The 126,341-nt window shown below is 33.8% G+C and overlaps 2 protein-coding genes and 1 long non-coding RNA gene across 8 annotated transcripts; all 3 read right to left on the bottom strand.

The window, feature by feature from the left end:
* Positions 1 to 5,176: 5,176 nt before the first annotated feature.
* Positions 5,177 to 9,577, bottom strand: LOC128233853 (uncharacterized). Its single transcript, XR_008260796.1, has 4 exons — positions 9,362 to 9,577; positions 7,449 to 7,651; positions 6,081 to 6,220; positions 5,177 to 5,602 (listed from the first exon to the last, which is right to left on the bottom strand). It is a non-coding gene; the product is annotated as an uncharacterized LOC128233853 (long non-coding RNA).
* A 10,243-nt stretch (positions 9,578 to 19,820) lies between these two features.
* On the bottom strand, positions 19,821 to 23,094 carry LOC128233946 (uncharacterized). Of its 3 annotated transcripts, none has more exons than XM_052947848.1 (2): positions 22,980 to 23,094; positions 19,821 to 21,751 (listed from the first exon to the last, which is right to left on the bottom strand). In XM_052947848.1, exon 2 carries the CDS (start codon positions 21,743 to 21,745, stop codon positions 20,690 to 20,692), a length of 1,056 nt encoding a protein of 351 aa, XP_052803808.1. In that variant the 5' UTR covers positions 21,746 to 21,751; positions 22,980 to 23,094; the 3' UTR covers positions 19,821 to 20,689. The 3 variants fall into 3 exon arrangements, with proteins under 3 accessions (XP_052803808.1, XP_052803806.1, XP_052803807.1); XM_052947846.1 differs by having other exon boundaries at positions 19,821 to 21,747; positions 22,928 to 23,080; XM_052947847.1 differs by having other exon boundaries at positions 22,928 to 23,063.
* A 5,399-nt stretch (positions 23,095 to 28,493) lies between these two features.
* On the bottom strand, positions 28,494 to 117,632 carry LOC128234548 (cell adhesion molecule-related/down-regulated by oncogenes-like). 4 transcript variants are annotated; one of them, XM_052948815.1, is made up of 17 exons: positions 117,395 to 117,632; positions 87,053 to 87,108; positions 64,096 to 64,285; positions 52,634 to 52,912; positions 51,413 to 51,562; positions 45,831 to 45,983; positions 39,737 to 39,901; positions 39,057 to 39,176; positions 38,340 to 38,483; positions 37,831 to 37,959; positions 36,068 to 36,247; positions 35,244 to 35,674; positions 34,584 to 34,815; positions 34,048 to 34,299; positions 33,388 to 33,617; positions 32,543 to 32,993; positions 28,494 to 32,370 (listed from the first exon to the last, which is right to left on the bottom strand). In XM_052948815.1, the coding sequence occupies exons 3-17, from the start codon at positions 64,190 to 64,192 to the stop codon at positions 32,237 to 32,239; spliced, it is 3,147 nt and encodes a 1,048-aa protein (XP_052804775.1). In that variant the 5' UTR covers positions 64,193 to 64,285; positions 87,053 to 87,108; positions 117,395 to 117,632; the 3' UTR covers positions 28,494 to 32,236. The 4 variants fall into 4 exon arrangements, with proteins under 4 accessions (XP_052804775.1, XP_052804777.1, XP_052804776.1 ...); XM_052948817.1 differs by lacking the exon at positions 117,395 to 117,632 and adding an exon at positions 102,390 to 102,765; XM_052948816.1 differs by lacking the exons at positions 87,053 to 87,108; positions 117,395 to 117,632 and adding an exon at positions 77,318 to 77,648.
* Positions 117,633 to 126,341: the final 8,709 nt, after the last annotated feature.

Genomic DNA, 126,341 nt, shown 5'->3' with positions numbered 1-126,341 from the left:
TCATTGTCACTAATGTTCTGACTTTCAGAATGAATGAATCATTGAGTGAGTCTTGTGCATTGGTGGGTCGGGCTGTCGGTCTGTTGGTCTTTATTTCGGTCGGTCGGTCGGTCAGTCTGTCCATAATTGAATGAATGAATGAATGAATGAATGAATGAATGAATGAATGAATGAATGAATGAATGAATGAATGAATGAATGAATGAATGGATGGATGGATGGATGGATGGATGGATGGATGGATGTGGATGGATGTATTTTGGTGGGTGGGTGAGTGGGTGAGTGAGTGAGTGAGTGAGTGAGTGAGTGAGTGCGTGAGTGAGTGAGTGAGTGAGTGAGTGAGTGAGTGAGTGAGTGAGTGAGTGAGTGAGTGAGTGAGTGAGTGAGTGAGTGAGTGAGTGAGTGAGTGAGTGAGTGAGTGAGTGAGTGAGTGAGTGAGTGAATGAATGAATGAATGAATGAATGAATGAATGAATGAATGAATAAATGAATGACTGAATGACTGAATAAATAAATGAATGAATGAATGAATGAACGAACGAACGAACGAACGAATGAATAAATGAATGAATGAATAAATGAATGAATGAACAAATGAATGACTGTATAAATGAATGAATGAATGAATGAATGAATGAATGAATGAATGAATGAATGAATGAATGAATGAATGAATGAATGAATGAATGAATGAATGAATGAATGAATGAATGAATGAATGAATGAATGAATGAATTAATAAACGAACGAACGAACGGACGGGCAACAGAACACATGCATGCACACATGAACGATTGTATAGGAGTAAAAGATAAACATGAACATAAACATTCTAACAACGTCTGTCGTTTGATATTATTTAAACATGTGGCGCTCATGTTAATGGTTCGAGTCATGCTATTACCGGGTTTTTATCCTTTGTTTGATATATTGTCTGTATATTACTAAAGTACGAATACGTTACGGAGTTTTCACATTACAGTTAGCATATTCTAGCGCGTTAAAACACATTTCAGAAAAAGATAGAATTATATGACCTAGGAAACGTTCCTAATGAGTCTATAAACGTAACAAAGCACTTTAACAAGATGATATGCTTTACCTACGATTATTTCATTTTCCTAGATCGCAGTGGGTGATAAACAATAATAATACAAAAGTATATACGTCAATACAAACATCAATTTTTGATGATCAGATGGTGTAACGGTAGCTCTCTGTCGATCACCATTTTAGGGTGCATTCACATTTTAATTTAAAATTAAAAATATATTACAAATGTTAATGACTTTTAAATGGATATGCCAAAATGCGTTGCCGATTTTGTCGGTGAAAGTGAAATTACTGAACGCACTGTCTTGAATGGTGATAATGTGATATTAAAGTAATGTTTATTTGCGAAGCGGAAAGTATAAACTAATAAATTATACCATTTACAAGGACTGATTTTTCGCTCAATTTTACTTGCGTAATAAATGGTTCGTCGGAAGGCAATATTTTGCTTCGAATGAAAACTTCAAACAAAAAAAACTTTACTATTTCTTCATAATTTAAAATTAAACATGTGGGAAGTTAACGCCGCTTACAAAAGCCCCGCAAACCTGAGTTTGATTGAGAGTCTAGTGTCTTAAAACTCTTCTGCAAATCTTTTCACAAGACCGCTGCCCAAATGGAGCACTTTCAAAACATTATTTTGGAAACTGGTTTGTCAATGTGTTTGAGGAAACTTACCACCGTATCGAACTCCGGTAATAACACGAACACTGGGCTCTTTAAGCGTATGGACCGCTTATTGTTTCATATAAAAAGGTGAAGAAAAGTAATAGTTATAAGGTTTTCTTTTAAGATAAATATTGCCTTCCGACCTAGCACTAATGACGTATTTTATCACGTGGTATACACACAGTGATATTGTTTAAGTTGAATATCCTAAAAGTACTAAAGTAGGCCGTCAAAAATTAAGTTTGTGCACATATTTTTAATAATTTAAAAAAATATATATGGCAGGGACTATTGTTTACTGAACATGTGCGAAATAACTGAGGTAGGGTATATAGTTTTGAACATGTTTCCAATATCCACTTAGGCCAACAGCCAACAGCAGCCAGTTTTACACAATAAACCCCCAATGACCTTTTTAGTTTGCGTTACCTTAACATTTTGCTTCTTTCATTCTCTTTTAATTTTCTCATTTCGAAGCAAATACCAGGATAGCAATTTCATAACCGCAAATGCATAAACAGACCAATAAAAGATATTATAATAATGAATATTCGTCGACGATATTAACTGGCAATTAGTTTGTTTTTACTGGGTACATATGTTTCCACTATAGTATAGTTCTTTGTATATCACCCTTGCCTTTTCAATGAATTATAAAATGATTCATGCACAATAACAAACGCGCCAAGTGGCGGGGTGCAAAATTGATGCAAATCAGCTACCATAGCAAGAACAAGTTTTGCTCGTAAATCGCATTTTATTGACACATCTAAAAGGTGTATAACCAGTATGATCGAACCGGTTACAGCTTGTTTTTTATACATTCACCTTACTTTAGTGTATTAATTATTTAGATTACGCTGAACAGAACATTGCTGTATTCCAGTTAAGACGAGGTAAGAAGTAACCAACAACTTCTAAACATGAGCGTACATGGTGCATCCTTGTTTGCTTGGATTGAATATATAAATGTATCACGCTAGCAAAATACAGAGAAAATGCACTTTAATCCAGTCCAGCCAATCTCATGTATGGCATTGGTCATTTAACCGGTAAACACTTATTGCGGTATAAGATGCCCTGTAAATAACTTCATTGTATTAGGAACTATTGGGTTTTTTTCTCTACTTTCATCAACATAACTTTGTTTTGTGTGTGTTCAATTGAATACGATTTAATTTAAATAAATGCAAAACATCGTTTAACATTAAACATTTAAGGGATAAGATTTTAGGTTCGTACATACATGTTCGTACAAAGTTCGTATAAAGCTTCTAATCTAAAAGATGTTCTCCAACAGTAAAACATTTTTGACACGTTTATGTTCCAGCTCAAAATTGACAAACTTTCATTATATTCCTGAAAATTGAATTGAAAGACGTTCATTTGCATTTTATAAGAACGTGCCAAACTGTTAACACATGTAACTACATTTCGGAACATGTACAAAAATCAGATTGTCAACAATATAAATTATACTTTTATTCCACTGATAAATTTCTATAAACCGACATGATTTTAAGATTATTCAGCATTTATAATCTTTAATGTTTTATTATTGTCTGGAAATGTTAGGCTTGCAAAACAGCCAATAATAACGCTAAGATGAAGGTTACTGGTACGTTAAATACACTGTTTGCACTGATATTAATCTAGTTGCACTTGTATTTCACCGCTTCAGAGATAAGTCGTTTTATATGCCATATTTAATTATTTATACGGTAAAAGAATATTACTCGTGCAGAATAAATTTTATTCTTGCCCTGTTTAAAACTTTTAGTTATAAATGCTAGTTAACAACTGATTACACCATTATCTAGGATGTATGCACTTATATTCACATTTTGCACGTCGTATAAACAACGTAAATAACACGTTGTATATGACAGATAACATATGTAAAATCAAAGCGCTGAAAGCGCTGCAAGACTGTCGGTGACGTAACTGAAGCAACCAAACACTACCGCAAAGTTCTTTCAAATGAAACATGATCAAATGATTTCATACAAATGATGAACACTCTTTAAGGTAGATGAAGAAGGATAAATGTGATTATAATAAGCACAAATATATTGGCCCTACTTAATCATGTATCCAATGGTCTACAAGATTCTTAATTCAAATTTCCTAATTTTGAACCGCTTTAAATTAGTTAAATGCATATTCATTATGTTAAAATTGCTTCAATTTATGACGTCGTTATAACAGTTTCAGTAAGCAATTACATTCCTTCATTTCATTAGGGTCTGTTGAAGCCAATGTCTTTAAAATGCAAATACAATACAAACTATACCCAAGATTCAAGGGACATAATAAAAATAGAACTTTAAAATGATGCTCTTTCAAGCCTAAAAATGCCTCCCAGAACTTCTATCAACAGAGTCCACATATCTACAAAATTTGTGCTCGGGTTACTTTCTTTGATATAAAAGTGAAAACAAATCTGCATGGTGCTGTGGCATCATACCATGAAAAAAACTAATATCTTTAAAATGTGTTTTCTAGTTTGTTTTTATTATAAAAGTGTTAATAAATCTGCATGGTGCTGAAGAAAAAAAATTAATGTCTTAAATTTCAAACCTCCAGCATTAATTAGCGCCATGTTGTCAAGAATATCTGGACAATTGAATGAAATATGCATGGACCGAAATGACAGCTGGTTTTTCATTGACAAAAGATGCCTTTCAGGCAGTTTTAAGATTATGCTATTCAAAGCATGAGGGTAGTTGGTACAGTTTTCACTCATATTCAGATGATGGCTGATATTTGCTGATAAACATGTATCCTCTTAGCAGCAGGGAATAAGTAAATGACATAGTTTTAATGATCAATATTGGAGATGTGACCTTGACCTCCAAAGCCAAAGGGGTCATCTGCAGGTCACCCCAAACCTAAATTTCAAGTTTGAAGGCCATGGGTGCAGACTTTGTCGAGTTGTCACACAGGCAAGCTTTTTGCGTTCAATGGTCTGTGACAAATCAATAGGGCTCACCTACTCGTCAGGCTCAACCCCAAAGTCAAGTTGTTCAAGGGCCATGGGTGTAGGCTTTGTCCAGTCATTATTAGTACAACCTTTTAGCATTCAAGGTCACTGTGACCTTGACTTTTGACCCAATGACCCCTTAAATCAATAGGATCTTCTAATAGTCAGACTTAGCCTCCATGTTGAGTTTGAGGGCCATAGGTGCAGGCATTGTCAACTTATCAGTCAGATGTATGGTTTGACACCTTCCTGTTCAAGGTCACTGTGACCTTTGACCATATTACCCCTAAAATCAAAAGGGGTAATCTACTGGTTAAACCAAACTTTCATGTCAAGTTTGACAATAGGTCTAGGAATTGTAGAGTTATCACCCGGAAAAGCTTTGGTCTACTGTCAGACAGACGGACGTAGCGGCCAACATGTGCAAAGCAATATACTCCTCTTCTTTGAAAGGGGCATAATAAATTGAAATTGATTAAATATTTTTGTTTATTATGTTAATTAACTTACACTACATACAACAAGTACCATTTTGATATTTTCGAATGCTCATTTGGGCATGTACATGGGTTTTGATCTGACTATGAACATGAAACTACATAGTGATGTTCCCTCCTATCAATTCTAAATTTAAATAACCATGAGAAAAAAAGAATGTTTTCACTGCACCATGAATAAATATGTCAAACAAAATAAATGTCAAGTTATTCAAGATTAATTTAACACTGTTCTTTTGATGATTTCCGTGCATTCCTGACTGCAGGTTTTTCCCATTTTCTCACACAGTTATTTCATATTGGCCTTACAAGGTCAGATCTTGAGTTGGGTCTTCATTGCTGGACACTATCTCTTTATCTCCACACAGAAAACACACTGGTGCAAGTTTCACTGCAACAACTGCAAAAAAAGTTATATTATATTCTAACTGAACTCTGCATCAATATTCAATTATTTTTTATTGGATTTAGGAAATGTCTTTGTTTTAAAGGGTTCATATAAATTAATGCATTTTTTTCAATTTAATGCATTATCATGCTGGACTCTTTGACATTGATGGTTAAAACAAAGAAGGCATATGATTTGTGTACAGATTAAACATTATTAATTATAAATGTGTTCTTTAATTAATAGACAAGTGGCAACAATTTCCCCAGTTAAAAAAGCTTACATTTGTATATCTGCAGATTAATCATTTGCATTTCTTTTGCTTTGATCATTTAAGTCAAATGAGTTAGACATGATAATGCATTAAAATAAGAAATATATTTTTGGGCATCAATCTATAGTGTGTGCCTTCAATCTAGAAATAAATTTCTTCTCAACAGATGCTAAATTATAAAAAAATATATAAACCAAGATTTTGATTATGACATACCTGCATAGTTAGTGGTCTCCATAACTGCTCAGAAATGCTCCCTATGACAAACTAAGTGCTGGTGTATGGCTGGGTAATAGTGCTGCTCCAACCAATAGCGCAATTCTTCCTACAGGTGGACCAGCTCCTCAATATGGTTTCTGTCATGGCAGTGATAACAGTATGTAACATGCCCTTTTCTACTTTCCAGAGAATGAATCTTCCAATCAAAATTACAAATTTAAGAACAAATATATACATATGCACATGTAATGTTGTTAAAAACAAACCATTTAGATGCCACAAAACTATAAGATTTTAGGTGAAAATTGAGCCAAATCAAAACATTTAGTCATTTAAAGCTGCACTCTCACAGATTTACTGTTTTTACAACTTTTGTCTTGGAAAGACCTATTTTTTGGCTAAAATATCTGCAAACCAGTGATATAAGACTACTGATAAAATACTAGATTGCAGACTTCCATATTTCACGTTGAAAAGAAAGGTTTTATGGCTTAAAGCGTTACTAACGGTTTAAGAAAAATGCATAAAACATTTTGAACTTAAATATAAACATTTTCTGACAAATTTATTGTCAGCAATCTTATATGAATGGTTAACATGCATTTTCACATAAATTGGCCCGTTCCAAGACAAAAAATAAATAAAGTAGTCAAAACATTCAATCTGTAAGAGTGCTGCACTCTCAGTCACAGATTGAAGGTTTTGACAACTTCTTTTACCTTTTGGCTTGGAATAAGCTAATGAAAAGCAGTATGAAAACTGATGAAATAAGACTGCTGACAAAAGATAAGATCATGTTTTTTATATTTACATTTGTAACTATTGGTTTTATGGTTAAAAGCATTACTAACGCTTTACTAATAATGAGATTTTTGGCACAGAACATCATCTTTTGACCGTATTAAAATAAGAAAACAGCGTTCCAATATTTTCAGTTGTCTTTTTTGACTGAATTAATATAAGAAAGCAGCGATCCCCTTTTTCCAGTTGTCTGTTATGTCCAGTGTTCAGAAATTCGCATAAAATAATTCATTACAAGACCAAGAAATAAAAAAAGAGTTGGTAAAACAGACAATCTGTGAGAGTGCAGCTTTAACATATGCTATGCATTATCAGCCAAGTGCAGACCTACTCACATCCTGGCTACACAACCAGTACATTCATCAGCTTTACTGATTCGAACCAGGCACATTTATATTGGTAGACTAGCATTTTACCATTCTGTGCTGGCCAGTAAAGTTCTCATTTGAATTAGAATTCAAAATTTGTATACCTTTATTCATTTTTTTTGCCAACTCTGTTTCAACTGAACTTCCTAAATGAATGAGAAGTTTCAAAAAATAATTACAATATCTCAGTAAATACCTGCAATTATGTGTTTCTTGTGCAATCTGTCAGCTTTGGTAGGCTCAGGTTTCATTTTGTCCACCTCAATACTTGTAATCTTCTAGTCTGATGTACTGCCATCCAATTTTTAAGTCAGGTCAGGCAGCCATTTCAGCTTTGTTCCAGTTGATTGTATCAGATGATGTTAACAATACTAGCCTTGTATCCAGGCACTTCTCAATCTGAAAGTTTACAAAAGAACACGGTCTGTAATATTTAATAAAAAAATCATAATTGTTTACTCCTGGATGATGGGTTCTAAACACCTTTGAGAAAAAGATGCTACTGGTATGGTGCTTGAACCCACGACCATGTGAACACTTGCATGGAGATCTGTCAAACTGAACTAACTGGGTAACTGATTTTTAGGCAGCTCCCAGCTTGGCTCTACAATTGACAGGTGCATTATACATTATAGAGACAATAAATCAAACACTTGAAGCACTAGTCCAAATAATAGTAACTTAACTGATCTTTTTACAAATTTTGAAATGCCATATCCTTCACATACAATTTTTTTGTACCAAAAGTGGGTAGCTATTCCGATTGGGATGTCAAAACATAATGATATAAACTGTTATACATGAAGATCACCTGCAAGGCTGCGGTGCATAGATTTACATAGATGTAAAATGGTTGTGTTTAAATGCATTAAATGCTTGTTTTGTGAAAAAAATCTTTGCACTTACATGGTAATGACTAAAATACGAATATAAACCTTTAATATCTATTTCAAACATATAATACTTATCTAACTACGATTTCAATATCTTTCAACCCCCACCCTGTTTTGCACAAACCCGATTAGACGTAAGGGATTGGAAGAATCCCATATAACACGTCTATTTTTTAGACTATTGAAGCACATATGTTCTTTTTTTATGGTTGAGACGTTTCAGGTTAAACAACAATTAAAAATGCGAAATAATTTTAGATAATAATCTACTCTGAATTGAAAGTAACATGAAGATGTTGTAGTGAAGGATTTGCCATATATATATATATATATATATATACACATTTTTTTTAATCGTAAAAAGAGTCCATCAACGTACAAATATTTAGACTAAGAGATGTAGATCAGCAAGATGTACCTTCTAGTACAAATAATTGTACGTTGACAGATTTTTTTACGATTTTTGAAACAGCAAATCCTTCACGTACAAATTGTTTTGTACGAAAAGTGGGTAGTTATTCCGATCGGGATTCCGGGTTAAAGCATATTGCATATATAACATATCATAAAAACAAGAAATATTACCAGATAATGTTATTTTATATAAATTCCGTAACCAAAAAGTAATATCAAGCAAATAATTATGAGTTTGATGGTTTTTTCTTCATTTCATTCTGTCAAAACATAACAATATATACATGAAGGGCACCTGCAAGGCTGCAGTTCACAGTTTTACAACAATCGGAACATTTCGGCCATCAATTGTAACAACTCGCCATCTTCAGTAAGCTTCGAGATAGTCAATCCCTGTTGGATACTCGCTGAGGTGTTCAGATTGTTCGGCCAAGGCCGAGTTGTTACGATTGTATTATCTCGAAGCTTGTCGGAGGTGGCCGAATTATTACGATTGGGTCAAGTTGTTCCACTTGGCATAATTGTTGTCTGTGTCAGTCAACTTTCCTTTTAATGAAAAGGTGAATAATGTGTTTTAATGCATTAAATGCTTGTTTTTTTTTTCAAAATAGCTTTGCACTTCCATGGTAAAATATGAATATAAATCTTTACTTTATTATCCATTTCAACCATAAAATACTTCACTTAATACAATTTCAATATTTTTCAAACACCCCCGCTTTTTGCACAAAACCGTTTAGACGTTAGGGATTGGAAGAATCCCGTATAACACGTCTATTATTTCAGACTAATGTACATGTACCTTCGTGTCCGAAATCGATCACTTCCTGGCAGCTCATTTCTGGATTGTCTCCATCTAAATTTAACATTTTTAGACGCATACATTGATGCCATTTTTGCTCCGATTGATGTTAAAGCAATAGCACTAACTACAGGTCCGTTATTTTGTAGAAGAACGTGTTCGAAGTAACATTCTATTTCATTTCCGCATAATCGCCGCCATATTGTGTATGACTTTAAAAACTACACCCTATAGTCCAAAATAACAATAGGCATAACGTTGACACACTGTGATAGGTAAAATCCAAATAATTTACTCAAACAAATACAATAGTTCGATTGCTGCTGAAAAGATCATTTGAAACATAAAAGCTATTTCACAAAATATGACATGACATGAACTCTTTAACCGCGTATGATTTATTTCTTAATAACTTTCATTCATAAAATAAGTTCTTTGCCGGGGTTTGCCGGGTCAGTCTTGAATGCCGGGATATGTGTGACGTCACACGGGGTGCAAACATGTGGTGTAGCTTACTATTGGTTGTAGGGTAAAATGACTTCGTATGTAAATGCTATACTTTCATTATTTTTCATTATTTTGTTCAATAAAACTCACCAAATTGCAACGGTACAACTATACTAAGAGTAACACGCAATGTTTGTCATAAAAAAGGCAATAACGCGTTAAATACACATAAGCAGGTACTTGACGCCCCACATTCACGTAAGTAGTTCTGTTGCTACGCATGTGGTGTGTATTAATATATTCATGTTCAATATGTCGTGTCAGGCGACTAGTCGCGTTTCTGAAATACCGCTCTCTAAAGACTGTCGGCTTGCAGCCGACAGTATAATGAGACAAGAAGAATGCTGATGCAAGACATCAAAGACGCGACTGAAAAGGTTCAAGTGTGAATATGCATATATATTGTTTCATAATTCGAAGAACGTAAACATTTTAAAAAGTGAAAAAACTAAGCAGGGGTTAAATGCAATTGAAATTCCCCGGTAAAACCAATTAAATCAAGAGAGCGCTTGGCTTCAATATTCAAGATTAAGTTAAACCTGTATCTCACCAGTCATTTCGCATTAAAAAGTTTGCGAGACGAGGAGGAATGTGGAACATTCATACACAAAAGGTCGATATGAGATGCGAAGTCTGTTAGTATTCTGAGCAATGCGATAAACGCTACACTTGAACCCTGTGTTTCTTAAACCAACGAAAGGTAGGCGCGCAAATATGAAATAACATTCAGAATAACCACGGACATAGCCGAACTATGACGGTTTAATCAACTTTCTAGATCTTAGTTCCTCGGTCGTCACCGGCATGCGTAAATTATTTAGACTGGTACCTTGCATTATCACCGATAAAATTATTGGTGTCGGGTCGATTCGGCCGAGATATCATTTCGGCCTGATTCTTTTCGGCCTACTTATATTCATTAATGTTTGTTTTAAATCGTGTGAATTACGCTTTGAACTTCATTTTATATCAGTTAAATTTAAACTGTGTTAATTTCGTTATTGCGACTTATATTTGTAAGTAAAATCGTGTAAATTAAGCTTTGTACTTCCATTTTATATCACTGAAATTTAAAATAGTCAATTAATGTCGTGTTAAGGCACTTATATTTGTTATCAAATGCATTATTTAAACTACTATTCACAATATGCCCGTAAATTCTCACATGCTTATTTATTAAAAGCGTGTATATAAATCGTTTTCACTGAAAGTAAATTTCTAAAATAACGAACTCGTTAGACCGGCGACCAGTCAATACAAAAACACAGAGAATAACTTTTTTTTTATTTCCTGTTTTAAACATTAGGCTTATTCGTTTTATATGACGTTTTGGAAGTTTTACACGCATCAAAACGGTTATTGGCGACAAATTTTAAGTAAAGTTGAATAAGAGTTGATATAATTAACAAATCTTTTTTTCATAACTAAAATTTATCCGTATACACTTCCCCATTGACAATTGCAAACATGTATCCCTATGAAATAATCATGCACAATTTAGGCCTGTGCAATCGACACTATATTATAACTAGAATAATCGTGTAGAAACTGAATGATTAAGAAGAACAGAATGTCCGCAAAGCAAAGCGTGGCAACACTCAGTAAGATGCTAAGCTTGCGAAATTGGACAGAAGTAATCGTAATATAGGCGCTCTTTCGAATGGAATTTTGAATTATTTTAATTAAAACAAGTCGGCAAACTTTAAATGTATCTTTTCCCTAACAAGCGTCTGTCCGTCGTCTATTCTTAACCTTTGCCGTTATGCTCTCATCCAATACGCATTGACTGTATTATCATCCCAGTCCAACACTTGCTCATGCATTCCTCTCGACAGACTCGGTTAAAAGTTTTGAAAGCGCGGCTTTAAATATCAGTACTATATCAAGCGTAATACTACATGAACTTATTGATATCACCTTTCAATAAATACATGACTTTGGAATCTAAACACTTCGTCAATTCCAATCTTTGTTTCATCTTTTATACAAGTTCAGCCAAATCTTTAAAAAAGTTACGTTACGTTTATTTCGATTGTATAATAAAACTTAAAATGCCAACGCGACGAATGAGTTTTAAAGAGCATAAGTTTTAGACCCGAAGCAAGGAACCCGGAGTCTTGCAAGCAGAGAAACGTCTAAAAAGCTACTTTAATCATCCTACTCTAGATACTGCACGTGGAAGTCCTTTTTAATGGTCACCACATTGTAATTACCTCCCTTGTTGAAGATCGTCGTCTGAAGCATCATGGAAACCTTGTCTCGTGGCAATATTTAGAACGCCAATCATTTTTTTTCTCGCTTCAAATGTCACCATAAAATGGTTTTCACACACCTTTCAAGAAAAAATTGAAAGTAGTTATTATGGATTATTTTCTTTTAATATGTTTAAAAAGTTTAAAGTTATGGGACCGTGGGCTGTATTGTTATGTGTTTGAAGTAACAGGTAACTAATGCAAATGTAATGGAATAAGATTACTTGTTCAGTCTTGTAAACCCTTAATTCAAAGTTGTATAAATTATGCAACTGCTATTGCACTGATCAGAAATATAATTCAATTTATCGCAGATAAATAGATGAAGGATTCAGAATTGATCAAGTACAACAGAAGTATAGAGCAATTAGGATAATGCAGGTACATGTATACCAATGCATGCCATTACACCATTACATGCATACCATAAGAAATTTTTTGATGAGCAAATGATTTAACTCGTGTTTCCACCATAACACAAGGAAGAAGTAAGTCCCTTTTTATTTCAAAATTAATTATGTTTTTTTTAACCCTCAACTGACTAAAATGTTTTTTGGAAAACAATGAATGCTAAAAAAGATGACAAGTGATAATGAATATAAGTAAATGAATACCACACACAATTGTCATAGTAGAAAGTAATGCTCGACAAAAACACGCCATTGCTACTGGTATCGCTAGGAGCTGATTGGAGACTATTAGTTATGCTCGTATTATGGATATATTTATAATTAAACTATAATAACTCATAATTGATAAATGTACTACTCTGTTTTTCATACCAGAATTAAAACATGATGACATGTGTTTCTCTTCTTTTTTTCAAGCGTTGGTTTTAGCATGTCTTTTATTGCCGTTATCGTTCAACAGAAGGCGTGCAATTGCTACTGGGATCGCCATGAGCGGTAGTGGGCTCGGGACATTTGCTCATGCATATATCACGGACATGCTTATTATCCAGTACGAATGGCGAGGAACAATTCTGATCCTAGCTGGTGTGCTATTAAAGTGCGTTGTTTGTGGAATTCTCTTCCGTCCATTGTCAGACTCTTACACGGTGAGCCGTGAGAGCAGCTCAGATTATATTATCGACTCAAAAGACTCTACAAAAGACAAAAAAGTGCTACGGAAATTGCTGCTGGAAAATAAATACAAAGATGTATGTGATGAGCATAATTATGACATGCTGAAGGTAACAAACCTGCCAGAGAGGCTAACTGTGAGCACTGCAAATATGATACACCTGCATGGGGACACTACGATGTATTTACAGGCTAAAGAATTTCCAAGTGAAACAAACTGTGCAAGTACTAGAATGCAACCCGTAGACACAATGATGGTGATAGATTTCAAGAGATGGATAAACCCATTGTTGCCATGGACAATGAAAGAGACGCAGGAAAATGCCGAGACGTTTCAAAGTTTGCTGACATTTTGAAAACAAATCTGAAACTGTATAGAAACAAAATGCGTGTTTAACTTCTGCTTGCTAACGTTTGCTGGACAGGTATGGCCATTTATTCATACACATATTCCTTTTACTAGCTAAAGTGTCTATGTTGTAAATGCCACGTGATTTTACGTCATATGTAAACACAGTGTTTATATGCATTTCGGTCATTTATCAGCCGAGCAGAAGTGTTTTTCACTGATCATTATTACCAATATAAATGCCAGTGACTTTATAACATGCTCCATTTGACAGAAGGTCAAGTCAAACTATTTTAAAAAAGGGTAATTTTATATTATGCAGTAATCAAAGAAACCGCTGACTAGTGATGAAAGATTTTTACATTTATACATCGTTGGCAGGATTGATTATGTCGGGCCTCATCACAGACTGTCTCAACGTCAACTGCACTCACACGTGACGTTATTCATGGCTTTTGCTATGAGCTTTCTCATGCCATGGTGCAATGGGTTTGCAACTTTGGCCATGTGCAGCGGTGTCTTTGGACTCTGCATGGGTAAGAATTTCTTAAAATTAATACAAAAATAGTTTCAGTCAGAAATGTTGTGAAAGCATAGTTACACAATTCACAAATCAACATAAGTTTATTTTGAGAGGGCTTATTTTATTGAAAGTCCGACTTCAAATAGTTTTTATGAAAAGATGAATTTGTTTAGTGAATTCATTATTTTGGTTTTGATGGGCCGATAGTCATAAAACATATCAAGTCAATTCCTTGTCATTTGTATGGATATATACTTTCTTTTATACATAAAAGTAAGATTTAACAAAGTCAATGGAAATAAAGCTTTTCAGGAATTATCAAGTAGTAATATCATATTACCAGTGAGGTACTTAATTCAGTAAATGGACTAAGTTAGTAATTGAACTTAGAAGTGTAATGAATACAAGCCCAGCTTGCAATTTTTTTAAATTTAGCGTGATTTTTAAGCTTTTATGTAAATACATGACGTTGAATTAAAATGATTTATTTTGTTAATCAGCGACCTGATGTATTGAATAATTTAATATTTGAATTAAGTTTTGTTTTTTTTATTATTCAGTAAATGGTATTATTAAGGTTAAAGAGAATGTTTTTATTTATATAGATGTGTTTCAATGAACAAGCGTAAAATGTCTTCATTACGATTTACCCACAAGGCATGCCTTCAAGGTCACGTCACAGAAAAGAACAGAAAAGAAATTATTACACGTAAATTATACAGTTTTTTGTGTTTCATATACATATTAAATATAGAATTGTTGAGAAACGTGTCGGTATGTGTTAAAGCTTTGTGTGTCTCTTGATAGGTTTATGTTTGGCGTAGATCCTTATGCCTTTTAACTCAATTGTGGTTAAATGATAGACTGTTGGACTTGTCCCTGTAGTTTTCGTTGACTAAATAGAATTTGAATATTTCATACATTTTCAATTTGATATCTTAATTTTTTTTCAGGGACGCAAGGTTTCATGCGAACAATCGTATTTGTTGTTTGAGTACTGAACGTTTGGCCAGGTCGGTTGGTCTGGTAGCGCTTTTCCAGGACGTAGCCTTTCTCACCAACCCCCTCTTGCAGGTAACATAGAACAGGACAAAAACAGAAAATAACAAAATAACTTATTACATTACGTATACATCAATGGAATAACCCATGATCGTATTTAACATTTGCTTGGCGGTTGTCATTATTTGCATGAGCATTTGAAATTAATTTTACCGGAGATATTAAGAGATAAATAAGCAATACAATTCAGTAATGCGTTGAAATATAATTTTAACGCCGTAGCAATGAGATTCGGTAACGACAATACAAATAAGGCCTATTTTTAAGAAATGTAGAAACTGTTATGCATGTTTTATTATTATCACTGACTTACCATTATTTAAAATTCGCATGAAGAATTCAGTTCAGAAAGTAAAACTGAACAACATTACAAATATATGCATTGTTTAACACTAAAGTTGTGAACCAATTCAAGGTTTCAATCAACAGGATTATGTTTAATAATTTCTTTTTCAGGTCTCTTGTATGAAACATTCTATTCCTACGTCATGCCGTTTCGCTTGGACTATGTATTTCCAATCAGGACTGTTCGACTGTGCTCTGTCTTGATAAAAATACGAAAAGAGAGGTTGAAATCATTATAGAGAGTAATGGTATATCACTCTGCTTAAGTTTGTCCACTGATGTTCATACGAAGTAACCAAGTGTATATAAACAACGTCTGATTAAGGTGATTCACCAGGACTATCGATGATAGCTTGCCCACTTCTGTTTAAGAAGAAAACAAGGTAAAAAATATGTTTAGACAGCCCAAAGTAGAGGAATTCTTGCACCGTTAAAGGACCATTTCTGATCGTGTCTTTTCGGTCGATGATTTAGAAAAAAAAACGAAAAGAAAAACAGCAACAAATAGACACCATTACTGTTCGAGAACATCGCTGGCAGTTTGCGCATGTTGTTCAAGAAGAAAATATGTGTTTTTGGCGGCCCAAAATAAAGGATTGCTTGCATCGTTTACGGACTATTGCTGACCGCGTGCTTTTGGTCAAGGATTCTAAAAGAAATCAGGAAATAAGCAGGGATTTTTTAAAAATATCTCTGTATATTTTAAATGACACCCTCATCTATTTATGGTCATATGTATAGAGTTAGTTAATGTCAGCTGTGTATTAAAAGTTAAACCATAACTTATTGCATGCTTTGTTTTTGAAAATCAAAGATGTTTATACACATATGGTTATGAAGTTAGATAATATGTTTGTCATGAGATGGAAGCTGAATCGAATGCTTTAAAGACATGTTTACACAATCTATGTATGACTGTCTTACACTACTCTGCACAAGCGTATTCAGGGGGAGGGAGATCCCTAAAATTGATCAAATTAACCGTTCATATCAATATGGTAGAGGAGTTATGCATAAATTACACCGAAATGCATCACTTTACAGATGAACTCTAGCCAGAATGTTCATTAGGGATTACAAAGGGTGAAGGCGCAAGCATACGATTCTCCTCTGCTTGTGGCAAACCTGGAAGTAAGATCACTAAATTGTGCTATTACTTTCAACTATTACACCTTATTAATTTAAACAACTAAACAGACGTGGCCTAATTCAAGCCCAAAGTGTAGTCCAAATTTGTACTATGGGACAGCAGCTTGGTAATAGCGGGATAGTGCATTTTGATCTGGAAAATTTGGTGAAATTAGCGGGTAGTTGGTTCGTCGAGTAACATGTTTTAGGAAATTCGGGTTTAAAATTGCATTTGTTCTCGTTAAAACTGTACATTTTCTTAAAGATTGATACTAACTCTACAAGCAAACTCCAAAAATGTAAAGTTTGGTTAAGATATTACAAAGTTATGGCCTCTTGAACAGGGTAATGTCGGCAAATATATAGAAATTCAGGGTCAAGTCGTCACCCTTTACAAAGGTAATAGAATAAAAAGTTACAGTTACCACATCATATTATTACTAAATTGATTTAAAAAAAACGGGCTGGGCGTGGTGTGTCAAAACAACGCAACCTGCTCTTGTGAGCTCAGTGGTATTATGTTCGTCTTTCTATGTTTCTTGCTTGTTCATGAGTACTATCTTTAAAACTTATACGACAGCTCTAATTTTATTGTAACATTTATTTTTGGTTATCCTTTTATTTTGCATGTCTCAGTGCGTTTTAAGGCTTTTGAACACTAAAACGGATGCAGTAAAATCAAAGGTATTATTATAAAAGCATATTTTCCTGAGCACCTTCTATTACTTGTATTTCAATTTCGGCAAGTTTTTGAACTAGGTGCCACGAAATGTTTTTGGATATTGATTCTTTTTTTCTATTTCATTTTTTTTATTCTTTTCTTGGAATAAAATAAAATAATAGAAATAAGTATTCAGTGTCATGTTTATCGCATTAATGATAATAGCCACAAACTCAGAAAATATCAGCTCAGTTCTAAAGTATATGCTTTATCTTACACTATTACATGTATAACATTAACATCGTCATCCTTGTGTAACAACTTTGTGCCTTATAACATGTAATATATTGCTGTACATACTGTATATATGACCGTTTGTTTGTTAAATATGTTTAAATCACTTTCGGGTGGAAATAAAGAGAATAATAATAACACGAACGTTCGAGGGCGCGTTTCACTACGCTGACTCCGCCCATTCTTAATCATTAAGAATTTACTTCATGCCATTTAACTTTTGAATACAACTTTTTTCAACCAATTACGTCATATATAAAAAATTAAAATCTAATTTCTTTTTATCAAAGGGAAGAAACTCCAACATAAGACATGAGTTAAATGCAGAATTGCTCCCCTCCTCGCTTGGCACCAGCTACTTGCTTTTTGATGCAAATTGCTCTGTAGGTCTCTTATTTAAATTCCGTATATGCTCATTTATCTATATATTCACCTAAAACACAATTATGTTGATAAACATTATCTAAAAAAACTGAAAGACGAATAGACAGATGATTGCTGAATAGACCTAGATAACAGACGGACCACGGAAACAACGGACAAGTTCACGGATATCAAATTCAACGTCACATGACGGACACAAATAGGGACCAAAGCAGCTTTTCCATATCTAGACCACTCGAATCCAACCAAATCAGCATTCGCTTTTTCATTGCTCCATACATCATATTATTTTCCGTTCCCGTTTTAAGTTGCTAAAAATGACTTCTTGACTGTTATGAGCTTCATATACGTATAAAAAAGTTGCAATGCATTATTAGGTGTTAAAGGTTCTTAGGTGCCAAGAACAGTTACTGGAAAGGAATTGACACACCCAGATGTCCGGGCGAATTAGTTTTTAAAAATTAACCTTTGTCCCTTTGGGCTTTCCGTTATGCCAAATAAGCGAGAATTGTTTTTACATGTTTGAAACTTTAAACTTCATGTACTGGTTGAGTTTGTAAATCCGAACAGTTTATAAATACCGAACACCTGTTATATCACGCGTTTGTTTACCTCGATCGATAATTCGATGATCTAGATCGATACAGACGCTTGCCTTAGAAACGAAAGCGAATGTTCGTCAAATTTAGGTGAGTACGCGGGGGGAATGACGTCACAGACCTAAGTCGCACTGTAATCAAAATTATGGGTAAGGAATGTTCTTAGATTTTCGAAGCAAGGGACACAACTCAAATTTTCTAAGATTATATTCTGTTCGAGTTGATTTCCATTCCCATAGTGTGTGTTTGATAAGAAATGAAAACAAACTATGACGGAATAGCAATCTATTTTTAGATAAAATATAATTTTAAAAGCGATCGGGATTTACATACTCCATTTCACCGGTTGATTGGTGATTTACTGTGCTTGAAATGAACGTTTTGCGTTTATGAATCAAACTATTTTGTGAATGTGTACTTCAGCAAAGGCTGAGGTTTGAACCAAACATTATTAATGCCAAGTTTGAAGTTACTAGAACAAAAAATCGCAAAGATATTGTTTAAAAACTGTCAAAACTGTTCGGATTTACAAACTCAGCCAGTATGGGTTTCCTTAGTTAGTTTAGGGGTCATAAGTTTGACCAAGGGTTTACATACTCAAAAAGCGGTACGTTTAAGTCCGCTGCAAGCATTTTCATTCATCAGAGGTTTGATTATGATTGATCTAATCTGTGCTACGCATATCATCATCACTCTGGTGAACGAAAATGAAGTAGATCGCGTAGTAATTTTATTTAGCAGTTAAACTTTATGACTTAACTCTTGGGAATCTTAATTATGTTTGCAATAGTACACTTCACTGGCAATCAATTTAAACTGAGATCAATAAATACAACTCTAAAATACTACATTTAATTAATGATATAATTTAAAAAAAAATACGAACTACTTCAACTGATGAACCGGCATACATCATAGGTTGTTTTCAATAAAAATGGCCGAGGAGTTCCGAATGACTAGCTACATTACTATGTTTGTCAAAACGTCCAACTTTTGGTTCGCATGTAATGAGAATTGGGGCACTAGACAGGGTCGTACGTGTTGTAATTTCTTGAGGCTGACCAGAAGTTTGCATTTATTGTGTAAGATTGGTTTGCCATTATTTGTTTGCTGTACTAGTTTTTATTCCACACCATAGGCGTCCAAGCAGCCCTGATCGATTGTTCTCCTTTCACAGCTTGGTGTTTTAACGCATTTCTTCGACCACAAACCCTGCTTGCCATTGGTTGCTATGACGGGGATACAGATTATAACATTAACTATGTAATAAATTACGAATAAATAATATTTTTTTAATACTTGTTAATTGCAAAAAAGGATGAGGTTCTTTTTTAACATTTGCGGATTTACAAATGACATGCAGGCACTAAGTTCAATAGGCAGTGCAATTCCATCAAATGATACAACTCAGTGAGTTCACAAAGCAACACTAAATTATTAGTCAGCAATTAGAAACAACACGAAAATGTTCAACAGTTAACAGGTACATTTGTTTTGACATTGATCATGGTTAGATATCTAAGCAAATCCCTTGCATGTCATAGACATATCAGCCTCATTCATTAACCAGCAGTTTTTTTGTTTCTAATAACAACTCTTAGGATTATCAATAAAGAAGTCCGTAACTATATAACGTCGTAGTGGGCAACAAGTCACCAGGCTTCGATTTCTCATCTGTGTTCTCATTTTTGGTTCCGGTTATCGTCATTTCTTATACAAATATGTATTCAAATAACAAAAATATGACCTGAAGATAATTTCACGTAATTGAAACTGGGCGGGGTTTCTATCTAAATAGTAGTATCTATACACGCTTTAGGCGGCTTCCAAAATGCCAAGACCTTTCGCACAGTCGTTCAAACCAAATCATTATGTAACGGCGAAGGCTTTATGTCAAGTCGAATATAAATCATTAAAGGCATTTATACAAGCAACATTAGTGTCTTCATGATATCTATGATAGAATAAATCCACGTTATCCTGATTACTAGCAACACAAATAAATATAGATATCAAACTATATTAATATTGGTTAATCGTATTGTTTGTACATGTCAGTTAATAATCCACAATCATAAAAAATATTCTTGACAAATCCACATGGATCGATTGTAATGATCCCTATCTGAACACGTGGTGATTTCATTCCGGTACAATTAGCATGGTTAGGACAGCTACGAAAATACCAATTCCTTTCGCGCCATAACCCGGGACTGGAGCGCTGTTAAACGGGCAATCATCGAAGGAACCGTCGCTTGGGTTCTCGCAAAACGCATAACACGTCTGACTCTGCCAGTTCTGGTATTCGACATTCAGGCATTCGTTTGTCTGCGTCATTGTTTGACGCTTGAAGACTCTCCTATTTTTTGTTTCGTCATATCCCACAAACTCGTACCTCATGTTTGACATGCTGCGGCGTTTACGTCCAGCAGGCGGAGGTCCCTGGCCATTCGACGACGGAGGTCTCTGGCCGTTCGGCGGCGGAGGTAAGTTGCCACCGTTACCATTCGCATTCCCTAGCTCCATGACTGGCTCTCCGTGGTAGCAACCAAGCAAGTAAGGGAAGTCAGCGGTGGCGCGGTATTTGTACCGTCCGTCTGAGTCCGTGTGCCCGTGGCAGTCGTCTAGATCTGATGAGGTTAAATTGTTTGCATTGCCATCCATAGGTCCGTATATCGGGTAGCCGTCAAAGGCAACGCCGAGGAATTTATTACGCAAGTCATTGCCCGTGTAAATACAGGACGGAAGTTGGTGGTAATGGTACGCGCCGCCTGGTGAGGGATGACCGGAACAATCGTCAAACGTTTCCGCACAGTCACCCTCAACGGCGTTGTTGCCGCCTCCAGTGTATGGATTATAGAACGACGCACCACTTAGTGACAGTCCTATTGGTCCCAGTTGACCAACGCAAGCAGGCGTTGCCGATACGGTAGCATGTTTCGGAATGTTGAAGCTATAGTTCTGGTGGCTGACAGTATTGGGGTTATTACCCCAGCCACCCTCGAACGTGTGGTTTGGGTAACCATGGTGCTTTATGGTGATGGTGTTGTTTTCTGCGTGAACTTCGACCTCGATCCCCCAAGCTTGCATGGTGGCAATTTCATCTGGCGTTAGAGCGTCCGTCTGTGCGTAGACCTCCCGAATCCGATAAAGACAACTGACCAAGATGCCCGAAATGACTACAGTCGGTAGCTTCATATCTACCTGCGGGGGAAGAAACAGATATACCAGAATAACGTATTCATGAAACAAAATATTATCTTAATCTCAGGTTGTAATAACACAGTAATTTGATATTAGTAGTATAAAAGAACTTATCAATTATTCAAATATGGACCATCAATACAGAATAGGACAACATAGACTGCCAGAATCGCTCTCACAAAGACCGATTTAACTTCGTACGACAGAGATGATCTAGATTTTATACAAAAGAGTTTCGTAGTCAGGATACATTTGAACTTATTATTGTAAATATTGTCCAAACTGAGAATGTCAATGATCATGTGACTCGGTTATTCCACTTTCAGAAATCCAACCGTCGGAAATTACGACTAGCGCTGTTTTTCAGCTAAAACATTATCCCTTTTGTTTAATATTGAACTATCTACGGAATACACTAACAAATGAGTACACGTTAAGGGCTTTCCGCAGTGCAAACGTGGGTGGGGAAGGCCAAAAATTAAAACGTTTCAAAAGTTCATGTAAAGGGAGTAAAACAAACACCCTTTGTGACATGTTTTGGGATGATATGGAGTTGACCAAATTTTACGAGCCTCGGAAAATTTTATCAGATTTTGGACCAAACAACATTTGCATTTTTTTTTCGGAAAAGTCGGTCAACAGTTTAACTGTGTTTGTGTCGAGATGACCATTACTACCTAATTAACAATGTCTTGAGAGTTCTCGGTGATATATTTTCAAATAAGACCAGTATTCAGTAAAATAATAAAAAAAATAGTGGATTTAATTCATTTCCTGGTTACAAAAATGCAAGTATCTTTTGCAGATAGCTACAATCAATAATAAGGCCGTTGTTGATTGGGACGTACTGACTATTTTGACACAAAAACATCCATTTAGTATAAAGACATTTTCGGAAAAATGCAAATGCTTTTTTATTAGAAATCCGATAAAATCTTCCTTAGTAAAATTTGCTCAACTCCTTATTCCAGCTACATAACTCACAACGGATATATGTGTATTATGCTTGCGAAATATTGAACTTCAAAACTAAATAAAATTATTATTATTTTTTAAATATTTTATGTTTTGGTTCTTCAAACGACTTTTGCACTGTGGAAGGCCCTTAATATTATACAAGATATGGCAGTGAAAAAATACGCCAAAATCATAAACAAGAGTACCCGTATAACCCACCTTTTATTACGTTATTATGTAAGTCCTTATTCTCTTCACAACACATAAATACCTTATTCCAGGTCTTTGCGATCAGAAAATTGCAGGGAAATAAATTGTGCCAGAATGCAAGAGTTCATAATACGCGTCGAAATGGTGACCAGAGAACATTGACTTATATAACCTCGTTTCCGTGATCGATTTCATACTGATCAAAATATAAAAGCGGCTACATAAAGTATGTGAAAACATATAAAGAGCAGAACAAAAATTTATTTCAGAACATAGCATTACATCTACATCAATGAAATCAGTTATGACCCATGAGCATTTAAATGATTTAACATAAGAATTGCGGTTAACATTGAAATTCCTTTGACAGAATACAGTCAAAACTCGTTGGCTCGAACTCGTTTGGCTCGAATTCCTCGTTGGCTCGAACTCGTTTGGCTCGAATTCCTCGTTGGCTCGAACTCGTTTGGCTCGAATTCCTCGTTGGCTCGAACTCGTTTGGCTCGAATTCCTCGTTGGTTAAAACAAAGATGTATAGGGCCGATTTCTTTATACTGAAGATAAACATTCCCGCTTTGCTCGAATTTTCCAAAGCTCGAGTTATTTTCGCGTGTCCAAGGGAGTTCGAGCGAACGGGGTTCGACTGTAAAACAATGAATAAACATTTGTAGGCAGAACAATTCAGTAATGATATTGCGAGTTACTAGTGCTGTCTGGTGATTCAGGGACGGCCATGTACCGTATTCATCTTAACAAAGCATATTATCTTTATTAGTACTAACAAATAAACATTTCATAAACTACAGAGTGATAAAAATCCTTTCTCTTAGGAAATGTTTGTACGAATATAGGAATGATTCTTTAACAGCAAAATATTTTCACTATTCAACAATTCTATCGTTTTATTCATGGCGTGAACAATAAAGTCGTATGTGGAATTTATTCAGTTCTTATATCTTTATATAGGTTACATTCCATCAAGAAATGGAATTCATCTTTTAATACATTAAATTGTGTGCAAATTCTTTGTTCAAAAACTATAATATTCCACCTATACGAACTTCTATATGAATCATATCATGACAAGCGGTGTCATAGAGCCAACGGTTTCTTGATTTTGTTGTTGATATACGACTATTACACTAGATGTTGTCTTCGATAAGGCCTGAAGAAAAACTGCATTTAAGGTTTAAAGTAGAACTGAAGTGATATTTGACATTTAATCATTACATAACGATATAAACTAGAACAACTTTTTTATATGTATTAATGTGTAATATAAACACATAACCATGAACATATATATGCCTTTCAGAAACAGACGGAGGTTTAAAATGTGCCGCCCCCCCCCCCCCCCCCCCCCCCCCCCCTCCCCACGACGAAACCGAAATTAACTTGACACGAGTCACTTTGACCTGTTAACCAATAATATGCAATGTAATTGTGAATGGCATCAAAATGTAGAACGGTAGGCGAATCAGCTTTTTTGAGCAGTATATTTAGGAACTCGAATTTTTTTTAAAATTACGATCGGTTTCATATCCTTTGTGATACCAACAAAGCCGTGACTGTATGTGGATAAATATAAACTACCCACGGTCATCACAAAGGGAATCGTGACTGTGTTGGTGTAATATAATATCAGTCATATGACGAGTGTTTTATCCCGGGTAGTAAATAAACACCACTAGAGGAGTCATTCAGAGGGGAGCGCACCGGGTTTTATGATGGGTAGTAAATAAATACCACTAGGGGGGGGGGGGGGGGGGGGGGCAAGGTGCACTCGCTCCCCCCTTAAAAATCGCCCAAGTTTGATCTATATGTCAATATCGGAGATATATTTTTAAAAAAAATACGCTTAAAATGCACCATTACGGACAATATTTGTACCTCCCACCCACCCAGAAAACAGCAACAGCAACATTTAAACCATAAAAATGTCAAAAGGTTGCGCCCTTAAGTAACGCCCTCCCTAATGTCAATTCCTGGATCCGCCCCTGAATACAATGGGGTATGGTATGCTTAACAGCTTATCATCAAGCACGATTTGGGACATATTTAAATACCCGATCTCGTCAAGTGTTAGTCAGACCCGTGAGCCTCTAACGTGCTGTTTTATGGACACGCCATACAGAAGGTAGACCCAGTCATCATATGATAAATATATTCTTTGCCAAATATAATTATGCATGTTGATATAAGGAAAGAAGCGGACAAGACGAAATAATGTAATCGGTGCAAAACATGGTCCGATTAGTCTGGTCCGTGATGTCCCGAAATATGGTCCGTTATGTCCATGGTCCGTAATTCGGAGGGTTAATGATTCCATATTTACGTGCATGTAGACTTTTAGAAGAAATTTGATATCTATAGCTTTTGGATAAATAATCCATCAGAGTTTTATGACAAAAACAATCAATATATTTTTGATAAATTTTTCACCCGAATTTAAGATTAAAAATAAAATTTCGAAATGAAAAGCATTTGATTTTTTAGACAATCTAGGGGCATCACTGGGCAATTATTTTAGTCAGAGTAACAGGTGGCACCGCTGGGCAATTATTTGAGTCAGAATAACAGGGGACACCACTGGGCAATTATTTGAGTCAGAGTAACACGGGCACCAATGGGCAATTATTTGAGTCAGAGTAACAGGGGGCATCAATGGGCAATTATTTGAGTCAGAGTAACAGGGGACACCAATGGGCAATTATTTGAGTCAGAGTAACAGGGGCACCACTGGGCAATTATTTGAGTCAGAATAACAGGGGGCACCAATGAGCAATTATTTGAGTCAGAGTAACAGGGGCACCAATGGGCAATTATTTGAGTCAGAATAACAGGGGCACCAATGGGCAATTATTTGAGTCAGAGTAACAGGGGCACCAATGGGCAATTATTTGAGTCAGAATAACAGGGGCACCAATGGGCAATTATTTGAGTCAGAGTAACAGGGGCACCAATGGGCAATTATTTGAGTCAGAATAACAGGGGCACCAATGGGTAATTATTTGAGTCAGAGTAACAGGGGCACCAATGGGCAATTATTTGAGTCAGAGTAACAGGGGCACCAATGGGCAATTATTTGAGTCAGAGTAACAGGGGCACCAATGGGCAATTATTTGAGTCAGAATAACAGGGGGCACCAATGGGCAATTATTTGAGTCAGAGTAACAGGGGGCACCAATGGGCAATTATTTGAGTCAGTATAACAGGGGGCACCAATGGGCAATTATTTGAGTCAGAGTAACAGGGGGCACCAATGGGCAATTATTTGAGTCAGAGTAACAGGGGACACCACTGGGCAATTATTTGAGTCAGAGTAACAGGGGGCACCAATGGGCAATTATTTGAGTCAGTATAACAGGGGGCACCAATGGGCAATTATTTGAGTCAGAGTAACAGGGGCACCAATGGGCAATTATTTGAGTCAGAGTAACAGGGGCACCAATGGGCAATTATTTGAGTCAGAGTAACAGGGGGCACCAATGGGCAATTATTTGAGTCAGAATAACAGGGGGCACCAATGGGCAATTATTTGAGTCAGAGTAACAGGGGGCACCAATGGGCAATTATTTGAGTCAGAGTAACAGGGGACACCACTGGGCAATTATTTGAGTCAGAGTAACAGGGGGCACCAATGGGCAATTATTTGAGTCAGTATAACAGGGGACACCAATGGGCAATTATTTGAGTCAGAGTAACAGGGGGCATCAATGGGCAATTATTCGAGTCAGAGTAACAGGGGCACCAATTGGCAATTATTTGAGTCAGAGTAACAGGGGCACCAATTGGCAATTATTTGAGTCAGAGTAACAGGGGCACCAATGGGCAATTATTTGAGTCAGAGTAACAGGGGACACCACTGGGCAATTAATTGAGTCAGAGTAACAGGGGGCACCAATGGGCAATTATTTGAGTCAGAGTAACAGGGGGCACCAATGGGCAATTATTTGAGTCAGAGTAACAGGGACACCAATGGGCAATTATTTTAGTCAGAGTAACAGGGGGCACCGCTGGGCAATTATTTGAGTCAGAATAACAGGGGACACCACTGGGCAATTATTTGAGTCAGAATAACAGGGGGCACCACTGGGCAATTATTTGAGTCAGAATAACAGGGGGCACCACTGGTCAATTATTTGAGTCAGAGTAACAGGGGGCACCAATGGGCAATTATTTGAGTCAGAGTAACAGGGGGCACCAATGGGCAATTATTTGAGTCAGAGTAACAGGGGCACCAATGGGCAATTATTTGAGTCAGAGTAACAGGGGGCACCAATGGGCAATTATTTGAGTCAGAGTAACAGGGACACCAATGGGCAATTATTTTAGTCAGAGTAACAGGGGGCACCGCTGGGCAATTATTTGAGTCAGAATAACAGGGGACACCACTGGGCAATTATTTGAGTCAGAGTAACACGGGCACCAATGGGCAATTATTTGAGTCAGAGTAACAGGGGGCATCAATGGGCAATTATTTGAGTCAGAGTAACAGGGGACACCAATGGGCAATTATTTGAGTCAGAGTAACAGGGGACACCAATGGGCAATTATTTGAGTCATAGTAACAGAGGCACCACTGGGCAATTATTTGAGTCAGAATAACAGGGGGCACCACTGGTCAATTATTTGAGTCAGAGTAACAGGGGGCACCAATGGGCAATTATTTGAGTCAGAGTAACAGGGGGCACCAATGGGCAATTATTTGAGTCAGAGTAACAGGGGCACCAATGGGCAATTATTTGAGTCAGAGTAACAGGGGGCACCAATGGGCAATTATTTGAGTCAGAGTAACAGGGGGCACCAATGGGCAATTATTTGAGTCAGAGTAACAGGGGACACCTCTGGGCAATTATTTGAGTCAGAGTAACACGGGCACCGCTGGGCAATTATTTGAGTCAGAGTAACAGGGGGCACCACTTGTCAATTATTTGAGTCAGAGTGACATGGGGCACCACTGGTCAATTATTTGAGCCAGAGTAACACGGGCACCACTGGGCAATTATTTGAGTCAGAGTAACACGGGCACCACTGGTCAATTATTTGAGCCAGAGTAACATGGGGGCATCACTGGTCAATTATTTGAGCCAGAGTAACTGGGGGCACATCTGGTCAATTATTTGAACCAGAGTAACACGGGCACCACTGGTCAATTATTTGAGCCAGAGTAACTGGGGGCATCACTGGTCAATTATTTGAGCCAGAGTAACACGGGCACCACTGGTCAATTATTTCAGCCAGAGTAACTGGGGGCATCACTGGTCAATTATTTGAGCCAGAGTAACTGGGGGCACCACTGGTCAATTATTTGAGCCAGAGTAACATGGGCACCAATGGTCAATTATTTGAGCCAGAGTAACATGGGCACCACTGGGCAATAATTTGAGCCAGAGTAACGGGACTAGCTACACACGTGGGTATTGCTAGAGTGAACAACTGAATATTGGTACCTCCTTACATGTCAGATGACCAAATCTCATTGACCGACGACGATACTGGTCAAGGCCACATCAAAACCTTGTGTTGCTGCTAAAACACAAGAGGAGATCGAAAAAAATACACAACACATGTATAAATGTTTTGGTCATGTTTTATTTCATCATTTATTATAAATTACTTTATATACATTAAGATCTTCAATGACTGACAACAATTTTACTACACATATAGTCCATCAAGTATACAATCTGTCAAACACACAATGAAATATCACATTTAGTTTTCAAAATTCACCTTCATATTATTTCTTTTTTTTCATAAGAATTTGCTAAAATGAACATAAACATCATTTCATATTTTTAATTATACTTAAGGTCAATATAACATCAAGAGGTACATGTGTGATACTATGCACTTTATCTATTATGCAGCAGAAAATGTTTCTTTAACTGAAAATAACAACAACAAATACACAGATACATGTACACACAGTCATGTACTTTTTATACTGTATACTGGCCAGCAATAGACTTGATGTTTTAGAACAAGTAAAAATTAACCTCATTTACATGAAACAATTAATCACTTAAAGAAATATCAGTCAAATTTATTCTGAATGCCTAAGAATCAACCAAATTTGAAGCAAAACAATTCTCAGGATATCAGAAGGAAAAAAAACTCCAAAAAGGTCAAGGCCAGGTTGAAAGATCAAGGTCAGTTTTTTGTAAAAGTTATGGACTTGAAAGAAATATTTATTTTTCAGTGATGATTAATAATGTGTAATAAAAACAAATCAAAGTTTTGTTTAAACAAAGATTGAAAGCATGTCATGCTGAAATGACTTATGATAGTAATTATCATGGCAGGTCAAGAAGATATTTTCACACAATTTCACACAATCAGCTAATCTAAAAAATATCACATTTTCAGTATTTTAAACATGAAAGTCAATGTCACACAAAAGTTTATAACTACACATACATTTACATGGAACCTTATTACAAATGAGTTTTTAACAGGAGTTACCATAGAAACCATTTGGATTAAAGTTAAAACTCCTATATTTATGTTGTTTTCATGCTATTTAAGCGAAATGGTTACCATGGTAACAAAGATAATAAACTCGGACATATAATACTGTATATCAGGTTTATACAATGTACAAAATGAACACTACGAAATATCAGGCTTAGGCTTATCAGACCTACTATATAGTAAAGGTTACATACAACCATTAGCTGCCATAAAAGTATCTATTTTGTGCACATTTTGAAACTTGTCAAGTTTTACGACATTATTGAATTACAATTCAAATGCACATACAGGATATTTAGGTGTTCAATTAAATTTTCTGAAATAATCAAAGAATGTATGAAAATGTATATACAAGAACAAGTAGATTATTTTTTATCTTTTTGTTTTGTTTTACTTAATCAAAAGAAAAGAAATTTAGAATACAAGTTCATAAAAAATGTTCTTTAAATAAAAGATTGCTACTAGTTTATAAAACTTTAACCAAGCCTGCCTGATTTTGTAGTTATAAATCTGTTTTGTAAATCTTAACTTTAACCATTTCTTTTAAGGCTGACGAAATTTGCCTTTTTTCTGATAATAATATCATATATTAAGTGAAAGATTCACAACACAGATTAATACAAAACTATCAACAATGTAAAACAATATCTATCAAATTTCCACAGCATATTATAGAATAGTTTGGTAGATATTGTTTTTCATGATCAATCTCATGAACGAATACAACAATATATAATTTAATAACAAATAACTGAAAATTATTCTCGTTATCGAAACAAATGAATATTACAATGAGTTATACCCATGCTGTTCAATACAGCTTTACCCTTTATCATTAATCATGAGATTATAACACCCATTCATTGCCAGATGGGCTTATCAGTGCTTTTACTTCACATGCTGATAAGCCCAATTGACAATCAATAGATGTTAACACATGGTAGAAAAAGGCTGTGGATTAAAATACATGACATTTTTTTTAATTAATACATAATCATGCTGAGTAATTTCATCAGATTTAATAATAATTTTTATTGCAGACACAATAGTACCAAATTCAGAAATATACATAAAATTTCAACAAAATCCACTTAAAAAAGTTGTCATTATTTGCCATTGACAAAAACTACTATTTGATGTTACATATTTTTGTCATGTAGTGAAATCCAAAACCAGTCTTTTACCATGCAAAACAGTGGCTTACTAAAAAGACTTCATTACTGTGTAAGAGTCAAAATAATACAGAACGATGCTTGAAGTCTTTTTAGTAAACCCATAAAAAGTATGAATACCTATGACTTATATCAGAAACATACTGTGCTCATTAAGAAGGCTTATCCAACATGATAATCATACTCATAGTATTTAGACAGGTTTCAAAAATGCTTTAAAAGGTAATACTTTTGAAAAACAGAAACAGTCATTAAAATGAGACTTTTGAATAAATAAGTCGGAATTTGTTCACAAGTGCTCTGTACCAACATTTTACAACAAACCCTGCGATGTAAAATCTTGAATTTAAAAAGGTCCGAAAATTATTTCACCATTGTGGGCCTTGCGGACTCGAGCTAATTTTGACCACAAAGTATGAATATGTAATTATAGTAATCGAAATAAGACTTTTCGATGAACAAGCGCGAATTCTTATACTATTGCTTGGCATCAAACTTTTGAATAAGCCCTGCTATATAAAATTCAGAATTTTAGCAAGCCCAGAAGGTATTTAACCAGTGCAGGGCTTGCGGGCTTGTGTTAATTTCGTCCACTTTAATTATGAAGTTTTAGAAAGGGTAATTATTGGTTTAGTGAAATAGATCCAGGAATTGAATTGATATGAGATGATTTTTATGCAACTTTAAATCACTTTAAAAAATAATATAAATACTTTATTATAAGCATGCTCACTATTGATAATTATACGGTAAAAATCTAGGATTTCTCACAAGTTATTTCTGTTATAATATGCCAAGAAATAAAAATAAATCAATTTTACAAGACAAATATTGTTTTTATCTAAATGACTTTTGCTACCGTAATAATGAAGTCTTATAAAAACAAAATTTATTGTAAATCAAAATATATGCTTCTTAAGTTTATCTATTATTTCTTACAAAATTACACCTTTTTTATATTGTAAGAAAGTTTTCGAAAAATTGCTCAAAAAGTCAACAATAAATGTTTTATCCTAATCTTGCAATTCTGAGTCTTATTTGTGTCAATGTTCTATTTGGTATCAACATATTATATCACAACCAAAAGCACCAGTTGAAAACTATAGCAGTCGTTCACTACAGCGCTAATCTGTAATCATCTGCTTCCTTCAAGCTTCCTTTGGGAATACGGCGTGTCGCCAGCCAGATGCATTGTAACTTGCCTCTTCCATTTCCTGAGGATTATTGCGTACAGCTAACAACTAAATGCACTCCGGACCGCAAAATGAAGGTTTTGCCGTCCCATTGTTACTCTCTAAGGCACAAACTTGACTTTAATTGTTAATTCTCGTTAAAATCTCATAATATAATAAAAATATTGCAGATTCAGATAACTACTTCTCAAAACGTCTGTATAACAATATGACACGCAGTTTTAGGAAATGAAAAAAACTGTGTTCCTCAAAGTTTTGCAGATATTATACAGCGCTACATAAAACAAGGCTACGTAGCTGCACGATCTATTTCTCTTTTTCAAATCCTAGACCGCAGCACAGCACTATGAGAAAGCACAGTTCAAAGAACAACCCAAGGCGTGAAAGCAACGAGGTTCTACCTCCTCATATTCTTAAAGTCACTTAGAACGTGTTCCCTTTCACCCCCCGAACGATCAAGCTGTGTAGGGCCTGTGTCATACAGCGTTGGAACATGGCACATGGGCATCAAAGTCCGTACGCAAGGGAGGCGACTGCCGTTCCACCATCTGGCCAGACTCCTGTGATGAGGATATCGCTTTGTTATACTCTGCAAGATCCATCGTCCCATCTGAAAAGTATGATTTTGTATTATATATAATTTTCTTTTTTTTAGAAAAATACTGTTTTCAAACTGGAAACAAAATTGAAATATTTACACAAAACTATTTTAATATTTATCCAACAATTTTATACATACTTGTTGTTTTTTTATGACATTCTCAAACATTATCACAGCTTACCATTACTGCTCAGGTCTGTATTCGTTGCTTGATCTTTAGTTGACTGCTCTCGACTTTGCGCTCTCCGTCTCCGTTTCCTATGACGACTGCTATGTACACCACCCGTATCATCGTAAGAACTGTCCCCAGTGTCACATGACCGGTCACATGACCTCTGGTCACATGATCTATTATGGTCACATGACCTTGCACTGGATAAAGAGCGTCCATCATGCGCTTCACCGCTATTATTCCTCATTGGCACATTATGACACAAAGAGTTTGGGGGGTTAGCCATCGATTCCCCACCCCCCATAGTTTCACAATACCCCGTACAGGGCACACTACTGCTTTGGTGGTTTATTTTCTGCAGAGAATTCTGTAGGCTTTTTGATTGGTTAATATTATTGCAGTTATTGTCACTAGTCCTATGGTGAGAGGGTAAAGTTCCGTTAGGATGAAAGGTGACAGGCTGAAAAACAAAGCAAGATAAAAATTATGAAAAAGAAGCAATAATTAAGCTTGTTATCCTGTCAAATAACACTCGGACATACAATAGCTAGCTGTAACTGGCAGTCCATCTTTGTAATTTGCGAAAAGTTACTACTATTGAAAACTGTTTTCACTATTTAAGATTACACATAAAAAAGTGTCTTAACTAAAAGAGATAAACACAAAACAGTCATTGACAATCTGAAACATCAAGAACTGTGTTTGATTGATACCAGGTATCATCTCATCTCATAGTGACACCAGTATTCTTTTAAACTTATTAGTCGGCTATAAGAGGCTTAAATATTAACACATCGAATAATTTCTTAACAAATATGAGCATAGTTAAGCATAAACTTAAGCTAAGTGCATACAGGATAATGAGATGATCCATCGGAAGAGTGCAGTGTGTCCAACTCCGACATAGGGTTCACGTTAATGTTCATTTTATGGTAGTTTCCCGGAACATGGCCGTTCACTACTGTCCCGTTTATTCCATTCATTCCCGCAATTCCACCGTTCACCACTTTTTTCCGTAAGCTATCTGAGTAAATCCGCTGAGCAGCATCGGTGTACTTGGCTCTAGGGTCATTTTGTATGGCATCTAAAATAAAGGTAGTTTGTCATTAAACTTAAACTTGTACTCATTCCAGATTGATTAATCTGAAACTGTTGAAGTATTTCACTCCACAAAATTAAATATAGATGACTATTAAATGGAAATGGCCACACTGATGAAAAATAGTAAGGCACATGTACACTTCATGATGACCATGTGTACCAAGTTTCAGAACAATCAATCAAAAAACTGTTTGCAGCCAACAGACAATATCTATGAGAGCTCTGCAAACTGATGCCAATGCTGGTTAGAGTAATATTAAAGTTAAACAAGGGACAGAATGAACAATTATTGAATCAAGAGTTAAGAGCCTTGCTACACATGCGCATTTTTTTGCTGGGCAACATGTATACAATTTTGCTATGAGGCATTAAGTATTTCATCCAATGAAAACAATTCTCTGGCTCCAACTTACCCATCATCCTTCGCTGCTGTTTTCGCTGCTGTCGCTGTTTCCACCAACACATGAACATGAACACAATCACCAGCAACATCATCACGCCAAGAACAATTCCGAGTATCATGTACAACATCTCGCTGCTTGGCTGACGTGTCTGACGACCCTCATTCTCGTTTGATTCTCCATCATCATTGTCCTCGTCGTCGGGCGGGTAAATGGTCGTGGGCGGGGGCAAGATGATGATATCAGGATTCTCAGAGCTCTCGCCTGAAATGAAATGAATGGGTTTGTCACTAAATGGTGTCCATGAAAAACTGTCAACACATTCTTACAGGCATTGAGGTTTTATGGAAGTCTTAAAATGTTTTTGTTTTACTGGTATATCAAATATTATGAAAAGAATTCATTCTAATGGGGTAGATTACAAAAAGCAAATATCTCAATAAAAAGTTTAGTAACGGTAAGTGCTTAACTTATTTCTACCATTTCCTGCTTAACAGTTGACAATATTTTGCAATATTTGAATGAAGAAAAGTGATTGTTTTACTAACCTTCTGTTTTCATAACTGCCTGATTACTAAAGGAGCTATTCCCTGCCGCATTGAAAGACTGCATCTTAATGAGGTATTCGGTTCCCGGCAGTACGTCCTGGAGTAAATGGGCCCGCACGCTGGGCTCAAGTAGGGTCACATTTTGGAAGGGCTCGCTACTGTGGTACGGCTTGTAGTAGATGTAGAAACCCTCGATGGGTGACGAGGCAAGGGCGTCTTCTGATACGTGGTACTGCGGAAGGAAAAATACATGTACATGTTTATACTGGAGATGCAATTCAATGTGCGAATCTGGGGCATTTAATTATGATATTTTATCCAGATATTTTTACATCATGTTTTTATTCAGCATTTGAACACTTATCATCAGAGAGGGTGCTATTTTTTACCTAGTAAATGAATTTAATTACAGCATAATAAAATTTTCCCATCTTGATAAAAAAATCATGATGTAATTTCAAATAAGACTGCCTTATTATTTAATATTGCAGAATTTCTTACAAGATGTAAGACAACTGTTTCAGCTGTACCTGTTATTTTTAAATATATAAGCACATCATAAAATATTTCACGTTTAAAAATTAACAATGATCTCAATAATAAAATTGTTAACTTTAACAAATTTGGAGCAACAGCCCCATTATCATTGAATATATTTACCTGCCACATAACATTCAGACCATATTTGCCCTCGAACTCGAGCGGTGTCAGTTCAACAATAGTGGGCTTGTTGGTGGGTGGTTTCGACTGCGGGGGTTGGCCCATCTTCATCTCAAATCGCTCCGAGTTACCTGAGTGGGCGTTATCATTATTAGAATACACTGCTGCGATGCGGAATTTGTATGTCCCACGTGATTTCAGTCCCGACACTTCAAACTGCCGAACGTGAGAATCGATCTCAATGTCTGGAGTCTTCCATCGATTATCATTGTCTTTCAACTTCGAATCCTTTGACTTGGATAAAAGCCGCTTGTACTGAACACGAAAGAAGGCGATTTCCGGTCCTTTGTTTTCTGGCACAGTCCAATTCAGCATCACAGACTGGTCGGACAGTTGCTTGACCTCGGGAATGCTTGGTGGAACTAGCTTAACTAAAATTGAAACAAACCAGTCATGAAGTAAACAGACAATCTAACATGAAAAGCCTATTTATAAATATTTTCTATTCTTTAGATTTCTGAAACTGGAGATTTGGCAAGTTAAAAAAGAAATTGTAAGTTTTCAAATGCATCTCTTAGAAATATCAGTGATTTTGTATCTTATTTGATATATATTATGCTTGACTGGTATATTTTTGAATTTTGTACTTATTCAATTTCTGTTTAATGAAATATGATATAATAGTATTAAAAAATAAATCTTGTTACATTTGGGTTTAAACTGTGCAAGTCTTTATATATTTGCAGTAACCTTTCAAATTTAAAGTAAATGTGACATGACATCTGTCTTTCTAGTTTATCCAAGAACAGTAACTCCTATCTCACCTGGTGGTTCAAGATTGCGAGTGTTCTCTCCCTTACGCCGTTTAGTCTTCTTCCGTCTGTGTTTGCGTTTTTTGTGTCTTCTGTTTTTCGGCTTTGACTTCTGGCCCGCAGAAGTCTGGTTAGCCTCAATCAAGTTGTCCAGCGTCTTAGTGACGTTTTGGTAAGAATCAGATATTGAGGCTGAAAAAATTGGACAGTTTTACTCAAAACATCTTCATCATTTTTAACACTCTCAATTTGTACAATTTTGTTTATAGTAGTAGATGACTTTGTTAGTAATATGCATGTTATTTTTCAATTTAAAAAACAGGCTACAGCTACACATGTTAACTTATATGCATGGTTAGAAAGTAATCATTTTCCAAATAGTTGTGTTAGTACGAGATTAATATATTGTTGTTATTGTTTTTTTTTGTTTTAAACTTACTGTTAGTTATAAATATATAAAGTAGAAGAATTTAATATTCACCAATTACAAACAATTAAATAGAAAGATGTAAATGCCATACAAGCCAAAGCAATTATAAATAAAAAGAGAATGATAGTTATACCACATGAGAATGAGAATGACTATAAAAGTCAATACATTAAAAATAGAGCTGCAAGGCAGATGCATTTGAAAAAAGTCCTTTGTAAAGGGACACAATTAAAAGATTTTCTGATTGGCCTTATCCGACCCACATTTTGAAGGGTGAAATCGGTAGGTGGTGATTTTAAAAAAAAATTTGTTAGACCAACGTCCAGGCTAAAATAACTTTTGAGGCATAGGTATTGTTGTGAGTCCGTCATTCAAGGCCAAACAAACTTATTTATTACTGTGGCCTTGAAGAGCATGTAATACAGTTCATAAGAAGGATACAAGAGATTTAATCTAGCAAGGTTTCAAAGAAGATTTTAGAACTGGAGTATATACCAGAGATGTGTGCAAAATAAAGAATATTTTACCATTTGTCCAGAATTAGTGCTGTATATTTCAGCAAAGGTTCAATTATGTTTACATTTGTTTTAGGAGCAAATGGTTTCTAACTTGTGTGTGCAAATTACAATGTCATAAAATATATATATATACAGTCATAGGCTCAAACTCAATTGGATCGATTTCCTTGTTGGCTCGATTTCCTTGTTGGCTCGAACTTGATGTAAAGGACAAATTTGGTTTTACTCTTTGTAAGCATTCTTTACTTGACTAAATATTCGCAAAGCTTGAAGTGTTTTTGCCAGTCCCTGGGATATCTAGCCAACAGGTTTTGACTGTGTATATATATATATATATATATATATATATATATATATAATATATAATATAATAATATACACAACTTCCCAAAGAGTGTGCAATCAAATGTCATAAGAACTCTTACTCAATTTATTACAAAGTGAGTATCAGCAATATCATTAATATTTTACCTCGTAAATCTAAATAAGACAGATTAATAGTTGCATGCAGCCAAATGACTAGTTTAAAATTATATCTCATTACAATTCTCTAGTTGATAAAATGCCCCCAAAACCACCGTCCTGCTAATACACTGAAAAAATTTGTTAGTAAAGCATTTAGATCAGCCATGAATAATGGCGACCTTTTAAATATTTGATGACTAAATGTACACAAGTACCACAAAATTAAACTTTAGTCAGTTTTAGGAAACTTCTCATTTCAAATATCATAAAGTTATGTTATACATTTTCATTAATTTCATGAATGATTATGAAATTAAGTTTTCCTCATACAATATTTGAAATAACATTCAATCTTCACATACCAGTATCTCTCTGTGTTATATCCACGTTAACGAGCAGCTCTGCATGTGTGAGCCCCACCCTGTTCTCGGCAAAACACTGGTAGAGGCCCTTGTGACGCGCCTCTGCATGGGCAATATACAACCGGTTTCCTGCAAGTATAGTGTGTGTTTAATATAGTTGCATAAAACTGTTCCATTAAAAACAACTTCTCATTCTCAAGTTTACACAAAATATCTGCAACTGCATTATTTGAAATACAATGAAATGGAAGCTTTGCTAACAATGAGTTTAACAACATAAAAATAAGATTAAACTCTACAACATCCCCAGGCCCCAATTTCTTGAACTTTTGCTTAAGTAGCACGCATATATAGCTTTATTTCTATTAGCCAAAATACATACTTAAATTTGATTTTGGTAAATAAAAATGGTTAATTGTGGTTATCTTAAAGATTATTTGTATTTAAAGTCTAACAACTCTTTATAAATTGAAATTATTCAAAAACAAAAAGACAACGGGTCTACTTACGTCCAGCGAAATCTCGAAGAAAGTTGCCATTGTGGTACCAAGTTACAACGGGCTCAGGTCTACCAGACACCGCACACACGAGCTTTATACGCCCGCCCAGGCTAACGTTGACCTCTCGCTCCTTTACTACGATACTTGGAGGCTCTGTAATCAGAAAAGTATCAAATTTATACAAACAATGAGAAGAGTTATTATTGTACACCTGATCGTTTAACACACACCAAAACTAAATAATGGACTTTTCACTCCTTTACAGCAATCCTTGGAGGGTTTATCAACAGCTGGTACATGTTATATAGACAAATAACCCTAAAGAAAATATGTACCATATAAAGCCTTTAAAAAAAACTCCATAATAGGGATGCGGCTCATGCAGCAAGCAATTATAGGAGTACCACAACCGTGTGCCAAGGCTTGTCTGCTTTTCTCCATTCATCAGATTTATGAAACTTAGCCACACATGTTATTGTGAATAGGTGTGGCAAGTTTCATATATATATCTTATAATAATGATTTTAAAGTTATGGCCAACATTTGTTTAATTTTTTGGCACATCAACAACAACAACATCAACAACAACAGCTGCAATGAAACTGCAGGCTGAAACAACACATTTTATTCGTTTTTTGAAAAACTGCTACTTAGTAATAATAATAATGCATATTAATAATGGTGTTTGAAAAACAGACCTGCCAATAACACTTCAGAAGTACATACCTGAGACATTGAGCATGAGAACTTTGAGACCGTCCGGCTGTAGAGCGTTGAGGCCGTTGTTGGCCTTGCACATGTATGTCCCCTCATCCTCGACCGTCACGTTGTCCAAGTACAAGTTACCTACAATATAACCGTACACATTTCACACAAACAACAACAGGCTCGTCTTTTCTTTAACAAGTGGAACAAGGGGCATCAAGTCATTAAAGACAAGAGTTATGGGTCTTGCTATAGATCTGCGTATTGTCTCTGGCAAACATGTGTACCAAGTTTGATTTGAAAATCTTGAACAAAATGTGGTGAAGGTCAAAGTTTTGCACTAGGACCTGCATTTTTTCTTCAATATGCAGACAAGCTAATTAAACCACAAAGATTTAGGCATAAATTATTTTAATAATTTAAAATATCAATTATTGGATGTCTCAATATAATAATTCAAACAATTTTTTTCCATAGTTTAGGCTTTTTCAGGGAGGAAACCCCCTGCAGCCTATATTATCATAATGACCGAGTCATAGTTGTGATGCTATTACCATAAAGTACTGAACAAGTGTGTCAGGAAAAAGTAGCACTGTTATCCCAGACAACAAAATTTTGAACATATGCTAGTCTCTATTACAGGCAATATTGCTCCTTATTAACTTCATTTTTTATATTGACTTACTATTTTATTTCCTTACCATATATTTGTCGGTACCGCCCGGGTAACAGAATGCCGCCATATTTCTCCCAGGTGATGACAGGTTGTGGATTTCCGATGGCGGAACATTCTAGAATGACATTGTCTCTGACCGTAGCTTGGAACTCCGTACGTGGCATTATAACTGCTGGTTCTTGGTTCGGAACTGAAAGGAGAAAATTTTACAGCTTTAAACTTTGTAATAAACTTTTATCATATTATTTTAAACGATCATTCAGCTACGAAAATGTTTCTTCTGGATCCTGATTTAGAACTGAAACATCAAAAGACAAATGGTATGATCATGAGAAAGCAATTATATTGTTGAATATGTACAAGGATTTATTCTAGATTTCAGTGTGTGGGAGTGGCTTTGCAGCATAGGGCTGTACCTTTCACCCAAGAGATTGTTGGCCCGTGTTCAACCAGAAGCACATATTTTCTTGGTCTCTCAAACAAGAGTCAACCCGGTAAATGGACCAGAGGGATATTCATATTCACTTAATTTAGCTTCAATAAACTAGTCCATATATATGCACCTCCTTTTCTTTTTCAATCATGTTGCAGAATGTTTTGTTTACCTATACATATTATGGTTACAGCTAGTATATCACTCTGCCGGTGAATACACTATGACAGTCATGAAACTCATTACGCCATCGTAATGATGTATTGCCCTCTAATATACCTTTGTTCAAAGCCATCATGTTAACTCATTTTTAAAGCTTTAGGTGCACGTTTTATGGCGTAAGATTTATGTAAGCACTATCTTACAGCAAAATTACAGGCTTTTATGAACATGCTTAGTTTTAAATTCAATATTTTGAACCCTAATGACGGGCTTACACGCAAGGGTGTTGTTAAATGAAACCCAAACTCTGAAATTTATTGTAAAGACTTGACTAATGTTTCTGTCAATGACTAATATGAAATAAGTAACTTATGCATGGTCGACATTCTTGAACAGCGAAAAAAGGATAAAATACACAATTTTAGCCATTGGGCTGAATAGAAACCTTTATTTTTCATTTTACTTACTTAACTTAATTATTATAATACTGTAATGATCCCAATAAAGATTTATTCTACCTTTTCAACTCAAAAATCTTAGTTTCAGGATTAGAAAGTAATTAAGCAACTAATCGGGGCACTGTGTCAGATATAAATCATTACAATAACTGTCCGACCCAAACTGCGGTTTTAGTTATATTTCCTTTTACTTCTAGTGACATTAATGGCAAAAAGCTTGTTAGTTTAATGTATATTAGTTGTTCTTTTTAGCAACATTGTCAATGTAAAATTATAATGTATGGCTATAAAGACCACTGACATACTTCAAGAACATCAATGCATTTTCCATGACTCTAGGCAGACTATAAATACACACATTTTAATATGAGGCGTAATTTTTTTTTGGTTGTTCCACTAACTCCGACCCTATTTCATCCTCCAGACCGAACTCTTTATTGACTGTAATGTGGATTTTATTTCCGTAATTTCCTAAAAACTGAGGGGTTTTGTCCATTATTTCCTAAAAACTGAGCATATTTTGAGAGAACATGTTAAAATTAAATTATTTTGTATTTAAAATTATCTACAAAAGTGATAATTATACCCCGATATAGATCGGTTTGGTACGAAATCCTTGATCTCCAATACAAAAAAATATCAAAACATAACAAGTAATTTCTACCTACCCACCTTATGTTTTTATTAAAGAATGAAGCAATTTTTTTAAAACATTGATAAATTCCATAAAATGCCATTTTAATGGAAATGTTATGAATTTGTAAATTACTAATATTTCCCCCAATTCTGTAAACATTAAAAAGGTATTCATTCATGTATTCTTGAGCACAGCAGAATATTTTATTTACTAATTTCTTTGTTCGACTTTTTACTAAAAACACACTTATACAAAGCAAAAACCCTAGTTTATGAAATGTCAGATGTAAATATAAGCCCTGGTTTTTGCCTGTGTTCATTCTATACCATGAAGAGTTGGTAATAAATCATTTTTTGGTTGAGTTTTTTTTTCGAGTAGACATATAGGATCTTGTATTTTTAGGTTCATTTAGCAAACACATTAAAATTTTGGACAGGGGGTTTCAATTTATTACGAAGTTGAAAATAAGCTCGTTTTTTTACCCGTGTCTGACAAGAATGCATTAATATACATTTGTATGTTTTGATACGTTTAAAATGGTTGTTATTGTCTATTGTATACAGTAAAATTATAACAGCAAATGGTTTATGATCAATTTCCTGGGCTTGACTTTGAGGTGTTGGGTTTTGGGGTTGAGGGGTGGTTACTTTGAAATTGTACGCAAAGGAGAAAAAAAGTATTCAATAGGTCTTCAATATCACCCCCCATCCCCCACAAAAAAGGGAAGAAAACAAAGTATTGACTGACCATATTTGCTAAACCCAAATTTTTACTGTAACCCTCAAATTTGTCAAAGATGGCGCTTATAATATCATCGAGTTTAAGTCAAGATTTTCGATGATTTTTCAAGTGACGTAATACTTAGCACCCTTGACAGGCAAAATGGTACCAAGCCTACAGAAAAACACATTATCGCATCCCTGTTTCCAATTTAGAGGTCGGAAAAATGCATAATCTTTTATGTTCATCAGTATTCCACGAAAATGTGCAGTTTCTTCATCTATCATTTCGGGCCTAATATCCTTACTTATCATTCCTCCAAAGATTTAATTCGATATTAATGTTACCCTTGTTGTTTGATGTATATTTTCGATGGAGAAAAACGAACATTAAGAAAATTATGGGTAATTTTCATTATAGGCAACGACAGCGCAACATTTTGGGAAAGCCATCTTAATGTTTGTGTACGTATTGTTAAAAACCTTGTGTATTAGTACACATCATTTAGGGATAAATAGGCCCGTTTTACTTAATGTATTTGAAGATTGGAAAATATTCCATCAACTCGGCCATTATAACCATAAAACACATCATAGTAGCATAAATTAGTTGATAAACACCCGAAAATCGGCACATTACAACAGATATTGTCTTTACAACCAGACATTTTAATCTAGCATGCGTGCAGAGGGCAAGTTCCTGCAGGAAACTTTCAAAAATATCACAATGTTGGTGGTCTAAAGGTAAGTAAAGGTAATTTCATAATTGATATATATCGGGGGCCACCTGTAAAGCTATAGCTCCTGTCAATAATCTAGACATTAGAAACAGCAAGCTCCGAACATTATAGCCAGTGTTAATGTCAATGCTTCTGTTCCGTTTCATATCAACAGACATTAAATGCAATTAGTCTAGGACTTGTGAAAACAAGCAAAAAACACTGCAAAGGAACGACAAACCGACCAACCGACCCGAGGTTTACTCAAATATAACCAGTCAAACTTTATTTGTAAGTGGTTATAATAAGACAGTCCCAAATTCGGCTTTTGATTCTCTCCCATAACATTATCAATGTGAAGTCTTCAGCAAAAAAGATCCTGTGGAAGACAATGTGAAACCCTTAAGTTTTGCAATGTACAATGTACCTCGTATGAAGAAAATGCTTATAGTTATTTTTATATACAGGTATATCGGTAAATCATCCATAGCGATCTTTTTGGATTTCAATCCATTCACTTTGATAAATCTCCATTGACTACTTCCATGTTTTCGCTGCTGTCGTCACATATGAGCATTATTCATTTTCATACAAGTGCCAAATTCATTTTAGCCAAGGTAAGCATTCATATCATATGAAAAGCTGACCATGGTCCGAGCCCGAGACAATATATTATGAACAAGTTTCTGGTTAATGTAATGCATTTTTGAAGGGAATGGGCATACTTGTATAATTATTGTCACATCAGAATGTCCTTAGCACATCTCAAACATGTTTTTGTATGCCATGGCATCTATACCTGCCTCGTTTGCAACAAAAAATGCAGACCAAACATGAATGTTCAAGACGTCAACTTGACCACAGGCAGACATCTTGTACTAGTCATTCTGTGTTTAAATTGTTTATTACCAGTCAAAAATGGTGATCTTAACAAATATTACTGATAAACCTTTCGAAAAATCATGCAGTCTTGCAATATTATTTCTATCTTGAGAAATATGTTGAGAGTTATATAGAACTGTTGCCTGCTTCCTTAACTCATTGAATTAACGATATGAATGCAAAAACGCTTTAATTTCTTAAACAAATTCAGCAATTTAATACAGTAGTGCGTAAAGCCCATAGGTTGCAATTCACACAAAACAGACATGTTCTGCACAAAAAAACACTAATCAACTCATTTTTCAACTGTTGTTAGCGGTAAATGGTTCACTGCTACTTTTCTTTACGTTTCTAACGCTTCCTTTGGCTTCCATGTGGATTTAGGGGTCATTTACAATGTGAGATTTGTTACTTACCTAATTCGTGTCTGGCTGTATTTTTGGCTGCTTGCTTATTAGAAAATTACATAATAGGTTGCTACAAATTTTTTATACACATTCTTAACCTGTTAGGTGAGATTTTCAATTCATTTTTTTAAATTGAAAAAAACAACAAAAAAACAGCAAATTCTACGCCTACACAGTCTAAACAATAAACAACCAAAATTTAACTCTAAGCGGCTTGATTGACAAACAATTGATATTTAAACTAAACGGTTTGAACGACAATTTTTCACCAAAAAAAAGCCTTACCAAAATTTAAGCCAAGGTGGTCTGAACAACAAACAACCAATCTTTAATCCTACATGTAGGTGGTTTGAATAAAAAAAACCCCAAAATTTAAGCCTGGGTAGTTTGAACGACATTGCACCCAATTTGAAGCCTAGACAGTTTGAATGACAAATAACCAAAATTTAAATCTAAGCAGTTTGAGCAACACGTTACCCATACATGCCATATTTCTGAGAGGCTTACCAGGGGATTTTGGTCTGAATTCCAGGGGCTTTTGATATTACACCAGGGGATTTTTACGCGACGAAAATTTGCACAATATCTGCATTTTATAATATAAAAATAAATACAGAAATACATTCAAATTACAATAATTTTTTGACTTAGTCATCATGGTCCTTCATGGAATTTCACACTCATAATATTATTGATGCTTTCCACTGTCAACCTTAAGCAAGTTTTGAAAATTCCGGGGGATTTTTTTCCCCCGCCAGGGGATATGGCATGTATGCATTACCCTAATTTAAGCCTACCACGTTTGAACAATGAGGCACCAGAATTTAAGTCTTAGCAGTTTGAGCAACACCATAACCTTAATTTAAACCTACCACGTTTGAACAACGAGGCACCAGAATTTAAGCCTAGGCAGTTGGAATCTGCCTGTAGTTATGATTTTTTTATACATCTTGATTGCTCATCATGTTACCGATGCCGCTGCTTATAATAGCACTGTAAAATCTGAGCCGTCTTTAAACAACCTCACATGTTTGATATGCTGCAGAATTTACGAGATATTTTCCCCGAGATACGTGAAATGGCTGAATTTAATAAATATATGTAACTACTTAGGTTGGCACACTTGCCTCGGAACTTCAGTTCCGAAACCTCAATCTGTTTTATGCTATGTTGAAGAAATGGGTATGATCATTTCTATTAGAAGCACTCATTGTAACAAAACAGTTGCATGTTTCTGATGGGAATACGAGAACATGTATGAAATGTTTTGGATTTATGTGAGGACTGCGATTTATTTGAATGACAGCATTTCTATGAAGAGCATCACCCATGTTTACCAATGTAGTTCCATTTTACAAGAGTTGATCAACAAAATATTCAACAGTTAATAAGGCAACCAGTAATGGGCTTTGCATGCATTATTGCCAAAGTGTTAAAAAAGTGCATGACCACTCCCCAACAAGCCCAGGATATCATCAAAATTAGACCTTGTGATTAACAAACCTGAATTCTCATGCTTTTACTTGGCATCAAATGTTTTATCAAGCCCTGTATTATAAAATTCAGAATTTGAGCAAGCTTGAAAGATATTGTATCGGTGCAAGGCTTGCAGGCTTGTGTTAATTTCGACCACTGAGGATATGACAATAAATAACTGTTTTTCTTTGGAAAACAGACAAGTTATACATGGAACTGAACAAACCTTCTGTGTTGACCACATGTAGCTGTATTGTGTGTTTTGCGGCCCGTACCCGGCCCCGCATTTTGTTTTCTGCCATACATTGGTACTGCCCCTGGTCGCTAGTGGTTACCCGTAGAATCTGGAGGTTACCCGACGGTAGAATTTTGAAGCGATCTGAAATATATCAAATATTTTTTTTATATTCAGCGTTATTTCACACCATTGTAAAATAATGTTACACAGTACAAATGCGCACATGTCAAAAGATTAGTAGATTTGATTGGCACAGACGTCTTTAAGCTTTGCCAAATTACCAATTAGTATTATGTGACCCAAGGAAAGATAACACCTAAATGAAACGTGAAAGCTATTTTTGGGACCTTGATCAAAAGTAACGTGTTTTTTTCGTATCCCTGGCAAGGAGTTATCTGTTGGCGCAATTGTTTTATGCAAACTAGTTATGGCCATGCAGATAGTGCTAATTGAATGCTATATGTCTGCAGATTTGACGGTTTAATGGTGTCTTTTACAGGGGCATAGTTTTGATTCGATGTTGCACAGGGAAAACGTGCCATAAGTGATTCAAATTATGTGTGGAGATTGGCAAATAAAAATTCAATTTTCGAGCTCCTTTCATGTCGTTTTTAGTATGGCACATTTTAAGTATATTTTTATCATCATGAGTTTTGGAGGCCAATTTGGAATCCTTGATGCCAAGGAAGTGAGGCGTAACAACTTTTTCTGACTTATGTTAATCATGATGCAATTTTAATTCAACCATTGTTTTTGTTTTTACAAATATATCTGACAAACAATATTTTAACATCTTTATTTTGTAAAAAACGGGAAACAAAATCCTACATTCCAGGAGACCTCAGAAACAAACTAATCAAATAAACTGATAAGCCTGTTGGCTTGAAACATTTTATATAAATCATAATTACTGCTATCTTCCATTAGAATGTTTTATTAGGCCTATATGTCCATTTAGATAAAACATAATAGCCCACTAATGTGACTTGGGAATTAAAAACATTTGTGGATAATTGTAAAGTATACATTTTTGATAGAAGGTAGATGGTCGTAGCCAGAAACTCCCCTAAATAAAAGGGTAATGGAACAGTTTTGCATAGCAATACAGAAGGAAAGATATACCAATCATATTGACTTTTTTTAATAACATTATTCTGAAATATCATACCACCAGCATATTTTTTCATATTATACCTCACATAAACTTGTCCCTTCAGTCCGTATATCATTTTATTTTTATGAAAATCCTGTTTAATGACGTGAGCGGTCCATATTATATTTTTGGCCGGTCCGGACCTCGCCAAAAATGTAATATGGACCGCTCACGTCATACAAATGGTAAGTGTGGCTTGCTATTTTCACAACGGCAAAAACTTGTCGCAAGTAAACATTATTAGCTTTGTTCAATAAAACACATTTAAATCACTTTAAGGATATTGAATTGTAATGAAAAGTGTTCGGTATAATATAAGGAATATAACACACCACTTCGGGCCATATGGCATTATAAGGACCGGTCAGTCAGCCCCTGAAGGTGAATGGACCTCGGCTAACACCTCAGTCCATATAAACCAGTCCTTATAATGTTATATGACCTTCAGTGGTGTGTTATATTTCTTAAATATAGCCACTTTGAACTGTATGCTTATTATACATGGGCAGGAATTTTGTAAAATTTAGCACAACTTTATGGGTCATGTTTTTTATAAAATAGAATATATTTCTTTTCAATTTAGAACCATTCCATACAATCACGTAATCAGAACAATTAATGCCATGGAAAATGGATTAATTTAAGCCAAATTAGGCTTATCAGTATGAAACAAACAGTTTGACTGCAATAATTGAGAAATAGATTTCTTGCGATCAGCAAGACTCAAGGGGCATAACTCTTACAGTAACACTTAACTCTAATTATATTTCAAAACAGTAGTCCCTTTTTTCTTCTGTAAAACTTAAGTTAATGACCCGATTACAATTTCTATCAGATCTTTGGCTCAATGGTTGTCAGTAATGGGTAGAAATTATTCATATCCAGACTGGGTTACAAAGAAGCTTTAAAATTATCTTTCACACTGTTAAAATGAAATTTGATATATATAGTGGTTTTCGACAATGCCAAACCATTTAAAATGTGGTGAAAAATATGAGATCTGTATTTGCTCTCCTAATTGCAAGCTTTTCAGCCCTCGAAACTATCAAATTTTTGAAAACATGCCTATGAATGCTTTTGACTTGACATTTTTGCATTTTTTTTAAAGCTGAATACTTTTTTCCCCATGTCAAAATGCAATTTGAAATAGGTTTGTTTTGATATTTAAATGTAAAGAAACTTATCACAGAACATTTCTTTCGGTTCTCATGATTTAGAAATAATGTATATTAGATTAGGTTTCCGTAAAGAATTTCGCAGGTTAAATTTCTGTAATTTACACATATTAGTTGAAAATGAAGACAAAGCAACAAAACACGTTTTAAAGTTAACAGACAGTTCATGTTTCAAACGTGTTTTTCCTTACATCTTTATTTTCTCATTTCTGTAATTTAGTGCTTATCTACCTCAGATTCCTGCGGTATTTTAAGCCAAATATATTGTTAAAAGAAACTAAATATATTTCCCATACCCCCAGAAACAAAAAAAATGCATGATTAAAAACATTAAGGTGTTACGCCTCTTTTAATAACGAGTTAAACATGAATTGGCTAATATGCCCATTGTAAAGAGGCTAAAATAGTAAACAAAGTTCTGACGGCAAGTTGCCTTTGATATACATGTGTAAAATATGATAGTTATTATATAGAACAATAAATCTTATGGCATGTCCATTCATTTTTGTGCGCAGGGATCTCAAAAGGCACGCGCCCTGTGCATTTTATAGGACATGTACAGTATCATTTTTAGATGGCCCACTTTCTTAACTTCAAAAAAATCAAAACTTGGTAAGCCCTGCAAAGGTCTCAAAACTTGTTAAGCCCTGGAAAGGTCTCAAAACTTGTTAAGCCCTGCAAAGGTCTCAAAACTTGTTTAGCCCTGCAAAGGTCTCAAAACTTGTTAAGCCCTGCAAAGGTCTCAAAACTTGGTAAGCCCTGCAAAGGTCTCAAAACTTGTTAAGCCCTGCAAAGGTCTCAAAACTTGTTTAGCCCTGCAAAGGTCTCAAAACTTGTTAAGCCCTGCAAAGGTCTCAAAACTTGTTAAGCCCTGCAAAGGTCTCAAAACTTGTTTAGCCCTGTAAAGGTCTCAAAACTTGTTAAGCCCTGCAAAGGTCTCAAAACTTGTAAAGCCCTGCAAAGGTCTCAAAACTTGTTAAGCCCTGCAAAGGTCTCAAAACTTGTTAAGCCCTGCAAAGGTCTCAAAACTTGTTTAGCCCTGCAAAGGTCTCAAAACTTGTTTAGCCCTGCAAAGGTCTCAAAACTTGTTAAGCCCTGCAAAGGTCTCAAAACTTGTTTAGCCCTGCAAAGGTCTCAAAACTTGTTAAGCCCTGCAAAGGTCTCAAAACTTGTTTAGCCCTGCGAAGGTCTCAAAACTTGGTAAGCCCTGCAAAGGTCTCAAAACTTGTTAAGCCCTGCAAAGGTCTCAAAACTTGTTAAGCCCTGCAAAGGTCTCAAAACTTGGTAAGCCCTACAAAGGTCTCAAAACTTGTTAAGCCCTGCAAAGGTCTCAAAACTTGTAAAGCCCTGCAAAGGTCTCAAAACTTGGTAAGCCCTGCAAAGGTCTCAAAACTTGGTAAGCCCTGCAAAGGTCTCAAAACTTGTTAAGCCCTGCAAAGGTCTCAAAACTTGTTTAGCCCTGCAAAGGTCTCAAAACTTGTTAAGTCCTGCAAAGGTCTCAAAACTTGGTAAGCCCTGCAAAGGTCTCAAAACTTGGTAAGCCCTGCAAAGGTCTCAAAACTTGTTAAGCCCTGCAAAGGTCTCAAAACTTGTTAAGCCCTGCAAAGGTCTCAAAACTTGGTAAGCCCTGCAAAGGTCTCAAAACTTGTTAAGCCCTGCAAAGGTCTCAAAACTTGTTAAGCCCTGCAAAGGTCTCAAAACTTGTTAAGCCCTGCAAAGGTCTCAAAACTTGTTAAGCCCTGCAAAGGTCTCAAAACTTGTTTAACCCTGCAAAGGTCTCAAAACTTGTTAAGCCCTGCAAAGGTCTCAAAACTTGTTAAACCCTGCAAAGGTCTCAAAAATGCTGGAAAGGGTAAGCAAAAAGTCTTGTTGTTTTAAAGTTTTTTTAAGTCCAATCAAAACAGCAAAGCAAGTAACGAATGCTAACCATTATGTTTCGGTACATTTCGTATTAATTCATAAATACTTCATGTTTTTTAACAACAACTAAAAATCTGAAAATCAGACTTATATTTTCCTATGGTCTACAAAACTCTTGGGTTGAGGGCTTTTACAAGGTAGGGTCGGGTTGCCCTATACACAGGTTTTTTTTAGGCTAATTGATCAATATCAAGAAGAATTATATACTCATACCAAGGAATTCTTATTGAAGAGAATGATAGAAAAATTGTATACATATTTTTCACTGGCACATAAAAAATAAATGCTTACTTTAATGAATACATTAGCTTTATTAGGGGGTTAAAAGATCACGAACAAATGACAAGTACACTCAATAACGACTGGGTTTTAAACATTTTACGAGATTTTTGAGCCCTGGTTATGTAAAAATTACTGTGTTTGATGCAAATATTGCATGTTAACATATCATTACACTGCAGTTTCAAAGACTAATATGTTTTTCAGTGGATATCTAAGCTTGGTTTAATGGGCGTTTTCCTTCACAAACGTTACTACTTAATGTGTTTTCTCCTGCCTTAAACTGCGTTTAAAGTGTTTAATCACATACTGCATATTATTTAGAAAATTAAGGCAGTAACTTATCAATTTTAGTTTCAAGCACCATATAATTATTTGTTTTTGTTTTTTGTTGTTGTTTTTTACTGCAAATGGCTCTGAATTGAGAAAACACTGGCCGATATTATGAAGTGTATGTTATAAGTTTCAACATGATCACGTATTTTCAAGTGTTGCAGCTATAAGAGCTTGTAAGATGATGCCAATACTTATCCGTTTTTAAGGGGAATAACTCTTATTCAGGCCTTAAAGAGTGGTGCACCTTCCTAAACCTTTTTCTTATATTCACTGGAAAGAACAGTTTGATGGGGGTTATAATAACCTCAAACGATTTTGGAGATAACGATAAATGGCCAAGGTTAGAAATTTTGCAGACACCAACACCAGGGTCTGAATTTATTAACGCCTTGCGTCTGAGTATGAGACTCAGGTTCTGGAAAGTGAATTCACAAATGTTTCAAAATGTCCAAAATTTAACCATTAAAGAAAAAAAGATGTGGGCTTAGTTATAGAGTGGTTTATTGTTAACAGTTATGGGAATTTTTGGATTTATTGCTTTTGTATGAGAACCTTTACAATGTATTGAAAATATGCATTCCTGAGTCTGAGTCTCAATCTGAGACATCTCAATCTGAGTCTCAAAATGTGAGTGAATATGGGCCGAAAGCTATGACAATACTCATAAAGCAGACGACATAAGACAACTATGCTATTAGACTGGTTACCTGTGTCAGAATTGATGATTTTAGACTGGTTGTATCGGAACATAATCGTGGCAGGCGGTCGACTCCCTGGTGGTTGGCATGGCAACATCACGTTCGAACCAACGGAAACATTTAAATGGAGGTCTTTTCGTTCTTCAAATTTGTGTAATACTGAAATGGATGAAAATAAATGTAATATTATTGAATTAGTATGATTGGCAAAGATTGCAAACTATGGTACAATGAAATGTTATGTCCCAATATCGGCAAATACAGTATTTCATCAAAACAAGCCTAGAATTGTCATTTTGAGTTAATATGAGGCCAATAAAACATTTTCTACATGATTAAAAGAATATTTTGTCACTGTCTCAAGTGAGTTTACACATTTAAAAATAGCACATAATGGTTTCCCAGTTCATAGTGTGCACATTTAGCATGCAAAAGTCCTGTGATTATAACAGATACATAATTATACAGACACTATTTCTAAATTAACTGGTATTTACATGAGAGACAAACCCAGGAAATTTTTAATTGGAAATATACCCAAAAACTGTGAAAGATGCGTGTGACGTAAGCAATGTGATACAAGAGTGAGTAAGATTCAATGCGTTGTACACGATATCAATTTTTTTGAATTTTTATTTTTTTCTTGCAATTGGTATTTAAGTCCCTTTAACAAAACAGTAATCAACACTGGAGTTCAAGTGACCCATTTACATTCAAGTACTTAAAACAAAAACAAACGCTGTTTAAAATTTAGACATGTAGACCTGTCATAGGAAAATTTGGTTTACAAGAAAAAATGATGTAAAGGCTTTTTTGCAATTATCATAACCAGTGAAAATTATATCAACATGATGTCATAGCACAGAAACATTGTGCCAATTAATTAAGAGGACACATTTACAACAGGTACTACTAAATTACAGATGCTTTTCGACTGACATACACCGTATTTCAATTACTATGGGACAATTATTTTTCGTTTCTTAAGGGTTTTCCTACATGGCTTTCTTGTCAAGCCATTTATCAACAATTCACACCCTACATTAAAAGTATTCTTTTTTCATAATTCCCTCAATAAGGAATCATTTATAATACTTGCCTAAAGCGTGCTTGCTGGTTTATTAATTTTTGAGTATCGAATGAAACACGAAGAAGAAAAGTCATTTCTGCTGATCATAGATAACCCCATATTTTATTTGAAGGTTTTTCATTTTTATAATTTTCATTTACCTGCTAGGGATATATTTGCTCGTCTACTAAGAATCGTTCCCCATGGAGTATCGGCCACACACTGAAACATCAGTTCTCGATATTCATCCGGAATCGAGGGAATCCATAATTGCCCTTCGACTGGCCGGAAACCGTACGGATTACTCTCCTGGAGAAGCCGATTATCAACCATCCATCGTATTTCTGCGGACGCCGGAAACACAGCACAAGAGAGAGTGATGTTGGAATTCTGGGAAACCACCGCAGAGACTGGTTCAGTAGTAAAATGTGGAATCATGGCTGAAAATAAACAAAGGGAGCATTTTGTTAGAACTACAATACAAATGAATGAAAAAAATGACAAAATTAAACAATTATAGTTTTTTTCAGTTAGCTGGGCAGTACATCTCTTTATGTAACACTCTAATTACAGTTGCTCTACTATATATAATGTCCTATTTCAGGGTTTTCCCTAGTAATTTTCAGCTGGGGTCACACACACCCTTTACTTCATGTCAAACCAAGCCATATTAGGCCTGCCAGATTATGGCTTATCAGTACATATCAATACCCCTAATTCATAGGAGATTATTGGTTATTATTGGAATATTGACCCCCATGCATTACAAACCTATTTTCCTTGTATTTCTTTTGGTTTAATCAAGAAGTAATCAATGTAATGTTTGTAGAGAAATAATTTTCCAATCTAGTGATGTAAATTTTATTAAGTGGTCTACATGTATTTTAAATATTTCTGCATGTTATTTATAAACCAACAGAAAAACTTGTGAAAATTTGATGAAGTTTTGATTTTATTTCACTATAATTTTAATATCAAACTCAACAAATTCATAAAATAAACAACATTATCATATTATTATAATTTATTAATAAAATGTGAATCAAAAAGAAAATAGAAAGAAATTATCAACACAATTCATAACAGTATGATGTTACAACAAATGCCCGGTACAGACATTTCCAAACTTATGTGTCTGGTAATGAAATAACAATCATAAATAAAGTTGCAATATAATTTCATTTTGGCTAAAAGCCTGCAAAAGTGCATTTTAAGGAGGCTTTTTTTTGTGTGCACAAATTTGCATTTCATTTTAATATGATTTTGATTTACTCTTACTTTAATGGCAAAAAATATTTTGATTAGCGAAACATAGAAACTAATTTCTATATTTCAGTCAACTTTCAACAGAATTGTTCAATTTTGAAAATCGCTCATGAAATGCTAATCAGACATGGTGGCTACGAAATGAAATACAATTTCTCCGTGTTGAAAAGTAATGAATTTTCTATGCAAATGTCGCCAAAAGTTCAAGTGTATGCGGACCAGATGCATTCCTCTGACATGGATACGGTATTTCTTTTCTGAAAAATACTATAAACAATGAAATAAGACGTTAAAAAGCAACAGAGAACTAGGTCTAACATTGAACATGTTTTTCACTTGGTCTAACATTAAAAGTGTTTTTTACATTGTCTATCATTGAATACATTTTTCACATAGCATAACTATATGAGTGCATTTTTCACTTGGTCTAACATTGAACATGTTTTTTACTTGTTCTAACACTGAACACATTTTTCACTGAGCCTAACACTGAACACGTTTTTCACTGAGTCTAACATTGAACATGTTTTTTACTTGATCCAAACTTTGAACTCATTTTTTTTCTAATTTTGGACACATTCCTGTAAGTTTGTCTAACTCTAAGCATATTTTGACAATGTCTAAATTTAAATATATTTTTTACTTTTTGTCTCTTACCTCAAAAACGTTCAGTTCAAAAGCTGTACTTTTATCATATATGCTTTCTCAGGTGGTGTATATTGATATTTTTCACTGTTTTGAAATTTTAGCCCACTCTCAATTCCAAATAAAACATCAGCATACACAGAGCTGGGACACAAATTCAAGAACGTTATTTCAGAAATGATTTTACATTCGCAAACAATTTTGCACACTTCAGAAAAACTACAATAAACTGTCATTTCAAATCAGTTTTAGGCATACAATAAAAAGAAAAGCGTTTCAGTGTAAGATCACATTATCATGTACATCAGATCATATATTTCACCTCTTGAAACCCCAAAGTAAAAATATCACTCAAGCATTTTTAATGCCACTTGTGAAATATAGCTTTTGGTTCTCACTCGGTGAAATATAATATGATCTTACACTGAATCAAACAACTATCTTTTATATCATTTGTATAGTTTACGCTCATGTGAATTAAACAAATGAAAGTACTTCTTGATAAAAGTTCTAAATCTGGCTGAGAATGAAAATAAAAATATTCTAAAAATATATCGGTCAATTGGAACATCTAATGAGAAAAAATGAGTAAAAAATTTCTAAAGAAACAATACATAATAAAAAAATCTCGGCAAATATCAGATCCGTATGTTAAGAATATCTGAAATGAACAGTGAAACAGGTTCTCGTTCTTTCATCTATTTTTTATCGGGGAGATATCTGTAGCCTTCAATGTGTTTCCTAACAAACAAGCCGTCAGAAAGTCAAGAAACTTCAAGAAATTTCAGGAGATTTTTTGTTTCAATGTTTGTTCATGGAGGCTGAATGTGTCAAAAACAACTATCTCCCTGCTAAACCAATGAAGTCACTCAGCCTTAATTTCTTCAGTATAACATACATCCCTGGCATATAATTATTGAATTAGGTGTTCAAAAACGGAAAAGAGGCCAAGAGAACCATTAGAAGACGCCAATGCACGTCAGTTTCTTTTTTCAGAGTTGGAGGAATGATATGAATATATACCAGTTATTTCCCTTGTTTGATAGAAGAACCAATTACTTCCCTTGTTTGATAGAAGAACCAATTACTTCCCTTGTTTGATAGAAAAAAACAATTTTTCCCTTGTTTGATAGAAAAACCAGTTATACCTCCTGTATGACAGAAGAAACATCCTTTTTTATATAAGAACCATTTGTCCTCATTGCTAGATATATAAAGTTATTTCCCTTGTTTGATACCTTTTTTAGAAGAACAAGTTTCTTCCCCTATTTTATAACAGAGCCAGTAATTTCCTTTGTTTGATAACAAACCAGTTTTCAACACTGCTTGAAGTAATAACCAATTATTTCCACTTTTTTGATAAAGTTTTCTCCCTTGCAAAAAAGAATATCAGGTTATTTCAATGAATTAAACAAGATGTAAGAGATGCCAATATTTTCAAATGATGTTGATATTCCACAACTTTTTACCTTTTTGTTTTCTGTTTTCTGGTTTCCGTGCAGAACCAAACTCATTTTTCAATGTCAAGTTACGCAACTGTTTCTGCATTTATTTCAATGGCATCCGTTTGACACATCTTTTACAAATTTGGCCCCAGAAAGGCATTAGGCAGTCCAATATTATGATGATAAATATCTTCAGAAAATGCATCGTTTACTCTAACAATATTTTCGTCTGTTTTACTGATCCTCCTTGCCGTTTTTTAACCAACACCACAACCAGAAAATATATATCTGTCATGGAAAAACATTAGATTTCCATGATTAATGCGAACTAAAGGAAGACTGCTTTCTACCCACACATATTTTTCGGGTCTTTGTAAAGATTTAGAAAACATTAGTAGTCTTTCCTGCCAATATAAAATACATCTGCCTTATGACATTATGTTGTTTTAACTTTAGGCCTCTTAATTCTGTAGGAGGGTGCCGACAATGGTGTTTTAATATGTTGTGTTGCCATGGTAATGTATTAACAGCTATTTTTTTGTTTGTTTATCAACTTAGCAACAGACTGTTTTTAAGATATTATGGAAGTTCCAAAATCACTTCATCATTCACTCATGCTTGCGATTTTTGTATTGCTATAACTAAGACTAAATAAAACATGAATTTGATTGGATAGATTGTTCACATTACGAACAGATAAGTCTACTGTGATACACTAGAATTAATATGACAAAAAAATATCTCACAATATTATAAATTATGGGGTAAGTAGGTGACCTTATATGGCATAATCAGAGGAAACCAAGCTGAACTGAATATGGTTTCCTGCCCCTTGTATAATCCCATAAAGTGTCACCTTCTAACATTGTAACTTAAAATATCAACAACCTGTTTACTTTGATCAATTAATGGGAAATGTTTCATTTATTCCTTACAATTGGAAAATAGATGCCATTTTGGCACCATATGAAAATTACTGACTCTATTTGGAAAAATATGGGGTCACTATGTGACCAGGCGAGATGACCAGTCCGTCGACTTAGTGCAAGGACTCAATATTTGCTTCTATTTTTATATGAAGTTATTGAGTTATTACACTAGGGCGAAGAGTCCTTGACCAATGGCGTTGTGTGACTCATGTTGGAGGCGTGGTACAAGATCTTCACTGAGGGTTATATACTATGCCAGAAGGAACCAAACCCTTCTTTCATTTATTGGAACTTGGTAAGTTTTGGCATTAATCCCCACAATTATTTCCATCCAAAATTCTTCAAAGTCTGTATCTGTTTCCAAATCGGATACAATATCAGAAGAGCAATTCATTATGTTACCCTTTCCTAAGATTTCTTCATGATAACTTGGCTTTAAGCTATCTTGAAGCACATGGTTTTGCATTCTTGGAGAAAAAACAACAGAATTATATTCATTATATTAGCAATGAGGACAGGGTTTTTTTTATTTAAAAGGCGTTTTATTTTGAAAAACATTTTGCAATTAACGAAATATCTGGGTTGTCAATTGAATAACTCTGTGGTTTTAATGGCTCTTATTATCAACACTTAAAGCATATAAGTGAAGTAGCTCTTGTAACAAAGTTCAGGGCTTCCATTAAGAATCTAAAACTGGAAGTTTGAACTTTCTTATTGACACCTAAATATTGGAAGTTTTCTTCTGAATTTTGGAAGTTTTTACCTCTCAAACTTCAAGAATTTTCCACTTTTTTGTCCAACTATTTCATTAAATATTAATTAATGTGTAACTATAGCTTGCTAACTTCACAAAATTGTTTTTAAAGAAAACATTTTATTTCAAGATTTATTAAAAATGTGGCCAGTAAGTAATATTGACACCAGATTTTGATATTCTGAACTTCCAAGCCTTCATTTAGGAAGTTTTCTCCGAAATAGTGGAAGTTTTTGTTTTTCAAAGGACACAAATTTGGAAGTTTTGGCCCATTTTTAGGGAGTTATAATACTTCCAAACTTCCCTTAATGGAAGCTCTGAATTTTTTTTTTTAGAATTTGACCACATAAGTCAAAAACCCATCAGGGTCTATTCAGACCTATGTAACCTTCCTCGACATGTATAATTGAACTCGACCATAGTCATGCTAAATAGGCTAATGTATGCTTAAAGGACTTTTTAATGAACATAATACATGAATGATCACATCTGCCTCATTAGGAAAATATAAGTCAAGGCTCATTAGCACTTGAATATGAAGCAGGTTTTCCTGTGTGAATTAATAAAGCTTTAACAAAAGGTTTGGGCATACATCACAAATATTTTACTTTATTTTTAACTTTTATCAGCCCTTCCACTTTTCACAAAAAAAAACAACATGTAAAATTTGCAAAAGAATGCAAAATCATAAAATGACAGTCACTGGCGTAGCTACATGAGGCACGGTAGACCCAGGTCTGCATAATTTTATCATGTGAAGAAAATGTTTTGGGTCTTGAATGATGCTGAAAACCATTTCAACAGGCGTTTGTTTGACGTCCCATGTTATTACATGTAGGTCACCAGTACGCAGCCTGCCATTGTTTTGTGTCCCCGAGATCCCAACCCCCACCAGTAGGATATGCTTAAATATGTTATTTAATTAAGTCTAGCTACACCCCTCAGAGTTACAACCATTGACTCTATAAAGCTTGCACAAACAACAAAGACCAGTTTGAATACACCCATTATTTGTTGAATCATACTCAAGATCACATTTATATATATAATGCCATTCAAGTTTCACTACAAGTATAAAATTGCACGTATACCCGAACTCCATTTCACACCACACCTCAAATATCAGTGCTAATGAGATTTTAATGATAGTTTCCCCCCTTGGCTCCTTATTTTTAAACATAGAAAGTATGGTTCCTCTTCTTTATCAACAAAAAACTAATGGGGATTTAATGTATTTTTTTTCTTTCCTGTCATTTTTTTTTCTTTCCTGTCAATATTTTTATCTTTCCTGTCAATATAAATGGCGCCTTTTCAGTCCTGATAATGGGTGTTTTCTTTATTGTCATTAACAAGTTGATTTTCTTCCTGTCATTTCAACTTTTTGTCCTTTTCACCAACTTCCAATCTTCATCAGGAAATGTGTTCTTTTTCTTGTCAATATGCATGTCATTATGAAGTCTGCTTTCTTTCCAACCATTTTCAGGCTGCTTTCTTTTTGTCTCTTTCTTTTCTGGTGTTTCATTTCGTTATCAAGCTGCTTTTCCCCTTCATTCAATTTTTCTACTTTTTTGTATAAAAATTTACATATGACCTTACTTTAAAACAAAGATGTCCTCAAAAAAAGTACATTTCCATGGGTGTCAGTTTCTTATAATCAGATAAAATACAGATAGAACTTGTATTTAAAAAACACAGAATCAGATAATGGAAATAAATCTGTATGCATGCAAGTAGGAAACTGCAAACTACAAGCTGCCAGCTGAAGGGTGAAAACAATGAAGATAAATTGCCAGCACCATATCTGCAAATTTTGGGCAAACCTGCAAGTATTATTTGCTTCCGCTCCATGCATGAGACCATAGGTAAGAATTTACAAAGATTTAAAACCGATTTGTTAAATGGTTATCTTTTGAAATGCTCATTAATAAAATGGGAGGTGTTGGAAATCCTGGGAAAGAAACAGTCTTAATATCCATTAGTCAAAGAAACATATCTGGTAACTGGGATGTTCATTTCAGCTTTGTTTCCATTGTGTGCTATGTAGCTATTGTTTCTGCTGTTGGCCATCATACTACTGATTTCATTCTTTGGCATTTTTCTATTGTTTCCATTGTCGGCCATCTATCTTTTGTTTTCATTGTTGGCCATCTTATTATTGCTTCCAGTGTTTGCCATGTCTAGCTATTGCTCCCATTGTTGTCCATCTTACTTTTGTTTCCAATGAAAACCATCTAGATATAGTTTCCACTATTGGCCATCTAGCTATGATTTCCACCATTGGCCATTTAGCTATTGTTTCCACTGTTGGCCATCTTATTATTGTTTCCAGTGTTTGTCATGTCTAGCTATTGTTCCCATTGCTGGCCATCTAGTTATAGTTTCCACTATTGGCCATCTATATATAGCTATGGTTTCCACCATTGGCCATCTAGCTATTGTTTCCACTGTTGGCCATCTTATTATTATTTCCAGTGTTTGTCATGTCTAGCTATTGTTCCCATTGTTGGTCATCTAGATATAGGTTCCACTATTGGCCATCTAGCTATTGTTTCCACTATTGGCCATATAGCTATTGTTTCCACTATTGGCCATCTAGCTATTGTTTCCACTATTGGCCATCTAGCTATTGTTTCCACTATTGGCCATATAGCTATTGTTTCCACTATTGGCCATATAGCTATTGTTTCCACTGTTGGCCATCTAGCTATTGTTTCCACTGTTGGCCATATAGCTATTGTTTCCACTATTGGCCATATAGCTATTGTTTCCACTATTGGCCATATAGCTATTGTTTCCACTATTGGCCATCTAGCTATTGTTTCCACTATTGGCCATATAGCTATTGTTTCCACGGTTGGCCATATAGCTATTGTTTCCACTATTGGCCATATAGCTATTGTTTCCACTATTGGCCATCTAGCTATTGTTTCCACTATTGGCCATATAGCTATTGTTTCCACTGTTGGCCATCTAGCTATTGTTTCCACTGTTGGCCATCTTACTTTGGCTTCCATTGTTGACCATCTAGCTATTGATTCCAGTTTGCCATCAAGCTATTGTTTACACTGTTAGCCACCTGTTTATTGTTTCCACTGTTGGTCAACTGGCTAGTTTTGCCATTGTTGGCCATCTAGCTATCTGTGTCTACATTGTTTGCCATTTAACTATTAATGTTAAGTCACTTCTGAGCATGACTTGCAGTCTATTTGGATAGCTACTTTGGCTAGTCTGGATCCACTGCAAGGCCCCTGATGACTATTACAATAATTGACAAGGTTTCCATTGTTTACTTTTTTCCATTAATAGATAACCTCTTTCAACTTTCTTGACTTTTTTATTTTAAATCTGTTCTTCCTTACCGTATCTTTCTATTAGACAAACTGATTGATTTGAGTGTGTGTTATATTTCATTTGATAAAACATCAAAGCAATGTGCAAACATTTCTGTTGTATAGCAAATACTTTCAGCCAGGATCACAAGCTGCCTATGTTATGCAGGTATACTAATTTCTGAGAACATTTTGACACAAAAGTCAGTTATTATTTCATTTCGGATGCCACAGAATCAAAAGCAGACAACCTTGTTCTGCAAATATAGGCTAGCGTTGACATTTATGCTGACAATAAAGAGATGATATATGATTGACGGCCAACAAACTTAGCATAATGAATAACAACATGCACTAATTATGTGCACTGGGTTGTCTGATAAGAGAATGCACTTAGTGTGGACCAATGAGAATAGAGTATTTTTTTAAAAATGCCGGTTTATATTCCTGTGGACTATACTGAGATAAACGAATTGACTGAAAAACAATTTTATTACGATATTTATATGATTATTTTTGAAGGTTGGGTGAGAGTCAAACCTATATGGGATGTTTTTTTGTGATTAGAAATCCTGTTCTCAAAAATTGTTTTAAGAATGCTTTTGATGTCCAAAGCAATAAATATGAGCCTATAAAAATAGTTATAATTTTATTTTAATCTATCATACTACTTTTGTAAAGTAACTTAGCATTTCAAGGTGTTGAAGCATAGAATGCTCATGGCTTTTGAACTGCCAACATACACCAAGTGGTTTTTGAACAACATTCATGGTCTGTCAATGCATCAAAGACCCAATTGATAGTATTCTTTTAGGTATCAAGTGATTCTTATAACTACTAAAGAGTGGGGCTCATACACCCAAAAAGCATCCATAATTCATATACTGATTGCAAACAGCTTTGGTTTCACTTCAACCATCTGAATGTCTGCAGTGCAAATTGTCTCAATGCAAAATGGCAATGTAATATTGCTTTATTAAATTGATGGACAAACACAATTTGCTCAGTTTATTTGCAAACAGTTGTGGTATAATCCAATATTTTGAGGGCGCTGGGTGCCAAAACCTTCCTCACACAGAGCCCCTTGAGAAATGGTTGTTTGTTTCAACAATCTAAATACCTTCGAACATTAATTATATCTATAGATACTCATTCTTTTGTGCATCACAAAAAATACCCTCCAAGAAAAACAAATCAAGATTTCAAATATTTATTGCAGAAAATATGGTATCAAGAGAATTCTGTCTTTTTACATATTACATTATGATGTTTATCAGATTTCTAGAAACGAATGCTCCACAAGTGTGTAGAGTTACACTAACATCTTGGAATCGGGTCTGCAGACAGCCGGTGGAAACGGGAGATATATAAAAACATTAAACATAAGATTCCTCCGTAAAATAATGATTCTCCTAGACTGGTTGCAACAGGCTCATTTCCTGGGCTGTATTGTTTCAACAGGCATGAAAAACATGTAACACAGGAAATTGTTAAACCAGTCTGCAAATAGGAGTAATGATTTTAATTGAAACAAAAATGTGAAAATTTTCACAAACACAAAGGGAAAGAAAGATTGGTGTGTGTGTGTGTGCGCGCGGGTGTGTGTGAAAGGTTCCACATGGGACTTTGGCATCATGTTGTATAAAGATTTGTTTCATTTTTTTTTTTAAAGCAGAATGATGCTGCCAGATACTCACTTTTTGCAAGTTAGTGGCCAAAATATCACAAACATCCTCAAGTCATTTCTCAATTTCAAGCGCAGCTCATTTTTCCACATTTCAACATGAAATTATTCAAAACTTGTTTTACTCTTTTTTTAAAGTGCATTTTCTCATGGAGTTCATTTATAAACGTCATTGCTCACTACTAAAAGACATAAATATTTCTAGAGCACAAAATATACTTGATAATAACTAAAAAATATTTTTTTTGACTCAATTACATTTTTTATCTACAACCTTTCTTCTTTACGACATTGACATAATCCTTTTCCTTATCCAAATGAGTTATCAATTTAAGTGAATTTTTTAGCTATCATTTTTCTCTCTATTCACAGAATAAGTGATTTTGCTCAGAGCAAAATCACTTCTTCTGTGAACATTTTTTTATAGCTATAAATACTCAAGTTCTCAGAAAAAAAGATGAAAACAGTTTCATCTAAAATTGTTCATTTTACCCATCTTGCTACACCTAAAGAACCAGACCTCAAAGTGTTTATGTAGCTACCCCCAGTTTTAGAAGAACAGAAGTGATTTATAAACTAAATTTCACAGGCCTTGATTTCTATTTTCAAACAGTATATCTTTTATTGTGCAGTGTTCTGCAGTGAAGGTATTTAAATTTTTCCCCTAAAATTTATTTCAAGTGTTTCAAAATGTATGTTTATGTTTTTCGAAATTCTTAAGCCAAACAAAATTTAGTGCGATCATTTTTGGATACGTTTAAGGTCTAGCTGAAGAGAGCATACAGTAAGAGACCACTTCATAAAGCAAAACCAAATATTGTTTCTGAATGAAAATAAATGAATCGAGAAAATGAGAAATTTTGTCAAAATAACAGTCGTCACAGGTTGGTGACCAAGTTTCATGAAATCGCGAATAAAAGGTGACAAACATCGCACCTCTAAATGCCATAAATCTCGTGCACACATATTTTAGCACGGAAAATGACATTTATAGGCATGCTTGGGCCAGAAGGCATACAGTGAAATGAATGATACTGAACTGAAGATGTTATCACAGATATAGTATGTTTGGTTGATTTTTTAAGGCAAATATTTGTGATTTGATACTGATGGTTAACTGTATGATTTTTAATAAACTTATTCAAATTTAAGCCATTTCATAAAGGGTTTAAGCCATTAGTTCACAAAAAATAAGGGGTTGAAACAAGTAGATTTAACAATCTAAAATTAAAGTTAAAAACTATCATTAAATTTTGAATAAGTGTGCTGCTACTAACATTGCCTAGAATGGGTGTAATAAGGTAACTTCATGATGAATTATTCTATGATGATCATAAAAGGATAAAAAATATAATGTTCATGAACAATTATGAGCATCTTGAAAGTCCTAGAACAGAAGCTGAACAAATATTTAGGTTACAGTGTATTCCAAGGACAAGAACTACACAACCATTATTCAACCAATGCTAATCCTGGTCGAAGCAGTCTTGTGTTCGACTCAAATAGTGAAATTACTTTTCTATTCCAGGACCAATAACTTTGTATTTACTCAATTAAGGGAGATAACTCACCATCTGATTTGACTGCAATCGTGCACACCAGTAGCAGTATGGCTAGCTCAGTGCGTATTGTTCGCCCTGGACGTTTGTGCGGACACAATGCGCTCATGTTTTGTCCGAGGTGTTCATTAACGAACCAGCTTGCGCGCTCCAGGGCCCTCTCATTAGTATGATTGCGGTGTTAGCTACATCATTCACGAGTCTGAAAATACACAAATGCAAGACGTTAGCAATATTTTTTAATCATTGTGATTTGAAAACAAAACAAAAACAAAGGCAATTCTTTCTTTCCTACAAGGCCAAAAAAATGGTTAGGCTAGAGTAACATCCTTTTAAAAAACAGGTAGGGTAGGTAGGCTTTTTATTTCATTTATTATTCTTTCTTGGAGAATGGTGTTAAAGTAATTTTCTGCATAAAGTGTTCAAGTATTAAAAATACATATTAAAACACACTTAAACTTATGTTTCCAACTGACTATAAAAATGGTAGGGTCGGCGTCTATTTCGCAGGTAGGGTCTCAGGTAACCCAAACCAAATGTATTATTTTTTACGGCCTTAGTATAAAACAGTCTCAGTGACCCATATGCATAAATGTTATAGATCTATAGAAGCAGAAAAAAAATTCTCGTACAGCTGAGAACATTGACAGTCACATTTTTTTTTTGAAATTGCATCTTTGACGGGTCAAACTGATATCACTTCAACAGTATGATATGCTTTCTAATCATATAGCCAGTTTCTTCATTCATGCTAGTGTGTTTGGAAACTGTTTAAACAGAATTTGGTAAAAAAATAAAATAAAAATAAGTATAATTACAGATAACTTCGTCAAAGGTATAATTGTGCAGAGCTATTTCAGATGGCCAAATAAGAAAGTACTTTCATACACAATTCATTGTTGGATATATCATCCTAATCAGCAATGATTTATGGCCTGTTACATTACAACCCAATATAATTTAACATTTTATATCAAAATCTATGAACAAAATCCCATGCAACGCTACACGGGGTTAAACTCTTCTATCGTAATTGCAACAAAAGATGTTCAGAAAAATGTGTAGAGGGTTTTTATGACTTCTCCCTTACACATAACATCATAAATTCGCAATAATCTGAGCTATTCTTTCTTTAGGAGTTTTCCCTAACTATTATAAACATCACAGTGAATGTTCTCTGTTACCAAGCAGGATGGAGTTTTCATTATGGCACATTCATGGGAAGAAATTATCATAAAAGGTCATTCATGATATCCACTGACTTATCATTGGTCAGTCTAAAACATCCCCAAACTTATCTTTGGTCAGTCTAAGATTTCCACAGATGTAGCATTGGTCTGTCAAAGACAATATCCAAAAACTTTTCATTGGTCAGTCTTATTAATTCACAAACTGAGCATTGGTCATCTAAGATATCCACATACTAATTATTGGTCAGTCTAAAATATCACCAGAGTTATCATTGGTCAGTCAAAGATATTCACAGACTTATCATTGGTCAGTCCACGATATTCACAGACAGATCATTGGTCAGTTTATGATATTAACAGACATATCGTTGGTTATCTGAGCTTTTCACTGACTTTTAGTTGGTCAGGTTAAGATATCCACAAACTTATACCATTGGTTAGTCTAAGATATCCACAGGATTATAATTGGTCATCTCAGATACCCACATACTTATCATTGGTCATCTCAGATATCCACATACTTGTCATTGGTCAGTCTAATATATCCACAGGGAGGACTGGAGTGAATGGGGTGGGTGGGGAAAGTGGAAATATCTTTCTTCAAAGCATCAATGCTATATATAAGGATGATTGAATTTATTAAGGTAAAATTTTGATGGAATGTTTGTCACTCAACAAGCTTGAAGCAACAAGTGCTCAGGAAATAACCAGAAACATTCGTATTTAGCAGAAGGATAGAGATCAAGATATTTATATTAATAATGTAAAATACAGCACACACAATCATGTCAACATTGAGGGTAGTTACCAATCCTTGTGACAATTTTCAGAGGACAATATTATGTAAGACCCCATATTCATACTTAGAATCAAACCACAAACCTTTTGGTTGAGTTGCAGATAGACACCTAAATCTCAATCTAAGTATACATATACTGCACAACATGCTACTAAACTGAGCCATCTGAAACCTAGTTCAAACCCTGTGACTGAGATCTGGTTTCATTTTGGCACTTCAAGACTTCGGTTCAATGGATCATATATTTTATAGCTAAATCATTGTAATCCCAAAAGCTCTTAAAAACAGTTTGATCAACAAGAGTTGATGCACCATTCCATCTGGTGCAAAGACCCAGCAATGAGAGTTATGCACTAGTCAAAATGAGAGTTATGCACTAGTCAATTGTAATCAAGCCCCCCCCCCCAACCCCCAACAGGCCCGGGGATATACTTGGATAGCGGGGGGAAATGGGCTGTGTTTTTACCTTCCAGGAGGCCCTGCATTGCGGAGTGAATGTGGTGTTTTGCTTTCGCTCCGAAAATAGTGGGGAATGGGCCTTACCTAGGATGTTCGTCTTGATCATTTAAGTCAAATAAGTTAAAACATGATAATGCATTAAAATAAACAAATGTTTTTTTGCATCAACTTATATTGCGCGCCTTTAACCCCATTATTTTTTTAGTTCACTTTTCTAAGTGCATACAAATAATAAACCAGTTCAACATTATGTCACAGAACTTTTTTGCTCAAACTCTGAACATGTGCAGTTAACCTGTTGCATAAAAATACGCACTAGCAACTTGTCCAAAAACATCAAAATCAAACACATTATGAAGGGAATTTCGGCAACCTGATGTGGCATCCACTAATAGTTTCATACAGAGATGATGCATGCATAGTATCTAGCTGTTTGAAATAAACAAGGTAACTCTCAGATGTATTACAAGAACATACACAACTTCCGTAATGAAACAAATTTTGTGTAATTTCACGTTCTTTGGCTTAGAGGTGCCATGTTTCATTCACTTGGCTTTTATAGCTGTTCCATAAGCCTGTTGCGAAATGTAGGATATTTGATAAACTGATTATAGTTTCTGATAAGCCAAACTTGAAAACAGAAACTGGTTTGGCAGATTTTAAAGATAGCAAAAAGATTTTTTTTAACTCTTCCGATAGTGAAATTGACCTATTGCTGTTAACGATTATCAATTTAAACAATGAATCTAAAACCTATTTTATTTTAAACATAAAATATTAACTTCAGCAAAAAACAATACGAAGGCTATGCTCTTAAATATTAATAAGACACATATTTTGCAAAAGGAAATACTGCTATCAATTCAATTTCCATCCAGTCCACTACCATCAATTCCACTAACATCAATTCCACTAACATCACTACCTGGTGACTACCATCAATTCCATTTCCATCCAGTCCACTACCACCAATTCCACTAACATCACTACCTGGTGACTACCATCAATTCCATTTCCATCCAGTCCACTACCATCAATTCCACTAACATCACTACCTGGTGACTACCATCAATTCCATTTCCATCCAGTCCACTACCATCAATTCCACTAACATCACTACCTGGTGACTACCATCAATTCCATTTCCATCAATTCCACTACCACCAATTCCACTAACATCACTACCTGGTGACTACCATCAATTCCATTTCCATCAATTCCACTACCACCAATTCCACTAACATCACTACCTGGTGACTACCATCAATTCCACTACATCAATTCCACTACCACCAATTCCACTAACATCACTACCTGGTGACTACCATCAATTCCACTACATCAATTCCACTACCACCAATTCCACTAACATCACTACCTGGTGACTACCATCAATTCCACTAACATCACTACCTGGTGACTACCATCAATTCCACTACCACCAATTCCACTACCATCACTACCTAGTGACTACCATCAGTTCCACTACCACCACTACCTAGTGACTACCATCACTACCTGACTACCATCAATTCCACTACCATCACTACCACTGCCATCACTACCACTACCACCATTTCCACTACCATCCATTCCGATACCATCCATTCTATATTCCACTACATTGTTCAATGAATTCACTACTTTTTTGACAGACAGCTCTACCACTTCATAATGACCTGCTGCAAACAACAACAACAATAATTTTCCTTTCCTACTTGCATTCCTATTTTCAGGATTATTTCTGTAACTAGGAATGCACCTGCTGCAACTTCTGTTACACTCTCCCTCTGCTGCTAATGTTTCAACGTTGCTGCCCTGCAACTACAACTGCTATCAATGCAGATGCTACTGTTGCTACTGCTGCTATTGTAGTTGATTCTTATGTAGCTACCACCTCCCGAACGACAATAAAACATGATTGTACAAAATTTATATTTTATTGCTTCTGCTGCTAATACTGCTGCTTTTATAACTGCTACAGATACTGCTGCTTCTGTTACTGCTACTTCTGTTACTGCTTCTGCTGATACTACAGATGACAGCTATTAAATGTAACACAGCCATTACTTCAAATAAAAATGTAATGCAGCTGTAACTACAACTAAAATGTAACACAGCTGTTATAACAGCTTAAATTGTAATGCAGCTGCTAGTACAGCTTAACAAAATGCCTTGCAGTTACCACACCTTAAACAAGCAATGTACTACTACCACCACAACAGTACAAAGGATAAGTAGTTGTCAATGCATGAAGCATTAAAATGTTTATTCAACTGAATTCTTGATATGAGTCTAAATTTGATGGCTATTTACTTGTTTACATTTTACAACAACCTCTATTTTACTATCAAGTGAGAATTTTCAAACAAAAATGTAATCAATTATGATGCAGATTGACACAAGTACTCTGTCATCTTTGTATAAATTAACAGAAGCTTTAAATAGTAGGCTAACAAGGCTTCAATGTGCCAATAAACTGTGATTTTATAACTTTCGCAAGTGTTAAAAGAACATAAAATGCAAGATGTGAAAAAAGCATTCATATGTATACATGTGTACGTATCTCTTTCCTATCTAACCTAATTATGCTACGAATGCCGAAACTGTTTCTATTTGTCAGGACTACATACCTGTAAAATCAAGCACTATTTCCAAAGAATTAGCGGAATAATACTTCCAGCAGAATAGTACTTCATTTGTAACAACATTTCACATCACGTAAGTATATTCACACACATGTTTACGTTTTTTAAACAAAGGCTGTTTTGTATGTATAATATACACATTGCTGATATGCCTTCTGGCTTTCTACATGCTCTGTTTACCTTGAAAACACTACACTTCTATCACTTTATAAATAACTCAAAATCCAAGCGTTTAAAGAACTAAAATCCACACAAGGTTTAAAGTAAAGTTTCATTTTAAAATTACTTAATTCTCATTTTAATTTACATTGTTAACTGTAACACAGTTAGATATAAATAACTGTACAACATAGTATGAACCTTAACCTCTTTACCCAGAATGCAATTCTTTGAAACATGTAAAGCTAGCTCAAAATGTAACATCACAACAGCCACAGTTTCGAATTCAATTATTTTGCCAGGTAGCTAGAATTGCAGATGCTAGAAAAACAGAAACATGAGATTCTCGACCAGCTACCAGATAGATATGTTTGAAGTTCTATCCCACTTGAGATTAATGAATCTTAACCTGTAGGAAGGAGTCTAATTGAAAAACCTATTTTGATAATCTACATAATTTTACTGGGTAACACTGGGAAATATTAGAAATTTAGTCTATAAGTAGATTTATGGGCTTGAAAATACATTTTTCAGAAGTATTTTGATTATTTTATGAGATAATAAAATATATGATAAGGTTAAATGGAAAGTTTAAAAACATTTTTTTTATTCATCTTGAAAACATAATTTTAACTGCTAAGCTTGAGAGCAACCAGTTGACCAAATACCTAACATAACCATGAGAGTGGTTGCAAACCACTATTTGTACGTGTAGTACAGTACATGTGGGCTACTTAATGTGCACTACCTCATCCAAGTACGCGTACATTGTTCAGATGACATAAACAATACTGAAGGAACTGATTTTTTTTCAGACTGAATTTAAATAAATATATGGTTAAAAAAAAATGTTTACATTTATTCAAAGGGACATATTAAACTCACATTGTCTCATACAAACTGTTTCGATGTTTTTACTTACTCAGCCACGTTTTTTAATACTTTGAAGGTGTCGACATAATTATAAACAAAGAAAAATACTTTGCTTTAGTATTTAACATCACATGGTTTACAAAAACAATTTGCCATTATCACGATCCATAGGAAAAAACGGCACTATAAACAAACAATGTGGCATTTTCAGTGCGTCCTATCTACAGTGTTAGAGGTTTTATGTTGTTATTTTTTCTCTAATTTTCACTTATTTTTTTCCCTGCGTTCTATCTATGGGTGCGTCCTATACATGGACATCTAGAGTAGAGTACAAATGATTTTAACATATAAAATATGTTTATTGCATTAAATTAATGAAAATGAAGATTTTTAGGTATTATTATATCATAACTGGCAGGTGAGATGCATGACTTTCGAAAATGACTTTTAAGATGCTTTATGAACATCAACCCTGTATCCAACTGCGGCATAATGAGAGATGCCTACTCAAAACAGCTTGTTACTTATCGCTCGCTGGCTTGGGACTGTTGCCGGGTCAAGAGTGTTTGTTTGGCAGAGGGCTACCCAAGGGAACCCAAACAACAGAGTAATCTTTGACCTATTGCGATCCATGGAGACGAGAAGAGTATTGTCATAATAGCCAAATTCGAAAAACCAGGTTAATTTGACTTCCATGTACTTGCAGTATGAGTCTTAATGTATGGAATCATTTCAATTATTTTCTAATGGTTCAAATTACAAAAATTAAATATAAGTATGGCCAAATTCAAATTATCTTAATAATCTATTAATCAAGAAATTGACAAGCTCTCTAATGTACCAAATGTGATCCCTGCAGAGGTCTTTGAAAGAAAAAAATACCACTGCGGTTCCATTCTTTACAAAAAAAAAATTATAAGTAGATAATTACATGGTCATTAGTAATTACCTGTACGATTGATACATTGTTAACATCTGACAATGGAATTCTGTCAAAGACATGCCATCCTCTTGTTTGTGTATTAATTAAGCTTTAACGAGGTCTTAATGGATTGCCAGCTCTAAATGGTGTATCATAAACTTTTTTTATAGGACACAGAGTCAAATTAAAGAAAAGGATTTATTTGATTAATTGTGAGATTTGACATTCTTTATCATATATTTCCTGACCTTTATTTGAGTATTCTATTGGATGTTATTAAATGAATTTTATGTATTTTGATATGAAATGAAATTATAAAAAAAAATGAAGATTTTTTTCAGGGTATTTCTGTAATGCAAATACAAGTTCAACAAATGAGTTGTCATAATAATTCTTAATCAAAATCAGAATAAAATGAGTTGTGTTTTATAAGCCTACCAAGATCAGCGCAAACAGACAACAAAGCTCGTCATTGTTTTTTTCAATAGATGAATGAGCATGACTTGAATAATGACAACTAGGCTTGCCCCTGTATTTTTCATTGACAATTATTACATCCAAAATCATTGGCCTTGCAGAGGAGCTGAAAAGCAATTATGCTTTAAAATGCTGCAATCTTGACCTTATATAATAATGATGTATAATAATTTCTGTGATTTGTTCAAACAACATGAGCCTCTCTAAATGATTTAAGATACAATTTTAAGCCATTGGCAAATTGTTATATGTCAAAACAAAATTAGTTACACAAAATTATATTTTAGATCTCATTCCGAGCCAACGGCAAACTGCCATGGCAACTTCACTGTTTTTCATAATTGTTATTTTCTAATAAATATTATGGTTAAAATGAAAAGAAACACTTGGTTTTTTTTTCTATTATAAATTGCTAACATCTGTTTATTCCATGGTTGCTATGGTAACTGAGAACATAAACAGTACATGAACATCAAGTGCTGAGTGACCAAAACATTAATTTCCTGAGATCTCATAAACTACAGATGAAAAGTTGAGGAGAAATGTAACAATATTGGAAGAAATTCCCCCAGTGTTCTTAAACAAGAGAGCCATGTTGGTCCTGAATTGTTCATCTGGTCTTAGGTCTTCAATATTTTGGATAAGATTGTACAATGGATGTTAAAACTTCAATGAGCAAGCCCAAAACATTGGGTGGATTGCTCAGAACTTAGTTAAATTTAACAACTTGGTTAATGAATTCTTGGTTAAATTTTAAACGCGAAATATTTCATGATGTGTTTATATATTCAAATAAAACAAGTTTAACTGAAACAGTCATCTCAAACATTATTAAGAACACTGAGATCACAGATGAATTTGTTAAAATTCCTGAGCAGTAGCAATTGGAAAGTTAAAAACGATGGCATTAACAACATTGTTAATTTTAACAAAGTTCGAAACATTTGTTTAATGTTATTAAAATAAATATATTTTTAACCAATCGTTATTATAATGCATTTCTTCTGCACAATTTTTAATTAAGCGTCTTTGTACAATGTACCATAATAGTACCAGAGTCCAGAAATCCCAAAAAGGCATATCTAAGAGGGAGTAAAAGAGCAAATATGATCAGGATAGGGACAGGTACCATACCTTTTCACTCTGCTACCTGTAGGCTTATTAGTAAGATACGCCTTTTGACGCTATACTGAATAAAGGCATGTATTATTGCAAGCATTAGCTGATATAGTCATATGTCTGTGACAGAAAATAGTTGAATTATTTAATGCAAATTGATAAAATAATGGATCGTTTCGAAGAATAATGAGTACCAAATGCCTAGAGACAAAAAAATACTGAAAAACAACAACAACTTAACACCATCTAGCCCCATACAACTGACATACTCATGTGTCAAAACCTTTTTTCTTATGCCTATGGAGTGATAGATAGCGCTAATGGCTTTACCAGGGCAGGGCATGGAAGAAATATGAGAAAACTGAGGTTTCAACTTTGGGTGGAGCAACTGCTGAAATGTTACAAAGAGGTCATTATAAGCCAGCACAGAATATTCCAAGAGTATAGATTATACATATAAGTAAAATAAATATTAAGTGTGGGAAGATCAACATCCATACAGTCAACCTGTTTGGCTCGAATTTCTTGTTGGCTCAAACTGTGTTGGCTCGGACAATATGTAAATGACTGATTTCTTCATACTGAAGGTAAACAATCCTGCTTGGCTCAAATTTTCTGAGGCTCAAAGAATTTTCACCAGTTCCTGGGAGTTTGAGCTTGAACAGTGTTTGAACACATATTATATGAAGTTTATGGAAATACTTAAAATGCTTTGAGAATAGAGAATACATATATTAACAAAATATATTTGTGTCATCAGAATCTTCTTGGTGAGGACATCACAGTGTATCTTGTCCAAAATGAGGACCCAGCCTATTATTAACTTATTATTGTGAAACAAATTCGTTGTTCAAAAACAATTCATCAAACTTAAGCAGCGAGAGTTTGTGGTTCTGAGTTCCTTACAAACACTTATGATGGTTATAATATTCATATTTAAGTGATTCATGGCCGTAAAACTGTCAAATCAAAGATCATCAAGGAACGATAGGTATTCAGACAATGAATTAAATAATAATAAAGTGTAGGCGAAATTAATGTTTCTAATGATATGTTGCATATATAAATGCTAATGCTGCATGTAATATCATGATATATTCATGGGTTGCATTTAAACATTATAATACACAATTATAAATATTTATATTTCAAGAATATGGGAACAATTTACACGACATCAAAGTAAGTAATAATCGAAAGGCGGTCGATATCCAACTTAAGCATCATATCAACTGTATCAAACCTATGTATAACATTACTTTCAAAACATGTTATGTAAGTGTTTGACAGTGTCATACCTATTAATTACTTGTATTTCTATTTGACTCTCATCCCAAGGTTTCAAGATTGATGCCTGATGAGGGGCTTGTCACTTTGGTTTTTGTACATTACTGAGAAGTACATGTGTCAAGCCAGGAAATACACTCACACAAGATTTGAAACAGTTTCAGCCATCTTTTCAATAGAGCAAAAATCTTATTAATTTAGTGTTACCTAAAAATGCCAGCAGTAATTGAGAAAAATTGGTAAGAACAAAAGATAAAACCCGACAAATGACTTAAGTAGGCACTTTCTGCGTCTTTATTTTGAACATTCTTTGCCACAGAGTTTTTCTGAGGTTCTAAAGTTCTTTATCAGCTTGATGTGCCTGCAAAAGATGTATCAGATTTTTATCACTGCTAGATTTAGGTTTTCTCTTAATGATACTCGTAAAAACAAAGGTTTTTGGAAAACAAGAAACATCTTTTTGGAAGCCAGTGCTGTGAATTTGCTAAGATAAGAAAAGAAATTGACTTGATAAACTCTCTAACACCCCTTCTTTGGTATTTAAGATAAACTCTGCAAACCCCCTTTTTGGTATTCAAGATAAACTCTGTACCCCCCTTTTTTGGTTTTTGGTATTCAAGATAAACTCTGTAATCCCCTTTTTTGTTATTCAAGATGCAATTTGTAACACCCTTTTTAGGGTTTACAAGATAAACTCTGTACCCCCTTTTTTGGTATACAAGATAAATTCTGTAATCCCATTTTTTGGTATTCAAGATAAACTCTGTAACCCCCTTTTTTGGTATTCAAAATAAACTCTGCAACGCCCCTTCTTTGGTATTCAAGATAAACTCTGCAAACCCCCTTTTTGGTATTCAAGATAAACTCTGTACCCCCCTTTTTTGGATTTTGGTATTCAAAATAAACGCCTTTTTTAGGGTTTACAAGATAAACTCTGTACCCCCTTTTTTTGGTATTCACGATAAACTCTGTAAACCCTCTTCTTTGGTATTCAAGATAAACTCTGTAACTTCCCTTTTATTGGTATTCAACAAGTTTTAAAGAAGTAATCAGAGTTATCTGAACTCAAGAGAGTTTGGCATTCAGTATTCTTTACGTATACTCTCAAATACTAAATTGTTATTACTTGTTATGCTAGATTCCGGTAGAAATGAAGGTAAAGCAAGGGGTGGGGGTCAGGGGGGGGGGGGGGAAGAATGGGATCCTCTTTACATATATACTATTGCATATCTCATTTATTTATCAAATATATGTACCGGTACTGGTTTTATAAAATGTTTTATGAACATTATTTTCTTCTACACAGCTCTTGGGAATCTGAACCTATCTGATTATGCAATTTGAAATTACAGTTGACACGTAAAACCAGTAAGATTTAAAATTTCCAAACAAACCAAAAATATTAAATTAGTATTAAAACATTTTTTCAATATAAAAGCAAAGGATTACAAAATTGTGCTATCAATCTTTTGCCTTTTTAGCGTAATAATGACTTTAATTTCATTGAAAACTTCACAGGGCTGGAGCCAACTTTTCAATGATCATTTCAAAGGACTTCAAACAGCCCAAAATTTTCATATTGACTGTGTAAAAACGCGTATAAAAGATGGTTATAAATCAAATGTATGACAAGTATAATTTCAGCAGGAAAATATTCACGCTTCGTGTGTCTTTTACAAAGGCTTGAACCCTACTGGTGTAGTGAAATTAAGGTTACATACCACTAGATTCCCCAGGCCTAAACAACAAAAGAGTCACCATGGGGAATAATTGCAACTCTACTCCAAAATTGAGATTTTCACCAAAAGTTTAATGATTTTAGCTAACCTGGGGTAATAGTTAGAGTACGCCCAGTTTTGATTGCTGTGAACTACAAAAGACTTATGTGGAGACATATTCACCAGTATTAATCATCAGCATCATCATTATCATCGTCACCATCATCATCATCATCATCATCATCATCATCATCATCATCATCATCAGAAACAGCAGTACCATGACAACCATTAAATTACAACCACTTTCATAATTGTTTTTGATATCGTCATCATCAACAGCAGCAGTAGGACCAGTTGCAGCACAACCATCATTATCATCATCATTGTCATAATCATTTAGTCGTCATCATCATAATCATCATGATCATGATCATGATAGAATCAGCAGAATCACAACCATTACTATCATCATTGTTGATGACATTCTCATCATCATCATCAGCAGTAGCATACACCCACCACAAGTACAAAATAATAATCCTAATTTCATCAGAATTACTGCAACAAGATTTGAATACAATGTATAGGAGTCTTCATCATCATCATCATCATCATCATCATCATCATCATCATCATCATCATCATCATCATCATCATCAATATCATCAGTAGAAGTATCATCATCATCATCATCATCATCATCATCATCATCATCATCATCATCATCATCATCATCATCATCATCATCATCATCATCATCATCAGTAGTAGTATCATCATCATCATCAACATTATCATCATCAGTAGTAGTATCATCATCATCATCATAAATAACAATAAGTAAAGAGTCTGTCCTCCTTCAAGCTTGTCTCTCCATAGCAGGGATAAAAAACCAATTTGTTTCTTAGAAAACTCACAATGATGCAGTCAGTTCACAAAAGAGTTCTTTGAAGATAATAAACACACAAAGTGTACAATTAATGTACTAAAACAGTCTGCAATTAAATGCTTTCAGCTGACACCAACATAGCTTTTACTGTATTCGGTATTGTTCATAAATGTCATATGAATGCATAGAAGTTTTCAATCAACACCAACAATTTTAATGCATAAAGCATGTTGTGTTACAGGAAGATAAGAATGTCTTAATTGAATTAACATTAATTAAGCGTTTTTATATGAAATAATGAAATGACTTTAAAAACTTTTTAAAAAAGCATTTTTTGACCTCATTTTTTTTTTAATATTCACACTCAGTCAAAATTACTACCTAGGCAGAAAACATTTTTTTTTAATCTAAAAAAATAAAAAAAATACTCATTTTTTCAAAACAGTTCTTGAAGAAGTCACAGTTGCTGTTGTTGTTGCTATTATTTGCATTTTTCATGTCATAATTATTGGTACTGTAATACGAACCTCTTTTATTGGCATTAAAGTTTAAACTATTATGTGCCTTTAGTATGGTACATGTAATTTGATTTTGAAAAATACACAACCACTAGGCATCATTTGGTACACTTTTGCTAACAGCTACTAAATTTCTAAAATTAAGCCCTTAAAACCCACAAAAAGTCCTTTACCTGAGCCCAACAAAAGAATAATCCAAATTTAGACCTGCTAGAGTACTCAGAGCAGAATCTCCCGATTGTTTTGTCGATAATTGCACATCTTTGAACCTTTAGGCCATCCTCCCGATTTAAATCACACCATTAAACCCCAGTCACACAACTCGGTGCCATAATCCACTTAACTCTCCACCTAAGCTGCGAACATTTCCATAAAACAAACAGCACAAACTCGAACAACGAATAACAATACCTAAAACTCAAAACCGTTGACACAGTTTCAACATTGTCACATTGTGTACTGTCAAGTAAACACACACACGATACATCTCAAGCCAAGCTTAAACTACTCCTCGTATGAAAACATAATATGAAATGGTTACTTCACGGTTCGCGGGTTTTATACAGGTATAATAATATGATCAGTCCATCTGCTGTCAACTGAAGAACGGGACATCACTCGATTTATGTCATCATAAACACAAAGATGTCCTCGTCCTGGTTTAGCGTCCCTGAATAATATCATCTGCAGAAAATTACTCTCAATTAAATTGTGCAGATCTAATTAAATTTAAAGTTGCATAGTTAAAATATTTAAAAAAATCATTTTAAAGTACAACCATGGTTTATAGCCTCTTTACAAATGGAAAAACATGAGAAAATGAATGGGGATAAATCAAGTCTCTGAATTATCTGTTTACTTTTCACAATTTGTGTGATGAAAACTGCTTCATTGATACCACTGAATTTTGTACAAAATTCAAAATATATATTGGGTGAGTATTTTGTGTTTGTTTAATTAATACAAAACATTCTTAAAATATAATTTTACAAATAAACTCAATTTTATCATCAGCATGAAGATTTTTTTTCTTTTATGAAAACAAAAAAATACATTTATTTTTTTCTTCATACCAGAAAGACAACTCTTTCAGCACTATAAATCAATTTATACAAAAATAACACAGTTACTTCCCTTGGCTCATTATCAGCCATTAAAAGCAAACTGTTATGCATCGAGTTACCTGGTATTTATTTATACCTATGAAGAAGCTGTAATAATGAAATAAAATGCTCGTAATATTCTTGTCTGTTTTCTCTTTAATTATGCTAAATGAAATTAGATATTAACTTAACTACAATCTGCTCTTTTGAATGCATTTCGGTTCTTTATTCATTGGGAAAAAAACTTATGACAGTTAAGTACATCAATGTCCATTATTTTTTCTTGCTTTAATATTTATCAATGTTTTAATTATACTTAATAAATATAATAACATATGTAGGCCTAAAATTACTAAAAAAAAATTTAAAATCTCTCGAAGCATTATACCTCTACCCAAAATAAAGGCTGAACCCTTGTATTTAAAAATACCCTGCATTACTAATTTGTGTTCAAGTTTATGAAAAAAACATAAATATGTTTTTGTTTTTTTTTATTTTGTCCAAAGAAATGAAAAACCTACAAACTTTACAGCCCAATTGAAAACCTCCTTAAATTTACAAAAATAAACATGAGCTCTTCAACAATGTCTTTTATCTCCTCATTGCATCAGCGTAAATGTTCGATGAATAAATGTATAATGTTAGTAATTTGAAAAGAAAACACATTTATCCCAAGAACATTAATTGTAATGTGTTTCACACCTGCAAATTCAAGCACAAAGTCTCTCTTTAATGTTATATAAATGGGTTTTTGTCTATTTTTTTCTCTTAAGGTATGTTAAAAAGACATTAGTTGCCAGAGAGTAATCACTTTCTGAGTTAGGGCCTCATTTTCATCAGTCTTTAGTTGGGGAAAATTAAATTTTTGGTCTACAAAATGGTTTAATAATGTTGAGTCTTTTAAAAATCATAATTTCTCATTTCTGATAATCATTTTGTCGAGCAATAGATAATGTTAATTCTTTATATTTGGGGACCCAATTTCATTTTGGTATTATTTAAAAGAGGAATGCATACGGAATATATACATGTAAAAGAAATTAAAAACAACAACGATTTTTTGTTCTTTTTTGTAACAAAAATTAGATACAAAACAGACAAGTTTTCAATCATTCAAGGCCAAAATAAGGCTCATTTGGAATATTTATTTTTGTTTTTTGTTGTTGTTTTTTCCCAAATAAAACCCTTCAAATGATACCAAAACAATATGGGGTCACCAAGCATCCCAAAATCACATTATTGAACCTTAAATTGTATGTTTCACATTTAAATCAAATGGTTTCTACTAAAGCAATGTATACATTTGGTCTTAAAATAAAATGGCATAAGTTTTTGTTTTTTTTCATCACTCTTTTTTAATCAGTAGATATTGTATGTATTTATTTTAGTGAACCAGGTCTCAGAGTAGAGAAAAGAAACTTTAATTTCTCATCTTTAAAATTCATTATTTGCATTTTTTGTTTTATTCTATTATTTTATGTTAAATATTGTTACAAGACGGTCAGCATGTAATGCCATGTATTAGTTATTGTAACTGTTTCAATAAAAAGTTTCTTAAATAGAGATATTTGAATTATATTTAAAATGGAAAAAAAATCATCTCTTTCAAAGTACCACGCTCCAAAATTTCACATTTTAAAAACTGAAACAATGTTTTTTTCATTCTAAACTATAAAATATCTAGATTGACAATATAAAACATTCCGAAAATTGTATTTTTTGTTTCTTTATATTCGATTACAGTTTTCTATACATCTCTGCATGAAAATTGTATCAAATATCAAATAAAACACACAAAACATTTGAAGTACATCTTGTTAAGATAGTGTTTAATTTCGTTAGATTACAAAGCCAAGATTGTGATAATGCAGACCTTTTCTTTTGATCTTTTATCTTCCTGACAACTTGCACCAATTATTTGAAAAGGTGCAAAAAAGGGAATTTAAAACGTGATTTCAATACCGTAGTATACAATATGTAATATATTTTTTACCTTTGATTTCTCCTTCATAGAAAAGCCAAGCGGATCCAGGAGGGGAAGGGGGGGGGGGGCGTGCACCCCCTCCAAAATCACTGAAGTTTACTTTTTAATTCAATGTAGGAGAAAAAGAGTAAAGAAATGCACCAAAAATGCACCAGTTGGACTAGAAATTGTTAAAATGTTCTTAGGCGAGTACCCGCTAACCCCATGTCAACATTTTAGACCTAATTAATTTTGGTTCTGAGTGAAGGAGCTAGTCAAAAGGTAATGTCCTCTTAGTTAGGCCCCCTCTAACATGAAATTCTGGGTCCGAACCTGAATTTGTCACATCAGCATCCTATAGTTAAGCCTCTAGTTTATAATATAAATGAGAGTTTATTTATGGTTACCAGCACAGGGACATATTTTTTTATTGCAAAAATAATGATTATTATGTGGATGACATTATGAACAATGACTTTGGGCATGGTCACAACACATTTATTGTCAAAAATAACATTGAATTTCCAAAAATCAAGCCACTGTGGTCATAATATAACTTTAGAAGAAACAAACTTATCTAAAAGGCTGTGGATGAAGGTGTAAAATGGCATGTCTATGCAAGAAAGGGAGTTCACATGCTTGAAGACTATAAGTATCTCCCATGGCCGAGAGTGTAAGATAGGTTCATTCCGACCCGAGCGTAAGGTGTTTTGTGGAAACGAGGTTTACCGAGTTTCCGCAAAACACCCTGCGCGAGGTTTGGGATGAACCTATCTTACACGAGCGGCTATGGTAGATGCTTTTTCTCCCACCTCAGTTAAACAAAATTAAGTAAAAATGTATTTTTTTTGCTGGAACTCTTTTGTGCTTAATGAAAATAATTGCGTACGGATATGTGATAATTCGTGGTTGTCATGGATATTCATGCAGTGAGTCAGAGTATGTAAATGGTCTGATCGGTCTTTAAATAGTTCTAAGAAGAGTGAAGCATTATTTCTTGAAAGGTGCGTGAAAACTGTTTTTTGGTGACATTTGAAGCGATAAATAATCTAATTCTAAATATTGCCACAAGACAAGGTTTCCAGATGCGCTACAGACGACAGTCTTCAACAAGGGAGGTAATTACAATGTGGTGACCATTAAAAGAAGTTCCATATGGGCATTTTATCTTCGCCCGTGGGCAAGATAAGAATTTCTAGCATGGTTAAATTAATGGATCTACTTATCTGAGGTGGGAGAAAAATAAATCTTTAATTATGTACACTTCAAGGGCAGATCTGGATTTGGTGTGTTAGAGGGGGCATTACTTAGGGGCATAACCTTTTAGACTTGCGCCCCTCCCTCAGGATCAAACTTTTTTCTTTAAAAATGTTGGCAGGCAGGGTGGGGAAACTTCCCCCAAGGATTTTTAAACAATTTCTAGTCCTAACTGGTGCATTTTAGAGGCCCTTTCCTAGTTCACCTCCTATATGGGACACCAAATATCTCAAAAATGGCAAACTTAATACATTATATATCCCATGGGAACTTCATTACAAGAAAATGAAAACCAAAGAGCCAAAGGAAGAGAAATACTATTCCCAAAGAAAGTAACCATTAGATACTTTATCTACAAACCTTCCAGATGGCCTATGTCAAAGTGTAACAAATTGTTTTGGTAACTTGTAGCTTAGCAGGTCATTATTCACTAAGTAAACTGGATGATAGTTCTTGTAAATATTGCTCTTGTGTCAAGATACACTCTTGTTAAATAAACAACTGTTAGATGGAAGTCATGACATGGTTAAGACATATTTTTGTACATTAATAAGCATATGTTTGTATATTTAATTGTGGTTTCTTTGATCATGAATATGTGTATCATTGTATATTACTTTGCATATACTTGTGCATGTACATGTGTATTCTTTGACCATTGATAGGTGTGTCTTTGTGTATTTATATGCGTATGTTTAAACATTTATATGTGTAATCTTTGTATATTAATATATGTATTGTTGTACATTAATATGTGTATCTCTGTTTATTAATATTTGGATTTTTGTTCATTAATATATGTACATTTATATGTGTATCTTTGAACATTTATATGTGTAATTCTGTACATAAATATGTGTATCTTTGAACATTTATATGTGTACCTATGTATATTAATATTTGTATTTTTGTTAATTAAAATATGTATCTTTGAACATTTATATGTGAATCTATGTACATTTTTATGTGTACCTTTTGACATATTTTTACATGTCTTTGTAAGCGCATCTTGGTACATTAATATGTGTATCTTTGAACATTTCAATATGCATTTATCTTTAATATCCGTATACACTATAAATTGTGTAACTTTGAACATTAATACGCATATATTTGTACATTGATAACTGTTAACATATCTTTGTACAATTATTTACACATTATTATATATATATATCTTGTGGAAATTATTTCAGAAGATGTTAACGATTTTCGCTTTGGTACATGGCAGTTTAAGTTAATAAAGTATGTAATGAATGCTCACAATATTATATGTCGACAGCGAATGTGTTCTTGTTCGTATACTTTCAGAGAAGATGAATTGAAGCTTTATATAAACAGATATTCCGGATATAAATCAACATTTTAATTGGATAACTGAAACAAATGAATAATTAAAAAAGGATAAATAAAAAGTTGCTGTTGCTTTTTTCAACCAAATTTCTAAATTGCTGAGTCATTCCTTTGTGAATGTTGTGCTCTCATTTCAAGAATGTATTAAAATATATACAATACTTGCTTAAAAAAAATAAAAAATATTATAACACTCTTAACAAAATTTATTCAGAAAACATTCAAATCTAAGGACGGATACCCAGATAAATTTGATCTTCTTTAATTTTTTAAAGATTAATCATTTTCCAAATTTCCGACAAAACGAAAAATTGAAACCTGTTACCCGGACAGTAAAGACACATATTTCAACAGTAAAAGTTCATAGTATCATTGAAAGGGGGTGAATTTCAAATAGAATGCATAAATACCACATACATCATTGCCAAAATTGAGCTGGGTCGTTCTAGCGCGTTAAAGCCCATACATGTACACACGACTGATGAGCTTGGACGACAATGAATGGGTTTTCAGTGTGAAATTTGCGCCCTGCTGACAATGAGAAATGATTGTTACTATCGGCAGGCTATTCATGACAATAATGTCAAAGGTACCTCGTTAAAGACATTCTTTTATACATTATTGTTTTTAAAAGGACACTTTCAAACTGACAAGACATTTATTTACTTGTTGTTTTAAAGGGACAATTTTAAATTGACAATACATTTATTTACTTGTTGTTTTAAAAGGACACCTTATTTCTTTGGAATAAGCTGTATATCTATAAGTAAAATGTGAAAATAATCGAGTAAAATGTTACACAATGAAGAGAAATCCCAAAATGTTAATATTAAAACATTAGGTTTGGATCTAGATGCCTCATGGTGTTTATTAAATTTTAGAGCCAATGTTGTACTTAAGGGCTCTCTGAGTTGGGGTTTTCTTATAACTTTTCTATTTTATTGAAAGATGGTTCCTACAATTTACAATGCTAATAGCATACCATCTGCAAGTGGTCCCTATGTTAAGAGGACATAAGAAAGTGCAGCTGCCCTGAGGTTGGGTTCTTAAACCCGCAACATCTTTAGCAAAAGGGAGCAACAGCGACTCCTAATTACCAGCAGCAAATGTATAAAAATGGATAAGTCATCCACAGGTTATCTTTTGGGTTGTTTGTTCATACAAGAAATTTGATTAACAGTAATTTTTGGATAAATATTGACCAATCAATTAACATTTTGGCTAACTTTAACCAAACCAATGAAATAATCAGAGGCCAATTGTATAAAACTGGATAACTTATGTTTTGATTGGTTTGCCCTGCAAGCAATTTAATTGGTCAACAGTAATTATTGGATAAATATTGACCAATCGATAAACATTTTGGCTAATTTTAACCAATGAAGTAACAAATTTGATACAAATGACTGCAGATTTATAGCTGGACCACCTCAATGTTGAGTTGAAGCGCTGCTTGCCCTACATTTTGAATGACCACCAGAAGAGCCTATTATAACAAGCCTGTATATAATATTGCAGGGGTCTGTTTTTTGGAAAGCCAGGTATGAAAACCATCAAACTGCCTACATAACTTGTAAATGTGTTAGAATATTGTATACAAACTTCAGTCCAGGTTTCCAGACACTAAAACCCATCAAACTATCTAGATGACTTGTAAATGTGTTAAAATAATGTATATAAAACTGGCCAATGGCATCAAAGAGCAAATTTTGACCATCCATTACTTGTTTCATCAATGCAAAATGTAGTTGAATGAGTTTTATAAAAAGCAAAGATCAACAGTTTTACATTGAAAAGCATACTTGTAATCCATGTATATTATTTCCAGCCATGCTGATGTTGGACACAATGGATATCATTATTGCAGTACCGCCAATGCTGCACAAAATCAATTGAATTTAAATCTTTTTCAAACTCAAATAATAAAATAATGCACCAGTACCAAGCCACTGACACCATTATCTGATGATACATGGAAACTACCCTGTAACTCACACAAGTACAAACTGTTGACTGCTACCTAAAAGATGACCATGTCAGTATTCCAGCAGGAACATGAGGAAATCTGGTGTTGACGGATGGAATAGACAGGGTGCTTATCAGTCAGAACAGTAAATTACATGCTGGCCTGTCACAAACTTATCAAATGGAAACATTCCTTCACAGATCTGCGAACAGCTAGAATTTTACCATGTGTATTATATTAATTGAAATGATAAAAGAGCCGCCATTGATGGCTGTTAATTGATGGCTGGGGCTATTTCTATGACAATGTATGTTAAAGCTGCTTTAAAGCTGTAACATCAAGTAAGTTTATAAATTAGATCCCCTTTTTTAAAACAATAAAATACAAGACAAGAGCACACCAAGTGGATGTCAATGCTTGTCTAAATTTCTCTGTATACCAGGACCTTTATAGCTTGACAAATATTTGAGCCACAGTTATATGCCCTTGCTACCCATATGCATATTGTCATAGTGAACATATGTACCACGTTTCATGACTTAAATATTTTTTATTTTTTTTTAGCTATGGGCTAGGATAAAGCAAGATTATGCAGACACCCATTGATAATATGAAGGCTTTGACAGTATATACACAGAAACAGATGTATACGAGTTATATTTAACAGGATATATTTTAGAAACTGTACAATATTTATTCTCAGAAGGCTGGTCTTTATATCAAATGGAAGAGTTTATTGACCTTTTTGGTTTGGAGTATACATACCATTGCTAACTATCTTAGCTGTTTTCTAAGGAAGAATGTGATATTTATAAATATAACAAATTATGCAACATTTTCTTCAGGAAATCCAGCATATGGAAATCTTCAAACAGGCTGACCTAAGGAACCCTTTAACATAAACAACACCGTAGGCGCAACTCATGCATTGCTGAGTGTAGACATATTTGCACTCCGAGGAACCAGAAATCATACAAAATTTGTCCAATAAATCATGATTTTTAAACCGAGGAATTCTTCACTTTTCTCTGAAGGCTTATCAGTTTCTGTTACAAAGTCTAGCAGCTATCATATAGTCTCCATAGAAACAAAGGTCATTTGTATGAATTATGGGAAACAGGTGAAAATATTAAGAACGGTTCACATTTTCAAGACACTCTGGCTCCTTTCCGAGAAAATGTCCTTTAGTTGGTTTTCGCCAATTTTCGCTGACATCTATAACCCCTAGGAAACACTTATGAACTTAAGTGTATTAAGTTTCCTTAAGTGAAAGTAATGATTGGTCTTAATTATAATCTTTTTTGACATTTAAGTGCCATAAAATCATGATTAGGTTGGAATTATTTTTTGGGGCCAAATTTTGTAATGGTAATTTTTACACATCTTTACTTTCAGTACATTGGTACTGCCCAAGTATTCATAAAAAATCTCCAGTTATCTACTACCTTGAATCCAATTTGAAAGGGTATTCTTAACAACATAGAAGAATGTAATCTAATTAAAGTCTATGGAATAAAGTTGCTGGACATTATCAAGAAATCATAGTATATGGCCATGCAGTGAGATATTTAAATTAGAAATAGGACTTAAGTTTGGGAATGACAAAATTTTATGCATACCAATCCAGTCCCAAAATAAATTTATAAAGATGTTATAATGATTCTAAATGGCTCTAATGGCTGTTATCACTTACACATGATTTAATTTAGATAAAATGTTACATTATATATTAAGTATCACAAGCAGTTTTGCAAAAGCTTCATTCTAGGAAGTTTGAGCTATAAATGTCTGAATATTTTTTTATTTTTTTTAAAACCTATTGACAAAGTGCATTATATAACCACGTCACAGACCTTTATTGACAAACCTGAAATATTGAGAATAAATACATCCTAGTGTATGTATGCAGTAATGATAAAAAGTTACAAGGATGATTGTCCACCAAAATAAATGTTTAAATGCGACATGTGTCTCATAAACATCTTATTTTGGTAAATACAAACTTATAATCCTTTAACCAGTTTAGTGTTCAAAATTATTATTTATATACTAGCCCTGCCTCTACGGATTCACCTGATTAAATCAAAAGCAGCCCAATGCTGATTTACCACTGTAAAAGTACAGCAGATTTCAAAAATAGTACCATTCCATAAGGCAAAATATAATTTTGAACACTAAGTCCAGCATTTGGTCATATTCAAAGCAAATGAGAAATGTTTATGACCAGTAAAAAAACTATTTTATGAAAACATAAAACATAAATTACCTCTTTTACTGGTAACTAATCCATCTTTTTTCATTCAACCAGTAGAATATGAAAACCTGAAAATAGAAGAAGGATATGAACGTCATTAAAAACACATCACTCACATAGAAATGATTATTTTATTCAATAAATCGTGGAAAATGTAATGCAAACCTTTAATGTAGAAATGAGACTGTCTTTTGCATGTACGAGGTTCTGAACGAGGTTTAAAGACATATATATATATATATATATATATATATATATATATATACTAGTGACTTTGTCAGCGAAAATAAGTCATGTGGATAAATATGTTAATGTGATTTTATTGTTTATTAGAAAATTTGTGCCCCATATAAGTACTCAACTTTAGCTATTTTAAAATATATTTGAAAATTGTCTATGTTAAAATTATTCACATTGTAATCTGTTGTGTTTTAATCCAATTGATTGGATAAATCTTTTTATTTTCTCTATAACCTGATTGCATCTATATGATTCATTTTTGCTTACTTATTTTAACATCACATAAAATTATAGAAATACTTATCTGTAATCCGTATTTTTACCCAAGTATATAAAATTTTTTTTACATATTTTCAAAAATGCCAACTTAACAGGATTGAGGCTATGAAACCAATGAATAAGATATTAGAAAACTGACACAATGTTATCAACCTTTTTTGGACCAGTGAGGTAAATTTTGTAAAATCTGAACATTTCCAGCCAATACCTCGCATTCTAGTTCTAATGAAGTTCCCCTAAAAAAACCAGTTACATTATATAAACCAGCTTCAAAAAAACTAGGAAGTTCAAAGACAAGAAGCACAAAAACTCTTATGTCCAATAAATCAACACTAGATTTAACAAAACCGCCAAGTCTGTTAACATCATCAGCATCATCGAGAAAGACTTCAAAAGCCTCAAGATGGTCTTCATAATTTAGGCTGACCCGTAAATCAGGCTTAAAAGACCAGAAGATGGGCTAAGGTTACATTATATCGGCATCTGGAAATTGTCTGAATCTTCCTCAATTGTTTTAAAACTTTCATCTTTGCAAGAAGTCAACCTGTTTCTTGATAAACACAGCAGTTGTTTTATATATACAATGTGATTTTCGCACTCTTTTTTTGTGTATTAATAAAATGAATGGCATTGGAGCACTGGGGCCGTATTCACTTAAACATCTTGAATCTGAGTGTGAGAATGATGCTCAGAAAAGCGAATTCTTAAAATGTTTCAAAATACCTATTTTTAACAAAAGATGTGTGCCTTATTGAAAAAGAAGTTATTTGTAACATCTAAATAAGTATCATTCTGGTAAGAGCAATTTTACAACAAAGTGGAAATATGCAGTTTTTAGTCTCAAACTGAGACTCAATAATATTATGTTAAGTCAATATGGGGTCCCAGGGTCCATATTCACTATCCTCTGGAGTCTCATGAGACTCAGGCTCAGAAAGCTAAATTCTTAAATGTTTAAAAATATCTATAAATATTTGTATTAAACTAATTTTGACAAAATCTTGGTACCTCATCGCAGAAAATATTTTTACCATCTTTGCTCTTGTAGTTACAATTTTACAACACAATTAAGATCTTGCTTTCCCCGAGTCTCAAACTTGGACTTAATACATTGGTGAATGCAGGCTCAAGGACATTAATATATCAACTGAGCAAAATTCCAAATATTTTCAAAACATCCTTTAGAATAATTTTTTTCATACAATGTTAAGGAAATAGGATTGCACAATTATGAAAAAAATACCAGTAATAAATATAATATCTCAAAAAATCATTTCTTTTTCACCACAGCATACGAATTCTTCGTATTGAATTTCAAAAACAATATAGTTTTTATCAGATAAAAAACATCACTTGCATACAACCTATTGATGTAACAATAGTTATCCGCCCTCTTTAGAAAACCTTGAACCTTTGAAATGTGCGAAATGACTGGTAGCATTTACTAATCCATTTGTACTGAAAAGACAAGATATCACTAAACTATTAGATTACCACTTCAACACTATTAAATCCAATTGGAATAAACAGTTTATTCAAATAAAATGCTAAGCAAGGTCAAGACGCACTATTTCTAACATAAAAGAAATATTTCAATGCAAAAAATTGTTAATGTTAATTTAATAACTTGAACCTGATATGAGCTATTATACAAATCCAACCCAGGAGCGAAATGTGCCATGTTTTAAAACATTATCTAATCTTTTAACATGGAAGTATTTGCAATAGGGCCCAAAATATTAAGATAGAAAAGAGTATAATTAGATGCTAGGTACATTTTAAAGATATGCTCTGAAATTTAATAGGCCTATACATTCAATCTTTACATTTCAGGATTTTAAGTTGGAGAGCTTAAAAAATAAAGCTATCCTTGAAAAATAAAAAATTGTTTCCAGTGAGATTGCCACTTCATTGAAAATGCCAAAATTTCAACTTATTGACCAATGAACTAAATAAATGCAAAAGCATCATCACCTAACAAACTCTCAACTCCATACTCTTGTCTGTTGTTTACAGTTGAACAAGGGGCATAACTCTACAATCATTAAAGCAAGAGTTATGGACCTTGATAAACATGTGTAATGTCTCTGGCAAAATGTGAACCAAGAATCATTTGATTATCTATATCAGTATTTTTGGGCGATGGTCCAGCTTTTGCATGCATCCATATCTTTTTTTATTCATTTATTTATTTATTTTTATTCGAATATATGTGTGCATGTTGAGTATCAAGTTTTCTGATATTTTTTTAATATTAAATAAAAAATAAAAATTATTCTAAATAAAATATTAAAATTTTCCAGACTACAAATCCACTAAAAACAGGTTGGGTTGGGCCACAAGAAACACACAATTTAGTTTATGGAAGGCCTAAAATTGGATACCTAAGATAAGTCATTAGTCAAGCCAAAATTACAAAAAGGCCCATGTGGGACTCCATTTTTGAGAGAAGTAATAAATCTATTCATTGAAACATGTAGACTAATTTGTTTGTTAACAATGGCTCCTTTCTGCAGAAAATGTTTTCAAAAACGAAATTCTTACACAGGCACTGTCTTTTCAAATTTATTATGCTCAAGTGACCCTCAAACGTTTGAAATTGTGATTTATATATTAAAATCTAACTATTAATAATGGGTCTTTCATTTCAAGCTTGGAGCAATTTCCACAATTTTCTGTAATGAAATCATCATTAACTAGATATCACATGGTACTTGCAAGAGGTAATAAGCGGTAATATGAAAAGCATTTGAACATTATACTCCATTTTCAATTTTGCACATGATGGACGAAAAATAATCTGGCATTATCAAAAAATGCAATAACTTTTGCTCCATAATAATAAATTTAACATAAATAGCCAGACATAAAGAATGCATAGAGTATTATAGACACCCTTCATGCATAAGGAACTGAATTTAATTTGCCTAGAAGTGCAAATAAGTATTAACTTATGTACTTATCATTCACAACAGTGTTTTTTTAACATAATTCACTTTGTTTAAAAATGAATACGCCTGTACCTGTTTCTTTAAAGATGGTAAAAGGCAAAGTACACAAAAATCAAGTGAACTTTTAAAAAGCCAGAGCCAGTATGTGTTCATAAAACATATTAAGCCATTTTCTAACGTTTAAAAAGTCATTTTATCTAATGTTTTATAGTCAAATTCAAAGGAGAGTATAAAAAATATCACATGAAAGGGTGTATTTTAAATAAAATCAATGAAATCAAAGTGATTGGAAATTATCAAGAAAATAATTATGACCAATGAGATACAAATAAGGCAAATGACTTCAGTAAGGAAATGAATTAAGTTGTTTTATAAATACTCAAGCCCAGCTATATTAATTATCATACATTCAAAAGGGTCTATGTCCATAGAACACTATTCCGTTTAATGGACATTAAAATGGTAATAAAACACATGTATGGAAAGGGAATAAAAGTTGTACCTTGACAAACACCAGTATGAAAGGGTCATCATTGTAAAATGAGAGGGAAAAGGTTTTATTACTGGGTCCCTGTAAAAACCGTGTACATCTTTTAATAAATGAAGCCTACTTAGCAACTTGAGGCTTTAGCTTTACTTTACTGAATTTTATGAGTTTTTTGTTTGGGTTTAAAAGCTTTACTGTGATCACTTAATTACTCAGCATCAGAGAGTATTTATTTGTCACTTTTACAAACAGATGGTTATGGAAGCTTAAGAAAGTAAGAAAGAAGTTATAGTCAAAGTTTCAGTCTCTTCCCAAAAAGGTCCAAGGTTTAACCTTAGCATTAGGTGGGCTGAAATCATTTTAAGCTTTCTTTTAGGTTTAAAAAACAATACCTTAATTAGATATCAACTTATATCAGGATCTGGATATTGAAAATGAACTTGAGAAACCTAAACTAAAATTTCAAAGTCGAAGCAAGGTGTAAATGTTCTCTTTGAACTAAATATTGTGGCAAGTTTTAAGAAAAAAGTTTCATTTAGTGAAAGCCAGTGAACTCGTCTTGTTAATTCCTAATTCTGTCTCTACCGGAAATACTTTATTCTGTATAGGCATATGGCTTACTCATTACTGGAACAAAATACGCTCATTAAGTTTTTCACTTTTCATAAAAGTCTGTTTTCTCACTCGCCATGCTTTTGGAAAAACAAGATGCGTGAATGAAATTAGCACATTTCGACTTTATTCCTAACATTCAGTGTCATGGTATAAGACGTAGGTCAAAACATTATCATAAATCTTATGAGTTTATTTACTACATAACGATATAGTATTACACGAGCGCAAATGAGAAGACGCTCTCTACAGAATATAACACCATGCTTTAATATATGCAATGAAACACAATAATGAACAACTGTCAAAGAATTTACATTTCAAAATTACAACCCCCTGAATGTTTGACATTTAGATGGATAAAAGGAAAATCTTGAATTTAAAGAACACAAACAGACATTATTTTTTAACCATGGCCAATTGTGATTACAGATATCCTTATACCATTAGAATACCATTTGACAAACAATGATACAAAACTATATAGTGACAAAATGCATGATGATAACACAAGTGGACCTTACCCAGTGTGCGCCCCCCCCCCCCCCCCAATCGTCCAAGTTTACTTTTATTTTCAATATAGGAGAAAAAAATGATAAAATACAACCCAAAAGCACCAATTAGGACATGAAATAGTTTAACTTTTCTTGAGGGTAGGACCCCTTATACCTCACCCCCCCCCCCCGCCAACATTTTAACCAACTAATTTACGGTTCTGGGGTAGGGGCAACATAGGCAAACAGGTTATACCCCCTCGATGAAATAGTGGTCAAAATAAGCTAATGACATGCTCTAGAAAGATACCTTTGGGACTAGTTCAATTTCTGGATTTTATAAAGAAAGGCTTGTTGAAAGCAGTAGTGTTAGAATTCAGGCTAATGACTTCATCCAAAAGTCTAATTTCAATAACTGGTATAACATGAGTGCCAAAACCTGATGCCTGGGCCGTATTCAATAAAAAAAACTAAATCTAACATAAGTTTTAGAGTAGAATCTTATTGTTTTGATTGGAATCACTGTGGCATATCTAAGGATAAGGATAATAATTATACTGATTACTGCCCTTATTTGTGTTAAGTCATTTTCTCAGATAACTAAGGGGCATAATTTAACAATCATGTTAACAATTTGTATGAACGTTTGTGTATGCATGTTTATTTGTGTATGTATGCAGGATTGGGTGGGTGTGTTTTATTTGTGCGCTTGGGTGTTGGAAGTGTATACAGGGTAGAGATGTGTTTGTTAGTATTATTTTTACGTATATGCTTATCCTTACAAAATACATAGAATTGTTATAAAGCTGTTTGAACTTGGAACTGTATGTTGATAGTTAACACTATGTGAAAAATAAACGAGAAAAAAAACGAAACAATCATGTTAACTGAAGTGACAATACAAATAATTATGTTATCGTTGTGGATCAGAATAATGATCATCACTGTCCTAGGAAGAACACAATAAGTCTATTTCCAACATGGCAGTCCCGTCAGGCTTGTCAAACTCCCTGGAACTACCCGCTGTCCCCAGTCCCGTATATGTTGTTTATGTTACAAAACTCTTAGCCTTGGAGTAAAATTAACTTCTAAAATGTAACTTTTTTGACAATTACAAACAATCATAACATGTGGTAACAACCTCTGCCTTATCATCTAAAGTTTGCAAAATAGTGTTCAACTGTTTTGAAACATATATACTGAATTACACAAATGTCTGTTGAATGCTACTGTGCCCATCAAATACCCATTAGCATGAAACATTAGCGCTGCACCATGTGGTGCCGGGGATTCGACTTAATAGTGCAATTTCTCAGAGAAAACATTCCTCCTAGACTGGTTCTACAACAATGAAACCCAGAGAAGAAAACAATATGTAAAACTGAAGCTTGATTCTTGGCTAAGGAACCTTCTCATGACCAACCATTATAATCTTAAAGCTGCACCCTTACAGTTTCACCGATTTGACAACATTTTGTGTTAGAATCAGCTGTTTTTGGCATTAGTGTTTTCAAATCAGTCATATAGGGCCTAAAAAAAATTTGTTTGGTTAGGGTTACATCCTTTTCAAAAATAGGTAGGGTAGGTAGCCTTTTTTTTTTTTTTTTTTTATTAGGTTTATATAAGAATGTCATTTTCATCATAGTGAAATGGTGTTAAAGTTATCTTCTGTGTAAGCATTTAAGGTTTTAAACTACATATTGAAACGCAATTAAAATAATTTTTTTTTTTTTTCTTTTTTTCTTTTTTCAGGCATAATTATTAAAAACTGTGATCCGATATTTCATCAGCAATCTTATATCACCAGTTTTCGGACATTTATGCAAAAAATTGCTTATTCCAAGACAAAAAATTAAAAAGTTGTCAAAACAGGCAATATGTGAGAGTGCAGCTTTAAAATCGTTGTGTATAGTCTACAATTCATGTATTACAAATAAAAATACGATTTTTTTAAGCCCTAACAAGAATGCACTCTGTAGCCAGTCTGGGTTTGAAAATCACATGCCAATGAGAAGCAGGCAACATATATCGATACATACTGGGGTTTCATTGTCAGATAAGCCAGGAAAAATATAACCCAAACACATGCATACCCTGATATTATAAAGGGTATGATAATTTGCAACAAGTTTGAAAATCTGATCACCATCTGAAGGCTTTATAGTTGATTTCCAAGTAAGTTATTACGGTATTACAATCTACCATATTCTGAAGCAACAAAGTGTACAAACTTGGTGAGTTTGACAATTCTTATATCACAAATAAGTCTCAAATTGTCAAATTGTGTGCGTAAGCTTATTTAAACTCACAGTCAGGCCTTGCCCATTCGGCGAGTGCTCCAATAAGAGTGTTAGTCATTTAAGGTTTTCGGAGCATAGTGCACATACAGAATGTTACCCTGGTTAGATCTACTCTGGTTCTTTGACATGCACCAGTGTATAGAACTGTCACACCGAACCCTCATTTAACATCCCTTCTGGAAGATGATAAGTATATTTTTATTGATGAGGAGGGGAATGGAACCTACGACCCCTGGACCAACAGTCAATTGTGTTTCCACAAGACGACGTATACACCACAGAGTCAAGGGCCTTAACTAACCCCTTTTAAACATTTGGCAGGTAAGCGCAGTGGTCAGCACACTCGCTTCTTACCTAGGCATCCCTGATTCGAATCCCGCCCTGTGAGTTTGGTTTCTCACTCAGGCCACCAAGCCCGACAAGTGGGTTTCCTCTAGGTCACTAGTTTCCCCCCCACCACATGCTACGCCCCTGATAACTCACAACAAAAGGCAATGTATTTGTGTGCAAACAATCTAAAAAAATCATATTTTCATTAATTGTTTGATACATAGACAATATCACATAGGTGATCATTCAATACATGATTTATTAAACGAATTTTCTAAAAATGATCAAAACAAACTTTGGTCTTTTTTTATATCAATTTTAGTAAACAAATTTCATTTTTAATGACCACCAATGTCATATTCTATTTATATATATAAATTCTATTTACAAATGCTAATTCGATGATTTTCAGTGCTTTATGTACAAAACGTCGCTTTAAAGCACATATTTTCAAGGCTATTTATTCATTTATAAAGCAACGTCAAAACTTATTACACTAGTTATATATCAAAAGTTTATAATGCCGCCATTTCATTCCGGTGACGTCATTTATGAGATAAAATAGTTTATGCCTTCATTTAACAATAACAAACATCTGGAGAAAAAGACAAAAATTATAAAATTTTACACGCTCTTTTTAGTTTCATAGAAATTGACAGATTCTTAAACTCCGACAAACTGATAACAAAATTGGTTATAGAAATTATTGAATATAATATTTCTACCACTTCATGAAAGAGCGACCATTCAAATCGCCAATCAAAAGAAAAACATTCTCCGTGTATTAGCGATGTTTGTCGCCTATTCAATTTTCTGGCAATTATAATAAATGCTTGACTCCATTGTTGATTCATACGATTTCTGAATTCATGACTGCTTTTTTGATATCAAACTTTTTGAATGTGTATGAAGCTTCAATGACGAGTAAAGTGGTTGAAATAGTCGATAAAAGTTTAATATTGATATAAACACCTTAACTTTTGAAAATGTATAAAGAAAATTATTATATTCAGAACAGGTAACAAAGAACATTTTTTCTACAGAAGCTTTTACTCACCCCGCTTGTTAACACAAGGCTAAATATATTTGTCTGCACTTGAAATCATTCCTTTCAAATCATTGTCTCCAGATTTCAAAACAGCTTCTAAAGTCTTTAATGTTGAAAACATGAACAAACACACTTCATGCACAGAACGTTATTGTGTGCGGAAACATTCTCACATATACAGTTTGATAAAAGTTCTCAGATTGTTTTTAATACCCCATATACCATTGAACCAATTGGTAGCACTTCCATATAAGAAAATCCCCGCCCCCATAAGCCAAGTATATAACCCGAACACAAGTAAACCATGATTTAATATATACTACATAAAACTAAAGATATTTATATACAATATAATATTATAAAGAGTATGGTGATTCCCAACAAGTTTGAGAATCTGATCATCATTGATTCGTGAGTTGATTATTGGATTGATCCGTTTGTTAGCCCTTCGATACTAGATAATCCTCACACTCCCCCCTCCCCCTTATTCCACCCCATCCAGATTAACTCCCACCTTAATTAATCACATCACAAGAGAATGCTGATGCCAATGCGCTTCTGTTTTTCTCAGTTAATCAGGGTACATAACTCATCAATTCAGTAAGCCTGAGTGATAAGCCTGGCTAAAATTATGCGTTGTTTATGGAAATATATATATTAAGTTCCATGATCAGTTTTAGAGCACATCCTGCTCTGCTCTCTTGACGTCAGCTGATGCAACCAAATCACCATAGTCATGACATAAGGTTACCTTGACTTTGCCCCTGAACTACCAGTGGTCAAAATTAGCACAAGCCCGCAAGCCCTTAACTGGTAAAATGCTTTCTAGGCTTGCTAAAATGGATTTTATAAAGCAGGGCTTTTTCAAAAACTTGATGCCAGGCAATTATATAATATAAGAATTTGGGCTTGTTCCTACAAAAGTCTTATTTCAATGACCGATTATAAAAGAAAATAGTAGCTAAAAAGGGTCGCCATAAACAGATGTTTACTTACTACCCACACAATCCTTTTTGTATATTCCTATGTCACCATCACTTTTCAACACTTAACTATCTCCAAGAAGTTTATTCTCCCGAACACATCAAACATCGAACAGAAAACATTCACAAAATAACAAGCACTTTATTTCCTAGCAGCTTTGGGAGACATGGGGGCATAATTAGAGAGGTAACATATAGCAAATTGAATTAAACAGTCTCTAAATTATCTTGATACCTGATACAAATTTCTCTCCACAAGATACAGACAGAAATAATATTGGCAGAAAAAAATGTTACCTCTATCACAGATATTGAAACATTAGAAGTTGACCCAATTTTTGTACCTGATTGTAAGGTTAGTCAAAAGTATGTTCAAACTATTTTTGTGTGATGAAAGTGCATGCTCAAAACAAACCAAACACCTAGGTTTCTATAGCAGTTCTAAAATCATATTTGTTTCAAACTGTTATCATTTTAACTTTCGACTCAGACTTTCCATCGTCGTTATTAAAGCACGGGTCCATTAATTTAATTGTTCAAAAGATTTCTTGTGTCTTTATAACTAGACCACATCTCTGACTATATCTAAACTTTAATAACATCACCAAAGAAAAACGAAACAAATTGGTTTAAAATCCCTTCAAAAATTGAGCACATCTATCTGAAAAACCTGTCTTAATCAAGTACTCCCTTTTCATTAGACATCCAATCAAAATCATCATCTAGTAATTTGCCTATATTCAATGATTTAGTAAATTATAGGGTACTCACTTGATCGCTATGGCCAAAAACATGAACTGTGCGAATAAGACTAGTGGACTGTAACCTTAATTGCAGTAATTAGCTCTGAACGAGGGCATTCACCAAACCCAAATTTGTCCGAAGCACGAAATATCAAAACCACATGGCCGACCAGAAATTTCACGCCTTTCAAAACCACTGTCACTCAAAATGTTTTCAATTTTTTTGTTTCTGATTTTCAATACACCTGAACACCAATGATGTTGATTATTGCTTTACAGAGATGTATAGGTGACATTATGTCAGAAATTATTGCATCAAATTCAGGCTGTACATCATTTTGGGGAAAAAAATGCAGATTATGTTTCACTAATTATGGTTCATTATGAAACTAAACTGTTAACAGTGTGCAGCCATGAAATGTGCATTTGAGTTTTATGTGAACTAATGCACTGCCAAAATTCCAGTTATAGCAATTTGAAAGATATATTTCATTGCATGATTCATTGAGTTTAAGCATTAATTATTTAACGAAAAAAAAATCATTGAACAACACATATAATCATGGATAATATTGTATTAATTTTTGTTCAATAATAAATATGGGATGCATTTAATTAGTTTGGGCTGTTTTCCAGATTTTTGATATAAGGGTGAATATAAATTTTTCATTTGAAGACTACCAGTAGAAACCTTAATTCATACCTTTTATATCTAGAAACAAAGACGTTTACGTGTTTGCTCCCATTTGAACAAGTTTTAAACTTTAAAAACAAAGCGTCATACTTTTGAAGTCTAGGAACCAATGCATATTATTTGTCTCTTAAATCTTAAATAAAACTAAATAGTTTTGTTGGTCTTGACTGAGTCTCAGTTTTTCAATTTCGCTGACCTTTCACCCTAGTGTTTGGACAATGTGTCCAGCACTGAATCTTTATCCCTTCTCTGTTGGACATTATCCCCTCATGATGGGTAGGTATTATGTTGCCAGCAAGACTGGACAATACATACTTTCACCCTACCATACATCAACAGGCTTTGGGGACCACCAACCAAACCAGTGACCATACGCAGCTAAAAGTCAGCGTTTGCTTTAAATTTATTTTTGTAAACTTTTCATTTTCATTAGTAACACATGGTCTTGTGTCGTCCATTGACGCACCATGTTGCCCATCATCATGTATTTGGTCTCATATTGGTGAAAAAGTAAAAAAAAAAAATTTGATTGGGACAAAACTTTAATATGAGCCTCTTGGACAAGAAACAATTGGAAACCTTCAACTTAAATTACAAACCACCCCAAGCGGAAATGGGACTTATACTACATTTTTGATGAAGGTTTATTATTCATAATATCTTGATATTGCTTGTAATTCACTGTACCCAAGTGTGCATGGCTGTGTGGCTGTTGTAATTTGCCTTTGAACATTATTTTGTCAAGTTCATTGACATTCTACCTTGTGATAAATATCATCAGCATTTGTGATATACATTATCTGCATTTTTGATTGATATTATTATTACAATATTTTTTTCCTTATATTATTCCTAGTTGCAAAGGTGGGGGTTTACGTGCATAGTTAGAATGATACATTTATCATGCAATATGTATGGAAAAATCAACATGGTATAGTTACCATCTATTTGTACAAAAAATGACAAAACATTTCATAGCTTGTTCTACAACAAATTTTGACATCTGCCAAACAGCCGAGTAAAAACAAACAAGATCATCCTCGGAATACCGAAAATTTTCTTTCTTTGCATAACATGTGTAAAACTTGAATATTTCTGTCTTTCCCATTAAGTAGGCTTTTCACAAGTCAGCTGCCATTTGACAAACGCCTAACAAAAAAAAAGCTGACATCAATGAGTCTAGGGTCATCTTGACCTGTGGCAACAATCAGAATGAAAAAGCACTTGAAAACACCATTACAGCGATAATTTCACACAATTTTTCTTTTTCTGCCTCACTTCTAATTCAGTGTCACAACCGTCAATCTTTCAAGGGTCAAGTAACAATGACGGTCACGATGCATTGTTCCACAAGTTTTTGTTCCCGTCAAAATTGTCTCCCCTGACAAAGGGTCAGCCATTTTAGATGTGTATCATGTCAATTTAGATTAGAGATGTTGAAATTGAATATTCTTTTTTCCCTTAAAAGAAAGTCTAGACCGAAAATGGACTTTGTAGTTGATACTTTGGTCAACTAGGTCACTGCAATGGACAGGAACAAGAAGTGACAAAGTGAGTGTCACAGTTACTCATTCAAATATTCAATGCAAGCAAATTCTTTCAAACAAATACAACCATTCTTGACAAGAAAGTTGAGCGAACTATGTCCACTACAACCGACAAATGATGTACAATATTTCCACTCCTCATGAAAACCATGTTAACAAACATAGAAACATGGACTTCAAAACACACCAACTAAAGTTTCCGCTAGGCCAAACTACGTTGACACCAGAGGTTGCCTGTGGATGGCGTTTCTTTTCCGGATATGGTCGTTTAAGACACACGTTACATGAAGGCGAATTACAATCAAGCAATGTTGTTTAAGACTCACTTAACAAGAAGATGAATTACAATCATCCTAAGAAATAGCGAACAAAAAATGTAGATGGAGTGTCTTGTTAATGGATGTTGTATTTGCCGGCATTTTACAAAGGTTTAATGAATTTAATATGATGGTTTTATTTTTAATGATAATGAGTAGCTGCTGAAGACACAGTTATTTTTACGAGACTGCCCACACCCCAAAAGCGGTCTAAAAATTGTGACATGTACATTATTACCTTGTTATGTTAGCAATATTATAATTACTTTCCGTAAATCACTTTTTTATATTCTGTATATAAAACTACTAAGGATAAAGTAAGACATGTTAAACACTGAAAATTAAAAATCTGTTTCTACTTAAAATAAACTAAAATTTTCCAAAAGTAGTAGTTGAATATTCAAACAGAATTTAATACAACAACATGTCATGGACTTCATCATTAAATATATTAATATTATGCTCATTTTTATATCTACACCAATCAGATGGCCTGATTTTTTTTATTTAATCATTTAAAAAGCTTCTGATGAAAACAGTTGATTTATGCAGGTAATTCAGTGTTTCGCACTTATGACCTGGCTAGTACAGTGGCATTGGCACAAACACTAAATAAGTTTTTATTTATTTTTGCTTTACTAACTGATTAATTTGTCAGACATTAATGGTGTAAGAAAGCAAAAATAAACAATAACTATTACTGAAAAGTAAAAAGATACAAATAATCTCTTTTTTTCCAGGTCTGAATGTGTCAGAGAAAAATAAATTCACTCTATACAGAGAAAACCCCTCAATAATTTCACTCTATATTTCCACAGACTAAACTTTCAACAGTGAATATCTTGAATAACATGAGATTCAGTATACCTGTCAGATATTTAGAAAATAACTCTTTCATATTTGACATAAAATAACATATTTTACCAAGGATACTTTGCTGATAAAAATGTTAAATATTTATGCTACAAATTAGATACTTAGCACCCCACATGTGTTCTGTTGCAACTGGCACTACATTTATCTTTTAATCCTTAAAGAAAATCCACCAAAATTATGGAATTTACTTGCCTGTAGAATGCAACTAGCCATGCACCAAAGGGTTAGACTCTGTGACCTTTGTTGCTTTATTGTCTGTGTAGGGTTGTATGTCTAAGGTTGTCTGTCTAAGGATGTATGTCTAATGTTCTTTGTTCAAGGATGTGTGTCTAATGGTCTTTGTTCAAGGATGTGTGTCTTAGGTTGTGTGTCTAAGGTTATGTGTCTAAGGTTATGTGTCTAATGTTGTGTCTAAGGATGTTCATCTAAGGTTGTGTGTCTAAGGTTGCGTGCCTAAGGATGTGTGTCTAAGGTTATGTGTCTAATGTTGTGTCTAAGGATGTTCATCTAAGGATGTGTGTCTAAGGTTGTGTGTCTAAGGATGTGTGTCTAAGGATGTTCATCTAAGGTTGTGTGTCTAAGGTTGCGTGCCTAAGGATGTGTGTCTAAGGTTATGTGTCTAATGTTGTGTCTAAGGATGTTCATCTAAGGTTGTGTGTCTAAGGTTGCGTGCCTAAGGATGTGTGTCTAAGGTTGTGTGTCTAAGGATGTGTGTCTAAGGATGTTCATCTAAGGTTGTGTGTCTAAGGTTGCGTGCCTAAGGATGTGTGTCTAAGGATGTGTGTCTAAGGATGTTCATCTAAGACTGTGTGTCTAAGGTAGTGTGTCTAAGGGTATGTGTCTAAGGTTGTGTGTCTTAGGTTGTTTGTCTAAGGATGTGTGTCTTAGGATGTGTGTTTAATGTTCTTTATCCAAGGATGTGTGTCTTAGGTTGTGTGTCTAATGTTCTTTGTCCAAAGAAGTGTGTCTTAGGTTGTGTGTCTAATGTTCTTTGTCCAAGGATGTGTGTCTTAGGTTGTTTGTCTAAGGTTATGTGTCCAAGGATGTGTGTCTTAGGTTGTTTGTCGAAGGTTATGTCTATTAAGGATGTGTCTCTAATGTTCTTTGTCCAAGGATGTGTGTATAAGGGTGTGTGTCTAAGGTTTTGTGTCTAAGGCTGTGTGTCTAAGGATGTGTGTCTAATGAGGTGTTGCTACAGTTGTTTCTACGGATGTGTGTCTAAGGATGTTTTTCTCCAGTTGTTTGTCTAAGGTTTAGTGAAAATATGTCTAAGGGTTTGTGTCTAGGTATGTCTAAGATAAAGAATTTAATTAGGTTTTAAACAGTGATAAAATGAATCCTTATTTAACAGATCACAGAACATAATTGTTTTGAAAAAGAATAATCATACATGACATTCACAAAGCATACATTTTTTGCAAACAAAAATTGGGGTAAAAACAACCTACCTGATCTTACACTCGCGTGCATGCAACACCAGTTACTTCTGATACAATACCAAAATATAGTCTAGATTTTTTCACAAAAGATCAACATATTCGCATGTAAACAAGCACAAGGATAATATGTATGTCACGAACGACAGTTCTAGCCTATCACATATCACTTCATCACTCGTTTATTATAATCCAACATTTCACACATTCTCGTTAAATGTTTTAACTTTACTGCCGCACTTACTACAGTATCTCAAAATTGAAACTGATTGACATGCAAACATGTATTCAGCTTAAATAACTCTCCAAAAAATTATGTGCTAAATACTAAATGCAAGCACTTAACATTAAGTAAGCCATTCCTGAAAAACACTTTTCGCAGCTTTTTTTTCATATTCAACTGTCAACTATAAAAACGTGCCCCTCTAATTTCATAATTTATACTGTTACATCTACTATACAAATCATATTTGCTTTCCGTGTAACTCATTCATACACTCTGTATCGGGTTACCCATTATTTATGATATGAAAATTTTATATCAGGAGAGCGAGCGTTGCTTACTAGCGCGTAGCGAGAGCCTATTAGTTACAGACAAACAGCTTTGCAAAGAGTTGAAAAATAGTAAGCACATCCTTCCCTTATGTAAATCAAGCATAAAAAAGCTTTGGAAATGAGTCTTTCACTTTAAATGGCCATTCTAACCTTTTGACTGTGGAGGGATTTTGTAAATTAAATGGTGCGTGCAAGTTTCTTTAAAAGGATTAACTGCAAAATATGGATGAGTTTGAGAATGCTGACCTCCATTTAAATTCAAAAGATGTTTTGCTATCTGCACTTGAGCTTTCTCACCTTTTTTCAATTTCATATAAATATTTGCATGGTGTATGGCCCAATGTAATCATGTCCTTTTAAATTTGGATGCATGCAGCAAAATAGAAAGATATTTATCAAATCAATGATTGTTTATCAAATGATTAAATGTATCTGATCTAAATATAAATATAGTCCAAAGTATATTTAACTACAGGTGCAATATAAAAGATGCTCTATTCGCAGCATCAACCGATGGTCTAAAAGCAACAACAACAAATGCTCGAAACTCAGCATCAACCTATTTTCTATTCACAGCATCAACTGATGGTGTAACAGCAACATTAACCTATCCTCTAAATGCAGCATCAACGGATAGTCAAAAAGCAGCATTAACCGATCCTCTAAATGCAGCATCAAAGGATGGTCTAAAAGCTGCATCAACCAATCCTCTAAATGCAGCACCAACGGATAGTTTAAAAGCAGCATTAACCAATCCTCTAAATGCAGCATCAAAGTATGGTCTAAAAGCTGCATCAACCGATCCTCTTAAAGCAGCATCAACCGATGGTCCAAAAGCAACATCAACTTATCCTCTAAAAGCAGCATTGACAAATCCTTTAAACGCAGCATCAACCAATGGTCTAAAAGCAGCATTCACCAATGCTTTAAATGCAGGTTCAACTAATGCTCTAAATGCATCATCAGTGATAATATCAATGTCAGAAAACATTCCTTCTCTACACACAACCCATGATACTTGTACAAAAACATGGCGATTAAAAAGTCCTAACAAGGCTATCATGTTTTATTGTTACAACACAATTAAGTTTTATTATTCAATTATAATAAATGCTCTCAATGAACATAAAGAGGGGGAAACCTACAAGAAAACACTACCCTACTATACAAATAAGCAGATGCCCAATAAGAATATCTTCAGTTGTAAAAAAGCACATAAAACACTGCCCTATCATTGATGTTAACGACCACAAAAGTCAAGTTTTAATAAATCCCGACAACTATAAAAATCAATCTTGCTAAAGATAAAGTGAAAAAGATGTGTTACAAGTGTGGCTGTATCAAAGCTTTTAAACCAGTAAATGTCGAAAATTACATTTATAGTCGCTTTAAACTCAAAATGGAGTATGTAAATTCTAGCGCTTTAAAACAGTGAATTTGTTCTTAAACAGATAACAATAATTCATCGTATAATTTTATGCACTCATTTGAATTATAAAAGCTAGAAAACAGGTTTGTTAACAAATTGAGGAAAATTCACTCCAGAAATAAGGTATTAAAGGAATTTATACAAAGGACAATCTTGCATAAGTAACAATTGCATGTGTTTGTATGCCAAATCTTATCTGTCTTTTTCTTATTTCATCACAACTTGTTAAGGATACAGACCCACAAATATATGTGCAGTTAAGGTGACTGATGAACACATACTATTTTAGGTATCATTTCAAGTTCTGTATTAAATAAAACTGACCAAAAATAATAAAACAAAAAAGTATTTTGGGCCTTCAAAGCCTGCAAAATATGTCAATAACACCTGATTTTAGTTGGAATTAAGAAGAAATATACAAACAGCAATATCTGAATCTATAAATTTTCAGTCATTTATTGTTCATATTAGTTATCAGTAGAAAAATCTCTTATAAATAAATAATACAAAAATTATACAGGGTCATCAGGCATAAAAATTGAATATTAAGGTAAATCGAGCTATCAATGGGTCAGATTCTTTAGGTATATTTAAAACACAACCTAATATTTCTGTATTTTATATTTATAGTTTAAAAGGATGCTTAATCGGATTACGACCGCCTTGCTTATTATCAAGATACCAAAAGAATATATTGAATGCATTTTATCATGTGACCTAAGTGAATATCTCCATTGGTTTATCTGATATGAATATTTATATCAGGGTGGTTTGGCGTCATATTAACTGCATTGGCTGCACAAATTATTTCAGTCTTAAATTCAAGCATATGCTTTCAAAGACATCTATAAGCTGTAACTACAGTAACAATATGTAATGGCATCGATAAAATCAAGATAATTTTTAATACTTTATAGACCGATTGTCCAGAACATTAGGCCGATTGTCCAGAACATTAGACCGATTGTCCAGAACATTAGGCCGATTGTCCAGAACATTAGGCCGATTGTCCAGAACATTAGGCTGATTGTCCAGAACATTAGGCCGATTGTCCAGAACATTAGGCCGATTGTCCAGAACATTAGGCCGATTGTCCAGAACATTAGGCTGATTGTCCAGAACATTAGGCCGATTGTCCAGAACATTGTTAAAGTTAACAACCTTTAACAAACTTTAAAATCTTTACTCCTCTGGAAGTTTAATGGATACACTTATAATCTGCGGTCTTTGTTACAAGCTTTGAGACAGCTGTTTGAGCTGTACTTATGTTATTGCAATATATAAGCACATCATCAACTGTTTCTCTTTTAAAAGTTCACAACAATGTCGTTAATCATGTTAATAACTTAAACAAAATTCTGAACAATCACCCAATGAGGAATAATTATATCTAAACCAACATTAGCATGATCCAACAAACATTCAGTTTCGAGCAATGTTTGTATAAAAATAGTGAATGCAACAATGGCTATATACCATCACATCACATTTATAACATGACCTTCTTTTCTCCATGTAAAAGAATACTAATTCCCCTATGACATACTTGTTTTCTATGTCATTAAATTAAGTGTAAATATCATTGCAAATAGCTGAAAATAAACGTCACCTGCGTAGTATGTATTAGCGGATGAAACTTGCCTGGCATTTATGGTAGTGTAAGGATACGATATGTCACTTAAATGTCACCTGGCGTTCAGGCAACAATCAATCTTTTATCACTATCAACAAGAATGAAACAATAGTTGAATATTCTCATTTGTATCTTAAGCCATTTTTGTATCAATGCATTTTTGGGCTATGAAACCTTGCATGTCTAACTAAAAGAGAAATCGAACAACTCCATTTTACATGTGATATATATGTGCAGGCACTAGACATATTCATTTCACATGTGACACATGGTAAGACACTGCTCTAAGGCCTAATGTGTTTTACATGGGATGCAAGTCTGATAAGGCACTGCTAAGGTGATTTATATGGCATGGATGTCTGATAAGCCACTGCTAAGGGTTTTTACATTTCATGAATGTCTGATGAGCCACTTCTTAGGTGGTTAACATGGTATGAATGTCTGATAAGCCACTGCTAAGGGTTTTTACATTTCATGAATGTCTGATGAGCCACTTCTTAGGTGGTTAACATGGCATGGATGTCTGATAAGCCACACCTAAGGAGTTTTACATGGCATGGCTGTCTGATCAAAAAGCCACTGCTAAAGGATGTTACATTGCATGAATGTCTGATAAGCCACTGCTAAGGAGTTTTACATGGCATCAATGTCTGATAAGCCACTGTTAAGGATTTTGACATGGCATGGTTGTCTGATAAGCCACTGCTAAGGTGGTTTACACGGCATGGATGTCTGATAAGCCACTGCTAAGGAGATTTACATGGCATGGATGTCTGATAAGCCACTGCTAAGGAGATTTACATGACATGGCTGTCTGATAAGCCACTGCTAGGGTGGTTTACATGGCTTTAATGTCTGATAAGCCACTGTTAGGGATTTTGACATGGCATGGTTGTCTGATAAGCCACTGCTAAGGAGATTTACATGGCATGGATGTATGATAAGCCACTGCTAAGGGGTTGTTCATTGCATGGATGTCTGATAAGCCACCCTTAGGGTATTTACATGGTATGTGTGTCTGGCTTATACATGGCTCTGATGCGTTTTTACATGGCATGGATTTCTGATAAGCCACTGCCAGGTTTTTTTTTCATGGCATGGGTTTCTTAGAAGCAACTGCTAAGGAGATTTGCATGGCATGTCAGCAGTCAAAAAGTGTTGAAACAGTTTGAAGTTTTTTGAAGTTAACACTGACTTTTCAAGAAATTCTATAATCAAATCCTAAAATAAGTCAATAAAAGTCACCACAAATAAGAACAGACCGAGGAAAGGGGTATCCGAACTTGAACTCGACATCAGAGGCAGAATAATATAATCTGGAAGAGCTTAAGCTTCACCTTTGACACCCTAAAACCCCCTATACTTTAGGGGTCAGTACTTTCCAGCCCTTTACTAAATGGAAATAACTTTTGCTCGATTAGACAAAATCCCAATATTTGTCAGACCTTCCTTCTCTTTCTCAGAAAAATTAACGTCCAGCTTTGAATGTGAAAGAGAGCAACAGAAAAGTGTTTAAAGAAAATGCATACAAAGGGGGATTTAAATAAACAGAACTCTTAAAAACAGATTCAGTGAAACATTAGAGTCATTAAAGGAATAAAGCATGTCAGTGTGGTAGAAAGGTGGATTTCAATTTCTCATTTTGTGAAAGCAGCTGAGTATAGTCAAGTGACAAAGGTTTTTTAATACTGACAGCCTTAAGTAAAGGATCTCATGATCAAAGCCACTAATGTTGAAAGAAATATCAAGAAACTTTTAGAAACACCGAAAAGCAACATTGTTACTCCATTGACATACCAATCCCTCAAAAACATTTGCCCGCCTCTTGAAAAGTTTCACTTTTGCTCGGCATCTTGTGCTGTTTCCAATTAAAAGCTACTTTTCGTCATTATTTTTCATTACAGAGGTCTTTCAATTGCATGCTATTGTCATTTGTAACTTTTTTTTCACAAGAGTTCAACAATGTTATTGTCATTGCTTTTGTGAATAGGGGTGAAAATTGTAATTAAATCCCTTTCGATCTTGAAGCCGACAAAAATGTCTTTAATCATCACTCTCAACGCCATGGAAACAGCAAAGAAATGGAGACTATTGTTTCACAGACACTTTGAAAATTGACATGTGACATCCAATATTAGTCAGGTGTCAATGATGCACAAAAAATAAGGGGCAAATGGAAGGTCAGCCTACCCCTTGGCCCCTAATGAGTACTGAAAATATTCAATTACCCCATCACATAGAAAAATCAACACACCCTTATTTTTTTTCAAGCAGCAGTGATAATAATGCCCATCAGACTAAATGGAAAAAATCCTCATTAGAAAACATCAGGATGGCTGAGGGCTAATCCAGAAACTCATCATTAAAATTTAAACAGCTGAAAAAAGTCAAATGAAATCACAAAACTGGCTGAATTCAAAGTATTAAATTGTGGCTTGTCAATTTCAGGAGACAAGTGATGAAGAAAATTAATGTAAGCTTAGGGTGTGACACTCCTGATTGAATAATACACCCTGAACTTCTCCTGACATTTCATATTTTTATCCTTTTCGTGATTTATTCTTTCCTATTTAAAAGATCTACCAACCCATAAATATCATATCATAATGAATTGTATCAGATTTCATTGCTACTAATGCAACATTTAGGGTTTTTTTTCTGGCACGTTTTACATTTTTAGACAGTTTATCAAATTGTTACAAGAGCACCCGGTAACACAACAAGGGGTAAACATCAACCAAGGGGCTTAACTCCATTACCCTCCAAAAAGGACCCCCACCCACCCTTTGCAGGGGATTTGACAAGGACATATTTTCACCTAGTACATTTTAGCCCATTCTTATGGTTCGTCCCTATATAGTCTAATCAATTGTCAGCTGTATCAAGTATCAAAATATCATATGAAGCCTAACTAGCCTGTGTCCATCAAAAACCATGGTGTCATATTTAACCCCAAAGTGCATACACGGACACCACCTCATCAACTTTATGGTTGGATTAAGCTAATAACAATAAAAATGTCCACTCAGCGTGAAACCGCACTGACAATAAAAACTATAAAGGACTAGCTATTAATTTTCGGAGGATCTTTACTTAGTTTGCACCTGGACATATTTGGAGTAAACAATCGAAAATTGAAAATTTGTAAAGCCCTTTTTACCAAGGTTGCATAATTCTGAAGCAGCCTCCCTCACACCCATTCATTGCTACTTACTTTCAATTCCAGCTCTCTAATCAGATTCATGAAGAAGTGCTTATGTTGAGGATGTGAAGTTTTGTTACCTAACCAAATCGGATGGAAGGAGAATTTTAATTGTCACATTTATTCCATTCAAAACATTGAAATACAATGCTAAACCCAAACAAACACACGAGCCAGCTGATGTTGAGGCCCCTCCATTTATCTTAGTTTTATTTCAATGAGCAGAACTAGATAATTATTAAAGGCTGAGTTATGGGACTTGCTATGATTGAATGTATTTTCACTTGAAAGGCATGTTTAGCATGTTTCATGTCAATATCGGATTTTATTTGCGGCAAGCTCTTGCACAACACCAACAAATGACAATTCCTCCACTGTCTTAGATGAGTTAGGATTCAGAATATGACACCAATTAAGGGGGCTCTTTTAATATGGAATGAGAATCAGCTCAAAAGTGGCTTATAAAAGGAGTTGGTGACCACTAAAGTAGACTTATCAATGTTATATACCAACTGGTTGCATAAATTGCCAACATGTGGTGAGGACTGAGAAATCCAAGATGGCTTTTAAGATGGCAACCATAAATGGCCAATGTAGTAAAATGATGTGTTTGAATATGGCAATTTTCATTAATAAGATAAGGGTTCAACATTCACATGGATATTACTTCTTTCTGCTACTTGTGTGTGACCACCCTTTCTCCAAAATCCACTGATTGTTGCTTCACCATGAACAACAAGAACAGCAAAATTTTATAGAAACGCATCTGACAGAATCATTGCCAATATTTGCCTTTATAGAGTTGCTTTGTCATGGATTACACAAAATATTTGAAATAATCATAAAATACCCAAGTTGCATCTCTAAATATCAAATAGTAAGATATATTACAAATTAATTATTGTGTCATTTTCAAAGCGGAATACTCTTTCACTATTAAATTGAAATCAAGCTGCATTGTGTTTGCAAAATATGACAGTGCATCATGTTATCACTTGACACCCTATAAAACATTGGAGTTTAGTAACCAAAATTGTTCCGCATTCTAAATTAAATTTGTGCATGGATTTTCATAAAAAAAGGGTCAAAAAGCCTAACTTTCAGGGGAGTGTGTATGTAGCGGAGCAATTTCAATTGTATGCCTATATACTTTAGTGAGCCATTGACATGTGACTGTCTTTTTTAAGTAGTTTCTCAAAATGTTATAAAGGTAAGGCAATCCCCTAAACAAAAGCCATTTTGAATCATTCTGAATGCCATCATTTAGTGAAATAACTAAGTTTTAACTTCAAACAATGTTACACATATAATAATATTATACACTCCCTTAGTCCTTAGAATTATATCCCTGATTCAGTGATCGAAATTAGCACAAGCCCGCAAGCCCTGCACTGGTAAAACGCTTTCCAAGCTTGCTCAAATTCTAGGTTTTATACAGCAGGGCTTGTTCATAAATATAATGCCAAGCACTAGAGTAAGTGTTCAGGCTTGTTCATCCAAAAGACTAATTTCAATAACTGCTAATTTAGAAATTTAAGTACTAGCCTTTTTCAGTGAATTTAAATTGATTTGTATGATTTCTCAGAGTTACAGGAGTGTGCTGAGATACGCCCCTGACTTTCAGTTCTATTTCCCAGTTTGTGTATGTTTTTGTTTCTTTATTCGTTAATTCATCTTATCAAACATTTATCACCAAATATCATAAAACAAGGTGAAATTGAATGAAACAATGGGAATCTAATCTTTAAATGATAGAAACCACAAACAAAGCATTGCAGCCAAGTCTCGGCCAGATGCCTCGGTTTTCGAAACAGTCCAGCGCAACAGATTACAAAATGCATTTTCAAGACAATTCATTACAATAAAAACGCCTTTATTATGCCACATACTGCAACCTGCCAGACACAAGCCCATTCACCCAAAGATCTTGGCATTTTGTGTGTGATTTTTCTTCTTTTATTGACAAGTGCACCATGAGAGATTGCTGACGCTGGTCTGTTTTTTGTTGTTATTTTACTCAATAATCAAGGGACGTAACTCTTAGAAATGATTTAGCAAGAGTTATTGAAATTGTAACACTTGAGTAACAAGCAATAGTAATGATATTGCACAACACTAAGACTATGACATTACCTCAACTCTATTCTTTAAAAAAACATACCAAGTTAAAGTTTCAATGATAATCTAGTACATGTTCATCTATTCTTACTAATAAAAGTATTTTTTTAATAACATTTCAACACAAAAAGTATCATTTTTAACAAACCAGGCAACACATCAACAACAGAAACTTGGGACTTTTTGTATATCCAGACTCAACATGCCAACATAACTGAGTATAGCTCACCAAGCTCAGCTTCCACAGACCCCTGTGTTTAAAAGAAAACAGATAAAGTTTCAATGCTGTAAACTGAGAAATCATTTGCTCTTAATTTCAACCATATGTTTTGATTCAAACTGATTTAAGAAAAACATACAGAGAGGTTTTCTGGGTAACAGTTCGTTTCAGAATTGATACACAAGTGTGATTTTTTTTTGTGGTTGTGTATACAGGTTGAATGAAATAAATTTGAAATCAAAAGATAATTTACACAGAAATAATTTAAAATATTACAAAATAATACTAAGGTGCTACGTGTAAAAGAATGAAATAATACTAAGATGCTACGTGTAAAAGCATGAGATAATACTAAGATGTTACGTGTAAAAGCATGAGATAATACGAAGATGTTACGTGTAAAAGCATGAGATAATACGAAGATGTTACGTGTAAAAGCATGAGATAATACGAAGATGTTACGTGTAAAAGCATGAGATAATACGAAGATGTTACGTGTAAAAGCATGAGATAATACGAAGATGTTATGTGTAAAAGCATGAGATAATACGAAGATGTTACGTGTAAAAGCATGAGATAATACGAAGATGTTACGTGTAAAAGCATGAGATAATACGAAGATGTTATGTGTAAAAGCATGAGATAATACGAAGATGTTATGTGTAAAAGCATGAGATAATACGAAGATGTTACGTGTAAAAGCATGAGATAATACGAAGATGTTACGTGTAAAAGCATGAGATAATACGAAGATGTTACGTGTAAAAGCATGAGATAATACGAAGATGTTACGTGTAAAAGCATGAGATAATACGAAGATGTTACGTGTAAAAGCATGAGATAATACGAAGATGTTACGTGTAAAAGCATGAGATAATACGAAGATGTTACGTGTAAAAGCATGAAATAATACGAAGATGTTACATGTAAAAGCATGAGATAATACGAAGATGTTACGTGTAAAAGCATGAGATAATACGAAGATGTTATGTGTAAAAGCATGAGATAATACGAAGATGTTACGTGTAAAAGCATGAGATAATACGAAGATGTTATGTGTAAAAGATTGAGATAATACGAAGATGTTACGTGTAAAAGCATGAGATAATACGAAGATGTTACGTGTAAAAGCATGAGATAATACGAAGATGTTATGTGTAAAAGCATGAGATAATACGAAGATGTTATGTGTAAAAGCATGAGATAATACGAAGATGTTACATGTAAAAGAATGAGATAATACTAAGTTGTTATATGTAAAAGATTGAGATAATACTAACATGTTGTGTTAAAGAATGAGATAATACTAACATGTAACGTGTAAACGAATGATCTCAAATAGTTTGAATGTTGCTATAAATGTGTTAAAAACACCATTAAAATCCAACATACAAATTTGACTTTAGGTGTGAAACTCACAATAGTACTTTTCTAGAATGAATGTTAATTCGCCTTCTCAATTAATACTATTTTATTTATACTATATTTTTAACATCTTCTTTTCTTGGTCATTAAGTAACATTATTTACTATGTTTTTTCACATATGGGGCTAGGGCCTTAATTATCCTTCCACATATAATATATCATATACATGTTATCACAAATTCTTACCACAAAAAAAGAGAAAAACATTTTTTATTTTTAGAAAATAAGAAGTATTCTTCAATGATATTATTTAATATTTACGGCACCATAAATAATTTTGAACTAAGCTTCTTCGTATAAATGCTAATAACAATGAATCAAATTGCAGGTGTGAAAATATGGTGAATTATAGATGCATAAATCTTCACAAAAAGAACATGTTTAAATGTCAGATTTAAATATTTCTCAAGCCCCAGTACTTTAAGTCAATAAACAATTTAAGTTAGAATATCGGTCAAATGTATAAATGCACGCCTGATGATGCAACTTAAAACAAGGGTGTTGCAGAGGAAGGCCAAGGCTCGTCTGTTCTTAATTATTATCCATTGAAAAAGTGAAAGAACTCATGAATTATGAAAGCCAGAGTTATTCACCTTGCAATACATGTGTGTAAATTCTGGCAAAATGTGTACCAAGTTTCATATGAATAACTAAATATCTATCAAATATCAAGTTATTGCCAAGGTTTTTCAAAACAGCAACGAATTATCTTTTAAAAATTCAGACAACCATCTTACAGGTCAAATGCACTTTTTTCAATTGGGGCACATTTGGTGGAGAATAAAGGCCACTGTAAACAGACATTTTTTTAGGATGGCCTAATGATAATTAGCACATATAATTGAAACATCATCACCCTTCCCATGACCATCCAAGCCACATGGGCCTAAGATCATAAAGTCCCCGAGATTCACTAACATATTCATTAGCTGCACATTAAAACAGTCTTTTATAGTGATGCATTCAGAATTGGCGAATGATTCGAGAGGGAAGAGCCGTAAATTTCACATTAATGTCAATATGAACAACTTGCCATGTCATATAATCAGTTATTTGCCAGTAAAGTGACAATTTTTTTATGTTGGAGTGTCTTTCAGAATTAGCCCTAAGACCTGCCAATCAAAGTGTCTCGTGACCATGGAATCCAGAAGAAAAATGAAGATGTTATATACTAAGTCTCATGATTGAATCCTACCTAAAGACATCAATTAATTATAAGCTGATAGTTAAAGAATTGAGCTACTTTAATAAATTATGATACAAAATACATTGGCTATACAGAGAGACATACACTGTAAACAATGAATAATCAAATACTTTGGTTATCATCCAGAAAGGGGTACAAAACAACAAAATCCTAACTGTTTACAGACTTGTTTAACGGAATTGACCGAATCGTTACAAGATATTGTTGCACATTACAACTAATTGGCTAAATTTCTGACAAACATATGCTATGAATTACTGAATGGTGAAGATATATAGCATAACACATTCAAGAATTCAAGTTAATATTTATAGGTGCTTTAAATAAATGTACAACATATTATTCATATAACGTACTGCATACCATTATATTTTTTGCTATGCATTAAGTATAAACGAGGTTATTTACGAACATATTAATTGCATACAACTGGGTGATAACAGCTTTGACTTCAAATAATGTTACTCATAAAACTATTTCACAAAATCTCATGTTATTGGCATTAAAAAGCAATATTTCTTAACAACAAGGTACATCCGATTTATCGCATATGAAATTCCTAAACTGATGAAGGAATATATTGAATAAAAAAAAACAGTTTTAACAAGATGATTTAAAGATGATATAAAGTTTGAAACACAATATGAGCAAGACTTGTTTAACCCGCTAACAGTATGATTGAACCCAAAAGTCTTATTGGTTGGGGAAAATTAGCACATTTTGGCCATTAGCTTGAGGATAAAGAATGTGTAATAGACTTTAACTGGTGAGCCCTACCCCATTAAGTTGGTATCTTGGTCGACTAATGTTTTCATATCATATTTAATGGGAGAATTTATTCAACAACATGTTTTTTTAACTTGTTTTATGCAATACTGAATTAACACATAAAAAATGTAGCCAAAAAATTGTTGTACAGGTCTCATTTTGAACAAATCCTCTAGTATTACAGTCTCAATTGGCTTTTTTTCTCTTAAAAATAAAAACATTATATATATAAAATTATCATATTCAGTATCTCTAAGAATTGATTACATGTTTGCTGTTTGCAAAAAAATCAAGTCAAAGATGTATATCAACCTACAAAATTTAAACATTACATAGACAATCGTACATGAGTGGTCATTTAATACCAAATTTATTACAAGTCTTATAAAATTGATAAAAACCAGCCTTAGTAATTTTAGTATGAGTTAAATAAATTTTGTATTGAATGACCACTAATGTGATATTCTATTGATGTCATAAATGCTAATTTGATGATATACAGTACTTACATTACATAAAACATTGCTTCTAATTTTGCATGTATATTTTCAATCCCATTCATTTATGAACAACATGTCAAAAGTTACAACACTAGTTGAATATCAAAACTTGTATGGTAATGGTATTTTGCTGTCACTGGTATTCTGCTGTCATGTGCTCATGATTAACAGAAAATGTATAATAGGTAAATGTTACAAAAATTCAATACCCCAAAATAATTCTAAGTTTAAAACTTTCAACAAATTTTCCAAAATATATATGTAGGCTTCATCAACACTTCAATACGCAAAATATCTAAAATATTTAAATTGGAAAATCACCAAAACGTGGAATAATTTTGTGTAAAATATCTGTATAAATTAGATATTCAATTTAACCAAAACATTTTATCTCTCCAACAGTGGGCCGATTGACAAATAAATTCGGCATTAACGTTTCCAATAGAATCCTATTTTGGAGTTTTCATTCTCGAATGCAGCAAGTGAATACCCGGATTAGATACACCTCAGTGAACAAATGCACGTATTTATTAAAGTGCCGAGTTGACATTGCGCGAGACATTTGATTTGTATCACGCTTTTCACACTGCTGTATTAGAAAAATAAGCGACAAAACACTGTATTCACCTTCATTTATATTCAATATATTCAGTTTCTTTCTGCGTAATCAGTTTGTAACACTGAACTGTAGCAAAAGGCCTTTAAAATAGAAAACAATATTTTATTAAGGCGCACAAAATCCCCTTATTTGTTTTAAAATTATTTTCGAAATTTTGCAAATTTTCTAATATAATCCTTCATACAAAAACAGTCCAATTTCAGAGACCTCAATTAAAACAATATATTCCGCATTTATATTATCCTTAAAAAAACAAACAATTCTGCTTTTTAAATTTAAAATGATCAAATTACAATTTCAACAGGAGCATTGTTTTCATGGATACATCTGCGTCACTATTTTAATAAATATTTCTAAAATATTATATTTCGCAAAACCCCGTAGTAAAAGCCATTTTACACAAATCCAAATTTAGGGGATTTTTATTGTATACAATGTAAGCTTTATGAAAAATGAGAATGGCTTTTATACAGTACAAAGGAAATATGCAATTCTTAAAACGATATTTGATTTTAAATTCCTAATTCATAAACACAACAAACACAATATATTATTTTGAAAATCTTTCCGATTTAAGTTTTTAAACTTCGAAAGCATCTGCCGAATTTTGAACAAGCCTGGTTCACAATTATATCATTACATTTAACATCAATAGATTGTGTCAGACGTTGCATTTATTTCAATTGAAACTTGATAGGAAAGCAGATTCCTTGATGGGTGAATTGAAACGATTTAAACAGAAAAATGTGGCTTTTGTTGTATGAAATATTTGCGAACAATCTTAGGCAAGATGTAATGGATTTTGTCACAAATAACGCTTTTGTTTACAACTGCTTAAATGTATTTTATTGGTGCTAATAATACACAGTCGACTTGTTTCTTTTAATTATTAGAAACATCATGAGTTCGTAGGGAAAATGTTGAGCTTGTCTTCCAAATAACACTCAATTCATAATTGTTTCATATATATATATTATGTTAAATAAAAAAGGCAAATATTCAAAGTAAAAAATCTCGAAATAAAAATGACACATAAATTAAAAAAACCAAGATACTGGTTTGTTTTTTTTATCCGCAAAAAATTACAAAACAATCTTGAAGCAACAAACAAAAATGAAAAAACAAGTCGCTTATACTTTCATCAACAATGACTTCCTTTATTCTCTTTAGAGTATTAATTAAAACCCATGTCCTCATGCCATGCAAATGACATTAACAACCTAATAATTAAAACCCTTAAGCTAGACAATGCTTTCTTGAAAATTTAAATAATGTATAAGAACAATACAATATTTACTAGAAAAGGTCAAAATACAACAATGAATAACATTATCACCTACCGTGGAAAGAGAATATAAATTAAATCCACAAAGCTGTGATTTTTTTTAAAATCCAGTTATCCCCTTAAGGGTAGTCCTGAATATTTTCACTTTTCTACTAGGGTCATAAACAACAGTAAAACACACTATAAAACTCGATGTACGATGGTCATAAATAACAGCAAGACATTTGAAAATGCAAGCCTACAGTTCTACAACCATCAAACAGTTATACAAAATCATATTTTCCAACAGTTTACATTGTGTTTCTTGTTAGGATATCATAGGTCGGAAGGCGGAGTTAACCTCTCAAGTTTGGAAGAGTCCATCTCGCGGGGGTTTCTTCATACCTGTACTTAACATCAACTGTATCAAGTACCATGTGGCGGCCTGGAATAGAAACACCCTGAATGATTCAAAATCCATTGTTTATGCCCCAAAAGTGCATACTAAGTATAAACCATACTATTTAAGCTTCTTTACCATTTGTATGATCATCAATACATCAAAACAAGGCAGTTGGTTATTCAAAACTCAACAGGTATAGCGATATAATGACAGTCTGCTCCACCCAAGCATAAAGTCGAGCCTGCCCTGCCAAAACATAAATAATGGAAAACCAGTGAAAATAGATTAATCACAGTCCCAACTTCCATTGGGGGTGTACAAAATTCAGAGCGCGATAGCTTTCAATGGCTTGGTTTATGCTCGTGAATTTCAAAACTTGGATATACAGAGGACTGTCTAGAATGGGGGTTGTTCTTTTCCAGCCAAAATAAATGGATTTTTACTTGTTTGCAGTGATATTAGTGTGAACAATTATGCAGACACTGGCTGGTTTTGCATGGCTTTTAATGGTGTCTGCTGCTTGCAATAATGGTGAATAATGAATAAAGAATAGTTTCAAAACATTTTCACCTGTGTTTTGCTCCAAAGCCCCCATTTTTTGTCTCGGTGCAGTTTGTTTTAATTTGAAAAGCAGATTTTGAAAATACATTCAAAATGCAATTATATTCAGCTCAGCAATAAACAGCGTATATATCAAATATCGATTTAAATAATAGGATTATTCATTGCTTAACAATGTATATTAATCAATGAACTATGCTAAACATTCAGTTATACATTTAAATCAGAGGTGTACATAAGCGATGGTTGGCATTTAACTTAATACTAAAAAAGTATGTTATAATGAGAACCTCTTCTTTTTGTAACACTTGAAGGTGTATTAAACAATTTGATGTATATTAATAACAATAATATAATAAAACATTTTTATTAAGGAAATGTTTTACTTTTGCAAGCTATACAAGCGAATAGAGCATACCCTGTAATTTCAAGTTCGGAGCATCATACAGCCCTATATTTAAAGGAATTGCACCATTCTTACATTATTTTTAAAGTTAAAGTGAATTTGGTTCAGCATTTTTCAGCTCATTCTTGTTCTCAATATTGTGTAATATGTATTATATCAAAAGTCTTTTTGTCATGAATTCTGACATGAGTTATGAGAATTTAATAAACTAGACACTTGAAACTTTAGCAGCGTAGGAAAATGACATCACAAAATAAACAATTAGACTACAAGTGAATGAAAACACTCATTTGTTTTTGTTTTTCCAGTCCCAACAAGGGACATAACTGGACAATTGGGTTTTCTCCGGGTACTCCGGTTTCCCCTACAACACAAGACCACACTCTCACGCAACATCCTGCCAACGAAAGTGACTTAGTATAAGCTATCATAGCTTCTGTCACAATTGTTGTAAAAATATATAACGTTTAATCTTAACTAGCTGGACAGTTATTAAATCCAGAGATAAAGGTCTTGCTTAGCATGGGCGTATTGTCGTCACTTGCAACATGTGAACAAAGTTTCAAATGAATATTTTGAATAGTTTTAAAATTCAAAAAGCATGTCACCGAAGCCCTCATCGACCATGACACAAAGGCTATGACAATAACTCGAACAACCTAACATGACAAATTCAAAAAATACTACTATGCTGCAATGTTGTCGAAGATTGCATTCTAAATGTTCTTTATGTTTATAGCTATAAATTCCTTTAGCCATGTTAAAATCTACCTACATACATGATATACATGCGATACATGTACCTCCAATTCATCAACGGAACCAATCCTATTGTCAACTTTATTCATCAACACTGCTTTTGTCTGAAAATAGAACAATACAAAATCAATCAAATAACTGGTTCATTCACAACAAGAGCATCATAATGGGGTGATTGTTCAGAATTGTGTTAAGTTAACAATGTTGTTAACTAAATCGTTGTCAACTTTCAAACATGAAACACCTTTCAATGGGTTCATATATTTCAATAGAACAAATACAACTAAAACTTTTGTCTCAAATATAATTTGAAATACCGCAGATCACAAACGTATTCTTAAAACTTCTATAAGTGGTGAAGCTTTGAAAGTTCACAATGATGCTGTTAACAACATTGTTAATTTTAACAAAGTTCTGAACAATTGGCCCATTGTCATATTTTACAAGGCTGTGTCCATGTAAATGTCATTGCCAATAGTTTTTTAACTGTATCCAATTCTAACGGTGTCATAAAGGCTGTAAAAATTGCATTTTTCGAATGGATTACTATTTTATTTCTTGTTTTTATTACATATTTTCTATGAAAGCCTGCATGGGCTTGTTAATTACTGTTTGCTTATTTATTCCTCAATTATTATTCAAGAAAAGGATGGGAGGAAATCAAACAAATATTAAGTCATTCATTTCTGACAAGCTCAATCAATTAATTTTTCTATACCTTTCCATATATTTTTTTATTCCATATTTAGGATTAGCAAATAAAAGAGTAGACTAGTTCGAATTGTACCTTGTATAAAAACTATACAACTAGTTAGTTTGCATGAGATTTTGGCAGAAGATTTTACAAAGGCATTGCAAATAAATAAAACAGGAAATTACAGGTTAAAAGAACGAACAATATTTGGATATGAACAAAAGATGAACGTTTTATTAACATCACTTATTGTATGAAATTAAACTATGATGTGAAATTTATAAAATTGTCAAAAATAACCCTGGGTTGGAAAAGGAGCTCTTATTTACACATTTCTGATGTTTAATCCATTCTTTGACAATGGCGAACACAATCCATTCATTTACCAAGTTTCTCCGTCAGAAGTTTCAAATCAGAAGTATCTATTGTGTGGGAAAATTACTTCTCTAATGTTTAATATGTCATTTACGAATTCTGAAAAGATACTAAGCTGTACCAGTCTTTGCGACACCTAAGCAAATATGCATAGCACCCCTTCAGTTGACAAATACGCAGGATAAGAAGTTATAAAACGTTTATTCTTTGTTAAACGTCACCTTAAGGGCCGAGGCTCGAGAGAACACTCGTCAAAATGCAAACAGAATCAAATTATTGCACAAATGATCTTAATTAGAAATTTCCATGGGGGACTATTCTTTGGCATGATATTAAATCGGCCCTAGCGGATTTAGAGGGGGTGCATCTAGCGCACGCCCCCTCTAAAATTTCCCAAGTTGACTTTATTATGTCATAATGTTTAGAAAAATTATTGAAATGATACACCAGAATGTACTATTCAAGACCCTTCTTTGAGAATGACCTCAAACTTCCATTAACTCATTTAAACTGTGTATTTATGGGTTTGTGTGAAGGGGGGTGACTTTCTTAGTAGCACTTCAAATCCTGGATCTGCCTCTGATCTGTTTTGGCGAAATTTACAATGCAGTCAAAAGTAAATATTAATGACATTGTCAAAAACTGAAGATAAATAAAAGTCTAAAAATAAGTTTAACATTTTTGATATTCTTTATTTCCTTTAAAAAAACAACAACAAAACATCATGGCACGAACCGGTACCTAAGTCTCCACCTGGGGGCATGATTACGAACAATTGAGTGGGAAAACTGCAAGTCTTCATTTTATTGTCACTTTCCTACTGTTGAAATTTGCTAAATTTATTACTATGTAACGTTGTACAATTTTTACATTTTTTTTTTTTTTAAATGAATAGAATAAAGAGATACTTTTATTTAATTAAAGTGTTATTCTGAGTCTTAGTCTTAACTCAGACTTTGGACTATTTGTAATCATGGGCACTGGGTCCTTTATTTCCTTTGTTTTACATAAAAGTCAGCTTCAAATAGAAATAACATTCAGCAAATATTCATAATAATACTCAACCTGAATGGAAAGCTTTGCATTTTGCCACTTTAGTCTGGACTGTTCAGAATCATGGTCACTTGTCAGATGTGGTCAAATTGATCCATTGGATTATTAGAATACAACCATGTGCTACTACTATACATTGATAAAAAAATTATATTATTATTGGTAACATGAATGGTTGATTATGACAACCAGCTTATTTGGATATTTGTGCAAATGCTTTTTTCTCCAAATTTTTGGGTAAATAATTTACACACAGAAAAGAGAAAAAAAAAGCAAAAAATGATTTCATGGGTATCAAATTATTCCATAATCATTTATTTCCATTTCATTTCCCAAGCTATATAATTATAAAGTCAAGATATATGAAAGGCAACATAGTGATTAAGTGTTATTATTTCTAAAATACAAGTACCATGTCTCCATAAAAACATTAACAAGGAATTTCAAGAACACATCTATAACAAAGACTTCAAAAACATTTCTCGATTACAACTGGGCTAATTTCCTAATTAGGGAAGTCAATACAAATGTAATTTATTTCATAAGTGAATAATTTTGTAAAGGATAGATTAACGCTAACACCTCCAAACTGCAATATTATACACACAAAAATTATAGTGTTATTGGTGTGGACTATTTTTCCTTATAAAATGTCCTGCAAAGACAAAAAAATAAAAATGTTTCTAGCAGAAAGGACATAATATTTGGTTACTTGGAATAATGATTACTAGCAGCATTCCTTTATAAAAATGAATCTATATATAGCAGCAAGGGAACAGTAAAACTGTTTTAAGCAGCTTAGACATACCCTTCTCGAAATAATGAAACTGTTTCTCAGAGCAAGGACATAAAATATTATGTTTCTTGGAACAATGAAACTGTTTCTAGTAGCATGGACCTATGTTTCTTTGGAACAATAAAACTGCTTCTAGCAGCAAGGACAAATGTTTTACTGGAACAATAAAACTGTTTCTAGCAGCAAGGAGATATGTTTCTTGAAACAGCAAGGACATATGTTTCTTAGAACAATGAAACTGTTTCTAGCAGCAAGGACGACTGTTTCTTTGGAACAATGAAACTGTTTTCAGTAGCAAGGACATATGTTTCTTTGGAACAATGAAATTGTTTCTAGCAGCAAGGACTTGTTTCCTTGGAACAATGAAACTGTTTCTAGCAGCAAGGACAAATGTTTCCTTGGAACAATGAAACATTTTCTAGCAGTAAGGACAGGTGCTACTCGTTATGTCTTGCTAAGACATATGTTTCTTGAAACAATGAAACTGTTTCTAGCAGGTACATGTGCTTCTTGGAATAGTCACACTTTTTCTAACAGCAAGGACAGATGTTTCTTGGAACAATAAAACTGTTTTTAGCAGCAAGGACATATGTTTCATTAAAACAATGATATTGTTTCTAGCAGCAAGGACAGATGTTTCTTGGAACAATAAAACTGTTTCTAGCAGCAAGGACAGATGTTTCTTGGAACAATGAAACTGTTTCTAGCAGCACGGACAGAAGTTTCTTGAAACAATGAAACTGTTTCCACCAGCAAAGGCATATGTGTCTTTAGAACAATGAAACTGATTCCAGCAGCACGGACAGATGTTCTTGGAACAATAAAACTGTTTCTAGCAGCAAGGAGATATGTTTTTTGAAACAATTAAACTGTTTCTAGCAGCAAGGACAGATGTTTCTTGGAACAATGAAACTGTTTCTAGCAGCAAGGACATATGTTTCTTAGAACAATGAAACTGTTTCTAGCAGCAAGAACAACTGTTTCTTTGGAACAAGGAAACTGTTTCCAGTAGCAAGGACATATGTTTCTTTGGAACAATGAAACTGTTTCTAGCAGCAAGGACTTGTTTCCCTGAAACATGTTTCCTTGGAATAATGAAACTGTTTCTAGCAGCAAGGTATGGGTTTCCTTGGAACAATGAAACTGTTTCTAGCAGCCAGGACATGTTTCCTTGTAACAATAAAACTGTTTCTAGCAGCAAGAACAAATGTTTCTTTGGAACAATGTAACTGTTTCTAGCAGCAAGGGCATGTGTTTCTTGGAACAATGAAACTGTTTCTAGCAGCAAGGACATATGTTTCTTGGAACAATGAAACTGTTTCTAGCAGCAAGGACATATGTTTCTTGGAACAATGAAACTGTTTCTCGCAGTAAGGACATAATGTTCTTCAAGCACTTATTGTATGAAATTGAACTATGATGTGAAATTTATAAAATTGTCAAAAATATCCCTGGGTTGGAAAAGGAGCTCTTATTTACACATTTCTGATGTTTAATCCATTCTTTGACAATGGCGAACACAATCCATTCATTTACCAAGTTTCTCCGTCAGAAGTTTCAAATCAGAAGTATCTATTGTGTGGGAAAATTACTTCTCTAATGTTTAATATGTCATTTACGAATTCTGAAAAGATACTAAGCTGTACCAGTCTTTGCGACACCTAAGCAAATATGCATAGCACCCCTTCAGTTGACAAATACGCAGGATAAGAAGTTATAAAACGTTTATTCTTTGTTAAACGTCACCTTAAGGGCCGAGGCTCGAGAGAACACTCGTCAAAATGCAAACAGAATCAAATTATTGCACAAATGATCTTAATTAGAAATTTCCATGGGGGACTATTCTTTGGCATGATATTAAATCGGCCCTAGCGGATTTAGAGGGGGTGCATCTAGCGCACGCCCCCTCTAAAATTTCCCAAGTTGACTTTATTATGTCATAATGTTTAGAAAAATTATTGAAATGATACACCAGAATGTACTATTCAAGACCCTTCTTTGAGAATGACCTCAAACTTCCATTAACTCATTTAAACTGTGTATTTATGGGTTTGTGTGAAGGGGGGTGACTTTCTTAGTAGCACTTCAAATCCTGGATCTGCCTCTGATCTGTTTTGGCGAAATTTACAATGCAGTCAAAAGTAAATATTAATGACATTGTCAAAAACTGAAGATAAATAAAAGTCTAAAAATAAGTTTAACATTTTTGATATTCTTTATTTCCTTTAAAAAAACAACAACAAAACATCATGGCACGAACCGGTACCTAAGTCTCCACCTGGGGGCATGATTACGAACAATTGAGTGGGAAAACTGCAAGTCTTCATTTTATTGTCACTTTCCTACTGTTGAAATTTGCTAAATTTATTACTATGTAACGTTGTACAATTTTTACATTTTTTTTTTTTTAAATGAATAGAATAAAGAGATACTTTTATTTAATTAAAGTGTTATTCTGAGTCTTAGTCTTAACTCAGACTTTGGACTATTTGTAATCATGGGCACTGGGTCCTTTATTTCCTTTGTTTTACATAAAAGTCAGCTTCAAATAGAAATAACATTCAGCAAATATTCATAATAATACTCAACCTGAATGGAAAGCTTTGCATTTTGCCACTTTAGTCTGGACTGTTCAGAATCATGGTCACTTGTCAGATGTGGTCAAATTGATCCATTGGATTATTAGAATACAACCATGTGCTACTACTATACATTGATAAAAAAATTATATTATTATTGGTAACATGAATGGTTGATTATGACAACCAGCTTATTTGGATATTTGTGCAAATGCTTTTTTCTCCAAATTTTTGGGTAAATAATTTACACACAGAAAAGAGAAAAAAAAAGCAAAAAATGATTTCATGGGTATCAAATTATTCCATAATCATTTATTTCCATTTCATTTCCCAAGCTATATAATTATAAAGTCAAGATATATGAAAGGCAACATAGTGATTAAGTGTTATTATTTCTAAAATACAAGTACCATGTCTCCATAAAAACATTAACAAGGAATTTCAAGAACACATCTATAACAAAGACTTCAAAAACATTTCTCGATTACAACTGGGCTAATTTCCTAATTAGGGAAGTCAATACAAATGTAATTTATTTCATAAGTGAATAATTTTGTAAAGGATAGATTAACGCTAACACCTCCAAACTGCAATATTATACACACAAAAATTATAGTGTTATTGGTGTGGACTATTTTTCCTTATAAAATGTCCTGCAAAGACAAAAAAATAAAAATGTTTCTAGCAGAAAGGACATAATATTTGGTTACTTGGAATAATGATTACTAGCAGCATTCCTTTATAAAAATGAATCTATATATAGCAGCAAGGGAACAGTAAAACTGTTTTAAGCAGCTTAGACATACCCTTCTCGAAATAATGAAACTGTTTCTCAGAGCAAGGACATAAAATATTATGTTTCTTGGAACAATGAAACTGTTTCTAGTAGCATGGACATATGTTTCTTTGGAACAATAAAACTGCTTCTAGCAGCAAGGACAAATGTTTTACTGGAACAATAAAACTGTTTCTAGCAGCAAGGAGATATGTTTCTTGAAACAGCAAGGACATATGTTTCTTAGAACAATGAAACTGTTTCTAGCAGCAAGGACGACTGTTTCTTTGGAACAATGAAATTGTTTTCAGTAGCAAGGACATATGTTTCTTTGGAACAATGAAATTGTTTCTAGCAGCAAGGACTTGTTTCCTTGGAACAATGAAACATTTTCTAGCAGCCAGGACAGGTTCGTTATGTCTTGCTAAGACATATGTTTCTTGAAACAATGGAACTGTTTCTAGCAGGTACATGTGCTTCTTGGAATAGTGACACTTTTTCTAACAGCAAGGACAGATGTTTCTTGGAACAATAAAACTGTTTTTAGCAGCAAGGACATATGTTTCATTAAAACAATGATATTGTTTCTAGCAGCAAGGACAGATGTTTCTTGGAACAATGA

The sequence above is a fragment of the Mya arenaria genome, chromosome 5 (genome assembly GCF_026914265.1).
Source record: "Mya arenaria isolate MELC-2E11 chromosome 5, ASM2691426v1".
NCBI classification, from domain to species: Eukaryota; Metazoa; Mollusca; class Bivalvia; order Myida; family Myidae; genus Mya; species Mya arenaria.
Note: the sequence above shows the minus strand (reverse complement) of the source record. Positions and strands in the feature narration are given on the sequence as shown.

What these genes read in the sequence shown, in the direction of transcription:
- LOC128233946 (XM_052947846.1), bottom strand. Translation starts at nt 22,973, where the DNA reads ATGTGTTGTGAAGAGAATAAGGACTTACATAATAACGTAATAAAAG. An exon ending in ACATAATAACGTAATAAAAG is followed by an intron (nt 21,748 to 22,927) that starts GTGGGTTATACG and finishes CCCCGCAGGTAG; the next exon opens with ATATGAAGCTACCGACTGTA.
- LOC128234548 (XM_052948815.1), bottom strand. Translation starts at nt 64,192, where the DNA reads ATGAGCGCATTGTGTCCGCACAAACGTCCAGGGCGAACAATACGCACT. An exon ending in AGCAAATATATCCCTAGCAG is followed by an intron (nt 51,563 to 52,633) that starts GTAAATGAAAAT and finishes CATCCATTTCAG; the next exon opens with TATTACACAAATTTGAAGAA. An exon ending in ATGGATCATCTCATTATCCT is followed by an intron (nt 32,994 to 33,387) that starts GTATGCACTTAG and finishes TTTGTTTTTCAG; the next exon opens with CCTGTCACCTTTCATCCTAA.